We start from the raw sequence: 123303 nt of genomic DNA, 5'->3' as shown, positions 1-123303 counted from the left end.
AGACTAAATGCTTAAAATATGGGGGGAAAGTGGGTGGAGTAGGATTTTAGCAAAAGGAAGTTGTAATGTTTGTAAAGTTGTAATGTTTTGTATCTATAGGAAATGAAGGCTGCAATAGTGGCAGCCATGTTGCCACCTTGAGGGATGACATTGCCAACATGCCAGGGAATCTTAGTCCATGAGGATACCATTCAGCTGAGGCACTGACCTCTGTAGAGCCTCCCTACCTTGGTGGAACTAGTTGTTTTGTCAAATAATAAAGGCTTTTATTTTTAAGATGTTTGGAATTTGTTCTTCCCTTACTTCAGCCAATAACATCTTATGCAGTACATCCAGGATAAGTGTTGCACACGAGATGGCACAGGAACTTAAACAGTATAGCTCATTCAGTGCTCAGACCACTGCCTTCAGCAGAATGGTCCTGGCTGTCAACACTGGGAGACCCTCATCCTCTCCAGTCCCAGGCACTGCTAGCATCATGGTGTTGACTATGGTCCCATATTCTGTAGAAGGGAACAGTGAATTTTTTTCAGCTCTAGCTACTAACCCACAAAATTTAATTAAGATCACTCCCAGAACATACATATATCAACCTTGATAATGTAATGGTAAATGTATAAAAATATTAGAACCATGATTGCTTTGGTGGCTGGAGTAGGGGTAAAAGGGAACTTTATGGGATGATGGAAGTGTTCTTTATCTTAATAGGGGTTTGTACTGCACAGTATATGAACTAGTCAAAACTCTGCAAACATTTAAAATGTGTGCATTTCACTGTATGCAAATTTTACCTCAGTTTTGAACTGTAAACATTGGACTCTAGTTAGTGACATGAATGCTAAAGTGTTTAAGGGTTAAGAGTACTGATTTCCGGGGACTTGCCTGGTGGTTCAGTGTTCCACTGCAGGGGGCACATGTTCCATCTCTGGTGGGGGAACTAAGATCCCACATGCATGGTGGGCCAAAAAAAAAAAAAAGAGTACTGGTGTCTGCTTTCAAATACTTCATTATAACTTATTTAAAAATCCATCAAAGAAACCATATGGATTGATGAATAAATAGAGGGAAAGACAGGTATACGAGAAGGCAAATACAGAAAAATGTTAACAACTGTAGAATCTAGATGAGGCATATATGCGTGTTATGGTAAAATGCATTTAACTTTTCAAAACTTTTTTGAAAGTTTTCATAATTAAATGTTGGGGGAAAAGTTAAAGCCTAGGCAATTAGTTCCACTGCTGTGGCAGATACCTAAAGTAACGGTGGCTCAAACCAGGCAGAATTCTGGATCTTTCTTGGTGACAGCCCAGTTGGCCCTTTTCTCCTGCTGCAGTGTCACCCACGGATGCCGTCCTCAATGGCTAATGACTGCCATGCCCACATTCCAGGTCAAGGGAGAGAAAAGGTAAGAAGAAATGGAGATCTTTGTTACTGAGAGTTAGAAAGATAACTAATAGAGAAACCAAAAATGATGAAGATGATTATAACACCAACAACAGCCAAGGCCCTATTCTAAGGATGTCACATGAATGACTTCATTTGCTCCTCAAGCAAACTTACGAGGTAATAATATGGGTAATAATAACTTATGAGGTAGGTACAGTTATTATTCTCATCTACGGATGTGGAAACTGAAGCCCCGGGAGGTTGAGTGGTATCATTACATCCTCATCTTCCAGGGCAGGAAGTCGACAGAGAATGGCTTTGTGGGTAACACTGATGAATCAAAAGCCAGAGGCATAAACATCTTGTTAAGAGATGTAGAAACTGTGATAGAGGAGGAACAGCAGAAACCGTGACTACCGCTGGCCCCTGGAGGGAGGAAGCCGTGGAGGGGGAAGTTCCGGGGTGGGGGCTGGGTGGGGTGAGGGGACAGGGCACTGCCGCAGCGGCCACGGGAAATGAGGCCCGGAAGCTATGAATCGCAGAATCTGGCAGCCTCCGCTCATGCGATCCCAAGTGTCCGCACCGCTCATTCGTGTGAGCGTCCACACACAGCTGATGGTATCTGGGAAGAGAGGGTGACAAAACGAGAGCTGATGATGGAGATTTGGAGGTCCCCATTGGAGGCTGGACAGCCTGACAGCAGGGAAGGCCCAGCCTGGAAGCATGTGGCCAGGAGTAGTCCACGTGGGTAAACCCACAGGGCTCCGTCCGGTGTCCTGCTCAAGCTCTCCAAAGCCAGGGTTGAATAACAATGGCGTCAGCTACCACAGCAAACACTGATGAAGTGTGTGTTGGCCCAGGCACTGTTCTAAGCACTATACACATATCAGTGCATTTGATCCTTCCAACAATAAGGATGGGGAGGGAAACTGAGGCACAGAGCAGCACTTCCCCGCACCCCCCTGAAGAGCCATCACACTGGGGGCCACAAATGATCACTGCAGAGTAAGAATAAACCAAACGTCAGCTTCCTTCAAAGCTGGACACTTTCTTGATTTATTTCTGGTGCCCTCTCTTGAATATCAGTCACAGTGACGGGATCATCGGCTGGGGCAAGTGCTGAGAGCATCAGTGGCAGGAGGGTGGCAAATCCTAAGTGCACCAGGAGACGCAGCCTGGGGGAGCCACTTGGCATTCTAGCTGATGTGGGTGGATTACTCACCTGATCTGTGACATGGGGCTACGAATAGCATTTATTAGAGAGTCGGCTGAGGCTGGTGAGTTTCTGTCTGTGGAGGGCTGAGGGCACACCTGATCTCTCTCTCTAATGCTACCTACTGTGTTATGATGATTGCCTTGATAAAAGGACATAAAGAAGAAAGAGGAAAACATTTTAATCTCAAAGAGGAAGGGAGAGTGTGGGGAGGAGGGGGTGGGTGAGGAAAGAAGAAAGTGTGAGGTGCTACAGTGTTCCAAAGATTCCCAGGCACGCCTGAGGGAAGAGTTTTGTCCTCAGAGGACTTGTTGGCAGGGTCCCGACCAGGCAGCCAAGGAGGTTTTCTGGGTGGGTTGAGTCCTTCTGGATTCCATTCCCAGCCCTGTCACGTCCCATCTATGAGGGACGAGAGAGGCTCGGCTTCCCCAGGACCACAGGTGGTCACGAGAATATGAGAGGCCGCGTGGCGAAGTGCACTCGCTGTCGTTGCTAAGGGACGGGTGTCCTCACCTGGATTCTGCTCCTGGGATGTTACTACACTTACCCAGTTCTCAGGCGGCAGGCGAATCAAAAGGCTATAAATAGTTTCTCATAAATGCATTAAATAGGACTTGGCATCTTGGCCAGCCTCCCTGTCAGGGCAGTCGGTGGGCAAGGGTTGTTTTGCAGAGGTCTAACGGGTGTCAAAGTCATGGGCTCCAACCCCCAGCTGCCCCGTGACACCAGGTGTTGTCCTTCCCACCCCACGCCTGCCTCGGGACTGCCTCACATGGCCTCTCTTGGCCACTGCCTGTTTGTCTGGACTCAGCCCTCTGGCCCAGCCTGCATTAGGTCAGTCTGTTCACACGTGGGTTCTGGGAAGGCTGTGCCAGGCGGCGGGCAGAGGGGAGAGGAGGGAGGGGCAGACCCAGCTGGTGAGCGCTGGGCTGTCCTGGGGCCTCCCTCCATCTCACTGCATCAAGTTCTCAGAGGCTGACCTCACCCTTGAATCAGGAGTGGGACCCTAAAGGCAGCAGATACAGATTCTGGACCCTACTCTCTGGATTCAAGTTTCAGTTGCCCCACATGTGACCTTAGGGTTCTCTATCTTCTTAGTGCCTCAATTTCCCCATCTGTAAAATGGAAATAATAACAGTGCCTACCCCATACGGTTGCTGGAAGGATTACATAGATATTATTATTATTATTATTATTATTATTATTATTATTATTATATTCTGATGTTCCAGACAGTGTCAGGCAGTGTCAGAGTATCTGTTGTGAATAGCGTTTGCTGTTATTACTACTTTCCCACCAGACTAGGTAAGTAGTTAAGAGCAAAAACTCTGGAGCCAACCTGGTTGGGTTCAGCTCCCAGCCCCACCACTTATTACCTAGGTACCCTTAGACATGGATCTTAACCTTTCTGTGCCTCAGTTCCTTCATCCGTAAAATGGGGCTGATGATTATGCCTAATAGGGTGTTGTGAGGAGTGATAAGTTAATACTTGCTAAGTGCTTAGAACAGCACCTGGCACACAGCAAGTGCTCCATTGTTGCTATTGCTACAGGAGGTCTGCTCTCTTTCCATCGAGGTTGCTAAGCTGCTGTGATGTGATTCCGGAGTGGCCCTCATCTATTCTTGGGAAGCACTGCTTGAGGATTAAGGCAGCACAGAAAAAGGTGGAGTAGAGAGATGAAGGAAGACAATATTGGAGTATGTCTTTGGAGCACCTGGATCTAACTGTGCCTGAAGTAGGACCTACCTGCTGGACTTCTTATTCCATGAACCAATAAATTCCTTCTTAGCTTAAACCACTTTGCTTGGATTTCTGTTACTTGCACTTAAATGTGTTCTAATACAGAAAGCTATTGAAAGGCTCAAATAACAGATAGGGAAGATATTAGAGGAGGTGGAGAAGCTAAAGAAAGGACAGAAGTGATACACCTTGAGAAGAGAAGGCTGTGTGGAAGCAGTCATCCTGGGTTAGAATCCCAGCTGTGTTACTTACTGCCCTTGGTAAAATGATTACATAATGGTCGTAATACTTCACTCCTTTATATATACATACTTACAGTGTGACTTTGTCACTCTTCCCATCAGGAGATGTAGTCTATTCCCCCACCCCTTGAATCTGGGCTGACCTTGTAACTTGTTTTGGCCAATAGAACATGGTGAAAGTAATGCTGTCCTAGTTCTAAGGTTAGGCTTCAAAAAGCCTTCCAGCTCCTGCTTGCTCTCTTGGACTCTTGCCATGACCTTGTGAACATGTCCGGGCTAACCTGCTGGAAGATAAGAGACTGGAGGTTCCCCAACAAAATGCCATTTATCCCCCTGAAGCAGAGCCATCTACCCACCCAGAGGTGACCACAGATGCATAAATGAGTCCAGCCAAGACCCGAAGAACTACCCAGCTGAGCCCAGCCTATACTACCAACCTACAGACTGAAGAGAGAAATAAATAATTGTTGTATTAAGCTAATGAGTTTTGGGTGGTTTCTTATGTAGCAGTAGATAACTGATATCTTGCCCAGGGGCCTCCCCCAAACCTGACCTTCAGGTCACATGGCAAGCCAAGTCCACCCTGTCCCAGTCTCTGGTCATGTGCTAGTTCTGAGCCTGGACCTCAAGAGGCCTTGTGGCTTCTATTCACTTTCTTGGACCCCTGCCACCACCTTGTAGACAAGCCTGGGTTGGCCTGCTGAAGAATGAGAGACCACGTGGAGGACAGCCCAGTTTCCCCAGCTAATGGCACCTGGTCCAGCCTACAGACAGCCACCCCCAAAACATATGAGAAAGCTCAGCCAAGATCAGCAGAGCCAACCCCAGCCCACTGATGATCAGAGAAGCACAAACGATCGATCCCATCTGAGACCAGAAGTGCTACCCAGTTGGTTTGTAGACTTGTAAGCAATAATGAATGCTTACTATTTTCAATCTCTGATTTGGGGTATGTTTTGTTTTGCAGCTGTAACTGATACACGAACTTTGTATCCGTGGGCAAGTGAATTCACCTCTCTGGCCCTTGGTTTCCTCCCGTGAAAAATAGAGCTATCACTACATGCCTATCAAAATGGCCAAAATCGGGCTTCCCTGGTGGCGCAGTGGTTGAGAGTCCGCCTGCCGATGCAGGGGACACGGGTTCGTGCCCTGGTCCGGGAAGATCCCACATGCCGCGGAGCGGCTGGGCCCGTGAGCCATGGCCACTGAGCCTGCGCGTCCGGAGCCTGTGCTCCGCAACGGGAGAGGCCACAACAGTGAGAGGCCCGCGTACCGCAAAAAAAAAAAATGGCCAAAATCCAGAACATTGAACCATTATGTAAACTATGGATTTTGGGTGATTATGATGTGTCAACGTAGGTTCATCATTTGTAATAGATGGACCCCTCTGGTGGGAGATGCTGATAATGGGGGAGGCCGTGCATGTGGGGGGCAGGGGTATATGGGAAATCTCTGTACTTTCCCCTCAGTTTTGCTGTGAACCTAAAACTGCTCTAAAAATGGTCTTTTCAAAATTATAATATGGAAAGGAAAAGGTAGAAGAAGATGGCTAAAGATGGAATATGGGGTATTTTGTGTCTTACACTGCACTTGGAGGTGTGGGGAAGAGGTGGCATTTCTCCTGCTAGGTGATGAAAGCTTCTCATTGTCCAGTTGGCTACATGGAGAGTGGCTGCTACTCCCTGCTCCAACCTGTGGGCTGCCCCCACCTCTACCTGCAAGGAGCTCTACCTTGTCAGAATTACCTTTTTCAATGAATATCAGATCATGTCCCTCCACTGCTCAAAAGCCTCCCATGGCTCCCATCTCACTTCAAATAAAGTCCAAAGCCCTCACCTTGGCCCACAGGGCCCTACACGATCTGGCCCCTGGCTACCTCCTTGGTAGTCCTCCATCCACTGCAGACATCCACCCAGAGCCCTTATAAATGCTACCTCTGCCTGGAATTGCTTATGGTAGGCTAAATAGTGGCCCCCCAAAGAGGGTCACTCCTAATCCCCAGAACCTGTGAATATGTTGCCTGACATGGTGGAAGGGACTTTGCTGGTATGACTAAGGTAAGGATCTTGAGATGGGGAGATTATTTTGGATTATTGGATGGGCCCAATATAATCACAAGGGTCCTTCCAAGAGGGAAGCAGGTGAGTCAGAGAGAGAGAGAGAGAGAGACATTTGAAAATACAGTGTTGTTGGCTTTAAGCAAAAGGATTCTCCGCTTCAAGCCTCTGGAGGAATCTAGTTGCTGACACCTTAATTTTAGCCAAATAAGACCCATTTTGGACTTCTGACCTTCAGAACTATAAGATTATAAATGTGTGTTGTTTTAAGCCATTAAGTCTGTGGTAATTCATTACAGCAGCTATAGGACACCAATACACCCTTCCTCCAGATCCCTACTTGCCCAGTTTTTTGTTATTCGGGCTCATCTGAAATGTCATCTCTTCAGAGAAGCTGTCCTTGGCTACTCCAGCTAGCAAATATTTGTTGAATGAATAATCAAAAATGGAAATATACACTTGACCCCAATCAAGGTTGAAGCAAGACCTCACAAACTAACAGCCATGGGCTGAATTCAGCCTGAAGATATGTCTCATTTGGCTGGCACTGTGTTTGAAAACATTTTTGAGCCAACATTCCTAAATTGGATAGTTTCACTCAAACATCTCAATCTCTAGAATCACATGGAACTTTCAGAAGTACCAGGCCCGTCAACCTGGGGTAAGAACCCCTACATTGCAGCAGCCTCCCAAGGCCTTTTCCCTGACTTATGTTTCCTGATTGGCTCATGGGGGCCACTGAGTTAGCAACGTTGGTGTCTCAGTTAAGGATTCCCTAAAAGCAAATATGAAAATAGAACATATCAATGAGGAGATAGAAGATCCTATAAAGAACCACCAGATGGAAATGTTAGAACTAAAATATACAATAACCTAAGTAAAAGGCTCACTGGACGGACTGAACAGCAGAATGGCTATGACAGAGGAAGAAGTCTGTGAACTTGAAGACAGATCAGTAAATATTCTCCAACCTGAACAGCAGAAAAGACTGGAGGAAAATTAACCAAGTCTCAGGGACCTCAGAAACAACAGCAGCTCTAAATTCATGTCTCTGGAGTCCCAGGAGAGGGGAGGGAATGTGGGGCTGACAAAATATTTGAAGAATATTTTCTCGGGAAGCAGAGGTAAGAGACAGTGAGGTGGGGCAGGGGGTAAGCTGATAAAAGGTGCCCTAATGAGCTGGTTGTAGCTGTGCACACTGCGATCACTGGGAACCCTCCTAGAGAAGGTGTGGAATGTGCCTCTGAGTTGTACCATCAAGGGCTGGGGAAGCTGGATGTCTACCCTCCCACTCCCACCCTTCATGAATATGAATTTCTCCTGGGAGCACTGACGGCCTGGCTATCAGCCTGCCCCACACCTGGCTCAGCAGGCTTCTGAGGGGAGTTACGAAGTCACTGGTGCCTTCAGGAGCCATCCATGTGACAGCTGAAGCTTCAGGGGACTTCATGGTGGGCTGGGGGATATGACTGGGTGTTATCAGTTGCCTATCGCTGCATAAAAAATTGCCATACATTTAGTAGCTGAAACAGCACACATTTATGATCCCCTAGTTTCTGTGGGTCAGGAGTCCAGACGTGGCTTGGCTGAGTCCTCTACACCAGGGTTTACAAGGCTACAGTCAAGGTGTTGGTCAGGACGTGTTCTCATCTGGAGGCTCAACTGGAGAAGAATCTGCTTCCAAACTCATTCGAGCTGTTGGCAGAATTCATTCCCTTGTGACTGTGTGATAGAGGTGGTCACCCTCAAAGGGTGAACACTTGCATCTCCCAGAGGCTGCCCACAGCTCCCTGCCAAGTGGGTTTCCTCAACACAGCTGCCTACTTCATCAAGCCAGCAAGCCTCTCCTGCTCTAGCTGGCTGAGACACAGTCTTAGGTAATGTAACCTAATCAAAGGAGCAACACCCAACACCTTCATAATATTCCACTGGTTAGAAGCAAGTCACAGGTGCCATCGACACTGAAGGCGTGGGTAGTCACAGAAAGGCACGGACACCAGGAGTTGGGAATCACTGGGGTCACCTTAGGGTCTGCCCTCCACAGTAGGGCACTGACAGCCTTGGTGTGGGTTGGGTGGCCTTCAGTGCTGTGCAGACAGGCCTGGGCATTGGACCCATGGGTCCAATGGCTCTGGCTGTTCCACTTCCAGCTGCTACACAATGGGCTGCTGTGGATACAGGGCCCTGGGGGTTTCCTGGGGGCCGCCCAGAGGTCTTCTTTCACTCTTCCATTGCTGGCCCCTTCCCAACTTCACTATGTGACCTCAGGCAGTTTGCTTGAGCCCTCTCTGCCTTAGTGTTCTCAGATACAAGAAGAAGTTCATAGTAACCCCAGCCTCATGGGTGGCTGTGAGGACATAACGTTTGCAAAGGGTGTGCGTTCTGACCGTGCTAGGAGATCCCCAAATGTTTGCTGTTATTGTCGTTATTCTCTGCTTCTGCTTCCCAATGGACCCCCTTTAGTTCTCCATGGACATTTCCTCTTTCTGCAGGAACCTTTGCATCTCTGGGCACCACATGAAGCCTTAGGTGTTTTGGCAATGGTGTCTGGGATGTGAGGGGTGAGCGCTTCCCGCTCCTCGGGGGCAGAAGTTCTGGAAGTTTCCGATCTGCCTTGTTGTTGCTTCACAATGGAATAGCAGGGCCATGAATTTTACAAGGCATTAATATTTTACGTCTGACACTTGCACCCTGCTAAATAGTGTATAACATTTTGGGGAACAGCTGGGACTGGTGATACCCACAGGTCAGCTGGGCCAGGCCTGGTGCCTTGTCCCAGTGGAGGGGTCTGTCTGCCCTTTCTGGGGTGTCTGAGGGAGCTCTCTCCACTGCAAGAGCCAGGAAGGGTGATGCGTGTCTGCTGCCCGGGCCACCGCTCTGGTGGCACCTCTAACTTGGGGAGCTATGGCGAGGCCTGGAGGCCCTAGGCACCACTGAGGCAAGGTGGGAGCAAGGGACGGGCAAGGAAAGGCAGCAGCCCAGTGCAGATCTGGGGGGTCTGAGGGTGACCCGCTCCCATCCCCTGTCCCCGCCCTCGTCCTTGGGAGAGCAGTGAGTGAAGTGGCTACAATGTACACACCCAGAGACTCGTCCCCCAAAATGGCCTCATTGCACCCCTCCCTTCCTCCCGGTGAGGAGCACGAGGCTTGAGCCAGGCAAACTGGGTTTGAACTGGCGCCCCGCCCCCCTTCCAATGACTAGACAGGTAGTCTAGCCTCAGTTTCCTCATGTGTGGCATGGGGATTGCGAATGGGTTAACAGAGCAGGACCCGGACCAGGAGGAGGTCAGTCACCCTTGGCTGTGGCCCCGGGTCTGTTTTGGTCCACACACGTTCAGAGTGGGAGGTGTGGGTGGGCCCAGGGCGGGAGCTACGGGAGGACAGGTGAGGCGATGAAGGCGCAGGAGGCCAGGTCTCCTGGGCCCCGAGGGCTCGCTTTATTTCACCAGCAACACCTGGTTTCTCTTCCTGCCCCGGGAAGGGTGGAAGAGTTTGAGCAGCGCCCCAAGCAGGCCCAGGACTGTGCCCGCTAGCAGCATCAGCCTCAGCCCCTTGAGTACGGAGTCAGCCTTTCCTTTCTGGGCCTCCTCTACCTCCGGCTGTTGTTCAAAGTCTTCTGTGCTCAGAGACGCCAGTATATCCAGATCGGACTTGGGGTTGAATTGAGCCGAGAGCACATGCTGCACGAAGCACTTATACGTGGCTGGCTGGAAGATCTGCAGCCGATTGCTGCCGTTGGACGTGTCCAGGACGGTGCTGACAGCCTGGCCCGAGAGCTGGTCCTTCCAGGTCAGGGGGTTGTTGTCGGCTTCCCAGATGATGGGCCTGCAAAGGAGGACAAGGTCAGCTCTAGCGCCCCGGAGAGGAAGGGGGGACCGGTGTCTGAAAAGAGGTGGAGACGGCAGCACCCTTCTCCCTTCTTCCTGGGAACAGCAAACAGAGCACCCCCTCCAAGGAGAGAGAGACCCAGCAGTGACTAAGGGGAGGATGGGGGCTGGAAGGCTGGGAGTTCTCGGAGCCCTGCCCCTTACTGCCCTGGCCACTTGGCCAAATGCCTCCATAGCTCTTTGAGCCTCCATGTGAAGCTCAAAGAAACCTGGGGGTGTTATGACAGCTACAACCTCAGAGGGGTATTTGGAGGAATTAGCAAGGATGCTCCCTAATTGATGCGTGGCCCCCCTTTACCTGCCTGGCCCCATTTCCTCTGCTCTCCCTCATTCACTCTGCTCCAGCCACACCTCCTAGAGGTTCCTCTGACATGCTGGACACAGTCCTGCCTCAGGGCCTTTGCCCTGGCCGTTCCCTCGGCCCGAAACGCTCTCCCTCAGCGCACAGGGCTCTCTCACCTTCTCTCAGTCTTGGCTGATGGCACCTTCTCAGAGACACTTTCTCTGACCTCCTTATTTAAAACTTTCACCTCCCTCACTCCCATTCCTCCTCCTTCATCACCATCTAAAATACTGTGTGTTTCCTTCCGACTTTGTTCAGGTTGCTGGCAGAATTCAGTTCCTTGCGGTTGTAGGGTTGTAGGATGCAGGTCTCCGTTTCCTTGCTGCTTGTCAGTTGAGGATGCTGTCAACCCCTCCAGACCACAGCAGCCATTCTTTTGAGTTGTATTTCATTTGCTAAATTTTATTGAGTTTTTCCAACAATGTTCATAAGTGAAATTGGTTTATAATTTTCTTATGGCAATTATAAAGAAGTTTATACTTAACATATTTTTAGTACAGATACTTATATGATGGTGATAAATGATTATTACAGTAAAGTATTTTTTCTACCAAAAATCTAATCTAATCTAATCTAATCTAATATAAACTGTGTTAGATTCATGTAATTGGTTTATGAGAGCAGGTATCTTTTTTTTTTTTTTTTAACATCTTTATTAGAGTATAATTGTTTTACAATGGTGTGTTAGTTTCTGCGAGCAGGTATCTTTTTCAGTTTTGTTCTTCACTGCATCTCCGGTACCTAGAACAGTGCTTGGCTTGTAAATGCTCAGGGAAAAATGTGATAAGTGAATACGTGAATCAGGCATATAACACACCCATTGTGGCTGGGAAACAGAGGGGACTGTCCACAGACAACACTGACAAGGCCAGTGATCATAAAAGCAATAGTAACACCTATTAGAGTGTGGAACCCCGTGTCAGATACTGTCGTAAGTGTCTTTACAGGAATTTGCCCCCTTAGAGATCACAATGACCCCAAGAGGCCAGGGCCAGCAAGACCTCTGTACTTGCCAAATTCATGTCCTAACCAGAACCTCAGAAGGTGACCTTATTTGGAAATAGGGTTGTTGCAGATGTAATTAGTTCAGATGAGGCCACATTGGAGTCAGGTGGGCCCTAAATCCAATATGATCTGTATCCATATAAGAAAAGGAGAAGAAACACAGAGACACAGACACACGGGGAGAATGCCAGGTGGTGACAGAGGCAGAGGCTGGAGCGATGCAGTTACAAGTCAAGGCAGGCCAAGAATTGCTGGCCACCACCAGAAACTAGGATGAGACAAGGAAGGCTTCTACCCAGCATCTCAGAGGGTACAGGGCCCTGCGGACACTTTGATCAGACTTCTAGGCTGCAGAACTGTAAGAGAAGAAATTTCTGTTGGTTTAAGCCACCTGGTTTGTGGTACTTTGTTATGGCGGCCGTAGGAAACTAATACAACCCTTATTCTACAGATGGGGAAGCTGGGGCCCAGAGAGAAGCCACAGGCTCAAAGTCACAAAGCAGGAAAGTGCCAGGGCTAGGACTGGAACCCAGGCCTGGCTGAATCCAGAGCCCGAGACAGAAACCTCACATGAAATTCTACTCCCCTCGGCTCCCTAGAGACCTGGCAATTCTTGAAGCCTCACTGACCTCTCTTCTTAAGTTCCTTGTGATGGGCACTTGGGTGCTCCTTATCTGGCAAAGACACAGAGTAGGTGTCCCGGTCTAGTTGGGAGGAGGGGTCACATGCACATTCCTGCATTTCTGAATTGTGGGCTTTTTTAAGGAAGCAGGTGTTACTTTTATACTTTGAGGAGGAGGAAGAAAGGAGAAAGGGAGACAAAAAGATATAGAGAGAAAAAAAGAAGAATAGAAGTGACAGCTGGGATGAGCGAGGGAAAGAAAACCAGACGGAGGCGGTGAGGCCAGATTCCACAGAGTCTGTGGCTGCAGAGGCCCCAAGAGGTTGCTCCGGCTCCCCGCTTGCAAGGAAGAGGCTGCCACTGGCAAGCGGGGAAGGAGGGCAAGAGGGTCCCCATGGCCAAGTATGTGAGCTGTGGGGTCTGCGCTGCCACTTCCCACCACGGATTCCCCCAGGCAAGGACTGCACCCTTCTGAGCTGCAGTTTCCCCATCTATAAATGGGCCTCCTTGGAGTTTATTAAGAGAGTTTGTCCAGGAACCAGCCCATGCGGAAAGCGCAGCACTGTGAGTGGTTGTAGTTCTTATTACTGGGGTAGGGGCAGGTGGGCTGGGGAAAATGAGAGGACGGGGAGATTTCCCAGGGGCTCCAGGCAGGAAGACAAGAACATGAATGGGAGTGCCGGGGCACAGGTCTTGATGGCATCCCTGGGGCACCGTCCTCTCCTCCCGGGCTTGCTGACCTTCCCAGATGAGTCTGAGGCCTCAGAGTCTCACAGCTTCCCAGGCTACCCCCAGCCCAGCCCCATCATTTGCCTGGGCTTCTCCCATCCCAGCCCTGACCACCCTGGGCCGTCTCCCCCCTGGGCTGGGGGCTTCCTAAGGGCCAGGCCTGCAGCTGCCTGACGACTGCCGTGTCCATAGCACCACGCAGCACAGGGCTGGACATGGAGTCAGCTGAGCGCTCCCTCTGTGTTAGCTGTCCCTGTTCTACCTGTGTGTGACTCAGTGGGCACCAGGAGATTCTTGCCAAAGGAATATCTAAAGAAGCCAGTGGGGCTTCCCTGGTGGTGCAGTGGTTGAGCGTCTGCTTGCCGATGCAGAGGACACAGGTTCGCGCCCCGGTCCGGGAAGATCCCACATGCCGCGGAGCGGCGGGGCCGCTGAGCCTGAGTCATGGCCGCGGAGCCTGTGCTCCGCAACGGGAGAGGCCACAGCAGTGAGAGGCCTGCATACCGCAAAAAAAATAAATAAATAAATAAAGAAGCCAGTGGAGAGAGCCTGCGGGGCTGACCCACGTAGAACCCCTCCCTCTCTGCACAGATTAACCCACAAAGGCTCCCAGATGGGGAGAGCCTGGCAAGGGGCCAAGGGCAGGGCCAGAACTCGCTTCCATCACCTGTAGATGGATCCTAAGGGGCAGGTGAGCCATGCAGATCCCAATTTCTCACTGAGCTTGAAGTTGTCAAAAGTGACGTATTCCACATTTGATGACGTGCACTGGACGTGGCAGGCTTCCACCTGCATTTCAGGCCGCATGCGCCTGGACCACAGATTCACATCTCCCAGATAGAGCCAGCAGGGCATAGGCGTTTTCAGGGGCTCCTCGATGTAGCAGTACCCCAGGCGTTTGCGCTCACCTGGCTCCCCACAGCGGTTACAGTCCTGCCAGGGCTCCCAGTGGGTGAAGATGAGCTCCTTGCCACCCAGAATCAGGGTCTCATTCTGCAGGAGCTCTTGGCCCAGGTCTTTGTGTGTGATATGTATGGTTTCAATATCCTGGAAGTCAATTTTGTACTATACCACTTTCTTGCCATCCTTGTCCTGGCAGTTGTAGAAGCCTGTCTGCAAGGGCAATGGATTTCTAATGAGAAGGCTGCCATCGGGCATTGTTTCCATGTTGGAGTTAGTGAAGGGGTTGTTGGTTCAGGTGGTCTTGACTGGTAGGAAGAAGAACTGCCACTGTGCCCTAGAGGCATTGCAGTGCAGGAAGATATCATTGTTTGAGAGTAGGGCCAGTTGGCAATGCCGATTAGGACAGCTGATGGAAAAGTGTGACCTCAGCACCGGGACAGCAAAGCTGAGCAGCAGCCACAGGGTGGTCAGCATGGTGGACTGGGACTATGGCAGTGGGCTGGGCACCACCCTGGACTTTGTGAGGTCATCCATGGAACTCAAGTCTCAGCCCTGGGCAGCAGGATGAACTGTAGTCCACCCCCATGGGATGTGAGGTCACAATTCCCACATTTGTTCTGTGACAAGTTAACAATCTTATTTCATTTCTGTGATAAGCCTTCCACTCTGCTTGGTCAGCAGGACACTTTATTTGTCTATTCAGGGTTTTCTCTACCATCCCCCTTCTTTGGTGTTAAAGTGTCACATGTGAACATTCAACACATTTTTTCTGAACACCTACTATGTTCTGAGCACAGTTCTTAGTACTAGGGATGGAGAGATGAATAAATCCTCTCTGGTTCCCTTCTGACATCCTACCCTTCCCCACCCAACTGCTCCAGCCATGCTGGCCTCCCTGAAGTCCCCTGAACATATCAGGCAAGTAAAGAGCTCTTGCCTCAGGATCTTTGCACATGCTGGTCGTCCCACAGATATCTGCATGACTCGATTCATTTTAAACAAATATTTTTCTCAACTGCCCACTTCCCAAACCCTTTCCTAAACTTCTTCTCAGTTCTCAAATTAAAAATAATTATGGGACTTCCCTGGTGGCACAGTGGATAAGACTCCATGCTCCCAATGCAGGGGGCCTGGGTTCGATCCCTGGTCAGGAAACTAGATCTCACATGCATGCCACAACTAAGAGTTCACATGGCACAACTAAGGAGCCCGCATGCTGCAACTAAGAAGCCCACAGGCCGCAACTAAGGAGCTGGCGAACCGCAACTAAGGAGCCCTGGAGCCGCAACAAAGGAGCCCCCCTGCTGCAACTAAGACCTGGTGCAACCAAATAAATAAATAAATATTAAAAAATAATTATTGTGCAGGCTTGAACTGCCATTGTTCACTCATTTCACAAATGTTTACTGAATGCCTACTATGTGCTGGTTGGTATTCTTTTTCTTTTTCTTTTTTTTTTTTTTTTTGCGGTACGCGGGTCTCTCACTGTTGTGGCCTCTCCCGTTGCAGAGCACAGGCTCCGGACGCGCAGGCTCAGCGGCCATGGCTCACGGGCCCAGCCACTCTGCAGCATGTGGGATCTTCCCAGACCGGGGCACGAACCTGTGTCCCCTGCATCGGCAGGCGGACTCTCAACCACTGCGCCACCAGGGAAGCCCATGTGCTGGTTGGTATTCTAATCAAAGCAGTAAACAGTTTAGACAAAGCCTCTGCCCTCCTTGAGCTTACCTTCTAGTGGAAGAGACAGATAATAAACATAATGTCAGATACAGTAGATTCTCATTATTCTTGGAAGTATGTTCTATAAAGTCGCTGAATTACAAGATAATGAAACAGTAGTCCTAGGAGAAATACAAAGTTAGGGTCCTATAAGCCTTTGGTCACAGTATTTTTGTCAGCTGATCAACACATAACCTTGTTTTATGTATGTTTTTGTTTAAAGACACAATATATACTGTTGATTCATTAACATTGAAGTTGTAGCCAACAGCCCTGTAGCTCATGCCTGAACAAAGCTAATCTAACACATGCATTTACTTCATAAGGCACTTAGGAACATTTTAGCACCATGCTTGGGTGCCATTTTAAACAGCAAAATCACCAATAGCACAAAAATGCAAAAACCATGTCACTAAATAGACCATGAAAACGATACTTGCTAACACAGTATGGGAGCTAAAACAAGAAGGCAGAGGGTCACCTTGTTTGGCCTCAGCTGGGAATGCTCATTGTTAGGTGACTCAATTTTCTCATCACTCTGTGCATGTCTGCAAATGACTATGAGAGCACTGAGGGTATTGGCTTGGGGGTTACAAATAAATTTTAGTGAGTAGGTGAATTCACAAGTGTGGAATCCCTGAATAATAAGGATCAACTGTAGTAATTGTTAAAGAGAAAAATAGAGCAGGGAAATGAGGATGGAAAGTAATATGTTGGTGTGTGGGGATGGGCTATTTTAGAAGGGATGAGCAGGCCTGTCTGAGCACTCTCTGAGGAGGGGAACTTTCACAAACACCTAAGTGAGGTGAGATAAAGAGCCATGTGGGTATTTGAAGGAAGGATATTTCCAGGAGAGGGCTGGACCCTGACATGGCTGCCTGATTAGTATATGTAAAGAGTGTGGAGGCCAGAGTGACCAAGGAGGAAAGGACAAGGGGGAGAGTGCTGAGTGGCTGAGGTCAGAGGTTCATCTAGGTCTTTGCTAAGATAGCCTGCCTTCCTCTACCTGGCTTCTAATGGCTGGGGGCTCTCTTGGTCATGCCCCTACCCCATGTGGGAATTTTACAGGCTATGTTTGGCATAAGCTGTACACTTATGTTATCTTGCTGCCACCCTCACCCCGAGAGTGGGTCACACATCCCTTCTGCTCTCAGGTCTACAAAACCATCTAGAGTTTTTGTCTGCTTCCCAGAACTTTATAAAGACCCTCTGTCTGAGACATATTAACATTTATACCCCTATTGCTTCCCCCCATCTATCTCCCTCTCTATCTCTCTCCTCAGCCCAGGGAATCTTTTCTAAACAAGTAAACAGGGCTATGGGGACACAGTGAGAAAGCTCACTTCCAACTTTCACTTTATCTAGGTGAGAAGTCACACTAGCTGGAGCCAGCCTGAAGAAATGTTTTAATTGGCCTCCCTAAGGTGTTTTTAGAATATTTAAATCTGTGACCAACATGTAAAATCCAAGACATTTCACACGAGACTCCAAATTCCCTTCTATTCTTTAAATAATATGCGTGAGATTTCTGCTCACTGCTACATTTGAGTAGCTTATATCAGACTACCCTCCTGCTAATAACAAGTGTAGACTTTAAGATAAAGTCTACACTTAGATTAGTATGTCTAAGAGATGACAAGATGAGGATTTTGAATCTATAGAGAAGAATCAAATGGAAACACTAGAATAAAAAGATAAAATTTGTGAAATTAAGGATTCACTAGGTGGGGTAACAATCTTTTGGACACATTAGAGGAGAGGAAATGAAATATGGGTTCATAGAGAATATCTATATTGAAGCATGCTAAGGAAAACAATAGGAAAATACACAAAAGAGTGTAAGAGACGGGGCTTCCCTGGTGGCGCAGTGGTTGAGTTTGCCTGCCGAGGCTGGGGACATGGGTTCGTGCCCCGGTCTGGGAGGATCCCACGTGCCGCGAAGCAGCTGGGCCCGTGAGCCATGGTCGCTGAGCCTGCACGTCCGGAGCCTGTGCTCCGCGGCGGGAGGGGCCACGGCAGTGAGAGACCCACGTACCGCAAAAAAAAAAAAAAAAAAAAAAGAAAAAGAAATGGCATAAATCTTTCAAAATCTTCCCAGAGATAAAAAAGGATGGAACACTTCCAAACTTTGATGAGGTATGAATCACCTTGATACCAAAAACTTATAAGGACATTACAACAAAGGAAAATATCATTCAGGCCATTTTTTCATGAATGTGAACACAATATCCTAAGCAAAATATTAGCAAATTGCTTCCAATGATAAATAAAAAGGATAAACATCATGACCAAATTGGGTTTATCCCAGGAAGGCAAGGTTGGCTTTACATCTGAACATCAATCAGTGTAATTCACCACACTAACAGAATGAAGGAGAAAAACCATATTATCATTTCAGTAGATGCAGAAAAATCATTTGATAAAATTCAACACTCATTCATGGCTCAAAACTCTTGGCAAAATAGGAATGAAAAAGAATTTTCTTAATCTTCTATTAAAGTTCTATTAAAAATCTAGGGCAGAATTATATTTAATAGTGAAATATTAAGAATAACATAAGATGTCTGCCATCAACTTCTCCATTCAGCATTATACTGGAGGTAAGTGAATTTAGCAAAATAATTAGTTACAAGGTCATATATAAATATCAAATATATTTTTATATACAACAAAATTTGGAAAAAAAAGACACAACTTGCATGAAAATATCAAATACTTAGGAACAAATATAATAAAATGTATGTAAAACCTCTACATTAATAACTGCACGTTACTGGGAGAAATTAAAGAAAGCCTAAATAATGAAAGTGTTTACAATGTTCATGGATTGGAAGACTAAATATTGTAATATTGATTCTACCCAAATTTATCTTTAGATTCAATGATGCCCCGATTTAAAAAAAAAAAAAAAAAAAAACAGGATTTTTTTGGGATGGGAACTACAAGCTGATTTCAATTTTTTTTTCTTTTTTCACAAAGGGTCAAGAATAACCAAAACAATCTTGAAGAACAAAGTTGAAAAATCTATACTACCGATATCATGACTTATTATAAAGGTATAATAATTAAGACACTGTAGCATTGGTACAAGGATGGATAGATAAATTCTATCAGTCAGAGTCCAGTGAGGAGACAGAAATCACACTAAAGTCTATGTTGGCATGAGCATGGGCCGGAATGTCTTGGTCTCTAGGTTTTACATTTGGCCTACCCTGAATATCAGGAGTCTAGAAGGGCAGGGACTAGGTCTTTGTTGGTCACCACTCTGTCCTCAACATCACCTACCCAGGGCCTGGCTCAGAAGGGGCAGCCAGGAATTCTTGCTGAATGAACAACCGAACAAGCCCATGAAGAGACCCCTTCCTGCACAGATTGACCTTGAAAGCTTATGGGCTGGGAGAGAGACCCTGCTTTTTCCTGGTCCAGTCACCTGTAGATGGAGGCCAAGGGGCAGGTGAGCCACATGTTGTTGGTCAACTTGCCCAACTGGCAAATGTCAAAGGTGAAGTACGGCTGTTTGATTTACTTGATGTGGTCGCAGGGTATAAGGCAGGCTTCCACCTGCATCTCAGGCCACATGCGTCTGTACTGTACCTTCTCTTCTTGCAGATACAGCCAACAGGGCATGCGTTTTTCCAGGGGCTCCTCTATGTAGCAGTACCCCAGGTGTTTGCACTCACCTGGCTCCCCACAGCGGTTACAGTCCTGCCAGGGCTCCCAGTGGGTGAAGATGAGCTCCTTGCCACCCAGACTCAGGGTCTCATTCTGCAGGGGCTTTTGGCCCAGGCCTTTGTGCATAATATGTAGGGTAGTGACATCTTGGAAATCAATCTCACACTCTACCACGAGGGCATTGTCATTGTCCTCACAGTGATAGAGGCCTGTCGGGGAGGGCTGAGGGTTGGTCAATTGGAGGTTGCCCCCAGGCAGTTTCTTTATGTTAGGCACTGAGGAGAGCAACAAGAGATCCTCCCCCAGAACGGAAGAGGAGGACCAGCATGCCTTGAGATGGTCACACTGCAGGACAACATCATTGCCTGAGAGCAGGGCCTGCTGGCAGAGACTCTTGTAGGCACAACTGACTAATATCTGGGCCCACGAAGTGGGGAGAGAAAGGCTAAGCAGCCACAAGGTGGCCAACATGGCCACCTACAGACTACAGAAGGAGGCTGGGAACCATCAGGGCATTGTGAAGTCACCCACAGAACTCAGGCATCAGCCCGGGGCAGTCGAATGGACCTTGATCCACTGCACTTCCAGGAGTCCAATTCAGTTCATGTCATCAAATAGCTTAGTGTAGGGCTGTAGAGTCAAAAACTCAAGAGATGGGCAGGAAACACAATGAGTGAACCTATGTCAGAATGAGTGAACTAAAAAGTCAAATTATTTGCCCTCCACATACCCAATATACAATGATGGAATGGGTCAAAATGCCCAATTGGAAAGGGGAATAAGGGAAGACACACAGAAATCACTGGTCTGTATCATTTCTAAAATCTAGTGAAAAGATACTGTAAGGACTTCCTATCTTATAGATGGGGAGGGTTCCTTAATTAGTACCAAATCAACTCCTTAAGGGTGGGGAGCTTCCCAAATCTTTGCTCGCTGTAGCTTATGTCTTCACTCTCAAGGGAGTTACCCCCTTTTCCATTATCCTCCTTGGCTACATCTCAGGTGACATTGGAAGATGTGCCCTCCTTGGCACATGAACAGTTTTCTCAGCCTGTTTTACTGTCTCCTAAAGTGTGGGACCTAAGGATTCTTATAAGTCTCCAGTTAACTCCATGTACAAAACCCCCACATCCACAGTTCTGTTCAAGATGTTCCTCATTCCTCTCTCTCTCTCTCTCTCTCTCTCTCTCTCTCTCTCTCTCTCTCTCTCATTGCAGGTACCTTAGACTCTTATCAGGCATCCATGGAAAGCCATATTCTAAGCCATTTTGTCTACCTCAGACTATCTTAAGTGTTTCCTGGGAGTATCTTAATTTATTCAGAGATCTTAACAATGGTTAATAATGATTTGATTGGTGCTAATCCTTGATTCTATCCTTGACAAAATCTGAGTTCTAACTGGACTTTGACTCTCAAAGGTCCTCCTGATTTGGGGCCATCTTTGGCCAATATTCACTCCGAGTGTCCTGTGTTCCAACTGCTTCCCCTAAAGCTGCAAGTTCGTTAAGTATGTTATCTGCCTCCCAAAGTATTTCAGGCAATAATCTCCATCCTTCTGGCTTCAAATAATTTTCTTGTTCCCTTTGCTCTGTATCTAAGCCAATGCCATGTGTTTTTATTTTTTATTACAGCAGCTCCCCACTCCTGATACTAATTTCTGTGTCACTCAAGATAGGCTATTTGCTATTATAATAAACTTCATCCAAATCTCAATGACTTACAATAACACAAGTTTACTTCCCATTCATGCTCCATGTCCCTTGTGGGTTGGCATTACAATCACTCAGGGATACAGGATGATTGAGCAATTGTCATCCCAAACATTTCCAGTTTTATGCCAAAGGAGGAAGAAAGCTCTGTAGGATTTCATGTCTATAATTAAATGCTCTGGCCTTAAATGACACATGTCATTTGCTCACAAACCATTGGCCAGAAATGGTTACATGGCACTAGCAATTCACCAACCCAGCAAAGGAAATGGAATTCTAATATGTCCAGGAAACATTTAGAAAATGGCAGTCAGTAATAATTACTGCAGCTAATGTCTACTACAAGCAGTGTTCTTTTATATCATAAAGTTAAAACCATTCCCCAAATCCTCCCATCACATCTCTCCTAAAGTTCCATTGGCCAGAATTAGGCCCCATGTGCAGATCAAAATCAATCTCTGAAAGGAAAGAAATTTTCCATGATTGGCTTAAGCCAATCAGAATTTGTTCTCCAGGACTGGGGAAGTATAACCTTCTCTGACCATAGAAGTCATTGAAGACTGCAAAAAAAATCAGGGCTTTGTATGCAGGAGAGATGTAGAGAGAATGCTTATTTGGTATAACCAACCATATTCTTCACAGCATCCATGGTTAGGAAATATCTGTTGTACCAGGACTGTGGTAAGCACTATGTGAGCTACATGACCTTTAGGCAAGTTGCTGAGACTTGTTAAACCTCACTTCCCCATCTGTAAAATGGGATATTAGGACTTTCCATCACAAACTATGGTGTTATAAAGCTTTCAAGAGATTACTGATTTCAAATTCTTGGAACGGTCCAGGTTTGGATTAACACAGTGGTTAGTTAGTGGGAATGTGGCCAAGTGGCTCCAGTCCCAGGTTCTGGGATCAGTTTCATTTCTAGATCCACCTTGTATTAGAATAATCCATGCCCAGCAACTTCACCTTCTTGTGCCTGGCATATTCAATTATTCCATAAATAAGTATTGTTTACTCATCTTTCAACAGGCACTAAGGATCCAGGCTAAGTCCCTGCCCTCTTGGAGCTTCCATTCTAGTGGGGGATGTATTAATTGGGATAAGTTAGGTTATGCTGTGGAACAAAAGAATTCTGGGATCTCAGTGGCTTAACACATTTTTTTTACTCATCTTACATGTCTAATGTGGGTTGGTGGAGAGCTCTGCTCTACACAGTCCCTTCAAAGACCATGGCCAGTGGAGGCTGCACCACCTGCAGCATCATTAGCTGCTATGGAATAAGGAAGGACAGTCAAATGCTTTGACCTGGGAGGGATCTACATTACTTTTGTTTGCAGGCCATTAACCCTGCCAACACCTTGATCTTGGACTTCCAGCCTCCAGAACTGTGAAGAAACAAATTTCCGTTGTTTAAGTCATCCAGTCATTTGTTATGGCTGCATTTGTTATGGCAGCCCTAGCAAACTAATACAGTGACTATTTTAAATGGGATGGAGAGAGAAGGGCTCTCTAAAAAAAGTGACATTTGAGCAGACTACGTAAGAGGAGCCAGAGGAAGCAAGGTCTGGACTAAGCACACAGCACATGCAAAGGCCTTGAGATGGGTACACATTTGGCAGGTGCCAGTGCACTTCAGCCAAAGACTAGGAACACACTTGTGGTGCAGCAAAGTTGCATTTCTTGACTAACTGCAGTGAGGGAAGGTGCACACCATAGGAATGGTACATTTCAGTAAGAAAGTGTGAGAACAGATTTACAGAATTTGGGCTTGCTTTATGTGATTTGGGGATGAGTTCAAGGAAGTGGAGATTTTCTCTGAATGGGGTGCTGTCAGGAAGTGGGAGTAATTCTATCTTATCTGGAAGGTGAGAAGAATGGGAGAGGGAGATGTTTAGTCTTTTGTGGCTTGGACAGTGTTTCTGTTTGTCTGTGTTCAGATGTGATTATGGAGTGGTCTTGTTTTTGTCTTGGTTCATCACAGTCACAGAGAGACTTTGTGTGATGTTGGCATTCTATGAATTTGTTTATGTTCAGTGACCTAGCTGTGAACTCTAGGCTGGCTCCTAGAAATACCAATAACCCGTTATTTGTGTCAGGTCAGCTCCCAGATACCAAGGGTTGTTTTTCTTTCTCACATATTTTATGAAACTGCAATGAAGCCTCTTCCTGAATTGAAGGTCTGGTCTAACAGCTTTCTCTCTGTGAACCTCAGTTTCCTCATTTTCAAAATAGAGATTTCAATGGTACTGGCTACACAGCGCTCTTTTTTTTTTTTTTTTTTTTTTTTGCGGTATGTGGGCCTCTCACTGTTGTGGCCTCTCCCTTTGCGGAGCACAGGCTCCGGACGCACAGGCCCAGCGGCCATGGCTCACGGGCCCAGCCGCTCCGCGGCATGTGGGATCCTCCCAGACCGGGGCACGAACCCGTTTCCCCTGCATCAGCAGGCGGACTCTCAACCACTGCGCCACCAGGGAAGCCCCAGTTTTTTTTTTGTTTTTTTTTTTGCGCTACGCGGGCCTCTCAGTGTTGTGGCCTCTCCCATTGTGGAGCACAGGCTCCGGATGCGCAGGCTCAGCGGCCATGGCTCACGGGCCTAGCCACTCCGCGGCATGTGGGATTTTCCCGGACTGGGGCACGAACCTGTGTCCCCTGCATCGGCAGGCGGACTCTCAACCACTGCACCACCAGGGAAGCCCCACAGCACTCTTATGAGGATTTGTTGAGATGCTGTATATAAAGCACTCAGTTGGTGTTATTATTGATGGATGGACAATAAGGACCTTGTCCTCCAAATATCAGGGTTCTGTGTTCTGATTGCAGATTATGGCTTCTGATCACAGATGTACAGACACAGAGGCAGGTCATCATTGTTTAAACCCCCACTGGCTAAAGTGGCTTCCCAGAGATTTAAAGGGACAGTTGGGTTTTCTCCCCTTTCCCCCCTATTGGGAGCCAGGCATTTAGGGATTAGGACTTTCAAAAACAACTGATACACACACAGTATGAGGGGATTTAGAAAGTCATTGCAAAAACCCAGAGAAAGATGTGAGCTCAGAAAAGATCTGAGATGACCTTAAGCTTTCACCTCAAGCTGATCCCCAGCACAGACACAGTCTACAACAATAACAACCCCCAACACACCCTGGGAAGGGGGAAAATATGATTTCCAGAGTTACCACTTATAAGATTTAAATGCCCATTTTCAACAGAAAATCACAAGGCATAAAGAAACAGGAAAGTAACCCATTCAAAGGAAAACAAACAAACAAACATCCCTGAGGAATCCCAGGCGGCAGACACACTAGACAAAGACGTAAACTGTCATAAAATGCTCAAAAAGCTAACAAAGACATGGAAAAATACAGCAAAATGATGTATGAACAAAATAAGAATATCAATAAAGAGGTAGAAAATATAAAAAGAAACCAAAAAGATATTCCGGAGCTGAAAAATACAATTACTAAAATGAAAAAATTCACTACAGGAGTTCAAAAGCAGATGTGAGCAGGCAGAAAACACAATCAATTAACATGAAGATAGGACAATTGAAATTATTGAGTCTGAGGAACAGAAAGAAAAAAAGGTTGAGAAAAAGTGAGCAGAACCTAAGGGACCTGTGGAACACCATAAAGTGGAACCACATACATATTGTGAGAGTCCCAGAGGGAGACGAGAGACAGAAAGCCACAGAAAGAACTACATTTGAAGAAATAATGGCTGAAAGCCTCCCAAATTTGATGAAAGACACAAATCTACAAATCCAAGAAGTTCACCAAACTCTAATAGGATAAACACAAAAAGATCCACACCAAGACACATTGTAATCAAACTGCTGAAAGCCAAAGACAAAAAGACAATCTTGGGGCTTCCCTGGTGGCGCAATGGTTGAGAGTCCGCCTGCTGATGCAAGGGACACGGGTTCGTGGCCCGGTCCAGGAAGATCCCACCTGCCGTGGAGCAGCTAGGCCCGTGAGCCATGGCCATTGAGCCTGCGCATCTGGAGCCTGTGGTCTGCAACGGGACAGGCCACAACAGTGAGAGGCCCGCGTACCGCAAAAAAAAAAAAAAAAAAAAAGATAATCTTGAAAGCAGCAAGATAGAGGCGACCTGTCACATAAAGGGATCCTCATTAAGAGTATCAGCTGATTTCTCATCAGATAACTTGGAAGCCAGAAGGCCACGGGTTGAATTATTCAAAGTGCTAAAAGAAAAAAATTTTCAACCAGGAATTCCATAACTGGCAAAATTCCCCTTCAACAATGAGGGAGAAATGAAAACACATCCAAATAAGCAAAAGCTTAGGGAGTTTGTTACCATTAGACCTACCCTGCAAGAAAAAAGAGAGTCCTTTAGGTTGAAATGAAAGGATGCTGGACAGTAACTTGAAACTGTATGAAGAAATAAAAATCTCCAGTGAAGATAAATACATGGGCAATTATAAAAGCTAGTATTATTGTACTAAAATTCAATTTCAATTTTCTACATGACTTAAAAGACATAAAAATAATTATTAACCTTTGTTACTGGGAAAACAATGTACACAGGTGTAATTTGTGACCTCAATAATTAAAAGGAGGTGATGGAGAGGTATAGGAGCAACGTTTTTACATGCTATTAAAGTTAATCAGGTATAGGGCTTCCCTGGTGGCACAGTGGTTAAGAATCCGGCTGTCAATGCAGGTGACACAGGTTCGAGCCCTGGTCCGGGAAGATCCCACATGCCATGGAGCAACTAAGCCCATGCACCACAACTACTGAGCCTGCATTCTAGAGCCCGCAAGCCACAACTACTGAGTCTGTGTGCCACAACTACTGAAGTCCATGCATCTAGAGCCCGTGCTCGGCAACAAGAGAAGCCACTGCAATGAGAAGTCTGCGCACCACAACGAAGAGTGGTCCCTGCTCACCGCCACTACAGAAAGCCTGCAGCAGCAATGAAGACCCAACACAGTCAAAAATAAATAAATAAATAAAAAATTTAAAAAAATAATGTTAACCAGGTATAAATTCATATTGAAGAGTTATAGCTTCATGTAATCCCCATGGTCACCACAAAGGAAATAGCCATAGAATATACACAATAGGAAATGAGAAGGGAATCAAAATATTTCACTACAAAAACATTAACTAAACAAAACAAGGGAGTAATGGGGAACATGAGGGGCAAAAAAGCTATAAGGCATATAGAAAACAAATAGTAAAATGGCAGAAGTCATGACCAAGGGAGATTTATGCATGAATGGTGGTTCAACATAAGGAAATCAACCAATGTAATACATCATGTTGATAGAATGAAGGGGGAAAATCATGTGATCATCTCAACTGACACAGAAAAGGCATTTGACAAAATCCAACACTCTTTCATGACAAAAACTCCTGGAAACTAAGAATAGAGGGAAAATTCCTCAACATGATAAAGGGTATTATAAAAAAACAAAACAAAACAAACCCCACTTCTAACATCATTCTCAATGGTTAAAGATTGAATGCTCTCCTCCTAAGACCAGGAAAAAGACAAAGATGTCTACTTTCACCACTGCTATTCAACTATGTACTGGAAGTCCTACCCATAGCAATCAAACAAGAAAAAGAAGTAAAAGGCACCCAAATTGGAAAGGAAGGGGTAAAACTATCCCTAATCTCAGGTGACATGATCCTACATATAGGAAATCAAAAAGAATCCACTAATAAGCAAACTCAGCAAAGTTGCAGGGTACAAGATTAACACTGAAAAATCCATTGTGTTGCTATACACCAACATTGAACAATACCAAGAGGAAATTAAGAGAACACTTTCATTTTACAATCACATCCAAAAGAATTAAATACTTAGGAAGAAATCTAACCAAGTAGGTGAAAGACTTGTATGCTGAAGCTACAAAAGATTGCTAAAAAAAATTAAGAATATCTAAGTAAATGGAAAGACATTGTGCTCACGAATAGAAAGACTTAAAATTGTTATGATGTCGGGCTTCCTTGGTGGCACAGTGGTTGAGAGTCCGCCTGCTGATGCAGGGGACATGGGTTCGTGCCCTGGTCCGGGAAGATCCCACATGCCGTGGAGTGGCTAGGCCCGTGAGCCATGGCCGCTGAGCCTGCGTGTCCGGAGCCTGTGCTCTGCAATGGGAGAGGCCACGACAGTGAGAGGCCCGCGTACAGGAAAAAAAAAAAAAAATTGTTATGATGTCAATACCACCCAAGCAATCTGCAGATTCACACAGTGCCTACCAAACTTCCAACAGCCTTTTTCAAAGAAATGGAAGCAAATCTTTCATATAGAATTGCACTGGGCCCTGCACAGCCAAAACAATCTTGAAAAAGAAGAATAAAGTTGAAGGACTCACACTTCCCAACTTCAAATTTACTACAAAGCTACAGTAATTAAAACAGTATGGTACTGGCATAAGGGTAGACATATACACCAATGTAATAGAATAGAAAACCCAGAAATAAACCCTTACATATACGGTCAATTGATTTTTGACAAGGGTGTCAAGATCAATTAGTGGGTAAAGGACAGTCTTTTCAACAAATGGTGAAGGAAAATCTGGATAACCACATACAAAAGAATTAAGTTGGACCCTTACCTTATACCATATACAAAAAATAACTCAAAATTGATCAAAGACCTAACTTAAGAGCTAAAACTATTAAACTCTTAGAAGAAAACACTGGAAAAAATCTTTATGACCATGGATATGGCGACATTTTCATAGATATGACACCAAAAGCACAGGCAACAAAAGAAAAAATAGATAAACTGAGCTTCATCAAATTAAGAACTTTTGTGAATCAAAGGACACTATCAAGAAAGTGAAAAGACAATCGACAGGACAGGAAAACATATTTGCAAATTATATATCTGACGAGGGATTAATATTCAGAATATGAAAAGAACTACAATTCAACAGCAGAGAACAAAACAATGCAATTCAAAAATGGGCAAACATTTGAATAGACATTTCTCCAAAGAAGATACACAAATGGCCAAGAAGTAGATGAAAAGATGCTCAATATCATTAGTCATTAGGGAAATGCAAATCAAAACCCTGATGAGATGCCACTTCACACCAACTAGGATGGTTATAATCAAGAAAACAGAAAAAAACAAGTGTTGGTGAGGTGTGAACCCTTGTGCATTGCTGGTGGTAATACAAAAGGTGCATCGATATGGAAAACAATTTGGCAATTCCTCAAGTTTAAAACTAGAACTACAATATGACCTAGTAATTCCACTCCTAGGTATATATCCAAAAGGATTGTAAACAAGTATCTGTACACCCATGTTCACAGCAGCGTTATTTACAATAACTAAAAGGTGGAAACATCTCAAGTATCTAACAGATAAATGGATACACATAATGTGGTACATACATAAAATGAAATACTATTTCAGCCATAAAAAGGACAAAACTTTTGATTGCTATATATGCTACAATGTGGATGGACCTTGAAAACATGTGTAGTGAAATAAGCCAAACACAGAAGACAAATGTCATATGATTCCACTTAAATGAGGTACCTAGAATAGGCAATTTGATAGAGGAAGAAAGTAGAAAAGAGGTTACCAGGTGCTGGGGGCAGGTGGGAATGGGGAATTACTGTTTAATAAGTACAGAGTCTATACTGGGGATGATGAAAAAGATTGGATAGTGGTGATGAGTACACAACCATGTGAATGTAATTACTGCCGCTGAATTGTATACTTGCAAATGGTTATAATGATTACTATTACGGTATGTATACTTTACCACAACAAAAAAGTGTGTGTGCAGGGCGGGGCCGGAGGGGGATGTGACCTGGTTGAAATTTTATAAAAAGTGGTCAGGGAAGGTGTCACTGCAAAGATGACCTTTAAGTAAAGCCCTAAAGGAGAGGAGGATCAGGTGGCCATCTGAGGGACGGGTGTTCCCGCAGAGGAAGTAGTGAGGGCAAGAGGCCTGAAGTGAGAGGGTGAGAGGCACATTCCCGAGCGCTGAGTTGGCCAGTTGAGTAAGCCAGGGGGACAGTGGTGACGTCAGAGAGGGATCAGGCCACTTCCCAGTATTTTGATTTCTGCTGGGAGTGGGAGACTCGGGAAGGTTTTGAGCAGAGGGGCATGATCCAACTTGGGTTTTAACAGGGTGCGGTCGAACAAAAAAACATCCCTGGGTACGTAACCCGCCAGCCAGTATCCAGTTTGCGACCTCAGGGGAGACTCCTCAGAAGCTCCCAGAGTTCTCCAGGATGCACTTCCCCTAGCCGCCATCGGGGGACAGCAGAGCCGCGTACAGCGCCTCGCGTTCCGGGTGCCTGGCCTCACCCCACCCCGCCCTCGACGCAGGTGGCCCCGGTCCCTACGAATCCTTAGGCGGAAACCGTTCCTAGTCCCGCACCTCCGCTCGGCCCCTTTAAGAGCCATAGTTTCCGGAGGCCTGACCTGGGGCGATGAACGCCCAGGGGCCAAACCAAAAGTTAGGAATTGTGGAGGGGGGGGAGGCGGAGAAAACTTCCAAAGTAGAATTACAACTTTTCCTGGGCCCCATTCCCCGAGGGCATCCCTAAGGAGGCAGACTTCCTTTCCGAAAACTTCGCTTGGGTCTTTATATCACCTAAGTGGAAGGCGCGAGAGGACCGCATCGCCTCAGCCCAGCCGAACGCGAGGACCCGGAGGGCTAGCGGAAAAGTCAGGCGCTAAGAGCAAGCCTCTTCCAGCCCAAGGCTCGCTTAGACTCGCTCCTCCCCGCTGGGTGTACCTAGGCGGGTCCATCACCAGGTGGGGAGAGGGGTGTGGGCAGAGAGGGAACAGGTGCGCGGCGGCGCCCGCCTCCCTCAACAGGTGAATCACCCCAGTTGAGTCTCGATTCTCGGTGATTCACACCCCGCTCAGCATGACCTGAGCAGGAGGTGGCCGGACGGGATCCCTAGTCTGCAGGCGCCCTCCCGGCAGGCTGGTCACTTGGTTCCGACCCTCGGGGGCCGGAGCGCACCTGGGTCAGCCCACTTCCGGGGAGGGAGGTGGAGGAGCCCCTCCCCGCCGCCCACCCCCTAGCCCTGCCCAGTGTTCTCACCCTGTGTACCTGGGCCGATCCATTCCCCAGAGCCACGGGGGGTGGAGTGGCTCGGAGATCCACAGTGGGTCAAGCAAGTTTCTCCCCGAAAGCTGGAAGCGTGCTCTTCGTCCACGATGTCTCCTCTAGTTAAAATCCTAGAACAGGGTGGGCTTGGAATAGGAACAAGGAACGGAAGGAGGAAGGGGAGGAGCAGGCACCCCTCCCAGTCTTGGTGCGCGCCGCGCCCCCTACCCTCCGGGTACCTGGGAGGGGACGCGCGGGCGCGAGGCGTCCAGACCGCCGAGATGGCGCCTTTGGCCCGTCTTTGGCTTTTCTGGGGGCGGCTGGACTCCTTCCCGGCCACCCCGGGCTGGGGCACGGTCGTCTTCGTGTGGCTCTTTCTCAGCCCCTTGTGCACAGGTACGGAGAACGGGGCCCCTGGTGCCGCGGAACGGCGGGAGGGCACTGTAGAAGGGCGATGGATGGAGTCCTACACTGCCCAGGAGGCAGGAGAACTGGGGGAGGGGGAGCGCAGAGACTTAAGACCTCCTGATCCCCAAGGTCTCCGGAGATCCCTTGTGTGCCAGAGAGGAATTCTCTATTCCTGCCTGAGAGCGCTCCCCCGCCCTTGTTCAGAGATAACAGGAAGTGAAACTCCCGGGACAGCGAATCCGGGAGCGGCAAGGAGAATGGGACCCTTTGTTGGGTAGGGGTGAAGGACCACCGATCACTGGGAAAGGCCGGGATGAGGACTCGGTAGCCCGCCGAGATTTCTAAGTCTTGGGGTAACGGGGAGAAGGCACTTGAGGGTTAGAGTAGAAGATTCCTAGGGGGAGAGATCAAGAAACAGCACCCAGGCATTGGGTGGGTGCGGTATTGGAAACTCCCCACCCCGTAACCCAACCATGTCCGAAGTATCTGTGCGTAAGAGTCTGGTGGAAGGGACTCAAGGACTTGTTTGGAAACCATCTTCTGCTGGATCTGATGTTTGTTTGGGTGGGGGTATCAGAGGGACTTGACTTTTCAGCAGGCACTTTGGGTGTGTTCATTTGAGATGGTTTTGGGTGGGGTGAGGTGGGAGGCTGGTGGAGACATTACAGGGGGGCTTTAACTATTGTATGCAAAGCAGTGCAAACAACTCCAAAATCCCTCCCTCCAAATTCACAGAACCCGGAGTAACTTGTAACACTTGGTGGTTGTTTTTGAAGGGGGCCCTTGAGCACTGTGGGCTTTGTGGGGGGCCGTTTGGGCTTGCCTGCACAGGCCACAGAGAGGCCCTTTCCATGACAGAATGGCCAAGGGAAGGGGGGGCAGGGGCGATTCCGAGGCCACACTCTGGGAAGAGGGGTGGACAGGATGTTCCAAGGAATCTGGCTATGTGACCTTGCACTGGCCACTTCAGCCCCCTGGGTCTGTAAAACGGGCATGATTATCGGAGCTATCTCACCGGTCTTGGGGATTAAGGAACAGTGTGTGCCAGGCGCTCTGTAAAACCGTACACTTGTAAGTGTCAAGCTGGTGACAAGAAATGTTGCTCCTTCCTGCTGAAGCACCTCCTTGAGCTCACAGCGGTCCCTCTGCTGACTCTCCTTGTCCTCAGCCCCTGCCAGCGCCATCCAGGTGACTGTGTCAGACCCCTACCACGTGGTGATCCTATTCCAACCCGTGACCCTGCCCTGCACCTACCAGTCGACCACGACCCCCACGGCGCCCATCGTGATCTGGAAGTACAAGTCTTTTTGCCGGGACCGCCTCGCTGACGCCTTCTCCCCAGCCAGTGTTGACAACCAGCTCAACGCCCAGCTGGCGGCTGGTAACCCGGGCTACAACCCCTACGTGGAGTGCCAGGACAGCGTGCGGACCGTCAGGGTTGTGGCCACCAAACAGGGCAATGCCGTGACCCTGGGAGACTACTACCAGGGCCGGAGGATCACCATCACAGGAAGTACGTAGGGTGGGGAGGGGGGAGGCAGGGGATGGGCTGGGGCTGGATGGGGTGGTGGCGCTGGCTTCCTCATGCCCAACCTGGAGTCCCCACCTGGAAGCTCGTCAGCGCCAGTGTCTGAAAGGATTGACAGAGGGAGGGATCCTTCCTTCTACCCATCCGTCCATCCCTTTATTTAACAGCAAAGGTTTATTGAGCACCTAACATATACCAGGCACCGTTTGAGGCCTTGGATATACAGCAGTAAACAAAATCATCAAATCCCTTCCCTCCTGGAGCTTGAATTCCAGTGAGGGAGATAAATAGGATAAACACAACACATACTATCAAGTGCTTGAAGATAAAGAAAAGTGGGTAATGGAGAGAGAGGCAGGGGTTCTATAATAATACTAGTAATATCAGCAATAATAAGTAGAATTTATATAAGTAACAACTCATAAAAAGCCTCCTGTGTGCCAGGCTCTAATCCAGGTTGACATGGATTAACTCATTTAGACCACAATAATTGAGTGGGTAGATTCTGTTATTGTCATTTTACAAAGACCCAGAGAGGTCAAGTGACTTGCATAAGGTCACACAGCTGGTGGGATTCTAAGTCAGACACTTTGGGTCTAGTCTTCAAGCTAGTAACCCCTTTGCTTGGGAGTTCAGCAAAGAACTCACTGAGGAGGTATCAGGAGTGAATCGAAGGGATGAGGGATTTTAATGGAGACAGCCTACAACTTGCCAGGTGCTTTATGCCCACGTTTTACACTCAGGACAGCTGAGGCACAGAGAGATAAAGTAGCGTGTCTTGGGTGCACAGCCAGTAAAGGGCTGGAGCTGGGATTTGAACTCAGGCAGCACTGAGAACCCTTGTCCTTCACCATAATGCTAGCTGCTGATAGGAGGTGCCTGTTGGAACCAGGTAAAGGGCAGTGGGGAAGCCGTTCATTTATTCATCCATTTATTTGGTATTTATGGGACATCTTCTAAGTGCCAGAAGCTATGGTAACCAGTGCTAGGGCTACAGGGGTGATCAGGTCAGCCAAGATCCCTGTCCGCAAGAAGGTGATGTTCTCATGGGATGAGACAGGCAACAAACAAGCAGATAAAGAAAGAGAGAGTTTCAGAGAGTCCTGCAAAGTGCTACAAAGAAAACAGACCTGGGTGATATGTGATAATGCCTCGGGGCTCACCCCTTAAAACCGCTGCAAATATGATTTGAAGAGGAACTGGGACTGCACCCTAAAGAATCTAGCTGGCAGAGAGGAGGGTGATGGACAGCAGTGGGTGAGGGACGAAGGCTCACCTGCTTCAACAAGGATTCGAGTTTCAGTCATGGGCATGGGGGCCGAGGAGGGAAGGGGGCATCCCTTTGCAGACTCCGAGAGACCAGGCCTTGGAGGACAGTCCTTCCCACCCTCTGTCTAGACCACGGGCAGGGACCCAGCGTGTCAGTCTTGTTTTGGGGAGGGACTGGCCCTGTTGGCTCTGAATGTCCACGGGCAGCGAGCCCGAAGCATCCTGCTGTTCTTGTGGACAAACGGCTTCTTGCGGGTTCAACCTGTGTAGGCCCCTACCCCATCATCCAGGGACTTCTCCAGCCTGGACCCGGTTATGACCGGACAGCCCTGTCAGGACAGCTCCAGTCCTGAGAGTGCCCTTGAAGGCTGGCTGGAATTGTGCCCCGTTTGCTGAGTCCAGAACTCAAGTGACCTTCAGGCTCTATCTGGGGCAGATTCTTCCTGCTCCAGAGGCCCCACAGGCCCAGGTCTTTCAAGTTGCCTTGACCTGGGCCCATGTTTGATATAGGCCATGATTTGTAAACATCCATTGTGTGTATGTCCTTTCAGGAAGCCCAGTAGCCATGGGAGCTTCCTCCATTTCAGCTTTGAAGATGGAGAAAGGCAGAGTTCCCTTTGGAATTCCTAGGGTCACCAACAGCCCAGGTTTTAAAAGTGAAAGTCGTCCTGGGAAAACCAGAGCAGTGTCCCTCAGCTTGGGTGGGTCCCGCTTCCCCTTCCGTTCTTCCGTCCTTTGGGTGATGTGGGCGCCTGGATTGGGGCCCTGTTTCTACCTCTTCAGGCTGCTTGGGGCCCATGTGCCCCCCACTCAGTAGCGCTGGACCTGAGAGCTCATGGGACCCCCCTGAAATCATCAGGGTCACCTCTGCTGTGTGCAGATGAGGAATCAGAGGCCCAGGGAGGTGGAGGAAAGCCCAGCTCCTGTTCCCAAGTGGAGACCCGGCATTTTCTCCTTGCACTTAAAACAATTAGAGCAATGCCCAGCCCAGGTGATGTCAGGACCAGACATAGACTGGGAACAGGGTGCGCCTTGCAGGAAGGAGGTGGGCCCAGGCCTTAGAACTGATCAAAAGAAGCCGGAAAGTGGTATTTTTCATGGGTTTTGAAAACATTGTGCAGGCCAAACAAAACGCATTGAGACCCAGATCCGGCCCACAGGAGCCCAGAGTTTAGCTTCTGGCCTAGGAGCTCTTGCTGGCCTAGGGGCTGCCTTCCCGCCCACCTCCGGCTTTGGGCGGGGCCCTGCTCTTGGGTTCTGGTTTTGGAGAGGCATTTTTAGAGTCTGATTTAAAGATACAAGTGGAAAAAATGATGGGCCAATAGGGTGTTATGGAGAATCTGGAGGATTTGGGAGAATGTAGGTTAGAGTTTTAGGATGATTCCATGAAAGGACATATGCAGAGGGACCCAGCATATAGTAAGAGATCAATAACTGGGGGCTGAATACGGGACCACGAAGGGGAGTGTCTGCGCCCAAGGTCACCCTACCTTTCGGGTCACTTAAACTCCGCGCGGTCCCCACCTCTACAACAGAGGCACTTCCTGTCTGCCTTCTATACTGCTGTCACCATCTGATCCTCGATATGTTTAAATTTTTTATTTGTCTCTCTTTCCCAGTTAGGATCTGAGCCATGTAAGGGCAGGGGTTCATACCTGTCCTCTATAGCAGTGGTTCTCAAACGTGTGGGTCTTAGGGCCTCTTTACACTCTTAATTACTGAGGACCTCAAAGTGCTTTGTTTGTACAGCTAGAAAACTGAGATTAAAAAAAAATTTTTAATGATGATAATAAACTCTAGAGATGAGTATAAATAACATACTTTTAAGAAAAAATAACCGTATTTTCCAAATGAAAAACTTTAATGAAAACGTATGGCATTGCTTTTATATTTTTGCACATCTCCTTAGAGTCTGGCTGAATAGAAGCTGGCTTCTCAAAGCTGCTTCTGCATTCAGTGTATTGTGATAACACACGCATGTAGCCTCTGGAAAGCTCCACACTACACTCATGAGATTAAGTGAAAAAGGCAAATATCTTACAATTATTATGAAAATAACTTTGACCTCAGGGATGCCCTGCAAAGGTCTTGGGGAACCCTGGGTCCCACAGGTCACACTTTGAGAACTGTTGCTCTTTAGTATACCAGGTGCCTCATTTACTGCCTGGAACATCATCGGATGCATTCAGTAATCGTGTGTCACATATCGAATGACCTATTCGAATATAGCCACATGCCCAGAACACTAAGGAAGGTCAGCATGGGGAGGGAAGGGGTTCATTTCCAGATCCTGGCCAGGCCCTGGAGGACTCAGCAGTGACCAAGACAGACCAGGTTCTGCTTGCCTGGAGCCCGCTTTCTCCTGGGGACGGGATCATGGCCAATCAGCCCCTAAGCTGGCTGATATAATTAGGCAGTCTGGCAGGGGAGCTGTGCCAGCAGGATGGAACCAGCCCTCTGAGGGTCTGAGAACACAGAGCCAGGCAGAGGGAACAGCAGGAGCGCAGGCCGAGGCAGTTGTGAGCCCAGCACATGGGGGGACAGTGAGGCGGCCAGTGTGTCTGGAGTCTAGTGAGTGAAGGAGTTGGGGGGATGAGGCTGGTGTGGTGACCAGTGGCCGTGTCACTGCAAGGGCCTTGTGAGCCAGGGTAAGGCGTTTGGAATGGTGTAGATAGACACTGAGAGAAGGTTTTTCTATGGATGTGAGGTCTTCCTTCCAAAGAATGAAGGAGGCTCCGGTTCTTTCATTCCTTTGGCAGTTGACTGATGCCCAGGTGCTGTGGACTGGGGTGCACGCAGCGGCTGCCCTTGGAACTGTCCTGGGGAAGGGCAGGGGGTCCGTGGGGCAAGGTGGTAGGCAGGTCCGAGGGAGCCAGAGAGCCGGAGCAGCTGGGGAGAAAGGCTGTGGGCCTCTGGGGGTGTTGTCTCTGGCCTGTTCCTACCTCCTGTCCTCCAGGGGCCTAAGGTGGAGTTGCCCGCCGCAGCCCCACCTCACACCCTGTCCCACCCTGGTGAATGGCTGGAGGGATTTAACTAATTAGGGCTTGAGGAGCAGAGAGGAAACCGGATGTGCCGAAACACTTTCTTTTCTGGTGTCATTAACAGGCTCCTTGCCTGGGGCTGCTTCTCTGAGCTTCCCCAAGCCCTGGGCCTGACCTGGAAGCGGGGTGCCGATGGTGGCCAGAGGACGAGGGAACTGGTCTAAGTCTCTCCCTCACATCCCCGCCTTCTCATGCCCGGGTGACTCCTGATTCCTGGAATCTGGCCTGTTTATCTTTGCCTCCTTATCCAGGACCCAGGCCCCTGGGTCTGCACTAGGCTCCGTGGTGGGTTGTGTCTTGGGGAGTCGACTTTTGCTTTGGGACATGGGACAGAGGAAGGCGTAAGTCTGAAGCGCTGGCTCTGGAGTCAGACCGTCCCAGCCCCACCACCCCAGGTTTTGCCACAATTGTACAGTTCATCAGTAATTTCACCAGACCTCTTTTCTCTACAAGACAGGGAAGATAACAGCACCATCTGACAGCCTTCTTGAAATTCCCCGCGTTAAGTGTTTAGAACCGAGCCTAAGAGGTAGAGCGCCCGTGGTATGAGTGATTCAATTTTCACTCGTCTGTCTGCAGCCCCCTTCCCCACGGGCTCAGGGCAGGGGCTGCGGGCATCAGGCACCCGTCCCCGAGGTGCCCTCACACGTCTCCTCCTGACGCAGATGCTGACCTGACCTTTGACCAGACGGCTTGGGGGGACAGCGGTGTGTACTACTGCTCTGTGGTCTCAGCCCAGGACCTCCAGGGGAACAACGAGGCCTACGCAGAGCTCATCGTCCTCGGTGAGTGGGCTGGGCCCTGAGGGACGGGGTCGGGGGCTGCTTCTGCCACTGCTGTATCTCTGCTCTCTGCCCTCCGGCTCACTCTCTGGGCTCTTGTCGCCTGCTCTGTTCTCCCCTCACAGCACCACCAGTCACTTGGGCTTATTTGTACCCTGCACCCCAGGCAGGGTAGGGACCCCTCGCCCGCCGCAACATTTCAGATAAGCCAGAGCCAGACTAAGAGTGGAGAGAAATGGGGACCCTACCTCTTCCCAGTCTCAGTTTTTTAAAATACAGAAACGGTTAGAGTTGATGTGCAGTGAACGAGGAGGGTCGATGGCGTATATAATTGAGAGGAGGCTTCCACCCCCAGAGCCACCTCTCACCCCGGAGTCCCTTGCCAAAGCACAGGAACCTGGCCCTCTGCCCTGCTGGGATGGCACTGTGTGGCTTGCATAGTTTGTGCTCCCCTTAAGCTCGGCTGCCTCTACAAGCTCAGGGGCAGGCTGGGGTACCCACCAGCAGCCCCCTCCTGGCTGTGAGGCTCCCCCGCCCCCGCCATGTGTGGAAGGGATGCTGCCGTTAGCCAGATGCTCTGTTCTCAGCCGACACATACAGTCTCGCGTGGTGTGTGCTATATGTGAGATGTTGCCAGGTTGCACGTTGCCATCATCCCATGCATGATGCAAGGTAACGCATGTGTGCACGAGCCCATGATGGGGAGTACGCTCCAGGGTGCTCAGATCGTGCAACAGAGTTCATGTCTGGGTGACAGAATGCATGCACCAGTGACCCAGAGAACTCTGTGTGTTCTTTGGTAAAATGCACAATCTACATCAGCATGTCTCAAGTTTAGTCGCAGGACCCACTTACACTCTAAAAGATTATCGAGCATCTCAAAGAAGTTTCGTTTAAGTTTCTGTGGGTTATATTTATAGTTGTTTAACATATGATAAATTGAATCTGGCACACAAGCACACAATTGATTACCATCAGAGCAAATGACATCATCACGTGTGATGGAGCCTGTGGAAAGCTCCCCTGCCTGCACCTCTACTGGCGAAGGAGAGTGAGAAGGGCAAACAATGGCTTAGTGTTATCAGGAGAGCGGCTTGGCCTCCCAGACAGGACCACACTTTGAGAACCGCTGGTTTATATGCTAGAACCTTCTCCTGGGGGCATGTGGCATGGGGTGCTGAGCTCTGGATAGAGCTTTGTTGGTGTACAGCCAGGTGTGCAGATGCCCGAGACACAGCACTCGCGAGGCACAGAGTGCCGGGCGGCACCTAAAGGAGACACTAGCTATGCCATGAAACTTGCATAGGGGACCCTGGTGGGCAGAGAACCAGGGCCATACTGTGACTTTTATGGGTTGTAGGCACTTTCGCCTTCAAGGGCCTCTTCCTCTGGATTAAAAAAAAAATTATATTTTATGATTGTGTTGTTATAAAGACAAGTCATTGTTATATATTCAGTATTGTCGTATTTTTTTCTTCAGATTTTAAAATAAAACATTTTCATGGGCCCTAGCATTACTGTGCCTCTTGTGCCTGGTGGAACAGGGACTGCCCCTCTCACCTGGGATGGAACCCTTTGGGGCGATAGGACCTGTGTGTGTGGAAGAGATGGAGTCCCAAACAGGTCGACCCTTCAGAACCCATGGCATATATTCTGGAACCCTTCTGGGCAACAGAATCCCCCGTGGCGGGAGAGAGTGAGTGAATTACGTGATGGAAATCTTCTGGAAAACAGCACCCACATAGGATGGGGGTATGGGGGAGGAACCACATGCTAGGACCCTGCTAGTCCACCGACCCCACCTCTTCTGCAGGGCATACCTCCACCCTGATGACCCCGGGGCCGGGCTTCAGGGCAGGGGCAGCATAATCTGTCTCTCTTTTGTCCCTCCAGGCAGGACCTCTGGGGTGGCTGAGCTCTTACCCGGTTTTCAGGCGGGGCCCATGGAAGGTAGGGGGGGTGGAGTCCCCCATGCACCACTTACCGCTTCTGTCGAGTACTCTCCCCCGCCCTAAACGCCGCTCCCTCGGACCCCACTAATCACGGCGCCTGACTCTGACTCCGGGGCATCTAGTGACCTGGCTCTGGGCCGTGGGGTGGGGTGGGGTGGGCTGAGCTAGCTGACGAGGGGCCTGGGGTGTAGGCAGGGGGCTCCTGTGACTGGTGCCTGCAGTGCTCTTCTGGGGGTCGGGATCTGGGCAGCTGGCTCTCTGTCCCCTCTCAAGGCTACAGCCTGTCTTGCTCTGGCCGGGTCGCCTTGCGTTCGCCGCCTTGTCCAGATGAGCCTGGGGCGAGCTGCCTAACTTTGGGGCCGGCCTGCGTGGTAGAGGAGCGGGCGTCCCTCTGCAGCGGCGCCCCAGCCCCTGGTGTGGAGACTCCAGCGAGGGCTGCAGCTTCCCGGAGAGCTCTGCAGACGGCCCCTGCCCCACCCTCACTCCGCACTGCCCCCGGTGCCCACACCCCTGTCCCCTCCCCGGCCTCGCAGCTCAGGGCCGGCTCTCGTCTCTCCGCAGACTGGCTGTTCGTGGTCGTCGTCTGCCTGGCCGCCTCCCTCGTCTTCCTCCTGCTGGGCATCTGCTGGTGTCAGTGCTGCCCCCACACCTGCTGCTGCTACGTCAGGTGCCCCTGCTGCCCCGAGAGGTGCTGCTGCCCAGAGGCCCGTAAGTGCCCCTCGCCCCTCGCCTGTCCGCCCCCGCTCGGCCTCCCTCCTGAGTCCAAGGAGAGGATGTGGCCACCTGCCTGCCTCGCGGGACGGTGCCACTCACCTGTCTGGAGGTTCTTGGCCCTGAGGCATGTGGGTTCTCGGCTCCCGGACCCGCACTCCCTGCATTGGAAAGCAAAGTCTTAACCACTGGACCACCAGGGAAGTCCCGGCCTGGAGGTTTTAAGGGGAGCGATTTGGGAGCAAGTGGGCCAAGGAGGACCTGCTGTTTTAGATGATCATTTACATCCTTTAGCTCTTCACTTATTGTTTACTTTTCATTTATTTTGAGTCTTTCCTTTTGAAAGTATAATTTATGCACGTGGTAAAAAAAAAAAAAAAAATTCAAATAGTACAAAACATTATTCACCGGAAAGTAAAACTCCCTTTAAAAACAGAATCTTGGGCTTCCCTGGTGGTCCAGTGGTTAAGACTCCACGCTTCCACTGCCGGGGGCACATGTTTGATCCCTGGTTGGGGAGCTAACATCCCACATGACACGCGGGGTGGCCAAAAAAAATAAAAATAAAAAAATAAAAACAAAATCTAAGCGAAAAAAGGGAGAAACCAAACAAGGTTTACAGCCCCAGCAAATTTAAGCATCTTTTAACAGCCCACATCCACACAAGCACGCCGGATTTCCCAGGGATGCCGTTTAAGGACACATCCAGTGCCTCAGAGTGGGTACCCGCAGGCCTGGGATTAGACGTGGGACCAGAGATGGAAGGAGAAGCAGCAAACAAAACGGGGTTGGAAAGGAAGAGAGAGTCTCCCTCCTCCAGCTGCCCCGTTCCCCTTCCTCAGGGACCTCAGCACTGCCGGTTCCCTGGTTGCCTTCCAGAGAGCATCTGGGTGAACCAGCACCTCTGCACTCAGTTGTTGGGAAGTTCGCGTGACTATTTTCATCAACTCTGACATGGAAGTTTACACTGGCTACTTTCTTAGATTCAGACATATCTGCTCTCTTGTTCCTTGTATTGAAAGTGGGCCATGAAAGCATACTTCCCCACTAGTTCTTAGTGAGGACACCTCACCTTTTCCTTCATCACTGTCAAGTTCACCGTATCTTTAGTTGATGAACAGATGATGTTGGTAGATAGAAATAAATAACTTTACGTGTTAGGAGCACCTAGACTATGGAGACCAAAAGAGGGACAGACCTGCCCCTCTCCTGGCACCTGCTGATTTCTAGGCCAAGGTGGTGGAAAGAATTACCCACGTAGCTCAGATGGCTGTGTGTTGGCATCCTTATATTTAAGGTTTCCACGTGCCATAACTCCAGTGTCATATGGTCCAGGTAAAATCATAGGCAGTCGTTGCAAGCTTGGGCAGGTGGAGGTTTGAGGCCTGGCTGGACACCTTACCTGTTGGGAAGCCCAGTGAATGACCTCCCCTCTCAGCCTCAGTTTCCTCCTCTGTAAAATGGGGCCATGGTAGAGCCCGCTGTACAGGGTGAGTTGGGATCCGGTGAACTGGTGTGTCCCGCGTTAACTGCAGGGCTTGGCCTACATAGAGTGTTCCCCGCCCACTAGCTGTTGGACATTGCTACTGTCAGCGTTGGTAAATCAGAGCCCTGCCGCTCACACCATGTGACCTCAGACGAGCAGCTGGTTTTCTTCTCTGCAAGGTCCCGCCGTCACGGGGGCGTCGTGAGCATCAAGGGAGCACTGTGTATGCAGGCCCAGCACGGGGCCGCATCTCAGTCTATGCTGGCTAACTTTACGGTCACTGAACTCAGCAGTGGGCAACCTGCTTCATCGCGGCCCTGAAAAAAGAAATCCACTGCTCTCTGGAGGCTCGTGCTGGCTGTCCCCTCTCCCTCTCATCATTTTTAGTGAGAGCTTCTTGCTTATTGCTTGGGCAGTGGGTGTTGGTCATTTCACAGGTCGGGTGGAATCCCCAAGGGCTGCAAACAAGTTCGCAGTTACCCCACTAAGTAAGGCTGGGACCAGGACTGCAAATGCCAGTCCCAGGGCCCCATTTCCTCCATCCTGAGACCCTGTTACCCCAAACCGAGGTCCCATTAACTCCCTGCCGAAGGCCCTGTTGTTTCTGTCACAGCCACAGTCCTGCTGAGCTGTCCTGGAGCAGCGTCTCCCACAGTTAATTATAAAAGGGCACATCAGCTGAGCCGCTGAAGGGCCTCTTCAGGGCTGGGTGTGGTGGGGCTGAGCACTGAGCCTTCTGCTTCCCAACTGAATCAGAGGTGGAGGGAGCTTTCTGAGCCCGTCTCCCCACTCCATCTTCCTGTTGGAGTCCCAGGGAGGAAGCGACTTGCCCAGGCCCATGATTTTTGCCTCAAAGCAGCCACCAGAACCCAACCTCTTGCCTGGGGAGGAAGGTGGCAGGGAGAGGAGGAGGATTTGCCCTTGAGCTGTCAAGCCTAGAACCAGGCTGGGGCGGGGTGGGTGCGGCCCCCAAGTGGGAAACACTAGAGGAGACGCTTTGCTGCTTGGCTGAGGCAAGTGAACGCTGAGGCTCCCAAGGTCCTGCCTCAGACTGAGTGCCATCACATTTGGGTCTGCAAGACCCTGTGGGGAAGACCGAGCAGGCGTGAGAGGGGAGCAGGCATGGCATTCCCCCGGCGAGATTATCCATTTTTCTAGAGCAAGGGCTCAGCTGCCAAAGGGAATACTTGTTTTCCGGCTTGTGGGCTTTATCTATAGGGCACCTCTGCCCCTGTTGCTCTGTAGGAATGCAGGTCCAGGGTGGTCGCATCTTGTGATAAGCTGACAGGAGAGTTTGATGTAAAACCTTGTCAGATGTTGGCAAACCATCAAACTGTCTAAAACATACTGGCCTACCAGATCAGGGCCGCCGGCTGCCAATATGCACCCCCCATCCTGAAACTTCTGTGAGGAATGGCACAGGAGGTGTGGACTCAATGAAGCTGATGTCCCCTAACCTCAGGGATGCTGCAGAAACCAACCAGGCACCTAGGGAAGCTCCTCAGCCTGGGGTGGGGGTGGGGGGACGGGGGGAGGTGGGGTGGGAAGAAGGCATGTGGCCCCTGGGGGCCTTCTCATGCTATGTGTGTCCTCCCCAGTGTATGCTGCAGGCAAAGCTGCCACCTCAGGCGTCCCAAGCATCTACGCCCCCAGCACCTATGCCCACCTCTCCCCTGCCAAGACCCCGCTGCCCCCAGCCATGATTCCCATGGGCCCTCTGTACAACGGGTACTCAGGAGACTTCGACAGGAATAGCTCAGGTGAGGTCGGGGGGAGCCAGGAGCAGCTGGGGCAGGGGGTAGGCTGGGTATTTGGCCATTAAGGGGTCCGGGGCTGGAAGGGGGGCTTGGGGGCTGGGAATGCAGGGTTTTCCTCCTGACAGCCCGTCTCCCCCAGTTGGTGGCCACAGCTCCCAGGTACCCCTGCTTCGTGACACAGACAGCAACGTGACCTCTGGTGAGAACCAATCCTTATGAGGTTGGACATGCCTATAGGGGAGGGGGCTGGGTCAGCCTCCAACCTCCCAGACTGATCACCTCCAACTCCTGTCCCCAGAAATCCGTAGTGGCTATAGGATTCAGGCCAACCAGCAGGACGACTCCATGCGGGTCCTGTACTACATGGAGAAGGAGCTGGCCAACTTTGACTCTTCTCGACCTGGTCCCCCAAATGGCCGTGTAGAGCGAGGTGAGGAGCCTTGGGGTCTGAGGGATTCTTGCGGGGGTTGGGGGAAACGTGACTCCCTGATACCTGCTCCAAATCCTGGACACAATCCCTCATTCCCTACCATGGCCACAGTGAAGTGTACGATCATCACTAAATAGATGAAAAGCCTAGGGCCCCCTTGAGAGTATATGAGCCAAGTGGGTGACACCGCTGGATCACAGGGCTCCTGACATTAGGTCCTGACCACCTCCCACCAGTGACACCTTCCTTCCCACAGCCATGAGTGAAGTCACCTCCCTCCATGAGGACGACTGGAGATCCCGGCCTTCCCGGGGCCCTGCCCTCACCCCAATCCGGGATGAGGAGTGGGGTCACCACTCCCCCCGGAGTTCGAGGAGGTGGGAACAAGAACCCCCCCTGGACCGGCCAGGGAGTGGCTGGGGGGCCGGGCGGCCCCGAGCCCGTTCTGTGGATGCTCTAGATGACCTCGCCCGGCCGGGCTCCGCTGAATCAGGGAGGTCTCCCCCAAGTAGTGGGAGGAGAGGCCGGGCCTGTGCACCCCCCCGGAGCCGCAGCCGTGATGACCTCTACGACCAAGACCAAGACGACTCAAGGCACTTCCCACACTCCCGGGATCCCTACTATGATGACTTCAGGTCTAGAGGCCGCCCTCATGCTGACCCTAGGGCCCGCTACCACCCCTCCCGGGACCCTCCAGATGATGGCTCCAGGTCTGGGGACCCCCAATATGATGGGCAGCTACTAGAAGAGGCCTTGAGGAAAAAGGGGCCAGCGGAGAGAAGGAGACCTTACAGGGAGGAAGAAGAGGAAGCCTACTACCCTCCAGCGCCTCCCCCTTACTCTGAGACTGACTCCCAGGCCTCACGGGAGCGGAGGCTTAAGGTGAGTGAACGGCCCTACCTGGCTCTAAGAGCCTTCCTGGACCCTCTTCTCCAGTCCTCCCCAGCTCACATCCTTCTTTCTTTTTGCCTTGCAGAACTTGGGCCTGAGTCGGGAAAGTTTAGTCGTCTGATCTCAACGTTTTGTATGTAACTTTTGTACTTTTTTTTTAATTTGAGGAATTACCGATGATCTTCTCCTCCTAAGACTAATAAACCTTATGATCACAAGTCCTAAGTCTGGAGGGAAGCGTTTGTTTTGCTGCGCGAGGTGGGGAGCCCGGACAGCTGCTGTGTGTGTCTGCAAAAGGCCGCATGTCCAGTTCTCTCTTGGGACTTGCGTCCCGATCCAGGAGGAAAGGACCAGCTCTGCCTTCTCCGTCTCTCGGCGGCCAGGAATACGTGCCCCACGCTGGCTCCGCCCCGCCCTGCGTGCGCGCCCCCGGACCCCGCCCAGACGTGCGCATGCGCCTCGGGCCCCCGCCTTCGCGCACCACAGCGCGGCCCCCGGGGGCGCGCGTGCGCGCTCCTCTCCCCTTCCACCCCATCCACCCCTCCCCCCCGACCTACTTTTCTGTCTCCAAACCCCGCCGCCTGCCTCGTTCCCGGCGACCAGGGCCCCTCCTCCGGGTTCCCCGGCGTCCCATCCAGGCCCGCGTTACACTCGGGCGGCCCGCCGGCGGGTGCCGGGGCGGCGGCCGCGGAGGCGGCGGCGGCGACGGCGACCTCGCGCCCCGCCGATACCCGGGCCCGCGCGCCCGCCCTCCATCGGAGACAGACAGCGCGCGCGCTCCCCGGGGGCTGCCCTCCCCCCGCGCGCGTCGGCCCCGGGCTCGCGCCGCCGCCGCCGCGCGCGCGCAGCTCAAGTAAAGGAGGAAAAAAAAGGGGGAAAAAATAGAAAGCGGCGGCGGCGGCTGCAGCAGCGATCCGCCGCCGCACTGGGCCAGGCCGGGCGGCGGACGCGCGAGCCGGCGACCCAGGGGAGAGGCTGCGGCCATCCAGGGCGGGCCGGGTTAAAAAAAAAAGTCGCGGCGGCGGCGGCTACTCAGGGAAGGAGGCCCGAGGGCCGCGAAGAGCGGGCGGGGGGCGGCTGCGCTGCGTCCCGGAGCCTAGAGCCGCCGGGAGCCGGCCGGCGGGCGAGAGGGCGGAGGCGGCTGCAGGAGCAGCGGCGGCGGCGGCGGCGGCGGCATCTCCTCCTCACATGACCCCACTGTTTGTCCCCGTGATCAGCGCGAGCGGCTCCCGTGTCTCCTCCGTCCCCTCCTGCCGCGCGGCGTGAGCGCCGGGCTCGGGGCCCCCCCGGCCGCCCGCCCCCTCCCCTCCCTCCCTCCCCTCCCCTCCCCTCCCCCCCGGGCCCGGCGCCCCCCCCGCCCCCACCCCCCCCATGGACATGCTGGACCCGGGTCTGGATCCTGCTGCCTCGGCTACCGCTGCTGCTGCCGCCGCCAGGTAAGGGAGCCCGGCTGGTCCGCGCCCCCGCGCGCCCTGGCCCCGGCCCTTCGGCCTGGCGGCCGGGCCGCCATGATCCCGAGCGGCCGCCGGGCCCAGCTCAAAATGGAGGCCGCGAGGGAGGGAGGACCCGCGCGAATATCCCTGGCCCCCGGACCTGGCGGTGCCGCAGCCCCAGACAGGGGCGGGCGGGATGGGGGCCCTGCACCTGGGCGAAGGGGCGGGGGCGCGGGCAACCTTGACCCCCTCTTCTTCCCGTCCTCCCCGCAGTCACGATAAGGGACCCGAGGCAGAGGAGGGCGTCGAGCTGCAGGAAGGTGAGTGCTCGCGGGGCCCACCGGGGCTGCGACCTGCGCCCGGGAGGGCACTGGGAGCGCCCTGGCCCGCGCCACCTCTGACCATCCCCCCTACCCTCCTCCGACCGCAGGCGGGGACGGCCCTGGGGCGGAGGAGCAGACGGCGGTGGCTATCGCCAGCGTCCAGCAGGCGGCGTTCGGCGACCACAACATCCAGTACCAATTCCGCACAGAGAATAATGGAGGACAGGTGAGCCTGCGGGCCCGGAGACCGGCGGGCAAGTGGAGGGTTGAGCCCCGGGTAGAGTGGGCGGGCTGGGAGGGGCTCGGACCTGGCCCCTACCCGGGCCCCAGCGCGGGTCTTCCTTCTCTGCCGCCCCCTGCAGGTGACATACCGCGTAGTCCAGGTGACTGATGGTCAGCTGGACGGCCAGGGCGACACAGCAGGCGCCGTCAGCGTCGTGTCTACGGCTGCCTTCGCGGGGGGGCAGCAGGCTGTGACCCAGGTGGGTGTGGATGGGGCCACCCAGCGCCCCGGCCCCGCTGCTGCCTCTGTGCCCCCAGGTCCCGCAGCGCCCTTCCCACTGGTAGGTGCCCAGCAACCCCTGGGGGGATGGAGAAGGGACACTGACTCTATTCTTGGGGAGCCCCAGGGGGTGGGGCACGTGGGACCAAGATGCTGCCTTCAGGCCCTCAGGTGGAATCTATTCTGCACGATGAAACCTGGGGCAAGATCTTTGGAACTTTTTTTTTTTTGTGAAAGGGGGATCACGGTAACGGGAAAGTCTCTTAAGAGTTAAAAGTGGGTCAGTTCACTAAGTGATTGCTGAGTATCTGTCGAGTTCCAGGGCTGTGAGACACAGGGCAGAGTGGCACACACAGGGGTTCCCCACTCTCCCTAGAGAATGCAGTAAACATCAAATGTGGCAACTAGGGGATGGATTGGGGAACAAAGATGGCTAAGGGTGGCCTCTGTCCTCCTACTCCCTAGGCTGTAATCCAAAATCCCTTCAGCAATGGTGGCAGCCCTGCAGCTGAGGCTGTCAGTGGGGAGGCACGATTTGCCTATTTCCCAGCGTCCAGTGTGGGAGATACCACGGCTGTGTCCGTACAGACCACAGACCAGAGCTTGCAGGCTGGAGGTAAAGGAAGGAAGGGGCCAGGGCGGAAGGCAGGGGAGGCAACAGGCCTAGCAGGGAGGGAAGCTCCCCCAGCCAGTTCTGACTCTGTCCCCAGTTTTAGCACTAATCCCTGCTTTCCCTGCAGGCCAGTTCTATGTCATGATGACGCCCCAGGACGTGCTTCAGACAGGAACGCAGAGGACAATTGCACCCCGGACACACCCCTACTCCCCGTATGTGCAGGAGACCTGGTCCCAGGAGTAGGGGACACTGGGAGGGCCTGGTGTGGGGGCCCAAGGAAGGGAATGTGTTTCTGAAATCGGAGCCAGGCAGTTGAGTACACGGCAGGCAGTTGGTGTATTTTTTGGTCGGTTTTTGTTTCTTTAGGTTAAGTGAAGAAAATGCTATATTCTCTCTCTCTGTGTCTCTTTCTTTTTCTTTTTCTCTCTCTGCATATGGATATGTGTTGCAGAGATCATTTTTAAGTCTGACTCCTTAATAAATGTTTGGACCAATGGGCTGGAGGTAACACGCACCTATTTTTTCTTTTCTTTTCTAGGAAAATCGACGGAACCAGGACACCACGGGATGAGAGAAGGAGAGCTCAACATAATGAAGGTAAGGTCGGGGTGGAGCTACTGGGTCTCACGGACACAGCCTGGCCCGGTGCTTGGAGTCACAGATCAGCAGGCATGCGACAAGTGCGTGAGAGGTGCTTGTCGAATGCTGGAAAAGCAGAAGTGTGGAGGTTCGCTGTCGCGAGCAAATAGGCAGGAGGCATGAGCTGCAGTGTGTTTAGCATCCTGGCTAGTGACTTTGAATTAATTACTAATATTTTAAATGGCAAGTTTCACATTCATGTATGGATTTCCTGCTCCCCTTGGAAAGTTGGGTTGGTCTGGCTCACCTGGACCTGCCTTCCCATGAAGCAGCTGTTTTGCTCAAGCCCCCCACGCCTCTGCCAGCCTAGCTTCCAGAAGTAGCTCTGGTCTGAGAGAGAGTACATCTGAAGATGAAACTGCAAGAAGTCCATGTTTCTGGCTGAGGCCAGAGCATGTCCAGGGGATACTTCCACCCAAATAGCCATCATTCAGTAGATATTTCCTGAAGGTGGATACTAGGCTGGGCAGTACATGCCCCGTGCCAGGTCTGGGGCCTAGTTTGGAGTGTCCAGGAAGCTCAGAGTAGTTCAGGCTGTTTGACTGAACACTGACTGGGGGATCAGGTGACGTTTCCCCCAGGGAAGTGGCCTTTGGGAGTGCCTGTCCAGCAGAGGGAAGCACAGGAAGGCAGGGTAGAGTGAGCTTGCTTCGTGGGTGCTGGTTTGGTTAAAGCAGAGGTTCTATGTGGAGTGCTTGGGAGGAGAGAGTTGGGAGGGTCAAGGAAGGCCTTGAACGTCAGGTTGAGGGCCTGAGAGTCCTAAAGGTGTTTGATTGGGGGGTGGGCTTACGGGGCTGTGATCTAAGCTGCTCAGTGAGTTCAGGCATTCATTCAGCACATACGTACTGTGTGCCAGCCCCTGTTCTAGGCCTCAGATACAGCAGCAGATAATGGAACAGACACCTTGGCTCTCACAGGGTGTTCATTCTGGTGGGAGAGACAGAAACTACAGAAAGCTACAATAAGACGTCAGGGAACATAAATCATGTGTCACGTGAAGGAAGATAAGCCCGGGTAAGGAGATGGAGGGTTATGGCGGCAGTGTGCTCTGTAGGCCTCTCTAGAAGTGACGGTTGAGCAGGGGCCTGAAATGGGAAGAGTCCCAGGCAGCGAGGGACAAGCAAGTGCAAACGCCCGGGCCTGGGCTGGAACAGACTTGGTGTGTCTGAAGAAGAGCAGGTTTCAGGAAAGATAAGAGGAAGTTGGTGGTATCGTGGGTGGCCTGGCCAGGGCCAGATCACGTGGGGCCTTGTCAGAGGCCCTCCTGGGGTCCCCGTTCCTAAATCTTTATTCTGCTTCGAGGGGAAGTAAGTAGAGGGGTTGTGTGTGGAGGCTGGGTGGTGAGGGTGATGGGGCACCAGAGGCTAGGGAAACAAGAGTTGACTGCATCTGTGGGCCTCAGACAGGGCGGGGCCTGAACGGGGCTTGTGGGGGCCCAAGCTGTGGGGCGGAAGAGCACAAGGCTGCAGAATCAGGATTTCGTGAATCAGGCTTTCATGACGGGGTCAGGTTCATTTAAAGGGAAAGGGTGAGTGTGAGCTTGGTTTTGGGTGTGACGGGTTTCAGGGGTCTCCAGTGGGCTACCTGGGCAGTCCTGGCTCTACTGCGTACTGGTTGTATGACCTTAGGCTGGTTCTTAACCTCCGCGCCTGTTTAGTCCTCTTAAGAATGCGTTAACATGGGCTTCCCTGGTGGTGCAGTGGTTGAGAGTCCGCCTGCCGATGCAGGGGACACGGGTTCGTGCCCTGGTCCGGGAAGATCCCACATGCCGCGGAGCGGCTGGGCCTGTGAGCCATGGCCGCTGAGCCTGCGCGTCCGGAGCCTGCGCTCCGCAACAGGAGAGGCCGCAACAGTGAGAGGCCCCCCGTGTACTGCAAAAAAAAAAAAAAAAAAGGTGGTGTGCCTCCTGGTAAGACCACAGCTGACGATTCTCGGGGGACCAGCCAGCCACCCTCCACCCTCCTCTCACTCTGTCTCTCACTGGATTAATCCAGCTCCAAAGTCTTGACTCCTCCTCATCCTATAAAAATAAGTTTCGCTGTGACCTTGCCCTTGCCCTCCAGCTGTGGCCTGCCCACTCTCTCCTAACCTGCAGAGCGTTTGACCCACCCTCTGCCTGGCCTTCCCGTACCCTTGGCAGTCCGGCTCATTTCTCTATCAAAACGGCTCTATTTAAGGTCACTCGTGATGACCTCATTGCCAAATCCACTGGCTTCCTTTCCTGTCTGCGCTCCAAGCATCTGACCCTGCCCGTTCCCCTCCTTTCGGGAATGTTCCTTTCTGCTCTACCTGCTCTGATTCTCCTTTCCAGCCTGCTCCTGAGGGCAGGGCTTCACAGTCACGGCTGTCCTCACGAGGTGCTGAGTGGGTCGGTCGGAGGGGGAGCTTGGGAGTCCATGCTTCAACAAGTTCCCCAGGTGACTCTTCACAGTGGGCGAGGTTTGGAAAGTGCTTTGGCTGTTAGTGTTTCTTGAGGTCCAGCCCCTTCTTCTAGTGGTCTCAGGAGAGTGAAACATCAGGCCCAGGGATGGTCAGTATCCCCAAGACCCTATCCCTGGTTGTCGGTGTCTGTCGTTTCTCCCAGGAGTGCGTCTGCGAGCTTTATCCAGAAAAGTATGTGATTCCAAAAAGGAGAGACGGCCCCCTGATGTCCTCCCAGGGCTTCCCCCGCCCCCTGCACTGCACAGAGCTGTCTTTCTGCTCCATCTCTCTGGATCTCCTCCGCACCCATATTTTGAAGTGCCCGTTCAAACTCTCCACTTCTGGTTGTCCTTGAAACACCTCACACTCAGCTTGTCCAAGACAGAACCTTCTGTCCCTCCTTCCCAAAGCCTCCCTTTTCCAGGGCAGCAAAAGGCACACCTGTCGTGATTACCCCGGCCAGACTTGAGAGCCAGGCCGCTTCACCTCCGCCCTCTTCTTCCCTCACGTGCACAAGCCCTGAGACGCTGTGCCGAAGTGGACCTCAAACCAGCTCTGTCTCCTGTTCCCCTCTTTCCCACATTTCTTGGTACCACAGGGGCCCATCTCTGGGCCACAGATGCTTCAGGGGCCTGAGGGAGTCGGGATGCTTAGTGCGGCAGAAAGGGGAGTGGTGATCTCTGTGGAGGACTGGGGTCTGTGTGTCTGTCCTGCCTGAAGGGTGGCTTCGTGGTGCCAGCCATTGCTGCTGTGTCAGAATTTGGGCCCACTACTGCCAGGACCTCTGAGAAGCCAGAAATCCAGGTCTTTATATGAAGTCTGATTTTTGAGTTGCTTTTTCTGTTGCATCGGTTTCCACTCATACTGTTACTAATTTATTTCTTCTGCTTAATATGGGTTTAATTTGCTGGGGGTTTTCCCCCAGCCTCTTAAGATGATTTTAAGCCTTTCTTTTTTCTCAATTTAAGCCTTTACAGTTGTAAATTCCAGTCCAGTATCCCGTTTGGATAGGTTGTGCTTTCTTGTCATTCAATTAACAATACTTCTAGTTTTCCTTATGATTTCTTCTTTGACCCATGGCCATGGGTTATTTGGAAGTGTGTTGTTTAACTACAAATGTTTATGGATTTTCTGGCTATCTTTTTGTTACTGATTTTTAAGTGAGTTTTGTCGTGGTCAGAGAACATACTCTATGTATATAATTTCAGTTATATGAAATTCGTTGAGACTTACTTTTACGGCCCCAAATATGGTCTATTTTGGTGAAAGTCTCTGTGTGTGCTTGAGAAGACAGTGTATCTGCTGCTGTGTGTGGAGTGTTCCGTCGGTGGTAGCTGGGTCAGGTTGGCTGACAGTGCTCAGGTTTTCTGACCTCATTCTTTTATCTATGTGTCCTGTCAATTGCTGAAGAGTGTTGATGTCTTACATTTGTGGATTTGCCCATTTCTCCCATTAGTCCTGGCAGATTTTGCTTCTAAATTGTGTTTTAAATGTCGTATGGGTGTGACTTAAGTCTTCTGAGGAACGGACATGGCCTTGGTTTTAACTGGCCTTCCTCCATTTCAGTTGTGCCGAAGTGGTCTTCCCAAGCTACAGGCCTGACCACATTGCCAAGAAAGGCCCTAGAGTCGAGGGCCTAGACCCCTAGGGGAAGAGAAGACAAGGTCCAGACCTGCTAGCGGGGCATTCAGGGCTTCACAACCTGTTTCTACAATCTATTCCTGCCACCCTGCGCCACCCCCTGCACCCTCCAAGGTGTTTCCGTATCACCGTTTCTGGGTTTCTTGATGCCTGTCTGCCTGATGTCCTTCCTCTCAGAAACCAGCCCAAGTGTTGCCTTTCTAAATCCTTCTCTGAAGATATACCCCGCCTCACGCCACGCAGAATGCATCGTTCCACCCTGGCGTTCCCCAGGCACTCGATAGGGTCTGCAGATATAACACACAGTCCTGTGGCGTCCGTGTCTCCTGTTCACGTGCATATCACGCTGGTGCTGTGAGTGCCAGCAGGACAGAGGTTGAGTCCACCGTGGACTTCAGCCTCGCGGAGTGCCCTGCACACAGTAGGGCGGGCGGTAAGTTTTGAAGAAGCAAATGCGAACTGCTGTCCCCCGCCCCCGGTGGCTTGAAGTGAGGAGCGTGTGTGGGATGCAGCTGCAGTGCGGTGCCCAGGCTCAGGAAGGAATGCCGGGCTGCGGGAGGGCAGGGGAAGGAGCTGGGCCGCCATCTGCTCTAGAGCTCCTCAGCTGAACCCCTAGAGCGGAGTGCGCTGCTGAGGGACGTGGTGGCCAGTGCTGCCAGGCCTGGGCAGACCCTTAGCTCCGCTGCTGTTTTGGACCACAGAGTCCCCAGAGACTGTAAGACAGGGTCGTCCTCGCTGGGAAGGTTCACTCACCGCGGTGGTGATGGGGCCCAGGTCTGTGTACTCGCTGACCCCGGGGCCAGGGTCAGGCGAAGCTCAATACTGGGCACCATTCTTCCCGTGGTAGGGGGAGGTTTCGGCTGAAAGAGAGGAGAGTGAGGGAGGAAGTGAGTCCACGTGGGAGGGTGTTGTCACCGAGGCCAAAGTGGGGGGCTCTTGGAAGGACCGGTCAGCAGCGAATGGGCAAAAGCAAGTGCCCGGAGAAGACAGTTGGATGTGCCTGTTAGTGGCCAGGCCCATCCTTTGAGGGAGCGGCCGGGTCGAGGGGTGGGGCTGGCCTCAGCGGAGGAGAGGAGTCAGGGGCAAGCTTCTGGCCCACCCCGTCTTTCTCACGCTCACCCGACCCCTCCCCCAGTCTCCCAACCCTGAGAAAATACCCCTTTGCCCTCCTTGCCAGGTCCCACCTACAGCCCCCGCTCCTCTATAGACATGCCTGCATTGGTCCATGGGCTGCCCTGGCAGGGGGATGAGAGTGTGTGGGTGAGAGTCGCAGGGGCAGCTGGGCTTTCTTGTGTGTCCCCAGCAATTGCCTAGTACGAAGGGCTGGGATAGCTTTGTTCAGTGAGCCCCAAACCAGGGGTCTCAGGCTGCCGTGCAGGCAGACCCCAGGCCGCCGTCATAGGTCGTGACAGGCCAGATGAGAAGACAGGGCAAAGACACATACGAGTCCTGCCTGAAGGGGGCCCCTTCCCCGCAACTCAGCAGACAGAGTGAGATTGTGGTGGTTTATGAAATAAATCACAAATCTGGACTTTTCAAGTGAAATCTCCCAGAAGTTTGTCAAACCTGGCCTTCAAGAGAGGGTTCGTAGCGTTTCTTTCTGGGTGACCCAGTGCCCTGACGGGCCAGGCCCCTGAGAGCCGCAGTGCCAGCCGGGGAAGCTGCAACTTGCTGCGGGGGCCCTGGAAAAGGACTTCCAGTGGAGTCCTTCCAGTGAGACGTGGTCAGACCGTGATTTTTTAAAGATGAAAAGAGAAATAGGATCATGGGGCCCAGAGCTGTGGGGAGACCTGAGCACCGTGGAGAATCAAATGCAGGGGCCGTGGGGACTGGAGAAGGGTGCCCGGGTCCGGTGTAAAGGGCTCTGGCCCATTCTTGCCTGCCAAGAACACGTGCCCACTGTGGCCACAACTCCAGTTTTCAAAAGAGGCCAATTGTTAGGTGAAGTTTCCTAATTTTTAAACGTTGATTCAAATTTTTGAAAACGCGCTGGGCAGGTCAACAGCGAACCCTGCAGCCCCCCAGCTGTCGATCCTGCCTTTAGGTACGTGTGGCACTTGAGGGTTCCTCCTGAGGAGCGATGCGCAGTGGGCTGGAGCCAGCTGCCTCCGTCCACTTGCTGGCGGTGTGACCTTGGGTGGCCTCGGCTCTCAAGGCATCTGCCTTAGGAGGGGAATCGCCCGGGCACAGAGCGAGCGCTGTGAACGTAGCCTTGTTCTTGCTGTTCTTGCTGCAGTGGAGCGGAGGCGGAGGGACAAGATCAACAACTGGATCGTCCAGCTTTCAAAAATCATTCCAGATTGTAATGCAGATAATAGCAAGACAGGAGCGGTGAGTGCCCTCCGGCCCTCAGTGCTGTGGCGGGCCCGTCCCCCGACCCCCTTGCGGAGGGTCTGCCTGACCGCCAGAGGCGGGAGTCGACCGGGGCTGAGCCGGTGGGCGGTGGCCAGCGGGCGGTGCTCGCTGATGCTCATGCCCACCCCCCAGAGTAAAGGAGGGATCCTGTCGAAGGCCTGCGACTACATCCGGGAGCTGCGCCAGACCAACCAGCGCATGCAGGAGACCTTCAAGGAGGCCGAGCGGCTGCAGATGGACAATGAGCTCCTGAGGCAGCAGGTGAGCGGCAGGCCTGGGAGGGTGGCGGGGCGCCCAGGAACCCCGAGACGCGGGGAGCCAGCCCTGGCTGCTTGTGCCCCGTCGTGTCTGGCAGATCGAGGAGCTGAAGAACGAGAACGCTGTGCTCCGTGCCCAGCTGCAGCAGCACAACCTGGAGATGGTGGGCGAGAGCGCCCGGCAGTGACGCCCTCCGCCCCGTGCGGCGGGGGCCGCCTCCGGGCCCCTGCCGTCCCTTTCCCCAGCCCTTAGCACAGAGAGGGACAGACGCCCCTCCCCCAGCTGCGTTTTTTTATAGTAGATTTTTAACAAAAAACGGGGAGAAATAATGCATTTCTGTGGATAAGCACCCACTGCTCTCCTCAACTTGGAAACAATATCCTCCCTTGCCCGTCTGTCTGTCTCCCTTCTCCCGGCCCCCCCTCAGCCCTGACACTTCTAGTGGTCTCACCTGGAGGCAAGAGGGAGGAGGACAGAGCCCCTGCCATACCCCACCGCCTCCTTGGACTCTAGAGGTACTGAGACAGGGTGCTTATGGGAAGGAGGGGAGCCTTTGGGGGGCCAGCCCTGGGGCCTGGACCTAAGCAGGGAGGCCATGTCCCACCCCACCTCTTGTTTCTGGAACCCTGCTCCCCTTTGGGTGTGTGAGTGTGTTCTAATTTTCTTTATGGAAAAAATGGACAAAAAAATAGAGAGAGAGAGAGGTATTTAACTGCAATAAACTGGCCCCATGTGGCCCCGCCTTGTCTGTCTTGTGTATCTGTCCATCTCAGGTGTGGGGAGGGAGTCGGGGGTCTGTGCGGGGCTCCTGAGGGCAGGGCCTCTCTCTTGTGTTCGTGGCTGTGTGCTGGTCCCTGCCGTCCGGTACCGCCTGGTACCCAGTCTTTTGGTTGTGTGGATGAAGGAATTAAGGAATGAATAGCCTCGTGGAGGCCCCAGGTGTTGCATATGTGGTGTGGGGGACAGGGGGAGCCAGAGTCAAGGACATGTCCCATGTGTTTGGAGGAGAGGCTGGGGTCTTCCGTGTCACCAGTTCCTAAACAGGACTGGCTCCTGGCCCTGCTCTTCTGGGCTGACGCCCTCCCCTCTGCACCAGCCAATGGTGGGGCCTGGCCTTGAGCACCCCCACCCCCAGGGAGGGCAGATGGCCAGGAAGCCAGGCTTGGCCCGTCAGCCTGTCGCCTTGCACTGCAACTCTGGCGCCTGTGCTGTGACCCCTGCCCCTGGTTGATGATGAAACCTGGCCTGAGCTGAGATGCAGTGATGCCTGGCAGTGCTGGGGGATGCTGCTGTGTCTCCCCGTGCAACTCCAGCCACTCCCAGCATCTAGGCCTGGTCACCTGACTGAGCTCGCCACACTGCGCCCATCCCAGATGCCCCCAGCTGGGTTCTTCCTTCCAAGAGCCCTGTCTCCTTTCCTGGCCACTCCTCTGTCTGAGAGTGAGGTCGTGTGCAGCCGGAGGGGCCTAACATAGAGTGAGTGGGGAGGCACATGGCAGGGAACAGCATTACTTCCCAGGGGCCCCCTACTTTTGTGCTTTTTGAGTGGACCCTGGCAGCAGTTTGGGGCCAGGAAGAAGAGTTCATTCCTTGACAGCACCATCCCCAGGCTCGTAGGGTTAACACTGGATGGCCCTAGAGTGAGTCGGAGAGGGAAAATGGCCAAGGGGCCATCTCTGGAGTCAAGGTTGGCTGTTCTCCTGGGCCGTGTGCGCTCTAAGATGGTTCAGGGCGTGGGTAGCAGTGAGGTTGCCGCAGTCAGGCCGCCTCGGCTCAGCTCCCCTTCCCATGGTGGGCAGGGAGCCGGCCCTCCGGAGGAAAGCCTGGGTTGTAGTGTTCGCCAACGTCTGTGGTGTAAGGACTCCCACATCAGCGGGTTTCAAGGTGCCAACACGATGCCCCTGACTTTGGAGTTGGGATGGGACGTGCACAATCTGCTCACTGAGCCATAGGAGCCAGGTCCAGCAGACCCACCCAGTGCCCTCCTGTGTTTTCTGGGAGGCAGGAAAGCCTGGTGATGAGGGCACAGGCCCCAGTCAGGCTGCCTGGGCTGAAGTCCCGACTGCCTCTGGCTGACCGAGCTTGGGCAGTGCCCTAATCTTTGCCTTCAGCTCCTCTCCTGAAAAGTGAAGAAAGTAAGCCTCAGGTGGGCATGGTGGGCTCCTCTCTCAGGAGCAGGATCTAGGAAGCCTGGCCCCTGGGGTCACTGGCTGAGAAGGCAGCTAGCACCCTGAATACAGAGCAGAGCTCAGGATGGGTCAGTTGGGAGCTGCTCAGAGGATAGGTGGCCCGGGCTGAGTTAACCCCCGAGTGAGTCATCACATCTGCCAGCTCATCAGGTGCAGAGTCAGATGTTAGCTATTGCTGTCACCACTGTCTCTTGGCCAAAAGTTCGCAGGAACCTTTCCCAGATACCAGGGCCACATCTTAAGTGTCTGACACTTGAAAAACCCTACAGGTGGGGCTTCCCTAGCGGTCCAGTGGTTAAGACTTTGCCTTCCAATGCAGGGGGTGCGGGTTCCATTTCTGGTCGGGGAGCTAAGATCCCACAGGCCTCATGGCCAAAAAACCAAAACAAAACAGAAGCAAGGGCTTCCCTGGTGGCGCAGTGGTTGAGAGTCTGCCTGCCAATGCAGGGGACACGGGTTCGTGCCCCAGTCTGGGAAGATCCCACATGCCGCGGAGCGGCTGAGCCCGTGAGCCATGGCCGCTGAGCCTGTGCTCTGCAACGGGAGAGGCCACAACAGTGAGAGGCCCGCATACCACAAAAAACAAAACAAAACAAAAACAAACAAAACAGAAGCAATATTGTAACAAATTCAATAAAGACTTTAAAAGTGGTCCACATTAAAAAAAAAAAAAAAAAAGACCCCGTACGTGTTCTGGGGGCTGCTGTCGACACAGACTCCTGCACGTGGCTGTCATGGTGTTCCCTCCCCAGCAAGTGACAGCCATATGGCGTGTGACTGAGGAGGCCGGGGAAGGGTGGGGAAGGAGGGCGCCTCACTCCTGCTCATCGACCAGTTCAGCTGCTGGGGCAAAAGGTGGAATTTTTTCTGAAATCAACAGGGTGATGTCATGTCGGGGAAAGTGTTTCCCAGGTGGCTGGCAAGAGGCATGTGTCTGTGGTCGCATCTGTCCCACCTCCTGGACACACCTCTGCTGGCTGAGGGTGACACAACCCTGTTCCCTGTCACTCTGTTCCCGCTTATCTCTCCCGCCTTTTCGGCGCCACCACCTTCTTGGAAATGAGTTGGGCCAAAGGGGAGGGGGCTTAGCATCCCCGCCCCCCCCAGGAGGCCCCATAAAAGCAACTGTAACTGGGCTCCCAGACACCAGAGCAAGTCCTAGACGTAACAGAAGGACAGCCAGACGGACAGCACGATGGCACTGAACACGCAGATCCGGGCCATCTGCCTCCTGCTTCTCCTGGTCAGCCTGACCAGTGGCTTCATTCTCCCACCCCAGGTGAGAGCCCACAGGGCCTGGGCCCAGGAGGGCAGCCAGAATCGCAAGGGAGAGCCAGGCCCCTGGGAGGGGACAGTGGAGGGCACCAGGAGGCCCCAGCACGGGCCAGAGCTCAGGGCAAGCAAAGGGGGACAGGCAGCTGCTCGAAGTGCAGAGATGGGGTACTGAGTGGCAGGGACTGGGGGCCCTGATCTAATTCCACAGTTATTTATTGAGGGCCTACTCTGTGTTAAGTCCTCTTCTGGACAGTGGTGACCAAGCAGTGAACAGGGGAGATGAGAGAAGAATATTCTCGTGGAGCTTACATCCTCGTCAGGGAAATTAGTCAGTGAACTTAAAACAAGTAAACGCTTGTGTTTAATAAATGCTATTCGTGAATAACATAAAAGATGGTGGGAGAGTGATGATGTGGGTTGGCTTCTTTAGATGGCATCAAGGGCTGGCTCTTTTGTGAGAAAATGTTATTTGACCTATGACAGGGAGGAGAAGAGAAGGGGGCAGCCAGCCAAGACCAAGGTGGGGCAAGCATGGTGTCCCCGAGGACTAGAGGGCTTGGTAAGGGAAGGAGACGGTGCTTGGAGATGAGACCGAGGGGTGGCCATGGCATGTCTTGTGGGCAACTGTGCAAACGCTGATCTTCCTCCAAGCACAGGGGAAGCCCTGCAGGCTTTTAAGCCGAGATCTGACGGATAACACATGGGGAACGGGTTGTAAGGGACAAGATACAGGCAGGGACTGGCATCCAGGCCACGGGAGAGTGCTACGGAAGACTGAGCAGCTGTGGAGAGAGAAGACAGACCTGGGATGTTTGTAGGCAGGAGAACCACCCGTGGGAAGGTGCGGAAAGGCCAGAAAGTAAGGCCACTCCTAGGATTCCAGCTGAACCAGCGGACGCCAACCCCTGGGGAGGAGCTGGTCAGTGGGAGCGAGACTGAGAGTTCTGCCAGGGCCCTGCCGTCCTCAATTCCCCTTTTGCTTTCACAGACGAGACAGCTCGCAGACGTCCAGACCCAGGACACAGCAGGAGCCGCAGCTGGCTTGACGGTGAGGTCCCCTGGGACTCCCTTCAGAGCCTCCCACGCCTTCCCATGCCTACGCCCCTCTCACTACCCTTCTTTCCCACAGCCCGTGTTCCAGAGGCTGAGACGAGACACCCACTTCCCCATCTGCACATTCTGCTGTGGCTGCTGTGGTAAAGCAACGTGTGGGTTGTGCTGCAGAACATAGAGCAACCCCTGCCGCCCTGCCCCCAGTCCCTATTTATTCCTGCTACCCGCCAACCCTCAGTGAACGGTCTTGGAATAAAATGGCCGGTTATAGCTCTTATTTTCCAAACCAGAGTCCGTTGTCTTTTCTCCCTGCCAAAGGCCTATGCCAGAGGCTCGTTGTGGCCTCTGTCTTGGGAGGGCCAGTGCTCGGTGGGGTGTGCGGGGTTGGTGTGTACTGGGGGTTGCAAGGAAGCTTTTTGAAGGATATTTGGTCTCTGTTCTTCCCCATCTTTCCCCACTTCAAAAAACCTCGAATTTATGTTGCAACAGCAGGGAATGAAAGTTAAAGTTTCCTCCTTGCAATCTTCTTAAAACAGGGGTAAATTCACATGCCTAGCAAGGGTTCTCAGAGCAAAGTCTGGGGACTACTCCAGGGCTCCACAAGGTGGAAACTACTAAGATGTTTCCCGTCTTTCTCACTCTCGTTCCCTCATGAGTGGACAGCAAGGCGCCATGATGTGTGAGGATGTCATCCTTCTGACGTCTGGTAGATTGTGTGCTTGTGTATCTTGTGCTTTAAAAATGTCTCAGTTTCAATTTCTAATAGATTAAGTACCTATAGATATAACTCACTAGAACACAAGGTTTTTGAAGTTCTCAATAAGTTTTCAGAGTATAAAGGGGTCCTGAGACCAAAACACTTGAGAACCACTGGCCTTCAGGGACCACTGGGTGAAGTAAGTGAGTGAGATGTGATGGATTTGTTTCACAGGAGCGTCTTCACTTATATTCTCTCAATAACGACATACTTTGCATAGGAGATACATAGGACAATACTGTTCATCTCCATAAGGGGTTGAATTCCCTCCCTTTCTTCTTGAAAACTATCCCTCTCAATTTATCTGATTTCCCCACTTTTGATAGAAGAAGAAATGCAAGATGCATTTCACTGTCATCTTAGCCCATGAGAACACATCAGCGCTAGCATGATGATAAAGGGCCTCGGCCATTTGGCCTCAACGTTGCATAAAGATAGGGAGTGGCGAGGCCTGGGGCCCCATCTAAAGAGGGCCGCCAGGCATAGCTGCCGTGCCCACAGGCAGGCAACACATGGCTAGAGCGCCTTTTCAAGAGAAGGTGGCAATCCTTATTTTTATGTGAAATTTCCTGATTTTTAAAATTTTGACAACTGATGAAAGGAATCTGATTTTTTAAAAATCAACACCCTGGGAGCCAAACTAAACCCAGCTGGGAGCCAGATCCGTCCCGTACACTACCAACTTCTGCCTCGGAAGCCACGAGAGGTTGGTCCTCTGGGAGAGGTTTTCCTGAACAGAGACTGAAGGATGGGGAGAGGAAGACTATTTGGGGAGCTTGGCGTCCTTTTAGCTGCGGGATCTCACGGGCGTCCTCCTCTTGCTCTGAAACCCCACTTCCTCATCTGTAAAAGGACAGAAGCCTCTACAGTACTCAGCTCATTGGGCTGCTGAGATGCTCAGAGAGGGAGGAGTGTGAGTGGAAACTGTCAAATACCTCATCAATGGAAAGGATTCGGATTGACAGAGGAGGTGGAGGCCTCTCAGACCCTCCTGATAAATAAATACCGGGAGGTGGGAAACCCGAAATTGCTAATTGCACTTGATGACACCAGCGCTCTTCTCTCACCTTAGCTGGTCCTTCAGGTTGTCCTAGTGATGTGAGGCGGAGGCACACAAACGTTAGCATGCACCCGGCTCTCCTGGAGGGCCTGGTAAAATGCAGATTTGGCAGGTCTGGGGTGGGGCCTTAGAATGTGCATTTCTAACAAGCTCGCAGCTGATACTGCTGCTGCTGGCCTGGGGGCCACAGTTTGAAGACTCCTGCTGTTGAAGCTGCCAACTCTGGCTGAGGGCAGAGAGTGCCTCTGGGTTGGACCAAGCACCTGCTACCCCTCAAGAGCATGTGCAACGAGTGGGCCTGTGAAGGCTTGATTCTGCCCTGAGGTCAATTTTGCTTGGTCTGCACAATGTTTTAGATAAAAATTGAGTTAATATCTAAAGATAGAGGTATCTCACATACAAATCTGAACTCCTGCTGTTATGGGCTGAACTATGTCTCTCTAAAATTTATACGTTGGGAATTCCCTGGTGGTCCAGTGGTTAGGACTAGGTGCTTTCACTGTGGTGGCTTGAGTTCAATTCCTGGTCGGGGAACTAAGATCCCACAAGCTGCACGGCAAAATAGAATAGAATAGAATAGAATAGAACGATTTATATGTTGAAGTCTTAACCCCCAGTGCGATTGTGTGGCATTTGGTGCTAGGGTCTTTACAGAGATAATCACATTAAAAGGAGGTCATGGGGCTTCCCTGGTGGCGCGGTGGTTGAGAGTCCACCTGCCGATGCAGGGGCCACGGGTTCGTGCCCCAGTCCGGGAAGATCCCACATGCCACGGAGCGGCTGGGCCCGTGAGCCATGGCCGCCGAGCCTGCGCGTCCAAAGCCTGTGCTCCACAACGGGAGAGGCCACAACAGTGAGAGGCCCGCGTACCGCAAAAAAAAAGAAAAAAAAAAAAAAAAAGGTCATTACACTGGGTCCTAATACAATAGGACTGGTATTATAAAAAGTGGAAATTTGGACACAGAGACCCGCATGTAGGGAAAACACCATGTGGACATGGAGACTTCTAGCCTCCAGCACTGTGAGACAATAAACTGTTTCTTCAGCCACCCAGTTTGTAAGACTTTGTCACAGTAGTCCTAGCAAACTAACACACCTGCCTTGCCTGGAAGGATCCGATGATCAGGTAGCACCACTGGTAGCTGGATCTGAGTCGCACGTCTCCTTTCTGCTGGCACATGCTCTCCGGTCCCCCAGTCCTCCCTTGGGCTGGAGACCTGAGTGCAGATCTCAGCGATAGAGCCCTCTGTGGGACTCACTCACGTGTGCGTCCCGCCCCCAGGGACAGCCTTCATTCAGTTCACACCCGGAGAGACGATAGACCCACCCCCCCTAAACTGCTCGGGCACAAGACCCCAAGGTGGCTGGTGTTGATGCTGAAGGCTGTGACATATGAGTCCCCTAGGATCTCCATGTCCTCTCCCAAAGCCCAAGCACCAGGCCACTCTCTTGTCTGGAACCCGGGCGTTCAAGCCCCACCCCACTCTCAGTGGGCCTTTGTCCCTGACTGGGAAAGGCACGGGCAGAGTCTGACATCATGAAGCCCGAGGTGGGGGTGGGACTCCCCATCCCCCTCCATCCAGCCTTCTCTGACTCCTCACTCCCCAGTCTGAGGGATTTCCCCACCCATCACCCCCTGCACTCCGCCCCCCCGCCCCCCCGCTGGGGCCGGGTTCTCCCTTGGGAGAAAGGACCCTCCCCGCCTCCCTCCCTACTGCCCTGGCCTGAAGGAGGACAGAAGATGCCCCAGTGTGAGTGAACAGCTCATGATCAAACCACTACTCCACTTCATCTCACCACCATCACCACTGAAAGGTCATGACCAATGGGAGGGGCTGGGGTGGCAGGAGGATCACCGTGGACTCTGCACACAGAGGGTCCCTACCCAGCTCAGAGAGTCACCACAGCCCTGGCTGAGCACCCTCTGTGCACCAGGCACTGTTCTAGGGGATACAATGGTGAACAAGACAGACAGACAGACAGACAGGCGGAAACCTGAGCTCAGATGCCAGTGGGGAAGCAGCTCACTGAGGGTGCAGGTTGGCAAATGGCGTGCTGAGGGCCATGCGAGGACCGGGCAGCATTTAAACAGAGGAACTTGGCTTGGTGAGAGGGGCCGGGCAGGCTTCCAGAGGAAGCAGCATCCAAGCTGGGAGCCAAAAGGCTGCACAGGCTATGGCCAGCAGCGGAGTGGGGAGTGGGATGGGGCAGGGGAGCTTTCTAGGAGGAAGGAAGAAGCGCCAAGGCCTCCAGTCAGGGTATTTGAGGATCACACCCATGCACCCACTCTGCATTTACGAATCTTAACTCTGCCAGGAGCCAGCCTCCCAGCAGGGTAGATTGGGCGTAAGCAGCCCAAACCCTGTCCTCCTGGAGGTCACGTCATCACGGGAGGAGACAGTCAACACATAAGGTTGTTTCCAATGGCAAGGAGTGGCTGGAAGACAAGAGACCCGGATGTGGGTACCAAACGCGACACCCTCTAGAGAGGGTGGACGTGACTGCAGCCGAGAGTGAGATGTCCTGTCTCCTCCTCCTGGCCACACCGGCCTCCGTGGCCTCCCAGGCCCGGGGTTATCCCTAACACTGCCACCAAGATCCCCTAGACGCCGAGGACAATGCCTTCTGCTTTTCAGCCGGAGACTCCAGAGATCTTAGAGCACCCTCCCAGGGACCCAGAACCAGGGTACGCAGTGATGGAGGGGGGAATGAGTGAGGCAGCCACCCCCAGCCCCTCCAGGAAAGAGCTCGTAGAACCCAGGCATCAGGCTGCCCAGTTCAAGCAGTGGTGACAAGGGCCCTTTGTGCCCCCCTCCCCCGGGGGCAGGGAGGAGCTGGGCCTTGGAGGCAGGCGGCCCCTGGCACCCAGGGGGAGGGGAGGGGCTGGTAAGTGGGGGCCTAGACCCTGGGAGGCCAGGGGACTGCGAGCGGGGCCTGCGGAGCAGAGGGTGCTGAAGCAAGAGCATCAGGTGAGTACTGCGGCCTGGAGGGCCGTGGGGCGGGGAGAACAGAGGACCGGGGCTGAGAGCACGGGGCAGGGTTGCCCAGGGCATGTGCAATGCGAAGCGGTCTGGGCCGTGGATGGTGGCTGGGAACTGCCACTAATTTAGGGTGGGGGAGGGTGCTGCTTAGGATTGCTCTGGGCGTGGGCTGGGACCGTGGCAGGGATAGTGACGGGGCCTTGGGAAGAAACCAGAGAGAGAAAGAATGAAGCGCCCTCCTCAGCACCCCTCTGGTGGACGTTCTGCCCTGGGGCTCCTAAGTTTGTGGCAGATGGGGTGGAAGTCATCCAGGGACAGGTGAAGAGTGGAAGGATGCCCAGGTGATCAGAGGTCTGCATCCTGCCATCTGGGAGGGTGTGGGCACAGGGGGCTGTGAGTGAGCAAGTTCTAGCACCTGAGCACACGAGGGGGGCACGTGTGCACATGCACGTGCACCTCTCTTAGTGAGTCTTAATCCACATCACTGTTTCTCCACCTTTATTTACACCCCACTAAGGAAAGCTTTTAGACCTGTTTTTCCTAATCCAACTCCCCCCGTGAAATCTTAATATTATGGATAGACTGTATACGTTTATGTGCCGTGGCCCTTTAGAGAGCCACAAACCACTGTAATAACAAAGACTTTTCTGGACCCCACCCCAAGAACCAATTTTCACCCCCATTCAGAATGCATGGTCTACACACTTGTTTCACACGTCTGCCCAGGCCCTGTGGCCCTCACCTGTGTCTACCTCCTGTACCTTCCTGTCGCAGGTGGAAAGGTGGCATCTGCCGCGTGTCCATCAGCATGTGTCTGAGTGGGTCTGTTCATAGCTGGTCCGAGTGTCTTTGCGAGCATGGCACGCAGGCAGGTCCGTGTGTATGCCCAATTGCCATGCCTATGCCCGTCCAGGTGTGTGGTGGGCAGGAGGATGCAGGTGTGTGTGTGTCTGCTGCACGGGGGTCTCGGTGCCCGTCGGTGTGTGCAGAGCCCTGATCGGTGTTATTGTGCGAGCCTGCTCCTTCTGGCTGGGTCCAGATCTGTCACATTTCATGCCAGCATTTGCATGCATCTGACTGCATGCGTCTGTCCGTGGGAAGAGAGTGTCAAAGGCCAGGAAAAGCAGCCACTTGGAAACACTGGGTCCAACCCTGGGGCGACCCACAGAGGAGCTGGGTGCCAGGGAGTCACTAACCCCAATCCCTGGTCCTTCCTGGCTCCACTCAGAGCCCAGCCAGGCTCGCCCAGCTCTTCCCTCACCCCCATCTACCCCAGAAGCCCCCCAGGATGAGGCACCCTCACCCTGAGGGAACAGGGCTCTTTTGTACCGGGCTCTCGCCTCTGGAGGGTGGGGACACCAGGGGCCAACTGTAGGGTGGGAGAGGGCGGCAGGAATTCACACGGCATGTTGGGAATGCTGATGCTGTGAAACCCAGTCATTGATGGGGCTGGGTCCCTGCCTCCCACCCCCAGGCCTCAGCCGTGGGACATGTGCTCCCTCACCGCGTTCACTCCCCCTGCCTCCCCCCACCCCAAAGCTCTGCTACTCCCCTTTTCTTCCCGAGAGTTCTCCTCCATCGCAGCTCGCCTCGGGAGGTGACCACAGAGTAGCTTTGAGGCTGTGTGGGAGGGTCCCAAGCATCCATGGGCAACAGAGACCATGTGGGCAGCCTACAGGATCTACTCACAGTAGATCCTGAAAGTGGGACGGGGAGGGGCAGGGGACCCTCAGGCCCCCACCTCCTTGCACCTGTCTGACTCTTGTTCCAGGTTGGCCGGCTGACAGCTTCAGGTGGGGCCAGAAGACATTCCCAACTCAGGGAGACGGAGGTGAGGGGGAGGGTTACAAATTCCCCTTCCTCCTGGCTTCCCCTGCTTCTTGACGCTGGTCCAAACTTGCCTCTATCCTTACTTTTTGGAGATCCCCAAGGGCAGGATGGTGATGAAGATAATTATTAGCACGTCACTACCACATAGAGTCAGGACAGTTTGGTGGTGAAATCTGCAGACCTGGACAGGCAGACAGGGCTTGAATCCTAGCTCTGCCACTTACCTGCTGTGTGGCCTCGGGCAAGTTACTCAACCTCTCTGGACCTCAGCTACAAAGTGAGGATAATCATTGCACCTACCTCAAAGAGATCAAATGAATCTGTACAGTAAAGTACTGGGGGTGGTTCATGGTTGATGCCCATAGATGTGTTTGTGATTATAAATAATAATAGCAGCAGTGGCTAACATCTGAACAGGCTGCTTCCTAAAGCCTTACTAGAAGCACCCTTTTCACTTCCCCTGGCCTTTAACCCTCTTCTCTCTTCTCCCCTATCCAGCTGTTGCTCACTTGCTGTACAAAATGATATTCCTCACGGCGCTGCCTCTGTTTTGGATCATGATTTCAGGTAATGCCTGGGGGTCTGGGGCTCCTGGGGTCTTGGCCCCTGAGCAGGCTGGGGTTGATTCTGTGGGACCCTGGACCCCGCCCCCGCCCCGCAGGGCAGTGGAAGGTGATGGGAGCAGGGGGGTTGGGGGCATCTGGGCAGGACATGTCCCTCAGCCTCAACGGTCCTGCTTGCCCACAGCCTCTCGCGGGGGTCACTGGGGGGCCTGGATGCCCTCGTCCATCTCGGCCTTCGAGGGCACGTGCGTCTCCATCCCCTGCCGCTTCGACTTCCCCGACGAGCTGCGGCCCGCTGTTGTGCACGGCGTCTGGTACTTCAATAGCCCCTACCCGAAAAACTACCCACCAGTGGTCTTCAAGTCACGCACCCAAGTCGTCCACGAGAGCTTCCAGGGCCGCAGCCGCCTCCTGGGGGACCTGGGCCTGCGCAACTGCACCCTTTTGCTCAGCAACCTCAGCCCCGAGCTGGGCGGCAAGTACTACTTCCGCGGGGACCTGGGGGGCTACAACCAGTACACCTTCTCCGAGCACAGCGTCCTGGACATCATCAGTGAGTTCCCAGGGGGTGTGCAGATGCCGTGGGGCTGGGGCCATGCAGGGGGCACAGGGGGAGCAGGAAGTCCTCCTGGCACCTTTCCAGGGATGTCTAGCTGGCAGGACCAGGGACTTGTTGGTTTGGCTGGGGGGAGGGGTGCAAACCCCCCTGCTCACACGGACCACGCAGATGACTGGAACAGGCAAAGCAGGGCTCTCAGAGGAAAGCAGTGCTCTTACTCTTCCAGAAACACCTGGGGTAAAGGCAGGGGGCCCACGGGTTGGGGTCAGGCCTCTGGATTCCTATGTTAGCTGGGCTACTGAGGGCAAGTTACTTAACTTCTCTGGGTCTTGTTTTCCTCTTCTGTAAAATGGGGTTAAGAACAGCACTCAAAGTTCAATGAGGGAATAGTTGTCAAGTGGGCAAAGCAGTGCCTGGCACATGGCACCCAGCTCTAAGTCGTGCTGGGTGAGAATGCAGGGTCATTGCTGTCAAGCATTCTGAGTTTTCCATTTGTTTGTTTGTTTGTTTTGGGGTTTTTTTGGCTGTGCTACATGGCATGCGGGATCCTAGGGACCGAACCCGTGCCCCATGCAGTGGAAGCACAGAGTCCTAACCACTGAAACACCAGGGAATTCCCGAATTTTCAAAGGGAACTGTGTACTTTTCTATGTTCTTTCAACATCAGCTGCTGATTCAGATATTTTTTTAAAAAATACCCTAAATTTAGGTCAAATAAAATGCAGCTCTGGGCCAGTTTTGGCAATTAGAGTAGGGTCTACTGCTTCATTTCTGAGAGGCCCTGAGAGGCATGGAACCCTTAGACTCAGGTTTGCCATCAGCTCTGAGTCTATACGAGGAGCCAGATTACAGCCCTGATGCAGAAAGAGAGCCCCCCCCCTTCCGCTGCCAGGCACAGCCAGACAGCTCCAGGACACATCACACACAGACACACACACACACACATACACACACACACACGCACGTGGAAGGTAAACCAAAGCAAACATGGGAAGGAGAGAGGGTTCTTGAGGAATATAATGTAGTGTCCAGAGCACAGACGATGAAGCCAGAGTGACAGGGATGGAAGCTCAGTTTTACCCCATGCTAGCTGTGGCCTCAGTTTCCTCATCCGCAAAATGAGCAAAATAACATTACCCACTTTCTACTTTCGGCATGGCTGGAAGAACTGGCAAGTTACACACAGTAAAGTCCTCAGACCACTATATTGTTGTTTCCGTTATTATTACATCTGCGGTTGGATCTGCGGAGGGCTTCTGGGTGAAGGGTACCCAGGAGGAGAGAAGGTTGTAGGGAATTCTGCATCCAAGGATGGGGAGGGGACCGGGTACCAGGACTGGAGTCGGACAATGCAGGTGTCCGATGCTGTTTCCCTCACCCTCCATCTCCCCATCTCACTTAGACACCCCCAACATCATGGTCCCCCCAGAGGTTGTGGCAGGCACAGAAGTGGAGGTCAGCTGCATGGTGCCTGACAACTGCCCCGAGCTGCACCCGGAGCTGAGCTGGCTGGGCCACGAGGGGCTCGGGGAGCCGGCTGTGCTGGGGCGGCTCCGCGAGGACGAGGGCACCTGGGTGCAGGTGTCGCTGCTGCATTTCGTGCCCACCAGGGAGGCCAACGGCTACCGGCTGGGCTGCCAGGCCTCCTTCCCCAACACCACCCTGCAGTTCGAGGGCTACGCCAGCCTGGACGTCAAGTGTGAGCCTGGGTGCGGGCCGGGGTGCGGGCCGGGGGCGGGGTCTGCGGCATGTGCCCGCTGACGTCCTGTGTCTCCTGCACCGCAGACCCGCCGGTGATCGTGGAGATGAACTCCTCGGTGGAGACCATCGAGGGCTCCCACGTCAGCCTGCTCTGTGGGGCCGACAGCAACCCGCCGCCGCTGCTGACCTGGATGCGGGACGGCACGGTGCTCCGGGAGGCGGTGACCGAGAGCCTGTCCCTGGAGCTGGACGAGGTGACGCCCGCGGAGGACGGCGTCTACGCCTGCCTGGCTGAGAACGCTTATGGCCAGGACAACCGCACCGTGGGGCTCAGCGTCATGTGTGAGTCGCCGCCCACGCCCGGGGCGGAGCTGGGCGCCCAGTGGGGGGGGGGGGCGGTGGGCACCATGCCCGTGGTTGAGGTGGAGATGGAGAGGAGGTTGCGGGTTAAGGAGTTCCTTCGTTTTTCCCACGAGTCTCTGCACCACTGTCCTCGCTAGGACAAGACGGGAAGAGACAGAGGCAATCCCCGCCCCCCAGGAAAGCCTGTTAAATTCAGTTTCCTGCGGGTAGAGCTGGGCCTGGCTCCGGGAATCTGCATTTTAAAATGAGCCCCATTGCAGTTCTGATGGGAGGGCTGAGGAGAACCCAGGCCTCACCCAGCCCCTGAACATTATGGGGCCCCAGGGAGAGGGGGCCCGTCAGACAGGATTCTTAGCAAGGAGCCAAGGAGAGGTCATTCATTCATTCATTCATTCACAAATATTTATTGAGGCAAAGTGCCCAGGGCTGGGGATAATAAAAATAACAGCACCGGCCAACATTTACTCAGCAGTTTCTGAGTGCCGTCCACAAATACTCTTCCCCTGGGGCCTCCCCACGGCTGGCTCCTACTCACCTCCTTCTAGGCTGACTGCAGCCCTCCCTCACCATCCCAGTTAAAACTGTCATGGGCCTTCCCTGGTGGCGCAGTGGTTGAGAGTCCGCCTGCCGATGCAGGGGACATGGGTTCGTGCCCCGGTCCGGGAGGATCCCGCGTGTCGCGGAGCGGCTGGGCCCGTGAGCCATGGCCGCTGGGCCTGCGCGTCCAGAGCCTGTGCTCCGCAGTGGGAGAGGCCACAGCGGTGAGAGGGCTGCGTACCGCAAAAAAAAAAAACAAAAAAAAAACAAAAAAAAAAACCCCTGTCAACTACCCCGATTTCCCATCCCACCTTTAGTTTTCTGCAAAGCACTTATCCCCATCTTGCCAACTATATGTTTGATTTCCTTATATAACATCTGTCCACATGAGCAGGGATCTTCATCTCCTTTTTCAGGCTAAAACAGTGCTTGTCGCAGTTGGTTCTCAGTGACCCCTATGAGGTTGGGAATATTATTAAGCCCATTTTCCAGATAAGGAAAATGGGGCCCAGAGGGGTTTAGACATGGGTCCGCACACAGCTGGGAACGGGTAAAGCAGGGGTTCAAACACAAGCACTGTAGCTGCAGAGCCCCTGTCTTCGTAAACGAGACAGCCAGGCCTGGGGTTACCTGAGCCATCCTGAGCTGGTGTGCCCTGACTGGGGTGTCGGGGGTCACATTTGGGGGTGGGAGCTTCTGACCATCGGCCCCCTGTCCTGCCCCCCAGATGCGCCCTGGAAGCCGACGGTGAACGGGACAGTGGTGGCCGTGGAGGGGGAGACAGTCTCCATCTTGTGCTCCACACAGAGCAACCCGGATCCTATTCTTACCATCTTCAAGGAGAAGCAGATTCTGGCCACGGTCATCTATGAGAGTGAGCTGCAGCTGGAGCTGCCTGCCGTCATGCCTGAGGATGATGGAGAGTACTGGTGCGTGGCCGAGAACCAGTACGGTCAGAGGGCCACCGCCTTCAACCTATCCGTGGAGTGTGAGTACTCCCCTGCATCCGCTGCCCCTGCTGAGGGCAGCCAGGCTTGATTCCTGCCCACCCACCCCTGTGGTAGACGGCTCAATGGGGGACACCCAGGTTACCGGGAGGTACCCATGCATCCCAACCAGGGGTCAGCTTCGCTCCAGCAGATGAGGATGAGGAAGCAAGGGAAGCAGAATCCATAGCAAGAAAATACAAGTCCCACCTGAGAATACGGTATCCCCACATCCTGGTGTGGGCTTTTGACCAAGGAGATTTCTGAATCCTGTGGCCACAGCCCCTTTGCGTTAACTAAAAGAATAACCACGACCTCTAACCCTTGTGGAGCATCGCTAGGCACCAAGCAATTTTGGAAGCTCTGTACAGGGACCCGCTCTTTCGTTTTTGTTACATCCAATGAGGGAGGTTCTTTGACTGTCTCCAGTTTCCAGAGAAGGAAACTGAGGTCCTGAGAGGTTATGTCACTTGCCCAAACTCACACAGCCAGAAAACGGCAGAACTGAGATTCAAATACAGTGGTCTGGTTCCACTTTTCTGTACTGCCCATTGACCTCATCCTATGCTATGACATCAGAATACATTGATCAAGCCGTTGTTATGTGCACTGTGTGGCTCAGTGGGAGGTGGGGGGTAGGACCAAGAGGACACCAAGCGTATTAACAGATAATAGTACAGTCAGAGAGATGAGACGGATGCATATAAAAAGCTAACTGTCTTGGGAATGAAGCCCATTGTTCCACTGCCAACCAGAGCCCTTCCTAACCTTCTATGGACATCACCGCCCACACCCCACCCCCACCCCGGCCCGTCACTCGGGTCATAGCTCCCAAGTCGCAGTTTCCACTCCCCCTCGTCCAGCAACTCCCTCTGGAATGTCACCTTCGTAGTTCCATTCCCCCTGCTTCCTCCCCAGCTCCAGCCTGGCCTCTGGCACTTGTCTCCAAATTATTCCACCTACAATGGTCCCTACCACACAAGCTTGCCAGAAGGTTTTGAGCACAGTCCGTATACTCAATATGGCATGTGGCTGTAGTCAGTAGGGACGGATTATTCCTGGAGTGCCATCTTCCAGGGCAAGGTGATGGCCACCACTGCCCTGCTAACCTTTCCTCTTTGGGCACCTTCCTTCCCAGTCTGTGCTCGCTCGCAGCATCCAACGTGATCATGCATATGGGTTGTGCGGGTACCCCGCCTACTCCATACATGCCCACCCTTCTGCCTCACGCTTTTTGCCGTTAAACCTATATCCCAAGCCAGGGGTTCTTAGGTGTAGAGTCAGAGAACCCCCTGAGAATCTGATGGAAACCTCTGATCATACACACACCTCCAGCTCACGAATGTTTTCAGTCACAGACCCTCCTGTGTAATAAGAGTGGTGACAGCAAACGATCATTAAGGGCCTACTCTGGGCCAGGATTGCATCCCCTGCACGTGTTATTTCGCTGAGCCCTTGTGGTCGCCCCTTGAAGCAGCTACGTGTTATCGTCATCCCCTTTGAGGAGAAACTGAAGGTCAGAATTCCCCAAGGCCATGCAGCTGGAAGGCTGGCCAGTGCCAGGATTCTTCTGGACTCCTGTCTACCCAGTTCTTAAACCTCTGGCTGCTTCATCTCCCCTGCAGTGCTTGGTACCCAAGGTACTCAAGGCCTTCAATCTGCCGGAGGGGAGGAGCAGCTGTGCCTCCCACCCCGCCCCTGCTGAGCCGGTCACTGGGCTCCAAGGCCTGTGTCGCTGTGCTTGCCCTCTGGGTGTCCGGCCTCAGGCCCCTCTCTGTCCCCAAAGTCTGCGTCCCCTAGCACCGGGGCTTCCGTGCTCGCTGACAATGGTGGGTGCTCCTGAGCGGGGCGGGGGCGGGGTGGGGTGCTGGGTCCCAGCACAGCGTGGGACCTGCAGGGCACTCACCTCACTGAGACCTTGTGATGACTAGAAGACTGGTTTCAGCCCTTTGCGCATATTGACCTATTTCATTCTCACAACAACGCGACTGGGGGCAGGGACTGCCCTTCCCCCGTTTAATAGGAGGAAACGGAAATGTTACTGGTGTCCAGCACCCGACAGAGCTGAACCGACCTGGGTCCGAATCCCAGCTCTGTCTCCATCTTGTGATGGAGATGTGCTGTGTGATCCCAGACGAGTGGCTTCACCTTTGCCGAGCCCCGATTCTCTTCTCTGAAAAACGGGTATGACAGTATCTTACACTAAGGAAATTATGGTGAGCGCCCATAGTGCCCGACATGTCCCCTGTGCCCCGTAAGTCTTAGACATCCTCTTAGGTTCCCACTCATCTCTCCTTTGAACTCCTGGTTGGGTATCCACCTGCCTTCCTGCTGCCAAGGCTTTACTCACTTGCTTCCTCTGCTGGAATGGTTCGATCCCTGGGTGGAATGTTAAGCTTTCTTTTTTTTTCTTTTCTTTTCTTTTCTTTTCTTTTCTTTTTCCCACTGTATAGGGTCTTCGTTGCTGCACGGACTTTCTCTAGTTGCGGCAAGCGGGGGCTACTCTTCGTTGTGGTGTGCAGGCTTCTCATTGCGGTGGCTTCTCTTGTTGCAGAGCGTGGGCTCTAGGCACACGGACTTCAGTAGTTGTGGCTCGTGGGCTCTAGAGCGCAGGCTCAGTAGCTGTGGTGCATGGGCTTAGTTGCTCTGTGGCATGTGGGATCTTCCTAGACCGGGGCACGAACCCGTGTCCCCTGCATCTGCAGGCGGACTCGCAACCACTGCGCCACCAGGGAAGCACCCCTAAGCTTTCTTTTCAACACACTCATGTGCCCACTTCAAAACAGAGTCCTGTAGCCCCTTGCAAGTCAAGGACCATTACCCCTCTATGCGCATATGAGAAGTCCATCTCGGAGGCCCAGGAAGCTGAGTGGCCTGATGAGGGCCACCAGCCAGTAGATGGCAGAGCTGAGACTCAAGCCAAAGCTGTCCCACCCCAAACTCCCCATCCTTTGTGGGACCTGGGGTTTATCTAGTGTCAATCAGGGTTTCATAGGTCGCGAGGCTGCCGGAAATGCTGCAAAGACGCTGAGCACATGCAACAGGGTGTCAGCGTTCCCGCAACACTGTCACAACAGTACCAGCGGTGCAGTCTTGAATGAAAGGATTTTTTAAAAAGTAATCACTGTCCGTTCAGGTTTGTCATTACTAATTTACTCTGTGGTGTGTTAATTTGTTAATACCTCAGCAAGCATAGTGCACGTCTGCCTCAACAGAATTTGGAATATTTAACTGTTAATTTACTAGACGTAGAGATATGTAGACATTGAGGTTCCAAATGGAATGATCCCTATTGCAGATACATGGGTCATGTGACTCCCAGCTCCCTCGCTGTTACCTGCATATTCCTTTTTTACTGGAAATTGAAAATAAGTGGGGTAGGTGGGTCAAGGATCTTTTGCCCATGTGGAAGTGGGTTTTGCTCAGGGCTGAGAACCAGAGGTCAGTCTAGAGCAAGCAGAGGGGAGTGCCAGACTCTCCATGAGGCAAAGAGAACATACTTTAAAAAGCAACTTTCAGTATTCTATTATAATTTCATATTTTGGAAAATGAAAGGAAAAAAAATGCCAGTATCGTTTTTGTAATTTAAATGGCAGCAAAGCAAAGCTCAACAAAATGATCTTGGGTGGAGGGTGGTACCTGGTACCATGGGGAATCCTGTGACGCAGGGAGGGTCAGGATGCAGGGGGCTCCAGGGAGTGAGCAGGGGCATCTGTAGGATGGCCTGGAAGGGGACCTGGCTGAACGCAGTAGTTCATCCAGTAAGTCTTCCCAGAGCTCCTGCCGGGTGAAAGGGATGTTCTAGGGACTTCCCTGGCGGTCCAGTGGTTAAGAACCTGCGCTTCCACTGCAGGGGACTTGGGTTTGATCCCTGGTCAGGGAACTAAGATCCTGCATGTCGTGTGGTATGGCAAAAAAAAAAAAAGAAAGTCATGTTCTAAGTGTTGGGGACAGAGTGGAGACTGAGTAAGAGCCTGTCTCGATGGAAATACAAGACCAGCCACATCAGTGTATAACCCGGGTAGGGATAAGTGCTGGGGAGAAAACTCGAGTGAATGGTTAGTGAAGTGAGGTGCAACTTACATGGGGTGGTCAGAGAAATAGACATGGTCTGTGCAGAAGCTGCCTGGAGTGAGGGCATGAGTCTGGCAGGTGTCAGGGAAGTGTTCCCCGCGGAGGGAGAAACGCAAGACCCCCCCCTCCCCCACCCCAGCTGTTGGAAAAAGCTCCACAAGTATGAGAAACAAGCAAGGAGGCTGGCGTGGCTGGAAGGGAATGAGCCAGGGTGACAGCAAGAGATTAGAGCGTGGCTAAGTCCTGCGGGGCCTTGCAGGCGAAGGCAAAGAATTGGGGTTTTATTCTAAGTGACACGGGGAGCAATTGGAGGGGGGGCTTTGAGCAGGCAGCACCGTGATCTGATTTATGTTTCACAAGGTAAGCAGAGTTAGGGAGGACGTAAAAGAGAGTGCAGAGGGGAACAGGCAGCTCATCTCTGCGACAGCCAAGGAGCCCCCGAGGCCCTGTCTCTAGCCCGCGGGGTCTTGGTCTTGCCCCTGCAGTTGCCCCCGTGATCCTCCTGGAGTCCCACTGTGCGGCGGCCCGTGACACGGTGCAGTGCCTGTGCGTGGTAAAAGCCAACCCAGAGCCGTCCGTGGCCTTCGAGCTGCCCTCGCGTAACGTGACCGTGAACGAGACGGAGCGCGAGTTCGTGTACTCGGAGCGCAGCGGCCTCCTGCTCACCAGCATCCTCACGCTGCGGGGCCAGGCCCAGGCCCCACCCCGGGTCATCTGCTCGTCCCACAACCTCTATGGCACCAAGAGCCTGGAGCTGCCCTTCCAGGGAGCCCGTGAGTGGTGTGGCCTGGGGCTGGGAGTCAGGGGACAGACAGGACCCCTGCTGGATCCAAGCTCCCCTCCCCAAGGCTGATCACCAGCCGCTGCGCGTGGGTCAGGCTGCGCAGTGGATCGGGTGGTAAAGATGCCCTTTCCAGCCAGTTAACAAAGGCCTTCAGGCTAGCCAGTCAGTGCAAAGATATGCCAGCGGTGTAAATATTTTCCCTCTCACCCCTGCCCCAGCCTGTCTCCTAAGAACCCAGGTGTCTTCACTCCCACCAGCAGCCCTGAGGGCGCCTGGGTCTTCTCTTTCCTCAGATCGCCTGATGTGGGCCAAGATCGGGCCCGTGGGGGCGGTGGTTGCTTTTGCCATCCTAATTGCCATCATCTGCTACATCACCCAGACACGCAGAAAGTGAGTGGCCTTCGGGGCTGAGCTGCGGCGGGGTGGGGTGGCCTCCAAGGGCAGGGCAGGGGCAAGAGCAGTTGGAGGCTAGGGGTGGGCAAGGGAGGGCGGATTCTGCTCTGAGAATGTTCAGCTGGATGGAGGAGAGAGGGCCCCGGCTAACATGGGCCGCCGTGGTCGGGTCACGCATGCCAGCGCCTGGGCCGAGCACTTCTCACCAGTTAATACCTGTGCCCCGCATCCTGTGCTGTGGCCTCCTGCCACTCCAGTGTGATGGGGAGAGCCGGTACCCCTGGCTTGCAGCCAGAACATCAGTCACAGTTGGTTCCAGAAGCCCCAACGATTACACGTATCTGTGGTATCAAAAACGCTCCTCAGGACTTCCCTGGTGGTCCAGTGGTTGGCACTTCACCTTCCAGGGCAGGGGGTGCGGGTTTGATCCCTGGTCGGGGAGCTGGGATCCCACTTGCCTCTTGGCCAAAAGACCAAGATGTAGAACAGAAGCAATATTATAACAAATTTAATGAAAAGACTTTAAAAATGGTCCACATCAAAGAAATCTTAAAAAAACAGAACAAAACAAAATGCTTCCCAGTCCCAAGCCACATCCACCTGCCACAAGTGCGCTGCTGTTATTTTTCTTCCTTGTGGTGCGCACACATCGGCTCTCCTGACAATGAATTAATCTCCCGCTCCACATCCTGGCGGCAAGGGGTTGCGGATAGCCCCAGAGCGAATGAGGAGAACCCAGAGCAGCCAGGCTGGGGTCCTGAAAGTGGCAGAGACCAGGGCCCGGGTGGCTCATCCTCAGCTGTGAAGCAGAGGAGGGGTGGGCAGTGGTGGACAGGAAGAGGCTGCCCACCAAAGGGGCTGGCTGCCCATCTTAGAGAGGCGGGTGGGAGCAGCTCTGGGGTCCCTTGGGCCAAACTCCTTAGGTAGATGGGGTTGCAGATAGAGAGGGGAGTGGGGGGACCTGGGGGTCCCAGTGGAGCTGACATGTCTTGCCCCGCAGAAAGAATGTGACAGAGAGCCCCAGCTTCTCAGCAGGGGACGAACCCCCTGTCCTGTTCAGCAGTGACTTCCGCATCTCTGGGGTGCCGGAGAAATATGAGGTGAGACCTGAACCCTGTGGCACCAGGCTAGCTGGAGATCCTGTGTGCCAGGGACCCCGAGGGCCTGGTGGGGACCTGGGAGACCCAGGGGCAGAGGGGGAGCTGGCCCCGCAGAAGGGAAGGAGGGGTCGTGTGGAGGGCTGGCTTGGCCCTGGGCTGGGAAGGGACGCTCAGGCTGAGACCTGGCAGGGGGCTCTGGAGCTTGGGGCCCAAGAGAAGCCCTCATCCACCCCGCCTGCGTCTATGACTGCATTTCCTTCTCCAATAGTCCAGAGAGCTCTCTACCCTGGAATGAGCACCCCAGGAGGTAGGTTCCGGGGGCCTCAGTGTGCCCACCTCTGGGCCCTTGTTGGGCCCTGGGGTTGGTGTGCATGTGTGTGCGTCCCCGTCAGGCGTCCAGGTTGGTCCTCACTTCAGTCTGGCTCTGCCCAGCACTCCTGGCCTTGTCTATTCTGTCCCATTGCTGTTCCTCTGTGTGTCTGTGGCCACTGTCCTGTGTGTGTGTGTGTGTGTGTGTGTGTGTGTGTCCAAAGGTGGGGGGCAGGGATGGAAAACGTGACAGGGAAGCCAAAGTTGCACCCGCAGGATCTCCCAGGTTGACGAGGGGCACCACACCAGACCCAAACATACTGAGTCAGGCATTTACAAAAACTGGGGAAGGTGGGCACCCGACCAGGTGGTTTTAATCTCAGAGCATGTTATGGACTGAACTGAGTGCCCCCCCCCAAATTCCTATGTTGAAGAAGGCTTCCTGGAGACGTTGAATTTGTGGGCGACTTTCAGGCTTGGCAGCGAGGAGGTTGTTTTGCGTAGGGGCATCGGCACAGGCAACAGCTCCAGACAGGGACCGGGGACCGGGGGGCTGGCTGGGCTGGCGGTCCTTAAGGAAGGAGGCTCACACAGGACTCAGCTCTGGGGGGTGCAAGCGACTCCAGCCTTTGCATCTGGCAAGGGTGGAACAGGACCTTCTAATGGGTTGGTTCCCTTCATAGAGTGACAGGCGCCTGGGATCTGAGAGGAGGCTGCTGGGCCTTCGGGGGGAACCCCCAGAGCTGGACCTGAGCTATTCTCACTCGGACCTGGGAAAACGACCCACCAAGGACAGCTACACCCTGACGGAGGAGCTAGCCGAGTATGCTGAAATCCGCGTCAAGTGAGGGAGCCGGGGGCGGCCCGGATGGCCACCACCCCTTCAGGACCCTCACTGACCCCCACTGGCTGTGGACTCCCTTCCTCCCCAAAGTGGCGGGGGCTGGGGCAGGAAAGGGACGGGGCAGATGACAGTGAGGTCCTGGGGGCCTGGCCTCCCCCTCCTTCCCAGCTGCCCCCGCCCTGCCAGCACCCCAGCTCCGCATTGTGGCTCCCCTGTAACCTCCTTTAACCTCATCTGTCTGGAGGGGAGCCCGTCTGTCCGTGTTATTTATTGCTACCCCTGCCTGGTCTCTTGTCCCCATATCTGGCCTCAGGGCCTGTATGGAGGAACCTGAAATAAATGCCCTGAAGCCAAACACCTGTCTAGATCCTGATGATTTCAGACCCGTCCTTGGGGACCCTGCCACACCCCGCTCCTTGCCCTTCCCTGGGTCCTCAGGGATCCTAGCCCTGAGCCCAGGCTAGCCGCCCGTAAGTTGCTTCCACTCTGAGCTGGCAGCTGTAGGCTTGCTCTGGTCCACAGTAGGTCATGTTTGACGGCTGGGTGATTTCACATCACAACCCTCATTCCTGCTCCTGCCACAGGTGGAGCAACTGACAGCCCCGGGCTTGCGCTTACACACTGTCACATCTCACTGAAAGAGATGGTGGCTGCTTCTTCTGAAGGGGCCTGGCTCCTGATCTGCCACACTGCTCACCATTTCCTGTTGTCCCACACCTGGCTGGCTTCACTCACTGACATCCCCCCTGTACCCTGTGGGTCGCGGCGGGGGGGCCTCAGGTCTCAGTGTTTCCTGAGCCTGTGTCGGTTTGACCACCGTGCCTCATATTCATGCTGTACTCTGCAGCTTCTATCTTTTTTCTTTTCCTTTTAAAAAAAAAAAAAATTATTTATTTATTTTGGCCATGCTGTGCGGCATGTGGGATCTTAGTTCCCTGACCAGGGATTGAACCTGTGCCTCCTGCAAGTGGAAGTGCAGAGTCCTAACCACTGGACCACCGGGGAATTCCCAATCTTTCAAACTTCACTTGGTTCAAGAAATATCCATCAGGCATCAGGTGTGTATTGAAGCCCTTTAGGAAGCTCAGGCTATCCTGGGAAGGGACCTCCAGGACAGTCCTGTGAAGATGAGAACACTGGGGCTCAGGCAAGCCAGGTGATTTTCCCAGGGTCCCAGAGCCAGGAAACGGTGTGGCCAGACCCTGGACTCAGGTCTTCTTGAATTTAAAGAAGGCCAGACTCACTGGCATGAACTGGTATCAACAGCTAACGTTTTTGTTGAGCGCTTACTACGTGCCATGTGGTTCTACCTGGTTTATATGAATTCATCTCCATTTGCTTTCCCTAACAACTACGACAGTGGTTCCCCAAGTGGGGTGCCTGCACCAGCGGTAGCAGCCTCACCTGGGCACTTGTCAGAAAGGCAGATTCTCAGGCCCCACCCAGACTGCAGGAATCAAAACCTCTGGGCTGGGGCCCAGCAGTCTGTGTTTTGATGTATCCTCCTGGTGACTCTGATGCATGACGTTGAGAATCTGGAGGAGGCGAGGCATAGAGGCTGCATCACTTCCTCGAGGTCCTCCAGCTGCAGCCCCGACTTGAGCCCCCAGGGCCTGGCTCTGGAGCCCACACGCTGACCACTGTACGTCACTGCCATTTCAGTGAGAAGCAGCAGGAGCTCATGGGTCTGAAGGTGCCGAGGGGGTGGTAAGAATAGAGCCACAGGGCTGAGGGCAATACCAGCGAGGTTCCTGGGGAAGGTGGTCCTGCCCTGGTTTTTGAAGAGGGCGGAGGATACAACAGAGGCCAAAGTCAAGGTCTAGAGGCAGAAATAACCAAACTGTGTTGGAAAGGAAGGTGACGAGGCCGCTTCGGCTGGAGTGGGATGTCCACGTGCATGAGAAAGGAAGAGAGGTCCGTGGTAACAGGGCTGTGGGCAGCGGGGCGGAACCCCACCCTGAGGCCTGCCCTTTCCTCACCGAGCTGGCAGTCATGCAGGGAGAAGGACATTAAATAAATGACCTCAGGCAGAACGCTTGGCTGCAAAGTGGGACCCCTGCTCCCAAGGAGAAGCACAGGGAAGGCTGGTAGAGCCTAGAATGGAAGTGTGACTTAGGGTCTCGGGGTTCGGGAGGCATCCCTATGGAAGGAAAGTCACTCAGGGACACCCTGTGTGAAGGCCCCAAGTGGGACTGTGTTTGGCAAAGTTCCAGGACCTGAAACAAGGCTGGAGTGGTCAGAGAGGGTGGCAGAGAACAGCAGGGGCTTCATAGCAGCCACACTAGACATTTCGACCAGAGCTCCTGCGCACGTGCAGGGGCCCCGCCCTGACACACCTGTCCCCCGACAACAGGCCCTGGCTCCAGCAGGTCTGGCCTGGGAGGAATGACCCTAAGGACTTCACCCTGAGAGGCGGAGGAGTGTCAATAATCAGGGATGTACAGTCAGAGTAACCCTGTGCTGCCCGCGGTGCAGCCTGAGCGCCGCCCGGGTGAGCTAGGTGTCCCCAGGAGGGGTGTGGAGTGACGTTTACATGAATAGTCATGCTTTATTTAGTCTGTATCAGAGCAAAAGGAAAGCAGCATACCAAACATGATTTTTTGGTTTTTGATGAAAGCTTAGGATGAGGCTGAGTTTAAAAACCAATCAAGTGTATTGATTTAAAGAAATGTATGAAATAAAAGTGTTTCAGGTGGTTCACAGACAGGATAAAAGTCCTGAAGGTCACAGGCAAACCTTTAAAGTTTGGAAAGCAGTGATGTGATCTGACACAAAGACCATCTCGTAGGAGGGACTAACGTTCAGTGATGACCCACAATTCAGCTATCACACTCCGCCCAGCACCTGGACCCCCCAGAATTCATCCACTCTGTCCACACGTGGTTACTGAGCACCTACTCTGTGCCAAGCCAGTGCTGGGCTCTAGGGATGCCGCACTGACCAAAAGAACCACGCTCTGACCTGGTGGAGCTGACATCCTGTGGAAGAGATAGACAAAGACCAGGTAAACACGTGGTCAGATAGTGAGTGTGCTAAGAAGGAAACTAAGAGAGATAGAAGGACAGTGTGCTCACAAAGCTGCCGATTTAGAAAGCGGTCATCTGAGTAGAGACCAGAAGGAAGACAGGGAGGGAGCTCTGTCGATTTCTGAGGAATGTGGGTCCAGGGAAAGCCAAGATCAGGTACAAATGCCTAGAGTGGGAATGTACTTGTTATGTTCATGGAATGAGAAGGAAACCAGTGTGCGTGGAGTGGGATGTAGGAGCCAGAGTGGTTGCCCAAGGGAGCCCGATCACAGAGGGGCTTTAGGTCACAGTCAGGATTCAGGGTTTTACTCTGAATGACCTGGGGAGCTGCTGGAGAGTTATATGCAGAGGAACGTGATGGAGGGGCTGGAGGTTTCAGAGACCCTGCTGGCAGCTGTGTGGACAGTGAATGCAGGGGATCAGCGGATGCAGGCAAGGGGCTCAGGAGGCCACGGCTCTTGTACAAGAGAGAGGAGAAGTGGAGATGTGAGAGGGAAGAACATCAGGACCTATTCTAGAGGGGGAGCTTACGGGACTGGCTGGTACAGAGGGGAAGGAAGAGAGGAGTCTGAGATGCTTAGATGCTTAGATCTAAGGCCACTTCCTTGCATGCTGGAGAGGTCGAAAGGAACTAGCTTGGTGGAGAACACAGCATGCTCTGCTCAGCACGTTCAAAGACAGGCAAGGCTGATGGGACCCCTCCCTGGGGACATTTCGAGCTGAGGAAGAGTCAGAGTGACTCAGAGGGACGGGGACACGTGCAAGAGAAGAGGTCTGGCTGCACTGGAATAGAGGCGAACAGGTCTCACAGTTGCAGCTGTCGGGAGGGATGGGCCACCCGATGCAGGAGGGAGGATGGCCAGGCACCAAGCATGACAACATGGACCACTTTGTCCCTCGCCTCCCTCCAACATCCTGGGTCGCTCCTGGCCGAGAAGAGCCATTCCTGGTCGCCCCCCACGCTGTCCTGAGGACCAGTGCCTGGGGTGGGCGGCTCCATTATCCCCATCAATGAAAGGGCTCCAGGCCATGCTGGCTACTCCAAGTCTCCTCCTCTGCGGTGGGTGGGTGGGGGACTCACAACTCTTCCCAGGAGGATCCAAGCCTCCTCCTTTCCCCACCTTCCTCACTCTCAGTTCCCGTCTGCTCCCTGGAGGGGAGGTGACAACCTCAGCCCATGGGCAGGGCAGCAGCCGAAGAGAAGACCGCTCCCCCCACCCCCTCCCATCCCCAGAGCTTGGTCTGCCTGGAACATCTTCGCTGGAGAGCAGGAGGGGAACCACTGTTTTATCTCAAAGGGCCTCTCTGTCAAACTCAGTCTGGAATCGAGCAGCCAAAGGTATGTGACGCGATGTCACCATGAAGTATTGGTCAAACCGAGCAAGGGACTGTTGGTAATAATGACAGCTGACTTTTACAGAGTGCTCATTTCATGACGGCCATCCTGCAAAGCGTTTTACATGCTTGCAGTTGCTCACGGCACACTCAGGAGGTCAGAACCGCCAGTGTCTGCATCATCCTTAGAGGGGAAACTGAGGGAGGTCACAGCTGACAGATGGCAGGACAGGGATTTGAGCCCAGGTCTGTTTACCAGGTGCTTGTCATTCATATGCAGCTGAGTGCAGCACGTGTGTGACCTCACTAACCCTGTGAGAAAGGCACTGTCATCCCCATCTTTCAGCCTGGACAGTGGGCTCAGAGGGGGCACACAGCTAGGTGCGGAAGGCAACCCAGGCCTCACAGTGATGCTCCCAGGTGCTTGGCTCCACTGCTTCCAGGGCAGGGTGGGGACAGCCAAGCCAAGTGACCCAAAACAGAGACCATCTACCTCTTTGGAGGGAAAGATGTGAAGGCACCAGAGCTACATTCTCAGGAGTCCTGCTTCCCCACCCTTTCCTCCTCCATGTGGCCCTTGGTCTCCAGAAATCAAGGCACGTCCATGAACCCCCTGCTCAATTTCCTCCTGTGGCAGGACCATCAGCAATGCCTGGAACTGTGCCAGCAGAGGCCTCAGACGCTCCTTCTAGGCAGTGAGCAGGACTGTGGGTCCCCAGTGGGTCCCAGAAGACTTTTGGGATCTTGTCCCTTGGCCTGGGAGTCCCCCATTGAGATCACTGGGGTTTGGGGTTTTTTTAAACTTTTTATTTTGAAATAACTATAGACTTACAGGAAGTGACAAAGATAGAAGAGAGAAGTCTGGCGAGCGCTGTGTTGAGTTTCCTCCCATGGTTACTTGTTACATAATTATGTTTAGTACAACCTGTGTGTAGTTCTAAGTACTTGTTACATAATTATGTTTAGTACAACCTGTGTGTAGTTCTAAGTACTTGTTACATAATTACGTTTAGTACAACCTGTGTGTAGTTCTAAGTACTTGTTACATAATTACGTTTAGTACAACCTGTGTGTAGTTCTAAGTCCTTTTATCTCTTGTCTAGATGTGTGTAACTCTGTAGTCAAGATACAGAATTATTCCATTACCGCAAAGATCACCCTTGTAGTCACATCCACTTCCCTTTCCTCTATTGTCTCTAACCCCTGGCAACCAGTAATCTGTTCTCCATCTCTACCTTTTTGTCATTTCAAGAATATTACATAAAAGGAATCATATGGTACATGACCCTTTAGGACTGGGGTTTTTTGTAACTCAGTAAAATGCCCTTCAGAATTTTCCAAGTTGCTGCCTGTTCAATACTTCATTCCATTGCTACACAGTACTCCACGGTATGGATGTATCACAACTGTTGAAACATTTAACTATTGAGGCATGTGTAGGTTGTTTCCAGTCTGGGCCTATTACAAATAAAGCTGCTATGAACAACCGGGTACAGGCTTTGGTGTGGACATAAATTTTCATTTCTTAGGCATCAATGCCTAGAAGTGCAATTGCTGACTCATTCGGTAGGAATATTTCATTTGTTTTTCAAGAAAATTACAAACTATTTTCCAGAGTGGCTGTACCATTTTACATTCCCACCAGCCATGCATGAATGATCCAGTTTCACTGCATCCTCACCAGCATTTGATATTGTTATTATTTTTTATTTTAGCCGTTTCGTTGGTATGCAGTGATTTGTATGGTCTTGATTTGCATTTCACTAATGGCTAGTGGAGCTGAGCATCTGTTCACGGGCTTATTTGCCATCTGTGTATACTCTTCGGTGAAATGTCTTTTCTTGTCTTTTGCCCATTTTCTAATTGGCCATACAATCCACCTACTTAAAGTGTACACTTGGGCTTCCCTGGTGGCACAGTGGTTGAGAGTCCACCTGCCGATGCAGGGGTCATGGGTTCGTGCCCCGGTCCGGGAAGATCCCACGTGCCATGGAGCGGCTGGGCCCGTGAGCCATGGACGCTGAGCCTGCACGTCCGGAGCCTGTGCTCTGCAACGGGAGAAGCCACAACGGTGAGAGGCCCGCGTACAGAAAAAAAAAAAAAAAAAAAAAAAGTGTACCCTTTAATGGTTTTAAGTATATTCACAGCGTTGCACCACCATCACCACAGTCAATTTTAGAACATCTCATCACCCCAGAGAAACCCGAGCCCATCAGCAGTCACTCCTTGTTTCCTCTCGACACCGCTACCCCAGCCCTAGGCAACAACTAAATCTACTTTCTGTCTCTACAGATTTTCTTTTCCTGGACATTTCATAGAAATGGAATCATACAATTTGTGACTTTTCGTGATTGGCTTCTTTCACTTAATGTTTTCAAGTTCATCATTTTGCAGGATCTCTACAGTACTTCATTTCTTTTTACTGCCAAATAATATTTCATTGTATGGATACACCATATCTTCTTTATTCGTTCATCACTTGATAGATATCTGGGTTGTTCCCATTTTTTTGGCTTTTATGAATAATGTGCTATGAACATTTGTGTTCAAATTTCTGGGTGGGTGTGTTTTCATTTCTCTTGGGTATATACCCTAGGAGTGGAATCACAGAGGTAAATGGGAATTCTATGTTTAACATTTGGAGAAATTGTCTTGAGACTGTTTTTCAAAGTGGCTGGTCAATTTTACATTCCCACTAGCAATGTATAAAAGATTCCATTACTACACATCCTTTCCAGCATTTGCTATTACCACTATTTTTTAATTTTAGCTAATAGGTGTGTAAGAGTGATAGCTCATTGTGACCTTAACTGGCATTTCTCTAAAGGTTAATGACGTTGAACATCTTTTTATTGGATTACTTTTTAAATTTTATTTATTTATTTATTATTTGTTTTGGCTGTGCCGGGTCTTAGTTGCGGCACTCGGGATCTTTGTTGAGGCATGCAGATTTCTTACTTGCGGCATGCATGCGGCATCTACTTCACAGACCAGGGATCGAACCCAGACCCCCTGCATTGGGAGCACAGAGTCTTACCCACTGGACCACCAGGGAAGTCCCTATGTGATTATTTTCCATCCATATAGCGTCTCCAGTGAAATGTCTCTTCATGCGTTTTGCCCACCTCTTTTTTTTTTTTGCCCATCTTTTTTTTTTTTTTTTTTAGGCGGTACGTGGGCCTCTCACTGTTGTGGCCTCTCCCGTTGCGGAGCACAGGCTCCGGACGTGCAGGCTCAGCGGCCATGGCTCACGGGCCCAGCCGCTCTGCGGCATGTGGGATCTTCCCAGACCGGGGCACGAACCTGTGTCCCCTGCATCGGCAGGCGGACTCTCAACCACGGCGCCACCAGGAAAGCCCTATTTTTTTCTTTTCTAAAAGTAATTAATTAATTAGGCCGCCTTGGGTCTTTGTTGCTGCACGCGGGCTTTCTCTAGTTGCGGCGAGCGGGGGCTACTCTTCGTTGTGGTGCGCGGGCTTCTCATTGCGATGGCTTCTCTTGTCGCGGAGCACGGGCTGTAGGTGTGCCGGCTTCAGTAGTTGTGGCTCGCAGGCTCTAGAGCACAGGCTCACTAGTTGTGGCCCACGGGTTTAGTTGCTCCGCGGCATGTGGGATCTTCCCGTGTCCCTTGCATTGGCAGGCAGATTCTTAACCACTGCGCCACCGGAGAAATCCCTACATATTCATTCTAGATATGAATTCTTTGTCAGATAAGTGGCTTGCAAATATTTTCTCCCAGTTTATGTTTGTCCTTTCATTCTCTTAGAAAACTCTCTCCCAGAGCCAAAAAAATTAATTTTGGAGTCTAGTTTATTGAGTTTTAGGGGTCATGCTTTTTTTTTTTTTTTTTTTTTTTTTTTTTTGCGGTATGCGGGCCTCTCATTGTTGTGGCCTCTCCCGTTGCGGAGCACAGGCTCCGGATGCGCAGGCCCAGCGGCCATGGCTCACGGGCCCAGCCGCTCCGCGGCATATGGGATCCTCCCAGACCGGGGCACGAACCCGTATCCCCTGCATCGGCAGGCGGACTCTCAACCACTGCGCCACCAGGGAGGCCCCTAGGGGTCATGCTTTTGATCTCATGTCTAAGAACTCTTCATCATCCCCTATGTACCCCAAATTTTCTCCTATGTTATCTTCTAAAAGTTTTATAGTTTAATGTTTCACATGCGAGTCTATGATCCACTTTGAGTTAATTTTTGTATGAAGTATGAGGTTTAGGTTGAGGTTCATGTTTTGCCTATGGCTATCCAATTGTTCTACCACCCTTTGTTGAAAAGACTATATTTCCTCCATTGAACCATTTTTTGCTCTTTTATCCAATATCCGTTGGTTATTCTTGTGTAGGGCTATTCCTGGGTCCTCTTATCTGTCCAATTGATCGACATGTTTATCCCCCCACCAATACCACACAGTTTTGACTATTGTATATTCCTTTATAATAAGCCTTAAATCAGGTAGAGTGATTCCTCTCCCTTTGTTCTTCTTTTTCAGAAATGTTTTCTATTCTAGTTCATTTTCTTTCTGTATAAACTTTAGAATAATCTTGTCTATATCTACGAAAAATCTTGCTGGGATTTTGATAGTAAGTGCATTAAATCTGTATATCAGTTTGGGGAAAATTGACATCTTTACTATGTTTAGTCTTCTAATTCATGAACATGGTATTTATTGAAGAAGTCTTCTTTGATTTTTTTCAGCAGTGTTTTGTAGTTTCAGGATACAAGTCTTACATATGTTTTGTTAGATTTATGACACCTAAGTGTTTCTTTTTTTAAGCCATTGGAAATAGAATTATATTTTAAATTTCAGCTTCCACATATGCATTATTAATATAAAGAAATGTGACTAATTTTTGTGTTCATCTTGTATTCTGCAACCTTGCTGAATTCACTAATTAGTTTTAGAATTTTTTTTGTAGGTTCCTTGAGATTTTCTACATAGACCATTATGTTATCTGTAAATAGGTTTTATTTCTTTCTTTCAGATCTATATGCTTTTTATTGCTTTTCTTTGTCTTATTATGCTGTCTAGATCTTCCAGTATTATACTGAGTAGGAGTGATTGAGAGTGGACATCCTTGCCTTGTTCCCAAGCTTAGAGGAGAAAGTATTAACACTGCTAAGTGTTAAATATGTTAGCTGTATTTTTTGTAGGTCAGTTGTAGGTAATCAAGTTGAGAAGTTTCTATTCTTAGTTTTCAGAGAGTTTATCATAAAAGGGTGGTGAATTTTGTCAAATGCTTTTTCTGCAACAATTTATATGATCATGTGATTTTTCTTCTTTGTCCCACTAATGTGAGATTACATTGATTGATTTTCGAATATTGAACCAGACTTGCATACCTGGAATAATCCCTGCTTGGTTATAGTTGTATAGTTCTTTTTATATGTTGCTGAATTCTATCTGCTAATATTTTGTTAAGGACTTCTGCATCCATTTTCATGAGGAATATTGGTCTGTAGTTTTCCATTTTGTACCATCTTTGTCTTTTTTGCTTTGGTTTGGTTTCAGAGTAATACTGGCTTCATAGAATGAGTTGGGAAGCATTCCCTGTAATATTTTCTACATAATAGATTATGTAGAATTGGTGTTAATTCTTCTTTAAATGTTGGGTAGAATTCTCCAGTAAAAACCATATTGGCCTGAACATTTCTCTTTCATGTTTTAAATTACCTTAGTAGTTATAAGGCTATTCAAATTATCTGATTTATATTGATTGAGTTGTGGTAGTTTGTACTTTTTGAGGAATTGATCTATTTAATCTAAGTGGCCAAATTTATGTGTATAGAGTTTTCCATAGTATTCCTTATTATCTTTTTGATGTCTGCAGGATATGTACTTATATCCTCTGTTGCACTCTTTTTTTTTTATTTTACAAATTTAATCAGTTATACATATACATATGTCCCCATATCCCCTCCCTTTTGCGTCTCCCTCCCACCCTCCCTATCCCACCCCTCCAGGCGGTCACAAAGAACCGAGCTGATCTCCCTGTGCTATGCGGCTGCTTCCCACTAGCTATCTACCTTACGTTTGGTAGTGTATATATGTCCATGCCGCTCTTTCACTTTGTCACAGCTTACCCTTCCCCCTCCCCATATCCTCAAGTCCATGCTCTAGTAGGTCTGTGTCTTTATTCCTGTCTTACCCCTATGTTCTTCATGACATTTTTTTTTCTTAAATTCCATATATATGTGTCAGCATACAGTATTTGTCTTTCTCTTTCTGACTTACTTCACTCTGTATGACAGACTCTAGGTCCATCCACCTCATTACAAATAGCTCAATTTCATTTCTTTTTATGGCTGAGTAATATTCCATTGTATATATGTGCCACATCTTCTTTACCCATTCATCCGATGATGGACACTTAGGTTGTTTCCATCTCCGGGCTATTGTAAATAGGGCTGCTATGAACATTTTGGTACATGTCTCTTTTTGAATTATGGTTTTCTCAGGGTATATGCCCAGTAGTGGGATTGCTGGGTCATATGGTAGTTCTATTTGTAGTTTTTTAAGGAACCTCCATACCGTTCTCCATAGTGGCTGTACCAATTCACATTCCCACCAACAGTGCAAGAGGGTTCCCTTTTCTCCACACCCTCTCCAGCATTTATTGTTTGTAGATTTTTTGATGATGGCCATTCTAACCGGTGTGAGGTGATACCTCATTGTAGTTTTGATTTGCATTGATATTAGCAATTTCTCTCTTTTTATTTGTCAGTCTTGCTAAAGATTTGTCAATTTTATTGATCTTCTCAGTGAACCAGGTATTTTATTTCCTCTATTATTTTTCTGTTTCAGTTTCATTGATTTCTGCCTTTATATTTATTATTTCCTTCCTTATGCCTGCTTTTTGCTCTTATTTGTCTAGTTTCTAGAGCTGGAATCTTATATTATTGATTTGAGAGTTACTTTTTTTTTTTTTTGACTTGCACAACCTTCTTTCCCCAGCCAGAGATTTAACCAGGACCCTCGGCAGTGAAATCACCGAGTCCTAACCACTGGACTGCCAGGGAACTCCCAAGACTTACTTTTTTTAATGTAAGCACTCAGTGCTATAAATTTCCCCCTTGTATTTTAGTTGTGTCCCCCCAAATTTGGTAAGTTCTATTTTCATGTTCTTTCAGCTCAATGTATTATTAAATTTCCCTTGAGATTTCCCCTTTGACCCATAGATTATTTAGAAGTGTGCTGTTTGGTTTTCAAGTGTTTGGAGATGTTTCTGTTATTGATTTCTAGTTTGATTCCATTGTAGTTAGAGAATATACCCTATGTGATTTCAATTATTTCCAAATTTTTGAGGCTTGTTTTATGGCCCTATATTTGGTTTATCTTGGTATACGTTCTGTGGGCGCCTGAAAAGAATGTGTATTATGTTGTTTGGGGTGGAGTGTTCTATGAATGTCAGTTAGATATTGTTGGTTGATGGTGTCGTTGAGTTCTTATATATCCTTGCTGCTTTTCTGTCTAGTTTTTCTATCAGTTCTTGAGGGTGGGTGTTGAATTTTCCAACTGTAATTGTGGATTTGTCTGTTTCTTCTTTCACTTCTGTTGGATTTTGCCTCACACATTTTGTAGGTCTGCTCTTTGATACTTACACATTTAGATTGCTATGTCTTATTGATGGATCGACCCTTTCCTTATTATAACATATCCCTCTCCGGCTTTGGTCATTTTCTTTGTTCTGAAATCCACTTTTCTATTATTATTATAGCCACTCCTACTTTCTTTTTAAAACTGAGGTATAATCAACATATCACATTATATTGGTTTCAGGTGTATAACATAATGATTTGGTATTTGTATTTAGTGCAAAACCATCCCCACAATAAGTCTAGTTAACATCCATCACCATACATAGTTACAGAATTAATTTTTCTTGCGATGAGAACTTTTAAGATCTACTCCCTTAGCAACTGTCAAATATACAGTACAGTATTAGTAACCATAGTCGCCATGCTGTGCATTACACCCCTAGGATTTATTTATTTTATAACAAGAATTTTGCACATTTTGCCCACCTTCCCGCATTTTACCCACCCCACACTCCCTGCCTCTGGCAGCCACCAATCTGTTCTTTGTATCTATGAGTCAATTTTCATTTTTTTAAAAGATTCTACATGTAAGTGAGACCATATGGTATTTGTCTTTCTCTGTCTGACTTATTTCACTTAGCATAGTTCCCTCCAGTCCCATCCATGTGGTAGCAAACAGCAAGATATCCTTCTTTTATGGCTGAATAATATTCTTTTTTTAAAAAACATCTTTATTGGAGTATAATTGCTTTACAATGGTGTGTTAGTTTCTGCTTTATAACAAAGTGAATCAGCTATACATATACATATATCCCCATATCTCTTCCCTCTTGCATCTCCCTCCCTCCCACCTTCCCTATCGCACCCCTCTAGGTGGTCACAAAGCACCGAGCTGATCTCCCTGTGCTATGCAACTGCTTCCCACTAGCTATCTATTTTACATTTGGTAGTGTATATATGTCCATGCCACTCTCTCACTTTGTCCCAGCTTACCCTTCCCCCTCCCTGTGTCCTCAAGTCCATTCTCTAGTAGGTCTGCGACTTTATTCCCATCCTGACCCTAGGTTCCTCATAACCATTTTTATTTAGTTAGTTAGTTATTCTTTTTTCTTTTTTTTTAGAGTCCATATATATGTGTTAGCATACGGTATTTGTTTTTCTCTTTCTGACTTACTTCACTCTGTATGACAGACTCTAGGTCCATCCACCTCACTACAAATAACTCAATTTTGTTTCTTTTTATGGCTGAGTAATATTCCATTGTATATATGTCCCACATCTTCTTTATCCATTCATCTGATGATGGACACTTAGGTTGCTTCCATGTCCTGGCTATTGTAAATAGAGCTGCAATGAACATTGTGGTACATGACTCTTTTTGAATTATGGTTTTCTCAGGGTATGTGCCCAGTAGTGGGATTGCTCGGTCGTATGTTAGTTCTATTTTTAGTTTTTTAAGGAAACTGCATACTGTTCTCCATAGTGGCTGTATCAATTTACATTCCCACCAACAGTGCAAGAGGGTTCCCTTTTCTCCACACCCTCTCCAGCATTTATTGTTTGTAGATTTTTTGATGATGGCCACTCTAACCGGTGTGAGGTGATACCTCATTGTACTTTTGATTTGCATTTCTCTAATGACTAGTGATGTTGCGAATCCTTTCATGTGTTTGTTGGGAATCTGTATATCTTCTTTGGAGAAATGTCTGTTTAGGTCTTCTGGCCATTTTTGGATTGGGTTGTTTGTTTTTTGATATTGAGCTGCATGAGCTGCTTGTAAATTTTGGAGATTAATCTTTTGTCAGTTGCTTCATTTGCAAATATGTTCTCCCATTCTGAGGGCTGTCTTTTCATCTTGTTTATGGTTTCCTTTGCTGTGCAAAAGCTTTTAAGTTTCATTAGGTCCTATTTGTTTATTTTTGTTTTTATTTCCATTTCTCTAGGAGGTGAGTCAAAAAGGATCTTGCTGTGATTTATGTCATAGAGTGTTCTGCCTATGTTTTCCTCTAAGAGTTTGATAGTGTCTAACCTCACATTTAGGTCTTTAATCCATTTTGAGTTTATTTTTGTGTATGGTGTTACAGAGTGTTCTAATTTCATTTTTACATGTAGCTGTCCAGTTTTCCCAGCACCACTTATTGAAGAGGCTGTCTTTTCTCCATTGTATATTCTTGCCTCCTTTATCAAAGATAAGGTGACCATATGTGCATGGGTTTATCTCTGGGCTTTCTATCCTGTTCCATTGATCTATATTTCTGTTTTTGTGCCAGTACTGTACTGTTTTGATTACTGTAGCTTTGTAGTATAGTTTGAAGTCAGGGAGCCTGATTCCTCCAGCTCCATTTTTCTTTCTCAAGATTGCTTTGGCTATTCGGGGTCTTTTGTGTTTCCATACAAATTATGAAAGTTTTTGTTCTATTTCTGTTTAAAATGTCAGTTGTAGTTTGATAGGGATTGCATTGAATATGTAGATTGCTTTGGGTAGTATAGTCATTTCCACAATGTTGATTCTTCCAATACAAGAACATGGTATATCTCTCCATCTGTTTGTATCATCTTTAATTTCTTTCATCAGTGTCTTATAATTTTCTGCATACAGGTCTTTTGTTTCCTTAGATAGGTTTATTCCTACCTAAGGTATTTTATTCTTTTTGTTGAAATGGTAAATGGGAGTGCTTCCTTAATTTCTCTTTCAGATTTTTCATTAGTGTATAGGAATGCAAGAGATTTCTGTGCATTAATTTTGTATCCTGCTACTTCACCAAATTCATTGATTAGCTCTAATAGTTTTCTGGTAGCATCTTTAGGATTCTCTATGTATAGTATCATGTCATCTGCAAACAGTGACAGCTTTACTTCTTCTTTTCTGATTTGGATTCCCTTTATTTCTTTTTCTTCTCTGATTGCTGTGGCTAAAACTTCCAAAACAATGTTGAATAATAGTGGTGAGAGTGGGCAACCTTGTCTTGTTCTTGATCTTAGTGGAAATGGTTTAAGTTTTTCACCATTGAGGACAATGTTGGCTGTGGGTTTGTCATATATGGCCTTTATTATGTTGAGATAGGTTCCCTCTGTGCCTACTTTCTGGAGAGTTTTTATGATAAATGGGTGTTGAATTTTGTCAAAAGCTTTTTCTGTATCTGTTGAGATGATCATATGGTTTTTATTCTTCAATTTGTTAATATGGTGTATCACGTTGATTGATTTGTGTATATTGAAGAATCCTTGCATTCCTGGAATAAACCCCACTTGATCATGGTGTATGATCCTCTCAATATGCTGTTGGATTCTGTTGCTAGTATTTTGTTGAGGATTTTTGCATCTATGTTCATCAGTGATATTGGCCTGTAGTTTTCTTTCTTTGTGACATCTTTGTCTGGTTTTGGTATCAGGGTGATGGTGACCTCATAGAATGAGTTTGTGAGTGTTCCTCCCTCTGCTATATTTTGGAAGAAGGATGGGTGTTAGCTCTTCTCTAAATGTTTGATAGAATTCGCCTGTGAAGCCATCTGGTCCTGGACTTGTTTGTTGGAAGATTTTTAATCACAGTTTCAATTTCAGTGCTTGTGATTAATCTGTTTATATTCTCTATTTCTCCCTGGTTCAGTCATGGAAGGTTGTGCTTTTCTAAGAATTTGTCCGTTTCTTCCAGGTTGTCCATTTTATTGGCATATAGTTGCTTGTAGTAATCTCTCATGATCCTTTGTATTTCTGCAGTGTCAGCTGTTACTTCTCCTTTTTCATGTCTGATTCTATTTATTTGAGTCTTCTCCCTTTTTTTCTTGATGAGTCTGGCTAATGGTTTATCAATTTTGTTTATCTTCTCAAAGAACCAACTTTTAGTTTTATTGATCTTTGTCCTTGTTTCCTTCATTTCTTTTGCATTTATTTCTGATCTGGTCTTTATGATTTCTTTCCTTCTGCTAACTTTGGGGTTTTGTGTTCTTCTTTCTTTAATTGCTTTAGGTGTATGGTTTGGTTGTTTATTTGAGATGTTTCTTGTTTCTTAAGGTAGGATTGTATTGCTATAAACTTCCCTCTTAGAGCTGCTTTTGCTGCATCCCATAGGTTTTGGGTCATTGTATTTTCATTGCCATTTGTTTCTAGGTATTTTTTAATTTCCTCTTTGATTTCTTCAGTGATCTCTTGGTTATTAAGTAATATTCTTTTGTAGACGTTTTCTTTATCCACTCATCCATCAATGAGCACTCAGGTTGCTTGCATGTTTGCAGGGAACATTGGGGTGCAGATATCTTTTCCAGTTAACGTTTTGTTTCCTTCAGATAAATACCCAGAAGTGGCTTTGCTGCCAAAGAGAGCTGGGGGGGGGTGTGGCCAAGAAGAGTGAAAATCAGTCACTGACGACTTTGCTGTGCTTCCCCTTTCACTCTTAGATGCTGCCAGGGTCCCTGAAGACAGAAGACACATGAGGAAACAGGTAAAAACTATTTTGTTCTCTTTTGCATTCAACAAGCAAGTAGGGAGCTGCTGCCATGTGCCAGGCACAATTCTAGGGGCTGGGAGCACAGTGGGACCCCCCTCCCTTTCTCTTGCCTGTGTGACAACAGGTAGTAATCCCCGGTCTTTGAGCATCTCCCTTGCCAGGCCTGGCATGTCTTCTGAGAGCAGGAGGCATCACTGGGTGCCCAGGAGGGAAGAATGGACTCAAGGAGGCCGGCTCTGAGGTTCTAAACAGGCCCGTGTTGAGCAGACCACGGGTCCAGTGCCTTTGTGCCCAATGCCGACTGTTCCCAGCGTTCCATGCCCCATCCTGCCTCAGCTGCCTTCCATGCGCAGGCCTGGGGCCCACTTCTTGTGCTCCAGAGACTGCCTGGAGCTCCGTGGGGTAACCCTGCTCTGAGAAGCACCCCTCTTCCACTGGTCTTGGCATTCTCCAGCTGGTCCCCAATGAGGGTGTGACTGGTGGCTGCTGGCAGAGGGAGTACCCTGGCCCAGCTGCTGGAGGCTAGTCTTTGCCACGGGGAATGGAATCTGGCCCTGACCATAGCCCTTGTGGAGACCCAGAGGGAGCCCAAAGTGCATCCCTCAGAACACTGACCCTGCAGCCCTGCCAAGTTTCTCATGGAAAACGTAAAATAGTTCCCATGGCTAAAGAAGTGTGGGTCGTGTACTCTACTCTAGCCCCCACGCTGGGAGATGCATGATGCACATACAGCTGGTTAAAGGGTTTGAAAAGGCCTGCACTAAAGACTCCTATTTCACTTTTTAAAATCCAGCTTCTCTCAAATGGATGTGACCTTGAGGACTTTTTTCTGTGTAACACTATTAGCACCTGCAAGGCTATATGAGCTCTGCATGGAGAGTCTGCCCTAATCCATACCCAGGCCAGACCAGCATGGCCACCATGCCTGGGGACAGACCCCCTTCCTACTTTCAGCCAGCAGCCTAGCTTTCCCCACACCGGTCCTGGACACCCAATGGTCCTTTAGCATAAGCCGTGCAGCCGGAAGAGATAAACAGCCAGCCAGAGGGGCTTGGGGAGGGGACGCCGATGTGTGGGAACTGTTGGCTGGGCAGGCGGGAGAGACGCAGGTCTGTGCTGAGACAGGAGACACACTCTGTTGGCACGTCCTGCTGGCTCCCCAGGGACAGGCATTCAGGGCACGACCATGTAAATTGGGACCTAATTTAACTCTATGTAAATGTAACTCTATGTACAAGTCCAGTGAGGTGGCGGTCCAGCTCACCGCACGTGCGCCCACACATAGAGTTGGGCAGTGGTTGCACATCGGCAGCCCTTGGACTACCTCTAGCCCACAGACAGGTTTTGTTTGACCAGCACCGTGTTTATTTGTTTTTTTCAAAGCAGGTCATTTCACATGAAACTGGCTTCTTACTTATTTTAAAACAGTAGAAGATCAGGCAGTGCTGAGCCCACGTTCCCACTTGACTGGAATTGAGATAGTCATGGCCTTTACTCAAGACGTGTCCCCACCTGGTTGATTTGTTTCCTAACCAGCCCATGGGGGCATCTGAGTGGGACCCTTGGACCACATTATCCTAAGTCTTTTCAGACCCTTCTAAATGCTCTCCTGGCATCATACTTAATGATTGGTTTCAGAGTTATTTTTTTCCTGGTCTTTAAAATCAAGTTTTGGTCGTGTCTCTCCCCTATGTGAAACCCTTTGCTAGTTGACCCAAGGTAAGCTCCAGGTCACCTAGGGCCTGGCACTCGAGGTGCTCAGTAGTTTGGTGCCACCCAAAGCCTGAGAGCTGGGCAGCAAGTTTATAAAATTTTGGATGGATGGATGGAAGAAAGGAAGGAGTGCTGGGAAGAGAGAGACTAGCCTTACATGGTTCTCAGGCTGATGGGAGAGGCACAGCATATCCAGAAAAAGACCCTGTGAGCTTCCAGAATTCCATATCCTGCCATGCAAGCAGACACGGTCTTCTCGGAATCAGGGAGAAGGGATTGGAGCTCAATGGGTGAGCAAGAAAAGCTGTCTGGAAGATGTAAGTGACCAGATGGCTTAAAGACAAACTCTTCCTGGCCCAGGCTCCCGCCTAGACACAGCACCATGCATCTCCTCGGTCCCTTGCTTCTGCTTCTCGGTAAGGATGGTGGCCTAGGCAGATCCTTGGGTCTGGGATGACTGTGGGAGCTGGAGGAGGAGGAGGAAAGATGGGGGCAGAGAAGAGTAAATGTGGGGCAGGGTGGGGACGGTCAGTGTATACGTGTGTGCGTGTGTGTGCGTGTGTGTATAATTCTCTCTTTGTGTATCTGCCTCTCCCCCATCTCCCCCCCACCCCCGTCTCTTCAGAGGAAATTCTTTAGAATGCTCTCATTGTCCTTCAGTAATGCTTTCTGTTCACTCTGGTGGGTTCCAGAATCCTTGGCTTTCTCTGACTCAGCCTCCTGGATGTTTGAACATCCCAAGACCCTCTACGCCTGGGATGGAGCCTGCGTCTGGATTCCCTGCCACTACCGTATCCTAAACGGGCACTCGATAGATAACCTGACCGTGTACCACAATTATAAGTACGACAACTCCATCAAGAGCTACAATGGGACCATCCTCTATAAGAACCTAAAAATCAGGGATTTTCCTCCTCGTCAGGGAAGGGTACGATTCCTGGGAAACAACAGAAACAACTGCACCCTCCTCATCAATCCCGTGAAAGTCAATGACAGCGGTCAGCTGGGGCTGAGGATGACGTCTAGGGAAGACAAATGGATGGAGCCCATAAGCCTCAACATCTCTGGTAAGGCCCTGAGGATGGGTTCCTTTGTCTCGGCAATGAGGAAGGTGGGAAACACCTGACTCCTGCGACAGCTCACAAAACAGGTTGCCTGCAGAGGCCAGACAGGGATGCCAGTGAGCGACCGGGGTGCCACAGGACAGTGGTGCCCATGGCAGACTGGAGCATGGGCACTCATCCCTCCTTGAGCATCTCCCCTGCCACTCAGCCTCTGCCCATTCTAGAATCTGGCTTCCAGGTTGCCTGGCTTTTCCAGAGATGGAAATCTGAATTTTCAAGGGAAATCTCCCAATGTATTAATGTGGGGGATTAATTCTAATTAGGCCTTCGTGGCTACACGACACACGGATAGGGTGTGAACCAAACACAGGTCTGGGGCCTCCACCCCAGGGAGTGTGCTCGCTCCATTCCACGGCCTGTTTACTCGGTGGGTGGTTCTAAGCAGCCCTATGTTTGGGGTGAGAGATGCAGCTTCAGACGCTGCAATCTGAGGGCGGCCCAGCCTCGGGGAGAGCAGGGACTGGCTGCACACAGGCCCCTCCGCTAAAGGAATCCCCTCCAGGAGTGCTGTGTGGGAGGTCTCTGATACTGAGGCCTTTGAACAGATACAGGTTTGTCCTCCAAGCTAAGCGTGTTGAACTAAACTCGTAAAATCCACTGAGGAGTGCCGGAGGAGTGGTCCGGAAAACATTTAGAAAGCAAACACCAGGGGGTGTGAACGAAATAACCATAAAACATAAAACACAGTTTCTAAGGAGGATCAGCTTTCACAGACCTTTCAGAGGGTGTCTCGGCCGAGCAGAGAAAGGCAGGCCCGGAGAGAGGTGGACGGGACTGGCCAGGGATTCCTGATGGGTTATTTGGGGCAGGGCATCTAAAGCTGGTCCAGGCTCCCAGGCCTCCAGCGTGGCCCCTGCTCTTTTGCAGAGACGGCTCCTCCACCCCACATTGAGCTCCCTCCAGATATCCGGGAGCTCCGCGACGTCACTGTCACCTGCTTGCTGAATTTCGCCTGCTTTGAGTACCAGGTTCATCTGCAGTGGTCCCTGGAGGAGCCTGCGGTCACCTCCACCTCCCTGTCCACTGAGACTGTCTCCACCCAGAGCACTCTCACGTTCCAGCCGCAGTGGACTCACCACGGCAAGAACCTGACCTGCCAGCTCTGGGACCCCACGAAACAGCAGTTACTCTCTCAGGAAACAGTGTGGCTGGATGTGAAGCGTGAGTCTCCCCAGTGCTTCTGTGGGAGGGCCGAGGGGCCTGTCATCTCTTCACCCCCGCAGAGGGTAACAGGAGCCCACACAGAGGGGAGCGTGATGGGTCTGTGGGCACCCGCTGTTGGGAATGGTAGGGGCAGAGCCGCGGCCCCTCCTCCAACATTCCCATCATCAGCTCTGTTGTTTCAGGGGACACCTGATTCAGAATAAAATAATCTATCCTCAAACCATGACCTGATTTGGGGATCACCTGGTTAAGGGTTTTTTGTTCCTCTGGGGGGCGGGGTGAAGAATTTTTGCACATCATTTTTTTGTGCCTCATTCATTCATTCATTCATTCAATAAATATTTGTTGTGAACCTACTAGGCCTTACTATGGTTGCCGGGGATAGAGCAGTGAGCAAAGTTCTTTTTTTTTTTTTTTTTTTTTTGCGGTACACGAGCCTCTCACTGTTGTGGCCTTTCCCGTTGTGGAGCACAGGCTCTGGATGCGCAGGCTCAGTGGCCATGGCTCACGGGCCCAGCCGCTCCACGGCATGTGGGATCTTCCCGGACCGGGGCACGAACCCGTGTCCCCTGCATCGGCAGGCGGACTCTCAACCACTGTGCCACCAGGGAAGCCCGTGAGCAAAGTTCTTGCCCACGTGGAACTAGCATTGCAGTCAGGGAGACAAAGAGTAGATAGGTGTAAAGGGAAATAAAGAACATATGTGTAGGTGGTGCTAAGTGTATCACGAAAAAATAAAGCAGGGCGAGGACAGAGAGAGTGAGGGATGGAGGCTGAACTTGAGCTGAGACTTGGGTGAAGGGAGGGCCTGAGGCAGGCACAGCTCTGTGAGAAGAGCATTCCAGGGAGAGGAAAGAGCAAGTCCAAGGCCTTGAGGTAGGAACTCGGTGTGTCTGCCTCAGAGCAAGGAGCCAGCAAGCTTGGCACTGCGTCCAAGGGGCCCAGCAGTAGGAAAGGAAGGCCGAGAGAGACCAGGACACTAGATCTCATGGGCTGCAGTGAGGGTTTTGGATTTTTCTCTAAGTGTGGAATCCACTGAACGGTTTCAAGCAGGAGAGTGGCAAGGTCTGAGGGACAGTCCTGGGAATGCAGCTGGCTGCTGGTGGAGACCAGACCTTCGGGGTCTGGGGTGTGGGGAGCAGAGAACCGAGTTGGGAGGCTGTGATGGTCAGTCACCTGGTGCTTGGACCAGCCCACCCTTGTTGACAAGGGTGACAGTGAGTGGCTACACACGCTTGCCCGCTCTGTATAGGCTGCTGCTTTATCAGAATAAAAGCCCTGCAACTTGTCAGCACTTCACAGCCTCTGAGAATTCCCCATCCCCTCCCTCACTGTCCCTCTGTTCCTGCAGATGCGCCAAAGTTGAAGATCCAGGTCAGTCCCAGAGAAGCCACTGTAACAGAGGGAGAGTCTGTGACCATGACGTGCCAGATTGTCAGCAGCAACCCACGGCTCCAGAGTGTGTCCTGGCTCAGGGACGGGCACCCGCTGGTGGGGGAGGAGACGCCCATGCTCACTCTGCCCCAGGTGACCAGGAAGATGAGTGGGCAGTACCAGTGCGAGGCCCACAACGATGTGGGCTCAGAAAAGTCGGAAGCAGTGGACCTCCAAGTGCACTGTGAGCCTCCTGGGAGCTGGGGAAGGGCCAGGCTGGGGGTCAGCAGGGGCGCCTTCCAGGCCATGGGAGGGGAGCCCCGAGGCCTCTGCTCACTGCCCGCCCCCACAACCCCCCGTCCTCGGCCTCTTCTTCCAGATGCTCCGGAACCTTCCAGGGTTCAGATCCTCTCCTCGCCAACTAAGGAAGGAAGTAAAGTAGAGCTGACTTGTATATCACTGGCCAATCCTCCTCCAACAAATTACACCTGGTACTACAATGGGCTAGAAATGCCTGGAAAGACGGACAGGACCTTCCAGATCCCAGAGGTCCTCCTCAGGCACGCCGGGGAGTACTCCTGCTTGGCGGAAAATAGTCTTGGTCCTGGACAGGTTGGCCAGGAAGCTGATTTGGAAGTCCACTGTGAGTAGTCGCAGAGCTACTGGAGGGAGGAGATGACCCTGGGGGCAGGAGGAAGGCAGACGAGCCCGCGAAGGGATAGCAAGCAGAAACCAGGGGCTCCTGGCAGATAAGGTTCTTGGGGGGAGTGTCGTGTTCACAGTTGTGTCCTTAGCACCAGACAGGGCCTGGCTCGCGGGAGGTGCTCAGTAGATGCTTGTTGACTTGAATGAATGGCAAGATGCCAGGGTCCCACGAGGGATGCAGAGACTTGGCGTCACTCGGCAGTGGCTGAGTCCCTGAAGGGGTCCTGAAGTTTTCGAGAACTGGGGCAAAATGCTTCATTACCTCTCGGTTGTCAGACCCTGTTTAACACAGTGAGTCTTCACACTGAGGGGAGCCCAGGATAAAGAGAATCCCTAGGTTTGATCCTTGGACACTGGGATGTCATGGTCGGGGCCAGATACTCTGATGTGGATGCCCAAATCCTGAAATCTAGACACTGGATACGTGATAACAGCAGCAGCAGAAGCAGTATGTATTGCGTGTTCACCACACACCACAGGGCTCTAACAGCATCCTCTCACTCCATCCTCCAATGATTCCACAAGGTTAGCTACTCACAGGACCCCATTTGACAGATGAGGCAACTGAGGCCTGCAGCCCATGGTCACACAACTCCAAGGGGCAGGTTGCGGCAGTCTGGATCCAGAGCTATGCTTTTCTTTCTCTTTTTCAAATTAATGCCCTTACTGTAGTGACCCGGCTCCGCGTCCCAGACCCGTGCAGAGACCCACAAAGAGTGGCCCCTGCCTTGCACGGCACCACATGGACTCCGCCCAGAGCTGTGCTCTTAACCACTGCATCATCCTGTCTCAAACCACAACCAGGCCAAATGGCCAGGGCAGGGTTTCTGTCCTCAGAGGCAAGAGGGAAGCACAAGCCTTCCCTTGGCTAATAGAGGAAACTGCGTGAATGCAGGGCACAGGAAGGGGGAAGAGGAAGCAGGAAGGAACAGGTCTTATGGGCGGCTGACTTTTTTTTTTTTTTTTGCGGTACGCGGGCCTCTCACTGTTGTGGCTTCTCCCGTTGCGGAGCACAGGCTCCGGACGCGCAGGCTCAGCGGCCATAGCTCACGGGCCCAGACGCTCCGTGGCATGTGGGATCCTCCCGGATCGGGGCACGAACCCATGTCCCCTGCATCCGTCTGGACTCTCAACCACTGCGCCACCAGGGAAGCCCTGGGAGGCTGACTTTTCTTGACCCACCTCTCTGGTTTTCTTCCAGATCCCCCCAAGGAGGTAATCACAGTGATTCAAAACCCCACACCGATTCGAGAAGGAGACAGTGTGATCCTGTCCTGTACCTACAATTCCAGTAATCCCGAAGTTACCCGATATGAATGGAATCACCTAGGCTTCCAGGACCAGTTATTACCTGCTAAGCTGACGATTCTAAAAGTTGCCTGGGACACAGGGCCAGTCACATGCGCAGCCTGTAACCAGTGGTGCTTGTGGTCTCCCCCTGTCAACCTGGATGTCCAGTGTGAGTGCCCTGGGCCGGGGCAGCTGGGGGGTGACCCAGTTGGGGGGCGGGGCTCTAAGGGTGAAGAGACCGAAGCCTGAACCACAGTCCTCACAGAGAATTGAGGGATGAGAGTCAGGCCTCAGGGCCAAGGGGAGAGGAATTCTCGGGGAACAGGAAGAGGGGAAGAGACCCAAGAGGTCAGCCTGAGGTCCTTGTTCTCCAGATGCCCCCAAAGATGTCAGTGTCCAGGTCACTCCCCACAGTGAGATCCGCTCTGGGCGCCCGGTCCTCCTCCAATGTGACTTCTTAAGTAGCCGCCCCAAGGATGTCCGCTTCTTCTGGAAGAAAAATGGAATCCTTCTGGAGGAAGGAAAGAAACTGAGCTTTGATGCCATCTCTCCAGAAGATGCTGGAATTTACAACTGCTTGGTCAACAATTCCATAGGACAGACCTCGTCTAAGCCCTGGGCTCTCCAAGTGCTGTGTGAGTGGCTGGAGCCAGAGGCTGGGAGCAGAGATGGGCAGGTGACTGGCTACCCGGATCCTGACTTCGCTTCTACTTACAGATGCACCCAGGAGCCTGCATGTGTCCATCAGCCCGAAAGACAGAGTGGTGGAAGGGAAGAAGGCAGTCCTGACGTGCGAGAGTGATGCCAACCCACCCACCTCCCACTACGCATGGTTTGACTGGAATAACCAAGACCTCCGCCATTATGATCAGATGCTGAGATTGGACCCTGTGACGCTGCAGCACTCAGGCGCCTATTGGTGCCAGGGGACCAACAGGCTGGGCCGGGGCCAGTCGCCGCCCACCACCCTCACTGTCTACTGTAAGGGCCCTTCCCTCTTCTTCTCTAGCCCTGGCCACTCCTGCGGCGTGCGTTCCGGACCTCCTCCCCGCTCCTGCACGGAGGGTGGGGAGTGGGCAGCCTGTGCGCTCAGAGGCGCCCCTTCTCCACGCACAGCTCCCCTGTCTTCCCTCCTCCCCGATCAGTCTCTCGCCACCCCAGGAGGATTCAGGCTGCCCCTACCTTCCAGGCATCCTGAGCTCCTCCTGGCTCCCTCTCTCTGCCTCTCTCTCTCTCTGTCTCACCCATGATAGGCTGCTTGTTTCTACCTTTTGAGATTGTAGTGGTTTTTTTTTTTTTTTTTAAAGACAATACAAGTACATGGTAAAAAAAACTAAAACAGCATGACAGGGTAAATAGTGGAAGGACAGATACCTCTCCTTTCCTGCTCCCCGACAACTCTACCCCTCCCTCCCTTGAGGCTTTCACTGTTGGCAGCTGGATATGGCCCCTCACAGAGATTTTTCTGTACGTGCACCATAGGCCTATAGAGATTTATGTCCATACACTCTTCTTTGTTGCTCAGACGGTGGGAGAGCTCACACGTTGCCCTGAACTTCCCTTTCTTCCATGTAATAACAGCACTTGGAGATTGTTCTCTATCTGTGCATATACAGGGTGTCTGAAGAGTCTGGAAACACAGGGGAAAATATTTAATTTATTTATTGTGCTTTTTTCAGGTTAATGATTGGAGCCATGGTTTTAAATTTAGAGGACTGTCACTGGCAGAGCTGGTGCTAAAGGGAGCCAGCCCGAGGGTGTCATTTGGAAAAGTTACACATTGTATAAAAACATGTCCCCTGGGTCTCCCCTCTGCAGGCACCCTGGAGACCTGACTCTTTTGCTGAGGGTGCACTGCGGTCCCGTGTACGGATGTCGAATAACTATGTGCCCACTGCCCTCCTCAAGGCTGGGTGCAGTCTCCTGCTCTGGGCACACCTGCGAAGAGAATTGTAGGCTAGGTTCCTACGTGGACTGGCTGGCTCAAAGGACAAGTGATTTTAAGCATGGCCAAGCTGCCTTCCGAAGAGGCGGCACCATTTATGAGGGTGACGTGTTCTGTGTGTGCCCGAGTCTGTCACACAGCAGGAGCTCCTCTTGAGAAAGAGCTGCTCTTCCCCCCTAAGGAGACATCCAGAGGGCAGGGCTGGCTTCTCCCTCTTTCTCTGCACCACACTCCCTGGGCAAGGAGGAGATGTCGCACGGGCCAGAAGGACCGTGGCTATGCAGAGAGAAGCCAAGGATGCCTCCCAGGCAAAGATCACAGGGCAGAGCTGGCCTGCTACCCGACTGAGGCAGTGTCGTCAGCTGACATACCTCCCTTCTCTATCAGACAGCTCAGCCACCATCAGCCGGCGAGTGGCCTTGGGAGTGGGGTTCTGCCTGGCCATCTTCCTCCTGGCGATCTGGGGAGTCAAGCTTCTGCGGAGGTGAGTTTCTCCCACTGCCCACCACTTTGCTCCCCCTCCGCCCATCCCAGGGAACGACCCCGGTTACTCAGTCCTGCAGCCCCCAGCAGGCCGAGTCCACAGGGTCCTCTTCCCAGGCCCCTCATCCTCCCTGAGCAGGTCTTTATTTCTCAGCTGGAAGAGGATTCGGGGACAGCAGGGGCTTCAGGAAAGTTCCAGTGGACAGAGCTTCTTTGTGAGGAATGTAAAGGTAGGATGGGAGAAAGATGAAATGCAGGGCAGAGCTTCAAGTCAAGAAAGAAACAAAGTGGAGAATCAACTATGTGTCAAATAAAAAAAAAAAGAAACAAAGTGGAGAGGGGTGGTAAAGAGCAGAGGGGCAGGGGAGCTAGGGTGGGGCGAGGAGCGGTAAGGGCCGAAGCCTTGTCTTCCTCTCAGGCTCGAAGGATCCCCCAAGCTGAAGGCCCCCACTCCCTGGGGTGCTACAATCCAGTGATGGAAGATGCCGTCAGCTACGCTGCCTTGCGCTTTCCTCTTGGCGAGACTGATGCACCGACACCTGGGTACTGAGGGCACCAGGGGGGTGACACCTGCACCCTGGGAGGGATGTGGGGGGAAGAGCTCGTGTCTCGCCTGCCCTCTTTGTGCCAGGCCCGTGCTTCATCTCCTCATTCCTGCTCTGTAACAACCCCCCTGGTAACGGTCTCGGGAATTGGATCTGTTCCTGCAAACCAGGAGCATGCACAGCCAGAGTCGGTCTCTATCACCAGGGTTGGGACTTTGTGATACATACATACATACATTCACTCATTTGACACATCAGCCCCTGCTGTGTGCACTAGGCATGATACAAGGGGCTGAGAGGCTGGGGGTGCTCTTAGGATCTAGGGGAGTTGGAAGAAGGAGCAGATTTCATACAAAAGTCTTCATTTGTGGTCATCTCTCTGCCTTCCCTCTCAGAGATGCAGCGACCTCAGAGACGCGGGGACTTTCCCCAAACGGGGACGACACGGTCACTTACTCTGTGGTGCAGAAGTGTCAAGTGGTAAGAGGGCAGGGCTATGGAAGGTGGGGAAGTGACGGGACCTGGCCTCGGCTGTGAGTTCCAGAGCCTGGGTGGGCTCGGTGCTGGCAGAGGCTGCGCAGTGGGGAGGGCTGCCCAGACCCCGGTGAGGTCAGACCCAGGGCAGGCACCTCCCAGTCTGAGGCCGGCTGCAGCCAGTTTCCAGACAAGGGGACTCCTGCTCAGGCTCTTGGACCCCCAGGCGGAGCCGAGGAGAGAAGGGACAGGGAAAGCGGGCTGTGAGAGGCTGGTGAGCCTGAGGCCACGCTCACCACCATGTGGCTTTCTCAGGGCGACTATGAGAACGTGACTCCAGAAGTCCTAGAAGACGAGGGGATACATTACTCGGAGATGGTCCATTTTGGGTTTGGGGAGCAGCCGCTGGCCCAGGAAGGAGTGGAATACGTGACCCTCAAGCACTGATGGGCCAAATCAGCTGAGGTGGAGGTGCCAGGGTGGTTCTGGAACTTTCTCAGCCTCCTCTGTTCAGCTACGAAGTCACACACACACACACACATACACACACACACACACGCATGCACGCACACACACACATGCATGCACGCACGCGCACGCACACACACACACGAGCACAGTTACTGCAACCCCAGTTGGTGCAGAGAACTTTGTACATGGTCCAGAGACAGTCTTCCTTCTTAGCACTGGTAACCCCGACCCTCCAAAGGGTCTGGTCCTGGTCCTTTCCCACTCCCCTTCTCACCCAGAAATTCATCGAAATACCTATCCTGAGCTGTACAAAGCCCCCTGCTCCTTCCCAGCCATCTGCCACCACCTACCCACTCCCAAACCCCACTCCCCAGCTGGCTGTGTCCCTGTGGGGATCAGCTGGTCATTATTATTATTTTTTTTTTTTTTCTTTTTGCGGTATGTGGGCCTCTCACTGTTGTGGCCTCTCCCGTTGCGGAGCACAGGCTCTGGATGCGCAGGCCCAGCGGCCATGGCTCACGGGCCCAGCCGCTCCACGGCATATGGGATCCTCCCAGACCGGGGCACGAACCCGTATCCCCTGCATCGGCAGGCGGATTCTTAACCACTGCGCCACCAGGGAGGCCCTGGTCATTATTTTTATTGCTCTCTCTCCCCATCCCTTGGACACCTCACCCCTGCTCCGATAACTGCACTCACTAATCTTATGCGTAATTTTTGACTCCAGGGCAAAGCCCAGGGAAAGAGGAACAAAAATGAGGTAGAGACACTGCCCTGGGCTGGTTTCTTCTCTAAGAGGCATTCCGCGGGGAGGATTATGCTGCTGCGGCTCCTTTCCTCAGGGGTCTCGTGGTCTGAGACATACACTGATGTGGACAAACGTGTAACAGACACAGAGCTACACAATAAACATGGCTCAGATGACACGTCAAAAAGCCAGTGAATGATTTCCAGTCTGCAGAGTCTGAGTGGGGACAGGGAGATGGGGCAGGTATCCTGGGGCTTGGGGAGAGGGGAAAGGTGACTTCATGAGCAAATCACCAGATCGGAGGGTCCATCGTCTTGTTGCCAAGAGTCCGCTGGCGTCACAGACAGAGGCTGAGTCTCGATTCTTCTGCTTAACCAGCCGAATGATCTTGGGCAAAGTTCACCGGCTTCTCTGAGCCTCAGTTTCTTCGTCTGTAACATGGAGATGCAGGTGGTTCGAGATAGGGAGTGAGGTATAACCTTATGTCACGTTATAAAAAGATTAACACGATAGCCAAAAGTCCCTAAAAACCACAGTCCCATCTGATTTGCATCTCTTGAAGACTATAAAAAGGGGAAGCCAATGCATTACTCACAGCACTTCTCAAAAGTGACCCTGCTGCATCATTTCACAACCCACAGCTGCCTGCCTTCTCGAAGGCCAGCTACCTTGAGGAAACTCTCAGCTTTTCTACCTCCCCCCGTGACCCCCACTAGCTCTCTAGTATGTTCCCTGGCCAACTTGCCAGGGAGGCGCTTCCAGCTTCTCCTCTTCTTCTCCGTCTGTTCTCTCTCCACCTGTTCTCCTGCTTCTCCCAAGGGGCCAAGGCCCATTCTCCTTCAGGGCAGGAACCTGTGGTTAATCATTCATCAAGATGACAGTCAGGGCTTCCCTGGTGGCGCAGTGGTTGAGAGTCCGCCTGCCGATGCAGGGGACATGGGTTCGTGCCCCGGTCTGGGAGGATCCCACATGCCACGGAGCGGCTGGGCCCGTGAGCCATGGCCGCTGAGCCTGCGCGTCCAGAGCCTGTGCTCTGCAACGGGAGAGGCCACAACAGTGAGAGGCCCGCGTACCACACACACACAAAAAAAGATGACAGTCAAATTCCTGGCCTGTGGTGGGCGCTCTGAAGGCACCGCCTTCCTTAGCTGCCCTACTTTCCCGTCTGCTCCATCCAGATGCTCTCTGAGAGGTTGTCCTTGTGATGCCCAAGGAGTGGGGCACTGATTTCCCCATCAACCTACTTTGTTCCTGGTTTGACGTCTTTTTTTTTTTTTTTTTTTCTGGCTGCACCACGTGGCTTGCAGGATCTTAGTTCCCCGACCAGGGATTCCACCCAGGCCCCGACAGTGAAAGTGCCAAGTCCTAACCACTGGACCGCCAGGGAATTCCCTGGTTTGAATTGTTGTGAGCACCATCCACTTTTCTGGAGAAAGGGAAGGCTTCGAGAACTGTTGAAATGAGAGGGCAAGGGTCTGGGGACCAGTATCATTTAACCATTTATTCAGCAAACATCTACTGAACACCTCCCACTGCATCCACCACAGAGCCAGTTGTTGGGGTACAAAAAAGATACAACATGGTCCTAATCTTGGGGGTCTCTAGTCTAGGCGTCCAGAGGGTTTTAGGAGCTGAAGGACCTAAAGGCAGCTGCCAGCCTGATGAGGCCTGGCACGGGCTCCCTGGCAACCAGCGGGTGACTTCCCATCCTGGACCTGAGCCTGACTGCTGATATCAGCCTACTTCATGACCAATTGCCCGAGAGATGTGGCTGTCCTCAGGCCCTGCTGAGGTGTGCACAGCAGGTGACTGGGCAGCCCTGGGGCTAGAACACAGGCAGCCCCCGACCCAGCCCCGGACCTCACCGTCCACTTGGAGCCTAGACAATTGACCATTCGTCTGACTCACTGAGTCCCTGCTATGTATGCAACAAGCAGTGGACAAAGCACACAGAAAGCGTTGCCTTCACTAACCAACATTCTAGTGGAGGCGCCGGCAAATCTGATGTTGCAGAGTCGTGGGTGCTTGGAAGAAACCACAACGCAAGATGAAAGCAGAGGGGCTGGAGCAGGGGAGGGGCCCGTTTGGATGCAGGGATCAAGGGAGGCCCTCTGAGGAGGGGACACTGGGCAGACACCTGAATTGCCAGGTAGGAGGGCCCAACAGAGAAGAGCTTGAAGACGCGCAGTCTCCCTTTATAAATGTATTTATTTATTTTTGGCTGCGTTGGGTCTTCGTTGCTGCATGCAGGCTTTCTCTAGTTGGGGCTACTCTTTGTTGCAGTGCACAGGCTTCTCATTGCGGTGGCTTCTCTTGTTGTGGAGCACAGGCTTTAGGTGCGCAGGCTTCAGTAGTTGTGGCTCGTGGGCTCTAGAGCGCAGGCTCCGTAGTTGTGGCGCACGGGCTTAGGTGCTCTGCGGCATGTGGGATCTTCCCAGACCAGGGCTCGAACCCGTGTCCCCTGCACTGGCAGGCGGAGTCTTAACCACTGCACCACCAGGGAAGCCCCCCGCTGTCTCCCTTTGCACCCAGCTTTGCTCATCTACCAAATGCTTGTCACAAGAGGTGAGATGGCACTCCTGTTGACTTTTCCTCAGTTCCGTCAGTTTCTCAGTGTTTCCCAAAGGCAAAATACTAGACAACAGGTTGCAAGTTCTTCTACATTCCCAGGGAGGTGCTGGACGACACATGTAGGACTTAGAAGGGGGCTGACCAAGAGTCAGTTTGGCTCCTGAGGTATGAAAAGGAAATGAGATGATTTCTTTGCAGGGAGCCGTGCATATGCTGAGAATCTCAGGCTGCCTGCTCTGGAAGCCTGGTGGGAAGCGCTTCCAGGGAACCACTCAGAGAAGCTTATTCTGGGTGACTTGGATTTGGGGGAGGACACAGGGGCCTGATGACTGACACACACACCCAAGAAAGCTGAAGTCCAGAGAGACCATACTGTCAGCCTGAGGCAGGAGAGAGACAGACAGATAGAGAGACACGTGCACAGTCAGAGACAGAGAGAGAGAATCACAGAGACAGCTTAGGGCCGCTTTAAATCTCAGGAGTTCTCCTTAGAAGGGCAGGATGACCCCAACAGGGAGGTGAACGACCACGTTCTCAGGGCCTGAGAGGAAAGTTAAGCGACCAGCTGGAGGCACGCGGCACCTGACATCCCTACAAGTGCCCCAGGGAGGAGTCCCTTTTGACATCCATGCAGCCCAGAGAGAGGCAGGGTGGAGACCATAGCCCGGGTACTTCAGTGCCACCGAACTCGACTTTGCTTGTCCTAGGTGTCTTCTTCTCTCCCTCCTGCCAACACAGGGAGAGTCATAAACCACTGTCATCAGGTCAGAGGGGAAAGGAGAGGAGGGTGGAGGAGCCCAAGGCCTGTGCAGGTGGGGGGAGAGTAGAAGCTCTAACTGGGAATGATGATCTCATTATCCCACATAGTGAATGCCAAGTGGAGGTGGTATGGGTGACTAGAGGGACTTATTATCTGGGAGTGAGCCTGGGCCTGCCCACAAGCTCATCCAGGAGTAGAGAAGACTAAGCCCTCAGAGCCGGTTTGAACGAGCTGGCGGGGGTGGGGATGGAATAAAGGTGTGTCCTGGTTGTACCACCAGCCCTGCTCTTTAGAGGTGCTGATAATTCCAAAAGATACATGCTCCCCAATGTTCATTGCAGCTCTATTTACAATAGCCAGGACATGGAAGCAACCTAAATGTCCATCAACAGAGGAATGAATAAAGAAGATGTGGGTACATATATACCATGGAATATTACTCAGCCATAAGAAGGAACAAAATTGTTCCATTTGCAGAGACGTGGATGGACCTAGAGCCTGTCATACAGAGTGAAGTAAGGCAGACAGAGAAAAACAAATATCGAATATTAACACATAGATGTGGAATCTAGAAAAATGGTACAGATGAACCTATTTGCAAAGCAGAAATAGAGACACAGACGTAGAGAACACATGTATGGACACCAAGGGGAGAAAGGGGCGGTGGGGTGAACTGGGAGATTGGGATTGACATATATACACTGCTATGTATAAAATAGATAACTAATGAGAACCTACTATATAGCACAGGGAACGCTACTCAGTGCTCTGTGGTGACCTAAATGGGAAGGAAATCCAAAAAGGAGGGGATATAGGTATACGTATAGCTGATTCACTTTGCCGTACAGCAGAAACTAACGCAACATTGTAAAGCAACTATATTCAATAAAAAATTTTTTTTAAAAAAAAGTGCTGGCTACGCACTCTTCACTCCCCCCCAGGAAAAGCCCACATTGCTAACCTCTCCCGTTCCTGTGTTTGCATCATCTTGGACCCTCACCTCCTTCTGAGATGCCCCATTAGCTGCTCATCCAGGCTGTGAGTGCCTCAGGCTAATGGCCCTGCCTCCCCGCCCTTCTCTCCCTTCCGGCTCACTGCCCATCCTGGCCACCCTCCCTCAGGGGACTCCTGAGCCTCAGAGACACCTGGCAGCACCAAGAGGTGAGTCCCTCTTTCTGTGGCTTCTCTCCCCGCAACAATTTTTCCCCAGATCCCCAGATGCCTCCGCTTAGGGGGAACCCCTGAAGCTGGCTAAAGTCATTCCCTGTGACACCAATGGGACCTGGCTTACCCCTGGACTCTCCCCGGACGACCTCCTTCTCCTGCCCTTTGCTACAACCTACACCCCGACTTCCCCTCGGCTAGGCGTTGCCACCAGCCCCGCACTGCCTGCTGTAGGGGAACAGCTCCTTCCCTTTCCAAGGAACTGGGGAAGGGGTGCGAACACAGGAATCTAGCTTCCTTTCCTGAGAAAAATACATACTGTGGGGCTCAACTCTGTTCATTTTTTTTCTTCTTCTTTTTTTAAAAGATTTTTTTGATGTGGACCATTTTTAAAGTCTTTATTGAATTTGTTACAATATTGCTTCAGTTTTATGTTTTGGTTTTTTGGCCACGAGGCATGTGGGATCTTAGCCGCCCAACCAGGGATCGAACCCGCAGCCCCTGCATTGGAAGGCGAAGTCTTAACCACTGGGCCACCAGGGAAGTCCCTCAACTCTGTTCTGAATTCTCTCCACCGCTTGTCTCCCCAGAGTCTCAGAAATCAAGAGGCCTTCCTTCTTCTGGGACCTGCACGCCTGTGTTCCATCTCCTCTCGTTACACCACGATCGCTCGCTTCATTTTAAGGGGGCACATGGTGGAGAGAAAACAGTAGACTGACGGCTAGTGGTCCTCGCTTCTAATCCAGGCCACCTCCCCCTACGGGCGTCTGTCTCCCCAGCTATCCCACTAGATGGCTTCTCGCACCCTGAGCAAGTGCTGAAACCAGTCTGTGACTCTGGGAGCCCCCTTTCCGGGCCCTGAGATCTGGGGGCAGGGAGCCAGTGGTGCGCACGAGGGGCCCCATGCACCTGCCCCCGCAGCTCTCCTTCGCCCTCTATATGGCCGCCTTCGCGCTGGGCTTCCCGCTCAACGCCCTGGCCATCGCAGGCGCCGTGTCCCACGCCCGGCTGCGCCTCACCCCCAGCCTGGTCTATGCCCTCCACCTGGGCTGCTCTGACCTCCTGCTGGCGACGTCTCTGCCCCTGAAGGCGGCGGAGGCCCTGGCCGGGGGAGCCTGGCCCCTGCCGACCTCACTCTGTCCTGCCTTCGCCCTGGTCCACTTCGCTCCGCTCTACGCGGGCGCGGGCTTCCTGGCCGCCCTGAGCGTCGGCCGCTACCTGGGAGCCGCCTTCCCCTTGGGCTACCAAGCTGCCCGGAGGCCGCGCTATTCCTGGGGCGTGTGTGCGGCCATATGGGCCCTTGTCCTCTGTCACCTGGGGCTGGTCTTTGGGTTGGAGGCTCCGGGAGGCTGGTTGGACAATACCACCAGCTCGCTGGGCATCAGCACGCCAGTCAATGGCTCTCCAGTCTGCCTGGAGGCCTGGGACCCGGCCTGGGCGGGCCCTGCGCGCTTCAGCCTCTCTCTGCTGCTCTTCTTTCTGCCCCTGGCCATCACGGCCTTCTGCTACGTGGGCTGCCTCCGGGCACTGGCCCGCTCGGGCCTGAGCCACAGACGGAAGTTAAAGGCGGCCTGGGTGGCCGGTGGGGCTCTGCTCACACTGCTGCTCTGCTTGGGACCCTACAATGCTTCCAACGTGGCTGGCTTCCTGCACCCCAGCATCGGAGGCTGCTGGCGGAAGCTGGGGCTCATTACAGGTGCGTGGAGCGTGGTGCTCAACCCACTGGTGACCGGCTACTTGGGAGGGGGCACTGGCCGGGGGACAACACGTGGGGCAAAAACAAAAGGGGGGCCGTCCCAGAAGTAGTCATCACTGCAGCGGGGGAGGGGCAGGGAGCAGGAGACCCAGACTGCTTCTCCAGGCGCTTGGTGAGGGCTGCTCCAAAGGAACTGCAGGGCGGTTTTGCCTGGGGGGCATCCCCGGAGCCACTTATGGGAAGAACTGAGCCTGGCAGAAGATGGCATCCCAGGTGGAGAAAGAATGGAGGCCTGGAGCTGGGTCACAGGAGGAAGGTAAGCTGCCTCGGCACACATCTGCGCGATTTCCCACCTCTGTCCGTTTCTCTTCTCCCGAGTCCTGACTGGCCTGACTGCCAGTGTGCCCTGTGGGGAAGGAGGGAGGGAGGTTTGCTTCTAAGCCACAGGAACTGCCGCCACTCTGATGGTATACTTTGGGAGATGTTACTCCAAAATCATTTCCTAGGAAAGACCGTTTTGAATTTCTGAATAAGAGGCCGGAGGCAAGGTAATGGCACTGTTATACCACTTGACACCCACAAGGGAGCAGCATTAGAACTGTGAACAGGACGCTGGTAGGAAAAGATGCCGGGGGAAGGGAAAACACTAGCAACACCAGAAATATACGTGACAGTCACCATGCCAAGTGCCTTACAACTGTTCTCTCATTTCATCCTCCCACATTCCTCTGATTTAGCCATGCGGCTGCTGTACAGACGAGCAGACTGCTCACTGCAAGAGGGTATCAGGCAGAGGGGCAAACACTGACTAAATTCTACCCTGTGCTTTGCTCACCAAGCCGTGGGCCTGGCATGGGGCTGCTTCCAACCAGGGGAAGCAGCAACTTATTCTAATTTGAACAAAGGCACTCCTCAAGCAGTGCACCCTGGTGCTGGGCTGTGCTCACCTGCAGGGTGTACCTTTTCCTAATTTGCACTAAGGTGCTACATAAGTTGGCTGTGGTGCTGGAACCAGGTATGATTATCGTCTTCATTTTGCAGGGTTTAGAAATATACCCGAGACCCTACAGCAAAGAAGGGGTGGACATAGGATGTGACCCTTCCAGGAGGATCAGGGGACATTTGGAAAACTTGGGGTATCAGGGTTAACGCCTGTCCTTGTGGTCCCTTTTGAGAAGGTGAATGGTAGCACCCTGAACCCGAGAGAGAGTGGGCAGAGGGCAGTGGCCGCGAGAGCCAGAAGTCTGGGCGTCTGCTCTGAGGCGAGGAGTAGGAAACAGACTTGTTCCTCTAATGACGATAAAGACATGAACACACAGAAGCAAAAAAGTGGTAGCTACATGCCTGACAAGCACGAACTGAGATAACACAAGTTATCTCTTTTCGTGCCTAAATGTCTACAAGGGGGGACTCCCCCGGAGGGCCAGCGGTTAAGACCCTGCACTTCCACGATAGGGGGCACGGGTTCGATCCCTGGTCGGGTAACTAAGATCCCACATGCCGCGTGGTACGGCCAAAAAGAAAAAGAAAAATGTCTACAAGGGCAAGGATTTTTGTTTCATTTGCTGATACATCCTCAGCAACTAGCAGAGAGCTGAGCACACGGTAGGCTTGCAGTTAATATTTGCTGAATGAGTGAATGCTCATAACAGCCCTCCAAAAAAGTCTTATTATCCCTGTTTAAAAATATGGAAATGGGCCAGAGAAGTTCAGTCACTTGTCCGAGGCTCTGCCGAAGCCAGAAACACGTTTGTTCTCTGCGCAGTGGTGACATCAGAGGATTTCAGCCGAAGGCCGAACTCCAGCCCAGGCAGCTCCTCCTGTAACACGAGAACCACTCTCCCTTCCACAGCACCGGAGTGCCGGGCCACTTCTTCCAGTGACTTGTGCCTCCTTCTCTTAGGGGAGATTTCAGTTCCTCCCTGGGTCCCCTGGGGCCCCGCACGACCCACCCCCAGCATCCTCTGGTGACCCTCGCTCCTTGGGCCCTGAACCTTCTACCAGTGCCCCTAGCAGGTCAAGTCTGTGCACCGCCCCCCATTCCCTCTGCTTGCTCTGTTTGCTCCAGGGGCTCTCAGCCTCTGTGTTACTGATGTCTTTACTATCCTCCCACCACTCAGACCACCAGCCCGAGACTGCTGTACTTCCCCCCCGAGACTGCTGTACTTCTTGTTTTGTTCACTGCTGTACTTCTTTCTAACAACTTATTTGAGATAAAATTTACATATCATAAAATTCACCCACGTTAAATGTACAATTCCATGATTCTTAGTAAATTTACCAAGGTGTGGATTATATTATATCACTATAATCCAATTTAGGACATTTTTATCACCCCAGGGAGATCCCTCATGTTCACTTACAGTTAATCCCATTTCCACTCTCAGTCCCCAGGCCACCAGTAATCTACCTTCTGTCTCTACACATTTGCCTATTCTGGACATTTCATAAAAATGGAAACAGGGCCTCCCTGGTGGCGCAGTGGTTGAGAGTCCGCCTGCCGATGCAGGGGATACAGGTTCGTGCCCCGGTCCGGGAGGATCCCATATGCCGCGGAGCGGCTGGGCCCGTGGGCCATGGCCGCTGGGCCTGCGCGTCCTGAGTCTGTGCTCCGCAACGGGAGAGGCCACAGCAGTGAGAGGCCCGCGTACCGCAAAAAAAAAAAAAAAAAAAAAGGAAACATACATGGTCTTCTATGTCTGGCTTGTTTCACCTAGCACAATGTTTTTAGGTTTATCTGTGTTATGGTATACATGGGTATAAATGGGTATTTCATTCCTTTTCATTGCCAAATAGTATTCTATCGTATGGCTATGCCACATGGTTTATCCATTCATTGGCATAAGACCACCAGGTGATGTTTCCACTTTTTGGTTATTATGACTAATGCTATTATGAACATTTATGAGCAAGTCTCTGCGTGGACATATGTTTTCATTTCTCTTAAGTAGATACCTATATCAGAATCGGGTTAAGTGGTAGATTTATGTTTACCTTTTTAAGAAACTGCCCAACTGCCTTCCAAAGTGACTCCATCATTTTACATTCTCACCAGCAATGTATGAGGATTCCCATTTCTCCACATCCTCACCAACACTTGGTATTATCTGATTTTTTTTTTTTTGCTTATAGCCATTCTAGTGGGTGTATGAAATGGTATCTCATTGCATTCCATAAATATTTGAATGAATAAATAAATACTCTCTGAAGCTGGACAGAAGTTTGAACCCTGGTGGCGATACTTAACAAGCTGTATTACCTGGAGTGAATCACTTCCCCACTGTGAGGATTTCAAGACATAAGGTGATGCCCTGAGAAGCAGTGGGTCTGCTATGGATTATGTGCCCACTGAAAGGTAGCTATCATCATCATTGCCACCAATGTTAATATTATAACTATCAGCCCAGAGACAAGCCCACACGAGTGACTGGCAGCCAGCATCTGTGGTGACAGCCGGCATCTGTCAAGGGCTCACCATAGTCACCACTTAACTTAGCCTTTGACACGTATTAACGCTTTAATGTACACAAGCCTATGAGATTGGTTATGATTATCCCTGTTTTATAGACGAGAAAGCAGAGATACAGAGGGCTTAAGTCACTTGCCCCAAATCACAGAGTCAGTAAGTGATAGGACCAGCATTGAACCCAAGCCCAGGCTCCAGAGCCCAAGCTCTACATCACTGTATCACACTTCCTACCCTTACAACAAGGCAAACTGGATGGGTGCCATTCTAGAGGAGCAGATAAAATTCAAGTAGATGATCAGAGAGAAGAAGACGAAGTCTGCTCATCCCATCTGAGGCTGCTGGGGAGCAAGGCACGCAGGCAGTCGTGGAATTTGCCCCTCATTTTGTGGACTGGGCCGGCACTGCTAACAGAGCTAAAGGCATCTTTTGTGCCATTGCTCAGCAGCGAGTGACATCATGGGCACTGCCAGGTTTTTATCGGTTCTGCCAGATCATAGCTCACCGGACTTGTTCTGGAGGAGCCAGCAAGTTGCTGAACGGCAGAGAACTTGGGTTCTCAAACCAGCAGGTAAGTGCGGGACCCTGAGGGGCTCTGTGGACGGCACCTTGGTGCTTAGAGAAAGGAAACAGGAGACATGGTGTGACCAGGAAGAGAGGGACAGGAGACAGGCTATGACCAGGAAGACAGGCAGGCTGACCCCGCTGGGGAAAGCACTGGGGGCATGAGGGAATGAGGCTGGAGACGATGTTCCCTTCTGATAGCTGAGAAGCGGATGGTGCAAGATGCCCACCCAGACTGCCATCTCTGTCCCTCTCTTGCTAGTGGCCGTGACCGTGAACACCAGCTCAGGCCGGTCCTTCTTCCTCGGCGATCACGGGCTCTACTTCTCCGTGTACCTCGTCACCTTCCTCGTGGGGCTTCCCCTCAAGCTGGAGGCCCTGGTGATCCTCGTGGACAAGCTGCAGCGCTGTCTGGCGGCCGTGCGCGTGTTCTCGCTGAACCTGACCCTATCGGCCCCGCGCCCTGTTGCTCTTCCTGCCGTTCCGCGCGGTGAAGGCAGCGAGCGGCACGCGCTGGTCCCCGCGCTTCGTCGTCTGCCCCGTCTCCAGGTTCCTCTTCTTCACCACCATCTGTCTCACATCCCTCTTCCTGGCAGCTGTGAGCGACGAGCGCTTCCTGAGCGTGGCCTACCCGGTTTGGTACAAGACCCGGCCAAGGCCGGGGCAGGCTGGCCTGGTCAGCGGGGCCTGCTGGCTCCTGGCCGCCGCTCACCGCAGGGTGGTCTATGTCACTGAATTCTCGGGGCGCTCCTCCCCCACCCAGGGTATCAACGGGACCTGCTACCTGGAATTCTGGAAGGATCAGCTGGCGGGACCTGCTACCTGGAATTCCGAAAGGATCAGCTGGCCTTTCTCCTGCCCGTCCAGCTGGAGACGGCTGCGGTCCTTTCTGGGGTGCCCCTGCTCATCACCAGCTACTGCTATAGCCGCCTGGCGTGCATACTCAGTAAGGGAGCCAGCCAGCGCCGGCGGAAGAGGGTGGCAGGCTCGCAGCAGCCATGCTGCTCAACTTCCTCGTCTGCTCTGGGCCCTACAACGTGTCCCATGTTGTGGGCTACAGCCAGGGTGAAAGCCCGAAGTGGAGAAGTTACGTGCTGCCCCTCAACACCCTGAATTCCTGTGTCGACCCCCTTGTCTACTGTTTCTCATCATCTGGGTTCCAAGCTGACTTCCAGGGGCTGCTGGGGAGGCTGACTGGAGCCTGTGGCCCTTGGTGGCAGGAAGGCAGCGTGACACTGAAGAGTGCAGGAGAGGGGCCGCCACAGGAGCTGTCTAACATAGAGGCCAGGTAGTGAACTCTAGGAGGGCTCTGGAGCAGGTGGCTAGGTGGACTGGCCTGCAAAGCGGATCATCCCTGGGGCAGTTCCAAGCTCAAGTCAGGCAGAACCTTGGAGAGGCAGGCTGGGGACTGGCACTGTTTGGGTCAGAGCAGGTACCCAGGCTTCCTCAGGATGTGCCCACAAGAGCCCAGCTCTTGATCTCGCCACACTGCCCTCCCTTCGCGTCCCCCAACATGCTCAGGGAGCGGTCAAGGTGAGAGAGAACTCTGGAGAATAAAGAGCTCCCCAGGGCAGCAGGCGGGCTCCTGTGCTTTGCTGAAGGTGAAGGAGGAGTTGACAGAAGTGTCCAGGGTCTGAGGGAGCTGCCCAGTGACTTGGGACAGGAGAGAGGAAGAATCTGTCCTTCAGAACTACTGACTCAGCTGGGCAGAAATGGGGACACAGGACTCCAGGAATGAGGGAGCATCCTGCTGTCACATGTGCTCTTCCAGAAAGTTTCCACTGTTCAATAAATTCAGACTTTCGGGGACATTTATGAAAAATGACAGAAGAAAAATTACCTAAATAAATTTGGTAGCAAGCAAAAGAGAATGGTTTTTTCTTAATCTTTTTTTTTTTTTATGGTGTGTGTGGGTGGTGTATGTGAGTGTATCTTAGGTGGTGTTGATGGATGGAAGGATAAAACACGAAGACTCTGAAGGAAAAGTGTTAAACTATAAGATGCCTAGTTGCTGGGAGAGGATTTGGATTGGGAGAATAAAAATAATAGCTAACCTATCTTAAGGGCTTCGCCTGACATTGTCTTCAATCTTCTCAGTAGCCATGAGGCAGGTACTATTACTATTCCCATTTTACAGGTGAGGGAATGGGCCCGGCGAGGTGAAGTCTCTCACCTGAGATCCCATAGCCAATAAGTGATTGAAGCAGGACTGGAAGCTGAAATTAGCTGACTCTGAAACTCGGGTCCCTGAGCCACTCTGCCACCAGCTGTGTGTCATCTGCCGTGACTGGGCGCAGTCAAACTTCCAGAGTCGGCTGAGGGAGTCTGACCAGGACAAATGTAAACAGGCCACAATGAGAAACAGAACTAGATGCAAAGCAGATCGACTATTTGTGTGGATACATCCTCTTCCCAGTAAACAAACCCTCTTGGAAAAAAATAAATGAAGAGAATTAGTTAGCCCAGTTGACTTCGGGTTACTACAAAGACAAATGTGTGTTCTTAAGAGCTATTTTTATCAAACTGTGATCACTTAGTAATTTTTCATTTTCCACTGAGGGGTGGTGCATGAGAAAGAGTTGGTCAGGGCCTCCTCCCCTGGGAAAGCAACCAGAGAAATGCTGGCACCTGTTTGCACTGTCAGCTTTATTGTTTCCTTTTTTAATTTGCTTTTTTTTTTAATGACAAACCAAGAAGTCTCTTACTTTATTTTTTTATTTTGGCCACACCACACAGCATGTGGGATCTTAGTTCCCTGACCAGGGATCAAACCTGCGACCCCTGCAGTGGAAGCTCGGAGTTTTAACCACTGGACCACCAGGGAAGTCCCGGTCAGCTTTAGTTCGAAAACATTTACGGTGCACTTACTGTGTGCAGATGGCTGCACTCAGAACTTCTGGGATTTCAATACTAATGTCTTTAGTATCTGTTTTCTTCCTGAGATTAAGGTCGCTGGGGAATGAGGACTGACTGTGGATGGGGACTGGGTCTCAGGTGGAGGGACAGAGACATCGTCTCTGTACAGAGATGAAGGCATGAGCTGTCCCTCTGTCCCATGGCTCATCTGTCTGTCCTAAGGCACTCAGACCTTGATGTGAATGTGGGTCTGCGTGGTGCAGAAAGGGCACAGTGGTGACGTGGAGTCTTGCAGCTCCAGGAGTGGTAGCAAGGGCCCACGAGTGAGGACAGAGAGGAGTTGGAAACTCCGCATTCCAGAGAGAGCCATGAAGAACAGGAGTCTGACTCCTCCCCCAGACTTTACACCGAGGAAGAAGAGGCAACTCAGCTGGCTTTGCTGCCCCCAGCCATCACCCAGGACCCCACCCCTACCCCAGCCTGTGTGGACTGAAGGCTGACGGGTGGGGAGGGTGAAAAGTCATCAGAGGCTGGGTGGCGGTGAGGGCAGAGTTGTGGTGTTCTCCATATCTCTCGGAAGTCAAGGGAAAGGGGTGCTCAAGGAATAAAGCACGTGTTCTGGGGCAGCTGCCCTGTGCCCATCTAAGCAGAGGAGGGAGACGGGCAGAGAGACGGTGTGGGCACGTATGTGTGAATGACAGGGCACCAGGCACTCTCCCCATTTGGCAGAGAAAGCAGGTATGAGGCTCCCATGGATGAGGGCATCGCAGGAACAGGGCTCAGTGGGGGAGTTCTGGAGTGCTGGGAGAGGTCAAACCAGATTGGGTCTCCCAAGACCGAGGTCAGAAGAACTCAATTCTAGCTGCCAAAGAGAGCCAGCACCCGGGTACCTGACTCACAGCAGACACCAAAAGCTATTCAGTATTAGCTAAAGCACTGTTTCTCAAACTTTTGTATCATTGTTCCCCTCAAGGAGCCTTTCTGGATCTTTTCCTCCCACTCAGTACCTTCCCCTCCCTGCCCATGAATTTTTTTTTTTTTTTTGCGGTACGTGGGCCTCTCACTGTTATGGCCTCTCCTGTTGCGGAGCACAGGCTCTGGACGCGCAGACTCAGCGGCCATGGTTCACGGCCCAGCCCCTCCGTGGCATGTGGGATCCTCCCAGACCGGGGCACGAACCCGTGTCCCCTGCATTGGCAGGCGCAGTCTCAACCACTGCGCCACCAGGAAAGCCCGCCCATGAAATTTTAGTACAACAGACATACTATGTATCTGTTTATGTGTGTGCCTTTTGGAAGGCCACAAACCACTGTAAGACTTTTGGGCTCCTCCAGAACTAATTTTCACATCTTTGGGAGCAATACTGCCTGTGCTGAGAACGCATGAGCTAGATAACAGGTCTCCTCACTCACAGAGTGATGAAGCCTGTCTCACACAACTGCAGCCCAACAAAGTTACGTTTATTTTCTTGCTGGAGCAAAGGAGACCACATTCCAGAGGAAGTGTGGGGCATCTCACGAAAGAAGAGACAGGGTTATTAGAGGTTTGGGGTAAGGGTGACGTTTAGGTGATGCTTTGATGAAGTAGTATTTGATGGGCTCAAAGCACAGCAGGCCTGGGTGGAAAGAGGTCAATTTCAGGCCTGGGCTGAGAAGCAGACCCAGGGTCCGATTCTTTGGAAAACACAAAATAAAGTTAAAGGTAGAATTTCGTGCCTGAAAACTCCTTATCTGAAGCTCTGGGGGCTGAAAAGCAAGGCTGCTCCTCTGTCACAGGCTCCTGCCCAGAGCCTGCAAGCAGCAGAGGAATGTTCCATTCTCACTGATGGGATTTCAAACAGCTACGTTTCTGAAAGTCTGTGATTTTATTTTATTTATTTATTTTAAATTTATTATTTTGGCCATGCCACACGGCTTGTGGGATCTTAGTTCCCTGACCAGGGACCGAACCTGGGTCCCGGCAGTGAAAGTGCACAGTCCTGACCACTGGACCACCAGGGAGTTCCTAGTCTGTGATTTTTAGAGAACTAGGTTTCTTAGCAGTAAAATTTTGTTAATTAACAAAACGAGTTTTTAAATGTTTATAAAAGGGAGTCCTTGATGGCCATGGGAGTAGGAACCTTTCCCTCTTAGGAGGAAGTGTCCCCCCCCAAAAAAACCTAGGGCAGTGTAACCCAGAAGGATGGGAGGAAGTGTAGACTACATTAATCTCTGCCATAGGTTCCCTGGGCCACAGGTCAAGTCTCAGCTCGTAGGAGAATGGGGAGGAGGCTAGGAGTTTTAAATCACCAAGCATGACCAGAAACCTAGGGAAGCCACTCAAGAAGTCATTAAGAAATTGGCAAAGATGGTCCACTGCAGCCTGACTGAAGGTAGTGAGTGTTGAAACCACTGCAGCTCAGACTATCCATGAACCAGTGTCAGTCAGAGTAGGGCAGAGGGGCAGGCAGGAAGCAGGGAGGCACAGGGAGGTGGCTGACTTGATAACTTTTCCTGAGCTGAATACATCACCTGTGACCAGAATCTTAGGATAGTTTAGCAAGTCTGTGTATGTGCCTGGTGGGGCAAGGGAAGCTGTGATGCAAAGCAGGAGAAATAAATCTGCTTCACTTGGACCCTGGGAAGGGGCAAAAAGTAGACCAGGTTAGGGTTGGGGGACGGGGGTGGAAGGTGAAGAACAGATGGGGGTAGGTAGGAACAAGAAGACTGGGAGTCTGCAAAATTAGTTGCAAGAATCATCCTAAGGGAAGAAGCAGAGTACCAATAAGAAGTAGAAAGAGGGCTTCCCTGGTGGCGCAGTGGTTGGGCGTCCGCCTGCCGATGCAGGGGACACGGGTTCGTGCCCCAGTCCGGGAAGATCCCACATGCCGCGGAGCGGCTGGGCCCGTGAGCCATGGCCGCTGAGCCTGCGCATCCGGAGCCTGTGCTCTGCAACGGGAGAGGCCACAACAGTGAGAGGCCCGCGTACCACCAAAAAAAAAAAAAAAAAAAGAAGTAGAAAGAGATGTGGTAGAAAAGTCAGGCCATAGATTCTGGGAGAGGAGAATCAGAGGTGAAAGACAGAGGCTGGCGGCGGGGGGGAACAAATAGAGTAAAATAGTGTGAGAAAGTGTTCAACTTTTTACCTTCCTCTCTCTGATGTGACCCCTCTGGTTGAAAAAAAAAAAAGACCAAAGCAATACAGGTAGTTGTGGCAGCTAAAACTCTGCAAAGAGAAGTGAGAAGCTTGCTGAGTTCCCTTTAAGGCCAGTTCTGAAAAATCATATGGAGGGAGATCAAGGCATCAAGATGGTGGCCCATGTTCTGGGAAAAGGATGCTGGGGTCACATACCAGAAGAAGAATGGGCTAGAATGAATGAAATCTGATAAACGCTGTTGGAAGTGGGAAGGTGCATGAAGTTGATCCCCACGGAGGCACGGAACTAGGGGAGAGAAAATGTTACAGAAGAGGAAATGGGGTAGAGAAATATTTTTGGAAGAGAGTGATTTTACTGAATTCAGACTAGAAGGGTACAGTGAGACAACTAAATCAATCATCCCCTGTTGCAGATCCCCCAGCCCCAGGGGTTGAATCGTAATTGGAACTAGTCATGACAATCTTGTTCCCCTTTATAGGTGACTGGTCTCAGGATGGACACGTGACCCAATTTTAGCCAAAAAATGGTAAGAAGTCTGCTGAGCGTCTCTGGGAAAGATATTCCTTCTCACTAGAAGAGATAGATGTGTGAGGAGCTGCCCTCTCCCTTCCTGGTTTGGAAGATTTT

The 123303-nt window shown here is 51.6% G+C and overlaps 9 protein-coding genes across 15 annotated transcripts; 7 read left to right on the top strand and 2 right to left on the bottom strand.

Annotated features, from left to right (window-relative positions):
- Positions 1 to 10075: 10075 nt before the first annotated feature.
- Positions 10076 to 14601, bottom strand: LOC132480592 (protein FAM187B-like). Its single transcript, XM_060084928.1, is given in 2 exon segments — positions 10076 to 10463; positions 13892 to 14601. Coding segments are annotated over 2 exon segments (1098 nt in total).
- Positions 14602 to 19368: 4767 nt separating this feature from the next.
- On the bottom strand, positions 19369 to 19989 carry LOC132479601 (protein FAM187B-like). The gene has a single exon (XM_060083139.1). The coding sequence runs from the start codon at positions 19987 to 19989 to the stop codon at positions 19369 to 19371; it is 621 nt and encodes a 206-aa protein (XP_059939122.1).
- Positions 19990 to 30286: 10297 nt separating this feature from the next.
- Positions 30287 to 44727, top strand: LSR (lipolysis stimulated lipoprotein receptor). Of its 4 annotated transcripts, XM_060084847.1 has the most exons (10): positions 30287 to 30679; positions 31860 to 32204; positions 37195 to 37314; positions 39205 to 39261; positions 39825 to 39971; positions 43059 to 43220; positions 43357 to 43416; positions 43516 to 43647; positions 43904 to 44529; positions 44624 to 44727. In XM_060084847.1, exons 1-10 carry the CDS (start codon positions 30394 to 30396, stop codon positions 44657 to 44659), a joined length of 1971 nt encoding a protein of 656 aa, XP_059940830.1. In that variant the 5' UTR covers positions 30287 to 30393; the 3' UTR covers positions 44660 to 44727. The 4 variants fall into 4 exon arrangements, with proteins under 4 accessions (XP_059940830.1, XP_059940831.1, XP_059940832.1 ...); XM_060084848.1 differs by lacking the exon at positions 39205 to 39261; XM_060084849.1 differs by lacking the exons at positions 39205 to 39261; positions 39825 to 39971.
- Positions 44728 to 45389: 662 nt separating this feature from the next.
- USF2 (upstream transcription factor 2, c-fos interacting) lies at positions 45390 to 55474 on the top strand. The gene is made up of 10 exons (XM_060084930.1): positions 45390 to 45974; positions 46245 to 46291; positions 46402 to 46520; positions 46657 to 46857; positions 47262 to 47412; positions 47537 to 47624; positions 47951 to 48009; positions 54350 to 54444; positions 54601 to 54729; positions 54824 to 55474. The coding sequence occupies exons 1-10, from the start codon at positions 45910 to 45912 to the stop codon at positions 54911 to 54913; spliced, it is 1044 nt and encodes a 347-aa protein (XP_059940913.1). The 5' UTR covers positions 45390 to 45909; the 3' UTR covers positions 54914 to 55474.
- A 2636-nt stretch (positions 55475 to 58110) lies between these two features.
- HAMP (hepcidin antimicrobial peptide) lies at positions 58111 to 59421 on the top strand. The gene is made up of 3 exons (XM_060085015.1): positions 58111 to 58194; positions 59179 to 59238; positions 59320 to 59421. Exons 1-3 carry the CDS (start codon positions 58111 to 58113, stop codon positions 59419 to 59421), a joined length of 246 nt encoding a protein of 81 aa, XP_059940998.1.
- Positions 59422 to 64849: 5428 nt separating this feature from the next.
- On the top strand, positions 64850 to 78088 carry MAG (myelin associated glycoprotein). 2 transcript variants are annotated; one of them, XM_060084859.1, is made up of 11 exons: positions 64850 to 64913; positions 65813 to 65872; positions 66370 to 66438; positions 66619 to 66987; positions 68396 to 68692; positions 68779 to 69036; positions 70322 to 70582; positions 75140 to 75427; positions 75732 to 75828; positions 76832 to 76931; positions 77924 to 78088. In XM_060084859.1, exons 1-11 carry the CDS (start codon positions 64850 to 64852, stop codon positions 78086 to 78088), a joined length of 2028 nt encoding a protein of 675 aa, XP_059940842.1. The 2 variants fall into 2 exon arrangements, with proteins under 2 accessions (XP_059940842.1, XP_059940843.1); XM_060084860.1 differs by lacking the exons at positions 64850 to 64913; positions 65813 to 65872; positions 77924 to 78088 and adding an exon at positions 77200 to 77226 and having other exon boundaries at positions 66393 to 66438.
- Positions 78089 to 96522: 18434 nt separating this feature from the next.
- Positions 96523 to 105691, top strand: CD22 (CD22 molecule). Of its 3 annotated transcripts, XM_060084810.1 has the most exons (13): positions 96523 to 96556; positions 96833 to 97207; positions 98132 to 98425; positions 99780 to 100046; positions 100182 to 100445; positions 101709 to 101966; positions 102172 to 102432; positions 102515 to 102778; positions 104130 to 104226; positions 104380 to 104455; positions 104644 to 104768; positions 105166 to 105250; positions 105560 to 105691. In XM_060084810.1, the coding sequence occupies exons 1-13, from the start codon at positions 96523 to 96525 to the stop codon at positions 105689 to 105691; spliced, it is 2532 nt and encodes an 843-aa protein (XP_059940793.1). The 3 variants fall into 3 exon arrangements, with proteins under 3 accessions (XP_059940793.1, XP_059940794.1, XP_059940795.1); XM_060084811.1 differs by lacking the exon at positions 100182 to 100445; XM_060084812.1 differs by lacking the exons at positions 99780 to 100046; positions 100182 to 100445.
- A 6170-nt stretch (positions 105692 to 111861) lies between these two features.
- On the top strand, positions 111862 to 112764 carry FFAR1 (free fatty acid receptor 1). Its single transcript, XM_060084960.1, has one exon. It carries the CDS (start codon positions 111862 to 111864, stop codon positions 112762 to 112764), a length of 903 nt encoding a protein of 300 aa, XP_059940943.1.
- A 4142-nt stretch (positions 112765 to 116906) lies between these two features.
- Positions 116907 to 117976, top strand: FFAR3 (free fatty acid receptor 3). Its single transcript, XM_060083138.1, is given in 4 exon segments — positions 116907 to 117137; positions 117139 to 117448; positions 117484 to 117669; positions 117672 to 117976. Coding segments are annotated over 4 exon segments (1032 nt in total).
- Positions 117977 to 123303: the final 5327 nt, after the last annotated feature.

The sequence above is a fragment of the Mesoplodon densirostris genome, chromosome 19 (genome assembly GCF_025265405.1).
Source record: "Mesoplodon densirostris isolate mMesDen1 chromosome 19, mMesDen1 primary haplotype, whole genome shotgun sequence".
NCBI lineage: Eukaryota > Metazoa > Chordata > Mammalia > Artiodactyla > Ziphiidae > Mesoplodon > Mesoplodon densirostris.
This window is presented reverse-complemented; position numbering and strand designations above follow the sequence as displayed.

Bases quoted from the DNA above. Each gene is read 5' to 3' on its own strand.
- MAG (XM_060084859.1), top strand. From the start codon at position 64,850: ATGTGTCTGAGTGGGTCTGTTCATAGCTGGTCCGAGTGTCTTTGCGAG. The intron at 66,439-66,618 runs GTAATGCCTGGG...GCTTGCCCACAG, and splicing joins GTTTTGGATCATGATTTCAG to CCTCTCGCGGGGGTCACTGG. The intron at 75,428-75,731 runs GTGAGTGGTGTG...CTCTTTCCTCAG, and splicing joins GCTGCCCTTCCAGGGAGCCC to ATCGCCTGATGTGGGCCAAG.
- USF2 (XM_060084930.1), top strand. From the start codon at position 45,910: ATGGACATGCTGGACCCGGGTCTGGATCCTGCTGCCTCGGCTACCGCT. The intron at 47,625-47,950 runs GTATGTGCAGGA...TTTCTTTTCTAG, and splicing joins CGGACACACCCCTACTCCCC to GAAAATCGACGGAACCAGGA. The intron at 54,445-54,600 runs GTGAGTGCCCTC...CCCACCCCCCAG, and splicing joins ATAATAGCAAGACAGGAGCG to AGTAAAGGAGGGATCCTGTC.
- LOC132479601 (XM_060083139.1), bottom strand. From the start codon at position 19,989: ATGTTGGCCACCTTGTGGCTGCTTAGCCTTTCTCTCCCCACTTCGTGG.
- FFAR1 (XM_060084960.1), top strand. From the start codon at position 111,862: ATGCACCTGCCCCCGCAGCTCTCCTTCGCCCTCTATATGGCCGCCTTC.
- HAMP (XM_060085015.1), top strand. From the start codon at position 58,111: ATGGCACTGAACACGCAGATCCGGGCCATCTGCCTCCTGCTTCTCCTG. The intron at 58,195-59,178 runs GTGAGAGCCCAC...TTGCTTTCACAG, and splicing joins GCTTCATTCTCCCACCCCAG to ACGAGACAGCTCGCAGACGT. The intron at 59,239-59,319 runs GTGAGGTCCCCT...TCTTTCCCACAG, and splicing joins GAGCCGCAGCTGGCTTGACG to CCCGTGTTCCAGAGGCTGAG.
- CD22 (XM_060084810.1), top strand. From the start codon at position 96,523: ATGCATCTCCTCGGTCCCTTGCTTCTGCTTCTCG. The intron at 96,557-96,832 runs GTAAGGATGGTG...GGTGGGTTCCAG, and splicing joins TCCCTTGCTTCTGCTTCTCG to AATCCTTGGCTTTCTCTGAC. The intron at 101,967-102,171 runs GTGAGTGCCCTG...CTTGTTCTCCAG, and splicing joins TGTCAACCTGGATGTCCAGT to ATGCCCCCAAAGATGTCAGT.
- LSR (XM_060084847.1), top strand. From the start codon at position 30,394: ATGTCTCCTCTAGTTAAAATCCTAGAACAGGGTGGGCTTGGAATAGGA. The intron at 37,315-39,204 runs GTGAGTGGGCTG...TTGTCCCTCCAG, and splicing joins CGCAGAGCTCATCGTCCTCG to GCAGGACCTCTGGGGTGGCT. The intron at 43,648-43,903 runs GTGAGGAGCCTT...TCCTTCCCACAG, and splicing joins AAATGGCCGTGTAGAGCGAG to CCATGAGTGAAGTCACCTCC.